The 144,179-nt window shown below is 41.1% G+C and overlaps 1 protein-coding gene across 2 annotated transcripts; it reads left to right on the forward strand.

The window, feature by feature from the left end:
• Window positions 1–2,529: 2,529 nt before the first annotated feature.
• LOC134352349 (protein mono-ADP-ribosyltransferase PARP12-like) lies at window positions 2,530–76,257 on the forward strand. 2 transcript variants are annotated; one of them, XM_063059650.1, is made up of 12 exons: window positions 2,530–2,902; window positions 7,892–8,027; window positions 13,700–13,964; window positions 21,816–21,911; window positions 30,937–31,060; window positions 31,787–31,955; window positions 34,126–34,216; window positions 46,038–46,134; window positions 57,225–57,348; window positions 66,344–66,474; window positions 70,185–70,339; window positions 74,351–76,257. In XM_063059650.1, the coding sequence occupies exons 1-12, from the start codon at window positions 2,568–2,570 to the stop codon at window positions 74,623–74,625; spliced, it is 1,998 nt and encodes a 665-aa protein (XP_062915720.1). In that variant the 5' UTR covers window positions 2,530–2,567; the 3' UTR covers window positions 74,626–76,257. The 2 variants fall into 2 exon arrangements, with proteins under 2 accessions (XP_062915720.1, XP_062915721.1); XM_063059651.1 differs by having other exon boundaries at window positions 57,255–57,348.
• The last annotated feature ends 67,922 nt before the right edge of the window (window positions 76,258–144,179 follow it).

Consider the following 144,179-nt stretch of genomic DNA (forward strand, 5'->3'; position numbering starts at 1 on the left):
CATCTCTCCTTCTTATGAGCTATCTTAAGGAAACTGAGAATTTTATATTTTTTTTCTCTTTGCTATGTTCATTTTGGTTTGACATTCACTTTAAAAAAAACCCATAAATTTATATAAGTAACTTCTTATAAATCTATATGCGTGCATGTGAAAATCAAGCAACAGTCGGTGTTTTTTAAAAAACTATCACCAATGAGCAAAGCTTTTGTAATACTCCTGCTCATATGGTAAAGAAATATAATTATTCACACAACACACACAAACTGCCGGAGGAACTCAGCAGGCCAGGCAGCATCTATGGAAGAGAGCACAGTCAAGGTTTCCGGCTGAGACCCTTCATCAGGACTGGGGAAAAAAGATGAGGAGTCAGAGAAAGAAAGTGGGGGAGGGAAGGAAGAAACACAAGGTGATAGGTGAAACTGGGAGGTGGGGCCGGGTGAAGTAAAGAGCTGGGAAGTTGTTTGGTGAAAGAGATACGGAGCTGGAGAAGGGGGAACCTATTAGGTGAGGACAGAAGGCCATGGAAGAAACAAAATGGGGAAGAGCACCAGAGGAAGGTGAAAAGGTGAGAGAGAGAAACAGGAACGGGGAATAGTGAAGGGGAGGGGTGCATTACCGGAAGTTCATGAAACCTATCTTCATATCTTCAAGTGGGAGGCTACCCATATGGAATACAAGGTGTTGCTCCTCCAACCTGAGTGTGTCCTCATTGTGACAGTAGAGGAGGCCATTGACCGACATGTCAGAATGGGAAATGGAATTAAAATGGGTGGCTACTGGGAAATCCGGCTTTTTCTGGTGGACAGTGTGTGTACATGCTTGGTGAAGTGGACTCCCTATCTGCATTGGGTCTCACCGATATACAGGAGACCACACTGGGAGCACCGGATACAGTACATGACCCCAACAGACTCACAGGTGAAGTATCACCTCACATGGAAGGGTTGATTGGGGCTCTGAATGGTAGTGAGGGAGGAGGTGTTGAGGCAGGTGTAGTACTTGTTCCACTTGCAAGAATAAGTGCCAGAGGGGAGATCAGTGGGAAGAGACGAATGGACAAGGGAGTCGTGTAGGGAGCTATTCCTGTGGAAAGCAGAAAGTGGGGAGAAGAAAAGATGTGCTTGGTGGTGGGATCACACTGGAAATGGCAGAAGTTATGGAGAATTATGTGTTGGACGCAGAGGATGGTGGGGTGATAGGCGAGGACAAGAGCAACCATAACCCTGGTGGGATAGCAGGAGGATGGGGTGAGGACAGACGTGTATGAAATGGAAGAGATGCTTTTGAGGGCAGTGCTGATGGTGGAGGAAGGGAACCCCCTTTCTTTAAAGAAGAGACTGTTCCCTTAGTTCTTGAATGAAACACCTCATGCTGAGAGCAAATGTGACAGAGGTGGAGGAATTAAGAGAAGGGGATGGAATTTTTACACCGAACAGAGTGGGAAGAGGTATAGTTCAGGCAGCAGTAAGAATCAGTACGAGTGTAGATAAGCTGTCTCCAGAGATGGAGAAAGTAAGATTGAAAAAAGGGGAGGGAGGTTTTGAAAACGGACCAGGTAAATTTGAGGGCAGGGTGGAAGTTGGAGGCAAAGTTGATGAAATTGACAAGTTCTGCGTAGCAGCATCAATGCGGTCATCAGTGTAGCGTAGGGAAATTTGGGGGGGGAGCGATACCAACGTAGGCTTCGAACACAGACTGTTCCACGTAGCCGACAAACAGGCAGGCATAGCTGGGACCCACATGAGTGCCCATGACTACACCTTTTATTTGAAGGAAGTGTGAGGAGCCGAAAGAGAAATTATTAAGAGTGAGGACAAATTCCACCAGATGGAGGAGAGTGGTGGTGGAGGAGAACTAGTTGGGTTTGGTGTCCTGAAAGAAACTGAGAGCTTCGAGGCTTTCCTGGGTGGGGGATAGAGATGTATGGGGACTGGACATCCATAGCGAAAATAAGATGATTAGGACCAGGGAGCTTGAAGTCATTGAAAAGATCAAGAGTGTGTGAAGTGTCACGGGTATAGGTAGGAAGGGACTGGGGCTGGGGGATAAAGTGGATTTGAAGTATGCATACAAGTTCAGTGGGGCAGGAACAAGCTGAAACAATAGGTCTACCTGGACAATGGGGTTTGTGGATCTTGGGTAGGAGGTAAAACGGGAGGGGGGGAGCGGGTTAAGGGAACTATGAGGTTAGTGGCAGTTAATAAGGTCGGTGATAGTGTGGGAGACAATAGTTATTCACATGGCTTTTACAGACTGTAAATAATTGATAGAACAACATAAAGCAGGCCAGGTGTACTCATACTCTACTAAATAGCTTTCGCCATCGCCTACATTTACAAGTACTCAGTACAAGAAATATTTATCATTATCTGCCAATGTACTGCTGCTACATACAGATATGCTCCTGGAGTGAATATGAACGTTCAATTAACCTTCAGCTGGTGGTTGCATAATCACTCCCATTTACTCAATTATACTATTCCGTCACTAGAATAGTTTCACTTTCATTTCTTACGTTTCCGACTAAATTGCACTTCCTTTATTTTGAGATACAAGTAAGAGCAACAATGTCTTTCTCAAAACTCTCTAAGACTGTCTTCAAAGTTCTCTGTACAAATAGTGGGTCTTTGGATTATGAAGACCTCCTCAGTATAACGACCCGCATCGATGGGGTGTCTGATTTGAATCTGAAATCAGTATTGTCAAACCATCAGCTTTTCCTCGTCGTCCCAGGACCAGGGAGTGACGCTTCTACATCTGGGATAACCTTGGATAGTCGAATAATTTCCACCTCCTCCATAAGGCTGTGTAAAAAATATCCAAACAAGGAATGCCAAGATTGTGGAATGCTTCACCTCTGCAGGTTTTTTATACTTGGCAATTGCAAATTTGGAGTAAAAAGGTAAATTATGTTGATAGTAATATACAGGTATTGAACCAATATGAATTACTAAGATAATCTAAAACAAAGTGAGTATTTGTAGTTACCGATAACAGTAATAAGCGATAATTGTAGTTTTGCATTATCGACCTCCTTACAACGTGAATTATAAGTGAAATGTTCATCTGTAGAATTGGCAGTAAAAGTAAGGAAGCAAGACTACCTTCACTAGCAAGAAGCTTGCCGTGTCAAGTAGCAGTGATGGCTGGGCTGACAGTCACCTGTTCTATTCTGTACGTCAGCACAGGTCTGTAAAAACGCCCAACAGCAGAAATAGCATACTACCAACACACTATGACTGTATTTTACACCATGAACCAACGAGGTGGTAGGAAGTTCCTCTATTTGCATTCCATTCGGAGGATGGTACAGTCACTGTGCTCGTAAAACTGCGGCTTGACGGTCCAGAGAGCCCGGTTCAGTCCTGACTATGGTGCTAAGTGTGGAGGACTTCGGCATTTTTTCCATGGCTCTGGGTTTTGTCCTCCCACATTCCAAAGATGTGTGTTGGTAGGTTATTGTCCATTTGTAAATAGTGTAGTGGTTAGTGGTAGAATCTATGGGAGTGTGCGGAAAACCAACTAAGATTAGTGCAGAAAAGTATTTGGGAAATTACTGGCCAGTTCTGATTTGATAAGCAGTGTGACTGTCTTTATGATAGTTCTTATATCTGCTCTACCTACTTGCAGAACTTTACAGCTTTTGGCCATTCCATCATTTAGAGAGTCAGTAAGTTCCTGCAAGATTTGTTTTCGCAAAGTAAAGTACTTTTTTTAAAAAACACTTCAACTCCACTGTAATGTTGGTTTAGTTCGCTGGTTTATAGTGGTGACACATACCACCATACAGTGAAAAGTTTGTCTTGCCAACTGTTTATACAGATGAAATCATTTTGGGGGCTCCCAATCACGCTGGTAGCCATTAACGCAATAATATTACAGCTCGGGGCACCGGAGTTTGGAGTTCCGGTGTCATCTGAAAGGCGTCTGTACGTCCTGCCTGTGAACGGACTGAATTTTCTCCTGGTCCTCCGGTTTTCGGCCGCAGTCCAAAGACGTACCGGTTAGAGGGTTAACTGGTCATTTAAATTTTCCTGCGATTAGGGTAGGGTTAAATCGGGGGTTGCAGTCCGAAGGATCGGAAGGATCTATTCCACGCTATATCTGTAAATAAAAAAACAGCACATTGAGCTCGAATAAGGTAAAACAATAACAATGCGGAATAAAGAGTAAAAGCTACTGGAATAAATGCAGTGCAGGTAAACGACAAGTGTAAGATTATAATGAGGGAGATTGTGAGGTCAAGAGTCCATTTTTATCGTACAAGGGGTCCATTCAAGAGTCATAGAAACATAGAAACCCTACAGCACAATACAGGCCCTTCGGCCCACAAAACTGTCCCGAACATGGCCTTAACTTAGAAATTACCTAGGGTTACCCATAGCCCTCTAATTTTCTAAGCTCCATGTACACGTCCCGGAGTCTCTTGCACTGACCACTCTCAGCATAAAAAAAACTTACCCCTGACATCTCCTCTATACCTACTTCCAAGCACCTTAAAACTTTGTCCTCTTGTGCTAGCCATTTCAGTCCTGGGAAAAAGCCTCTGACTATCCACATGATCAATGCCTCTCATCATCTTGTACACCTCTATCAGGTCACCTCTCATCCTTCGTTGCTCCAAGGAAAAAAGGCCAAGTTCAATCAACCTATTCTCTTAAGACATTCTTCCCGATCCAGGCAACATCTCCTTTCCACCCTTTCTATGGTTTCCACATCCTTCCTGTAGTGAGGCGACCAGAACTGAGCACAATACTCCAAGTGGGGTCTGACCAGCATTACCTCTCTGTATAGCTGTAACATTACCTCTTGGCTCCTAAACTCATTCCCATGATTGATGAAGGCCAATGCACCATATGCTTTCTTAACCACAGAGTCAACCTGCGCAGCAGCTTTGAGTATCCTATGGACTCGGCCCCCAAGATCCCTCTGATCCTCCACACTGCCAAGAGTCTTGCCATTAATACCATATTCTGCCATCATATTTGACCTACCAAAATGAACCAGTTAACACTTATTTGGGTTGAACTCCATCTGCCACTTCTCAGCCCAGTTTTTCATCCTATCAATGTCCCGCTGTAACCTCTCACAGCCCTCCACACTATCCACAACACCCTCAACATTTGTGTCATCAGCAAATTTACTAACCCATCCCTCCACTTCCTCATCCAGGTCATTTATCAAAATCATGAAGAGTAGGGGCCCCAGAACAGATCCCTGAGGCACAGCACTGGTCACTGACCTCCATGCAGAATATGACCTGTCTACAACTACTCTTTGCCTTCTGTGGGCAAGCCAGTTCTGTAACAGTGTATCACTAGTAACAGAGGGACAGAGGCTTCTGGCACATGCTTTTGTATCTTCTGCCTGATGGGTGAGGAGAGGCGAATGTCTGGGTGGGTGGGGTCTTTGACTGTGATGGCTGCATCACTGAGGCAGTGAGAAGTTTTACCAGATTCCATAGAGGAGAGGCTGACCCCTATGATGTCCTGTGATGTGTCCTCAACTCTGCAGTTTGTATCAGCCATGTGGAGATCAGTTGGGATATCAAGCTGTTATGCCTCCAGACAGAATGCTTTCTATGGTGCATCAGTGAAAATTGTTAAGTGTTGATGGAGGCATGTCAAATTTCTTTAGCATCTTGAAGAAGTAGATCCACTGATGAAATTCTCAAGGAATTTAGCAGGGCAGACTGCTACTGTGGAAATGAAAAGAGTCAATGTTTCAGACCGAGACCTTTCATCAGTACCGGAAAGGAAAGCGGGGGGGATAGAAGCCAGAGTCAGAAGATATGGAGAGGGGAAGGAGCTCAAACTAGAAGGTGATAGGTGAAGCCAGGCAGTGGGGAGGGGGGAATGAAGTGAGAAGCTGGGAGGTGAAAGTTGGAAAAGGGAAAGGGCTGGAGAAGGAATCTGATAGTAAAGGAGAGTGGACCATCAGCATAAGGGAAAGAGGAGGTCTGCCAGGGGAAAGTGATAGGCAGGTGAGGAGAAGAGCTAATGGAGAGCCAGAGTGAGGAATTGAAGAAGAAGGGAGGGGGAAGTTTTTTTGCTCTACCTATTTTAACTTAACTATTTAATAGACATATATACTTTAATTCATTTTTTTCCTATGTTTATTTATTATGTATTTCATTGTGCTGCTGCTGTAGAATGAACAAATTTAAAGATATATGCTGGTGATATCAATATCTATCTATCTATCTATATATATAAATATAATACTTGAAGTTGGAGAAATTCGTGTTCATGCCATTAAGTTGGAGGCCACCTAGATGGCATATGAAGTGTTTGCTCCTCCAACCTGACAGTGGCCTCATCATTGTAGTAGAGGAGACCATTGGTATACATGTCAAAATGGGAATACGAATTGGAATTAAAATGGGTGCCCACAGGAAAATTATGCTTTTTGTAGATAGAGTGGTGCTGCTTGACAAAGCAGTCCCCCAATCTACATCGGGTCTCACCAATGTAGAGGATGCTACATCAGGAGCACTGGATAGAATGGATGACCCCATCTGATTCGTAGGTGGTGTGTTGCCTCATCTGGAGGGACTGTCTGAAACCCTGAATGGAGGTGAGGGCGGAAATTAACAGGCAGGCATTGTACTTCTGCTTACAGGGATATGTGCCAGGAGGGAGATTAGTGGGGAGGGAAGAATGGACAAGGGAGCAATGGCTGCAGACAGCTGAGAGTGGGTTGGGAGGGGGGGGAAGTAATGATGTGTTTGGTAGCAGGGTCCTGTTGAATGTTCAGGAAATGGAGGCGATGCAGTTGGGGGGAGCGTCAGTGGTAGAGGAAGGGAATCCCTGTTCTTTGAAGGAGGAGGACATCTCTGATTTTTTCTGATGTCGAGCACCTTTGCTTTATCCACACAAAAAAACAGAATTTCCCAGTGGCCAACCATTTAAATTCCTATCCCCATCCCCATGATCAGGCCACTTTCAGGTTGGAAGAGCAATGCTTCATATAACATATGGATATCCTCCAACCTGATGGCATGAGCATCAATTTCTCCAACATGCAGTAATTTTTCCCTTTCCTCTTCTTCCATTCCCCACTCTGTCTCCTGTCTTAGCTCTTCTCTTCTTCTCACCTGCAGGGCACTGGTGCTCCTCCTCCTTCCTTTCTTTCCATGGTTCACTCTCCCCTCCTATCAGATTTCACCTTCTTCAGTCCCTTACCTTTCTCACCTACCACCTCTCAGGTTCTTACTTCAAACCCCCTCCCCCACCCATCTGGCTTCACCTATCACCTTCTGGCTTGTACTCCTTCCCCTCCCCCCCACCTTCCTTTCCAGTCCTGCTGAAGGGTCTCAGCCCGATAGGTCGACTGCTTATTCATTTCCATAGGTGCTGCCTGACCTGCTGAGTTCCTCCGGCATCTTGTGTGTCTTGCTCTGGATTTCCAGCATCTTGAGAATATAACAAATGTGTTTATGAAGGATTGGTGAGCCTCCTTGGCCGTGACATTGATATGGTTGGACCAGAATAGGCTATTGGTGATGTTCCCACCTACAAATGTTCATTGAACTGAGCTGGAGTGAAAATGCAAAGTGGTAAGCAGAGATAGAACCCTGGCTTGTCAGGAACAGTGCAGAAGGACACATCTGGGCACATCTAACCTCCAGCACGTTCCACACATCTGCTGCACTCTGCAGGCTTTAGAATGCAAAGCACAGTCTAGGAAGCAGTGCCCCATGGACCCAGTGGTTAGCCATCGGCAAGATGTCTTAACCAATGAAATCATCCCTCGTTCTCCTAAACTTCCTCTTTGGACTGAGTGGGTTTCCCACCAGGAATGAAAGTTAGGCTATGATCTCTTGGTACGAAAGTAATCAAAAAGACCAGTTTTCTTTCTTCCTTTATTAATTGTTCCTTATTTATTTCAGCAATTCCTGCAAACATTCTCATGACATCCATGATTTCCACAACTGGAATGTCCTCAGCATGAAATCCCTCCAGGAACTGAGTGTGAATGAACTGCGTATTCTTCTGCTTCAGAATGACCCATCGTTTCTACCTGAGGTAAATTCATAGAACCATGTGGGCTCCTCAGCTCATTGTAACTGTGCCAACCATCACGTATGGCAGTCTATGCCATAGCTTTTTAAGAGTTTATCTATATATTTTATAAATAATGTGTTCCTGCCTCCACTCCTCCACCAGAGATCTATGTTCAAAATTTGCTACACTCTACATTTGACAACTGAGCAGTTCATGCCTTTCTAAAAATTCCAGTTACTAAATATGATGAAATGTTTTCTGTCTTCTTTAATGTCTCTGTTCTGTGTTAATATGAGGAGGTAGAGGGGGTGGCACCATTTTAAAGTGATTGGGGGAAAGTATAGAGAGAACGTCAGAGTTAAGTTATTTACATTGAGTAGTGGATGCGTAGGACACCCTGCCAGGAGAAGTGGCAGATACATTAGGGGCATTTATGAAACTCTTAGATATGTACAAGGAGGATAGAAAAATGGAGGGTTATGTAGGAGGGAAGGACTAGATTAATCTAATTGTAGCTTAAATGTTTGGCACAATGTCATGGGTCGAAGGACGTTTACTGTGCGGTAATGTTCTATGTTCTATATCTATTTGATGCGAATGTTCATCTATTTTAATATCTTTGCATGTAGAGTTAGGGGTGAGAGTTATAAAATAGATACTGGTATCAAACAATGGAACAACTGAAGTGATAATAACCAGTACAACTTAGATTGATAAGCTATAAATATTAGCTTGGACAATTAAGCTTTATTGAATCCCTCAGATACTGATTCAGTTTGATCCCGTCAGACCCAGCAGTATTTTTTTTAACTCAGATATTGGGTTAACACCTTTTCTTAAACAAGGCTAATAAACTTGATTTGAGATTATTCTACCATCAACATAGAGCCTCTCTGACAGCTTGGATCACAACATAGGGCTCTGTTCTCTGAGTTGAAGTTGCTGATAACCGAGCTCCGCATTGGGCATAGAGCTTTGCTTGAGACGTGTAGAATTTTGAGAGTATACCTCTTATCTTCTGATCAGCTTTCAGTGCCATTGATGGAGCTTCAAGAGATGATTGATTTCTTGCTGCCAATGAAAAAGAACATTGCGTAGATCAAACCACTGTTTGATCTACAGTAGTCAGGGTTCCTACTGGCAGTTGTCGTGTGAAATTACTAGAGAACTTGAATCATGTTTCATCCCCTATCTCAAAACCTTCCTATTCCACCTTCGTAGTCTCCAACCAGATTTCTCTAACTTCCAGTAAACACTGTCTACCTTTATCCCTTTATTTCTTTTCATTTCCAATCCCTTGTAAAAAGTCTGATTTACATTTTAGTCCCAATAGGGGTTCGTGGTCTGAAATGTTGACTGTTAATTCTTGTCCATAGATGCTGCCTGACCTGTTGAATTCCTCCAGCATTTTGTGTGTGGTTGCTCTAGATTGCCAGCATCTGCACAATCTGTTGTGTTTCCATTTTAGAATTTCCCAGTCGGCATCTGCAGAGGGAAATGTTGAAGTTTTGAGTAGAGACTCTTCATCAGGATTGGAATTAAAGGGGGAGAAGCTGGTATATAAGTGTAGGGGGAGGATGTGGAGCAAGATCTGGTGGGTGTTAGGTGGATCCAGGTGAGTGGGGTGATAGGAAGGCAAGGGAGGGGGCAGAGATGGAATGATGTACATACCTGGGAGGTGACAATGGAATCTCATAGGAGAAAACAATGAAACATAGAATAAAGGGAAGGAGGTGGGGAGAGGATCCAGTGGGAAAAGTGTGTTGGTGATGGAACAGACTGATAGAACATGTGAGGGGAAAGAAGTGGCGTGGTGGGGAAAAATAAAGGGGGAGAGTGTTTACTGGAAGTTAGAGAGATCAATGTTTATCAGGTTGGAGGCTACAAAAGCAGAATATGAAGTGCTGGTCCTTTAATCTGTGACTAGCCTTAACTTGGCAGTAGAGGAGGCTATAGACAGACATGTCACTGTGGGAATGGGCCATGGAATTAAAGTGGTTGAACACTGGGAGATCCTAGCTGGTAAGGCAGACAGAGTGAAGGCACTTGGTGAAGAGATTTTCCCCAACATGCGTACGCTCTCAGTGATGTAGGCAAGGCTGTACCAAATACACTAGATGCAACAAACCACCCCATGGGATTCACATGTGATGGATTGCCTCACCTGGAAGGACTGGTAAATTACCTATCTCCCCTCTTCTTTTCCAGTCCTGATTGAAAAGACTTGACCTAAAACATCGCCTGACCATTTCCCTCCACAGACGCTGCCTGACACACTGAGTTCCTCCAGCTCCTTGTGTGCTGCTCCAGATTTTCAGCATGTGTGGACTCTTGTGTCAGGCCCTCTCTGTTCTGGTTCCCATCCTAATCCAGTTTTATATCTACTGCTAGCAATATTTGTAATGGATCCCGTTCCCAAACTGAGCTGGCATTAAATGCACAAAAGGGCAGCTTCTATTCACAACGGGAGGTAAAAAGCAAGACTTGACAGGCTAGTTTGCTTAACATTTGTCACTGGGAAAATGCTGGAATCTATTATCAGGGAAGTAATAGCAGAACATTCAAAAAAGTCCTGGTACCACCGAGCAGTTGACATGAGAAATTTATTTGAAAAACTTGTTAGAACTCTGGATATATAACAAGCAGGATGGATAAAGGGGAACCAGTGGATGAAATGCATTTATATTGTAAAAAAGCATTTGATAAGTATCACATATAAGATTATTATGTGCTCTAGGTATTGGCATAATAAATTAACAAAGATACAGCAATAGAAAACGGAGATCAGTGCAAATGTGGTATGCTCAGGTGAGCAAGCTGTAATTAATGGGCTGCCACAGGGAACAGACCATGGATTTCAACTGGACACGTTTCACATTAATGACCCAGATGAGGAGGCTGAACTTATTGTGGTATGATTTACCGACTGCATGAAGAAGTGCAGGAGGAAATATTATGAGGAGAACACAAAGCCACAATTACACACTGATGGTGAGCTCAGGCTAGCTGTCAAGTATGTAGCTGCGGCGCAAGAATCTGCCCATTCATAACTTCCGTATGTGAATCAGTTCATCCTAAGATGACGGACCTGGTACACTTTATACCTTTCCCCTCAGCTTTGGGCCAGCCATGTCAGCTTTTTCATTCGTTTGAAAGGGTTACCAACCTCAATGGATACTGTCAGTGAAATTCCCAGTCTTTTTTAATGCTAATTAATATCAATGTTCTTAATTAATTTTTGAAGAAATTATTTAAAGTGAATGTATTCTTGATAAATATTCTGTTTTACATTTCAATCTGTTTCAGTTGATTATAAATGCCTCTGAATGTCAATGATATTTAGAGGCAATTGAGCAGGTTTTTGCTTGATTCCACATACAATTCCAATGGTTAGTAGGCAAATAAAAGCTTGTGGCAGCAAAGTCTAATTTCAGACTAATCTACTTTCTAAGAGGGGTGGTAGTGAAAAGATGTGAAGATTTTAATTAAAATATGTATGATGAATATAAACTCACATGAAAGTAATACAAAATCTAAATGAACTGTTCTAACATTCTAGATTTATACCCTTAATGTAAATATAATTGACATCTAGTTTGCAATAAAAATTATTCACACCATTTATTTTATCTGCTCCTTACTGTCTCAAGGGGGAGTTGTATTGGCAATGGTAAAAGAACTCAGATATTTTGCGTATGATGAAATTATTTAACGACACGCATACATAGTAATCCATTCCAGTCATAACTTGTGGCCAAATATATTTTCCCATCTTGAAGGCTGAAGCCAATTGTGGTGGCTATCCTCCCATTCCAGATGAGGTCATCTAACCTCATCCAAATGAAGTGTTAGCTCCTGGTCCTTTTTATGTCATAGTCATAGTCATACTTTATTGATCCCGAGGGAAATTGGTTTTCATTACAGTTGCACCATAAATAGTTAAATAGTAATATGTAAATTATGCCAGGAAGTAAGTCCAGGACCAGCCTATTGGCTCAGGGTGTCTGACTCTCCAAGGGAGGAGTTGTAACCAGGAGTTATGGGTTAGTAACCAGCTATTCAGAAGTAAATTCAGACATGTACTGTATATGCCTACAGCACATGACCTCAGAACACACATAATATAAATTTGCACGTAGATTAGACATGAACTTGGGCTATACAGTGTAAAAAAAAAACACTGCAAACACAAGACCTTAATGCAAAAAAAATAGACAATCAAAGTCAGCTTCATGGTAGTGTAAGAGTTTGTAGCATTTTGGGGCTGATTTGGGACAAGGATTTGAGTTAATTCTAGGAACTAGCTGTTTCAGAATCTAGTACTGTGGGACTTCAGGCTTCTGTAAGTCCTCCCGGACAGTAGCAGTGAGAGGAGGGCATGACGCAGTTGGTGGAGGGTGCTTGATAGATACTACTTTCTAGATGCGATCAATTTATCCTAAGTTTCCCACTGATCTAACCTGCACAAAATGTAGGGAGCCTGAATATAAAGCAATTCCGTCTTTCCATATTACTTCATGACACAGAAAGAAGCCATTTCAACCTCTCTAGTCTCGGCTGTCTCATTTAGCACTATCATTCCCTACTCATTTGTCCTGTGACCTATTCCCCTAGACTCTAACAAACCAGGAACAAATCACAGTGACCAACTAATTTACCAAACTGCAAATACTTGAAATGTGGGAGCCACCAAGAGCATGCTGATTTTCAGGGTGATCCTGAAAAGTCATTAGAGTTGTAATGCATCAGCTGCACCAGTGGTACCACCGTTCTCTCCTTACAGCAAATTTCAATAGGTTTCAAAGGTACATTTAATGTCAGAAAAATGTATACAACATACATCCTGAATTTCTTTTTCTTCACAAACATCCACGACAACAGAGGAATGCCCCCAAAGAATGAGTGACGGTTAAATATTAGAAACCCAAAGCACCCCCCCAGCTCCCCCCACCCACGCATAGCAGCAGCAAAGCAATGCCCCCCTTCCCACCAGCAAAAGAGCATCAGTGCCCCCCACTGAGCACTCAAGCGTGCAGCAAAGCATCAATAAAGACACAGACCTACAGTACCCCAAAGACTACTCGTTCACCCAGTAATTCGCCATACCACAGGCTCTCTCTCTCTCCCCCTAATAAAGGGAAAAAAGGTGTCTCCGTTTCACAGCGACAGGGGAGACATAACAAAACAACTTGCTGATTTATGGTGTTAAAGGCCTGTTGCGTCGCTTTTTCCGAGTTCTGTGCTCAAGGAACTCAGGTCCCCGGGCACACAGCCGGCAGCCAACTCGCTGCTTTCGATCTTCCGTCTCCCACGACGCACCAGCTGGTGGCACTGACCTTGGGTCCATCCGCCTCCAGAGCCATGGAAATCCGGCACCCTGAGACGTGCTAGTTTTCTGGGCTGCGTCCTTGGCATATTGAAAAACGGCCAGTCGTGAGACCTCGGGAGTGGGTCCCATTCCTGTAAAGAACCAGTCAGTGTGTAACTCCAGGTCAGGGTCTTCAAAAGAACCCTGAAATAGAAAAATAGAGATATTAAAGATGGAAATAGAACTGTTTCCAAAGATGCAAGCAGAGGAGTTGCCGTTAGGCACCATCGTCCTCCAAAGCTCTGCCCTTCAGTTGCGGAGAGTAAAAGGTCTGAAAAAGTCTTTCTCTGCAGTTCTAACTAATTTTGAATTTGAACTCTTCCAGGTCTGCTTGCATTACAATAAGGGAAATGAAAACCTTCACCATGGAATCTGTTCCCGTAAAGAGGCCTGTAATAAACTCCACATCTGCTCTCACTATGTCTCAGGAAGTTGTAAATTTGGGGATCAGTGTCGACGTTCTCACAGCTTCTATGATGATGACGTTTGTGTCCTACTCAGAAAATTATGTTTGGATGAGCACGTGATGCAGAATCTGCTGAAGATATATCAGAACAGGAACTACATTAAGCAAGTTAACAGCACTGACGGTAAGCATGGGACATTTCTAATCTTTTTGCATGTACACTGGAGTACACCTCTGTGCTTCCAAACCATCCTGCAGCCTGTGGTGATGTCAGTTTGAGCCCAAGGTTCAGGCAGTTTCAACTCGGACAGGGCAAGAGTCGAGAGGTTTGTTGTTCTCCGCTTCCTTGCTGATGAGTGTGGAAGTGTAGGGGACAGCTGATGACAGGATTGAAATAGAAACAGGAATCATTCAGCTGGTCAGGCAGCAACTCTGGAAAGAGAAACAGAATTCCAAACAATGATCGTGGGTGTGGAATGTTAACTCTGTTTCTCTTTCTGCAGATACTGTCTGACCTGTTGGGTATCCCCATCATTTTCTGTTCCTTTTCAGATTTCCTGTATTTGCAGTTTATTGATTTTTGTACTTAAATGGCCTGGTTAATTATACCACAATATGGCTATAAAGTGTTTGTAAATATGAAATATTGGATTTGAACATACAATGCGTCATCTTCATATCACTCCCACAGCTCTCTACAATTGCAATTTTCTTCGTCTCAGTTCTTGGTTCATTGTAAACAAATTGCAATGAACTATCAACGACTCCACTGTCATTGAATCATGTCACTATGAGGAAAACAGAAGATAAATTAACCTAATACTGCTCAGTTCACTACTCCTTCCATGACACAAGGCAGAGCAGGCTCTGAGCAATGGTGACCGAGGCTCTGGCCGTGTGTCTTGTTAACGTTACCTGTTTACTTTGCTCCTGAGAAAAGAGTTTGGCTTGCCCTTTTTGTGAGGGAATAGTAATTTTAAATAATATGTGGTCTCCTTTATTTGCTACCTTTTTGTTATTTGCTACCTTTTGCCACCCAAATGCCAATTTTTTTGTTATTGAGTGATGTTTTTGTAATGCAAGCAATTAAATAGTTCAGAGCAACACCCCCAAAATAAGATATTACTTTAGCAGGTCAGGCAACAGCTATGGAAATGAATAAACCGTCGAGGTTTTGGGCCAAGACTCTTCTTCAGGACTGGAAAGGAAGGGGGAGGACGCTAAAATAAAAAAAAGTGGGGAGGAGGAGAAGAAGGATAGGATAGTTAGGAGAAGATGGGTGAATAGATGTGGTTGGGTAAGGTAGAGGGCTGGAGAAGACTGCAACTCTCAGCTGACCTCTACCTTGCTGAGGCCAGGGAGCAACTCTCAGGCACCTTCTCTTTCTTACCCATTGAAAAGAACCCCAGAAAATTGTCTCTGACATCATCACTAATCTTATCAATTCTGGAGATCACCCACCAAATACATAGTTTCCTCTTAGCTTGTTTTTACCACCTACCCAAGATCCACAAACCTGACATCCAGGTAGGCTCATTGTCTTTGCCTGTTCCTACCCCACTGAACTCATGTCTGCATTCCTGTCCATTCTATCCCCCTTGGTTTAGTCCCTTCCCACCTACATCACATGCTCTTGATCTCCTCAACAACTTTCAATTCCATAGCTCTGTCACCTCATTTTCACCTTGAATGTTCAGTTGTTATACACTTCTATCCCCTATCAAGAAGGCCTGAATGCTTTCAGCTTCTTTCTCAACAAAAGACCCAACTAGTTGCTCTCCACACCATCCTTCTCCATCTGGCAGAACTGATCTTCACCCTCAACAATTTCTCTTTTGGCTGGTGATGCCTCCCTCCCAGATGCGTTGAATAACTTCTACGCTCGTTTTGAGGCGGAAAATGATTTGGCAGCAAGGAAGACCACCCCTCCTCCAAGTGACCAGGTGCTGTGTCTTACCGTGGCCGATGTGAGGAGAACCCTGTGCAGGGTCAACCCATGTAAGGCTGCTGGACCAGACAATATTCCTGGCAGAGTGCTTAAAGGATGTGCAGACCAGCTAGCTGAGATTCTCACTGACATCTTCAACATCTCCCTGAGCAGTGCCGTCGTTCCTACGTGTTTCAAAGCGCCACCATCGTCCCCGTGCCGAAGAAGTCTTCAGTGTCCTGCCTCAACGACTACCATCCCGTTGCACTCACATCCATCATCATGAAGTGTTTTGAGAGGCTCGTCATTAGGCACATCAAGACCCTGCTACCCCCCTCACTGGACCCCCTGCAGTTCGTGTACCATCCCAACCGTTCAACAAACAACGCCATTACCATCACCCTTCACCTGGCTCTAACCCACCTGGACAAAAAAGACACGTACATTCGAATGCTGTTCATAGACTTCAGTTCAGCATTCAACACAATCATTCCTCAGAAACTGATTGGAAAGCTGAGCCTACTGGGCCTGAACACCTCCCTCTGCAACTGGATCCTAGACTTCCTGACTGGGAGACCTCAGTCAGTCTGGATTGGGAGCAGCATCTCCAACACCATCACACTGAGCACGGGAGCCCCCCCAGGGCTGTGTGCTCAGTCCACTGCTGTTCACTCTGCTGACCCACGACTGTGCTGCAACACACAGCTCAAACCACATCATCAAGTTCGCCGATGACACGACCATGGTGGGTCTCATCAGCAAGAACGATGAGTCAGCATACAGAGAGAAGGTGCAGCGGCTAACGGACTAGTGCAGAGCCAAAAACCTGTCTCTGAATGTGAACATAACAAAAGAGATGGTTGTTGACTTCAGGAGGACACGGAACGACCACTCCCCTCTGAACATCGACGACTCTTCAGTAGAGATCGTTAAGAGCACCAAATTTCTGGTTGTTCACCTGGTGGAGAATCTCACTTGGTCCCTCAACACTAGCTCCACAGCAAAGAAAGTCCAGCAGCGTCTCTATTTTCTGCGAAGGCTGAGAAAAGTCCATCTCCCACCTCCCATCCTCACCACATTCTACAGAGGTTGTATCAAGAGCATCCTGAGCAGCTGCATCACTGCCTGGTTCGGAAATTGCACCACCTCGGATCGCAAGATCCTGCAGCGGATGGTGAGGTCAGCTGAGAAGATCATCGGGGTCTCTGTTCCCGCCATTACAGACATTTACACCACACGCTGCATCCGTAAAGCAAACAGCATTATGAAGGACCCCACACACCCCTCATACAAACTCTTCTCCCTCCTGCCATCTGGCAAAAGGCACCGAAGTATTCAGGCTCTCACGACCAGACTATGTAACAGTTTCTTCCCCCAAGCCATCAGACTCCTTAATACCCAGAGCCTGGACTGACACCAACCTACTGCCCACTACTGTACCTATCGTCTTGTTTATTATTTATTGTAATGCCTGCACTGTTTTGTGCACTTTATGCAGTCCTGGGTAGATCTGTAGTTTAGTGTAGTTTTGTGTTGTTTTACGTAGTTCAGTGTAGTTTTTGTATTGTTCATGTAGCACCATGGTCCTAAAAAACGTTATCTCATTTTTACTGTGTACTGTACCAGCAGTTATGGTTGAAATGACAATAAAAAGTGACTTGACTTGACAGAAGGGGAAGCCATGGGCACCCAAAAGGGCCCCAGCTATGCCTGCCTTTTTGTTGCCTATGTGGAACAGTGCGTGTTCCAAGTCTTCCGTGGTAATGCTCCCCAACTCTTCCTGCGTGGCATAGACAACTGCATTGGTGCTGCTTCATGCACCCATGCTGAGCTTGTTAATTCATCAACTTTGCCTCCAACTCTAACTTCCATCCTGCCCTCAAATTCACTTGGTCCACTTCTGCCATTCTCTCCTTTCTTGATCTCTCTATATACATATCTGGAGACAAACTGTCTACCGCCATCTTTCATAAACCTACCAATTCCCACAGCTATCTTGACTATACCTTTTCCCACCTTGTCTCCTGTACAAATGCTATTGCTTTTCTCAGTTCCTTCATCTCCAATGTATCTGTTCCCAGGTCAAGGTTTTCCTTTTTAGGGCGAGGTTTTCCTTTCCAGGACATCAGAGATGTCCTCCACCTTCAAAGCATGTGGTTTCCCTACCTCCACCATTGTTGCTCACTGCCACTTATGCGCGGGAGGGGAGAACTGGGGGGGACTTTGGGGTTGTCACGTTTAACGGTCGTTCATTCTTTGGGGCACTTCTCTGTTTTTGTGGATGTTTGCAAAGAAAAAGCATTTTGGGATGTAGATTGTATGCATTTCTCTGACATTGAATTGGATCTTTGATTTTTGAACCTTTGCTGCCCTCACCCGCAACTCCTCCATTTCCTGGATGTCCATGTTCATCCCATTTTCCCACCGCCTTAAAAGGGATAGAGCTCCTCTTGTCCTCACCTACCACCCCATGAGCCTCTGCATCTGACACATCCACAATTTCTGTTACCTTCAGCAGGATCCCACCACCAAACACATCTTCACCTCACCCCAACCCTCCGTTTTCTGCAGGGGTCGCTCTCTCTGTGATTCCCTTGTACACTGGTCCCTCCCTACTAATCCCTTTCCTGGCACATGACCCTGCAAGCGATGGAAATGCTACATCTGCCCATTCACCTTCTTCCTTACTTTCATTCAGAGCCCCAAACAGTCCTATCAAGTGAGGCAATGCTTCACCTGTGAATTTGTTGGGGTCCACTATTATATTCGGTGCTCCTGATGCCACCTTCTCTGCATTGCTGAGACCGGATGTAAATTGGGGCAAACAACAGGAATTCTGCAGATGCTGGAAATTCAAGCAACACACATCAAAGTTGCTGGTGAACGCAGCAGGCCAGGCAGCATCTATAGGAAGAGGCGCAGTCGACGTTTCAGGCCGAGACCCTTCGTCAGGACGAAGGGTCTCGGCCTGAAACGTCGACTGCGCCTCTTCCTATAGATGCTGCCTGGCCTGCTGCGTTCACCAGCAACTTTGATGTGTGTTGCTGTAAATTGGGGGATTGTTTTGTCGGAACACCTTTGCTCCATCTGCCAAAAGTGGAAATTTTGGCAGGCCAGTTGTTTTCATTTCTACCTCCATTCCCGTTCTGACATGTTGGCCATGGCCTCCTCTTTTGTGACAATGAGGACACACTCAAGGTGGCAGAGCAACACCTCCTATTCTATCTAGGTAGTCTCCAACCTAAAGGCAGGAACATCGATTTCTCCTTCCAATAATTTTTTCCCTCCTCCTTCCCTTTTCTATTCCCCACTCTGGTCTCTTATTGTTGGTTGGTGCATGGAATGCACTGCCTGAGTCAGTGGTGGAGGCAGATACACTAGTGAAGTTTAAGAGACTACTAGACAGGTATATGGAGGAATTTAAGGTGGGGGCTTATATGGGAGGCAGGGTTTGAGGGTTGGCACAACATTGTGGGCCGAAGGGCCTGTACTGTGCTGTACTATTCTATGTTCTATGTTCTCCACTCACCTATCACCTCCCCCCTGATGACCCTCCTCCTTCCCTTTCTCCCATCGTCCACTGTCATCTCCTAACAGATTCCTTCTTCTCTAGCCCTGTACCTTTCCCACCCACCTGGCTTCACCTACCACCTTCTAGTTAGTTCTCCTTCCTCCCCGCCCTCCAACCTTTTTATTCTGGCAGTTTCCCCTTTCCTTACCAATCCTGAAGAAGGGTCTTAACCTGAGAAGTTTCCACTGATGCTGCCTGACCTGCTGAGTTCCTCCACCATTTTGTGTGTATTGCTCTGGATTTCCAGCATCGACAGAAGTCAGCATCTATGTTTATAATGACCTAATTCAGCAAAAGCTTCTGCATCCTCTCCAAAGTCTCCACACCCTTCCTGTAATGGGGTGACCATAATTGCACACAATACTTCAAATGCAGCTTAACCAAAGTTTTGTACAGAGGTAGTACGGTATGTGTTCCAGATTCTCATATTCAGGGTTCTGACCCATGAAAGCAAGCATGCCATTCACCTTCTTTCCCGCCCTATCTACTCGTGTTGCCTCTTTCAAGGAGCTGTAGACTTGGACCAAGACTCCTCTGTACATCACTTCTTCTAATGGATCTACCACTTCCTGTTTACTTTCCCTTTATATTTGACCTGCCACAGTGCAACTTGTCGCATTCATCTCCATCTGCGATTTCTCTGCACCAATCTGCAATTGATTATATTCGGCAGTAGCCTATGACAACCTTATTCACTCCCCACACTACCACCAATTTTAGCATTGTCTGCAAACTTACAGCCCAAATACATTTTCATCCAAATCATTTATATATTACAACAAGAGGTCCTCCAGTTAGGGTAACAGCCTTCTACCACCACTCTCTTATTTCAGCACATAGTATGGGCTGAGGAGTCTGTTGTAAGCTCTATGTTCTATCTCTATGTTCTGACTTCCAAGTCCGAGCCAATTTTGAATCCAATCTACCAAGTCACTGTGGATCCTATGCGTCTTAATCTAGATCAGCCTACCATGAGTTACCTTGTCAGATGCCTTACGAAAGTCCTTGTAGCAGCATCCATTGCTCTACTTGTGCCCCCCCCCCCCAAGTTTAGTTGCAATCCACCCTGGTACAGTTCCCACCTGCTCTAGAAGAGAGCCCATGATCCATGCTCCTTCTGCACCAGCTCCTTAGTTTTGCATTTAACTGTACTACGTTCTGATTTCTTGTCTTGCTTGCCCATGATGCAAGAAGTAATCTTGAGGTTACCACCTTTGGAAGTCCTCTTTTTTTAACATTCCACCTAACTCCCTAAATGATTTAACATGCAACTAAAATAATCCAGGAATTCTGAGGCTCTTTCATGTACACAGGTTTCATTTCATTTAAGCAAACTGTTATTCATCAAAACAGTTACCTCTTTCTGCCTATATCATTAGTAGCAAAATGGACCATGACCTCTGGCTGTTCACCTTCCTCTTTCCGAGTGAATTGTGCCCACTCAGAGACATTCTGGTCCCTCACACCAGGGAGACAACACATTCTATTAGAGTCCCGCTCACAACTACTCTTGTCTGTGCCATTGAATGAAGAATTCCCAACATTATTGGTCGCCTAGATAATGCCCTGTCCTGCTGTGCAACAGATCCTGCTGTCGTCATTTTCCCCGGTAAGAGGCTAACCCTACTACCCCAAACAGTACACTTGTTCGAGAGGGAAGCAGACATAGGAAATCCTTGTGCTACCTGCCTGTCTCACCTGGCAAATTCCCACTTAAGTGGCAGAAACTTTGGTGTAACCACTTCCCTAAAACTTGTATCACTTTATGCCTCCAGTATCTTCCTGAAAGAGTCAAGCTGCCTCTTCAGATCCATATAGTCTGAGCATCCAACTTGTTGGTAATTTCTCCCCTTCCCACTTCTCTCTTTTCCTATTCTCCATCCTGGCTCCCCTCTTACCCCTTCTTTTCACCTGCCTGTCATGACTCTGAGGTGACCCTTCTTCTCTTTTTCCCAATGTCCACTGTCCTCTCCTCCTATCACATTCCTCCTTCTTCAGCCCTTTACCTATCCCCCTCGTCCCCTCACCCCTCCCCCCTCCTCCCCGGCTTACCCACCCTTCCCACTCCCTGGTTTTTCCTATCACTTGCCAACTTGTATTCCGGCCCCTCTCCTCACCTCCTTATTCCCCCTTCCTTTTCAGTCCTGATGAAGGGTCTTGGCCCAAAATGTCGACTGTGTATTCCTCTCCATAGATGCCCCCTGGCCATCTGAGTTCCTCCAGCATTTTGGGTGTGCTGTTTTCCCTCCTCACTGTAGTCCAGTATTCACCAAATCTTGATTTAACCTGCCAGCAGCACTTTCAACTCAAAGTAGTTCCTCTTGAAATAGCTTTCCAAGATGTCCTTCCACTGTGACTCATTTATTTCCAAACATCTCAGACCATGATTTAACATGCAACCATAATAATCCAGGGCTTTTTGTTTCCTTCATGTGCGCAGGTTTCATTTCAATTGAGAAAACTGCTATTTGTCAATACGGTTACTTCTTCAAGAGGAAAGTACCAGGGTTACAACTGTTTGTGATTTTTTTTTGTAGGAAAAGGTGCTGCCACAGGACACGCTTGCACAGGTATCAACACAAATGATCAGGAGATCTGTCTCTACTTCATCCGAAAACACTGCAGCTTCAAAGGTACCTGTAAAGGCTGTTTTAGTGATATAGTTTGCCTCTGACTTTTAATTAAGCATTTAAGATGTTTTTTTTAATCACATTGCTTTGCACTTGTGTTGCAATATCATATCTAATGTTTTCTTCAAAGAGAGCAGCAACAGGACGGCAGTGCGTTTGGGACCCTGAGACAATGCTGTTTCCATGGGGCTCAGGCCTGTAGCCAGAGATCTGTTCTCCTCATTAAGTCTGGATCAATTTAGCACATTGATGTTATTGAAAATAGTGCTTCTGGAAAAATATATTGTATCACTTCTGATTCATTCAAGACAAGCAGAATCAAAACCATTATTGCCCTGTTTGCCTTTCCAGGCTATTACCATGGATCAAAAACAAAACAAAATTACAAATTGACCTCAAACTCAGGAAAGTGTAGTTACTTACATGCTGAGCATTTAGGAGTAGCTTGTTATGCAACACAATGTAGATACTTTCATATAGATCTAACAGCTTTGGATTATAATTCAAAATTTAAATCTAAGCATTTCTGTGAACTGGACAGACCGGAAAGGTCTACATAAAATAAAAAAGCTGGAGACAGATATCTCTGAGACGTGGAATTACTTGAAGAACCTGAATACCTACCCAAATTTGGCATGTAGGTTTGACACTTAAATATTTAATCTTAATTGCACTTTAAGTTTTTATTTTGTTTATATAGAATGAGGTAAACTCATAACATTATAGGTGCATAAGTAGTTATGAAATTTGCACATCACAGAATTGATGGCCAATTTATATTTCAAATGAAATAGCAGATGTTGTTGCTTGTTGAGATAACTAACTTTTCTACCTAGACTAACTTATTTCTCTCTTTCTCACATATAATCAACAGTCCCATATTTGAAATATTAACTTTTTGCCTTTCCACAGATGCTGCCCAGCTTGTTGGGTTTTTTACTACATTTTCTCTTTTTAATTCAGATTTCGTGCCTGCAACATATGGTAAAACTTTAATTCCAGTCTCCCTGAGTTACTCCCAAAATTGTGTTTGCCGTTCTAGGCTCTAATCAATAGATCTTTAGAACCTTCAGGAGAACAGTGAGAGGACTGCACTCTATCTTATAAGAGGAGTGAGAATACGCTATCGAGCTCTTGAAGCCTATTCCACCATTCACCAAGATTTTGTTTGATCTAATACCTCAGCCCCATTTTCCAGCACTTTCCCCATATCCCATAAGTCCCTTAATGTTCAGATATGTACATCTAGTGGTCAAATGTCATTCATTTTATCTGCCGAGAGAGTTTTCTGCCATCATCCTGGTAGCAGTGTACATTCCAGCTCAGGCCAACATCAGGCAGGCACTGGAGGAGCTGAGCACTGTGATCTGCTGTCACGAAACAGTGCACTTGATGTCTTTCCTATCATTGTGGGCAATTTCAACCAGGTCAGCTTGAACGAGTCTCTGTGCTACTACCACAACATATGACCTATGAAACCAGAGGAGTCAACACACTTGACCACTATAATACCACCATCAAGAATGCTTACCGTGCCATCCCATGCCCACACTTGGTAAAGTCCGATCACCTGGCTGTACTTCTACTTTCAGCATATAGGCAGAAACTAAAGACCATGGCAATAGTGGAGAGGACCAAGAAGTGCTTTCAGGACCTCTTTGAGTCGGGGGACTAGATACCATTCAGGATTCATCTTCAAATCTGAATGAATACGCCACAGTCGTCACCAACTGGCAGGAGTGTTCAAGGACATCTTCAGTCTGTCACTGCTGCAGTAGGAGATTCCCACCTGCTTCCAATGGGCGACAATCATAGAAATGTCCAAAAAGAACAGGGTGAGCTGCCTCAATGATTATCACCCTGTTGCACTCACATCTACTGTGATGAAGTGCTTTGAGAGGTTGGTCATGGCGAGAATCAACTCCTGCCTGAGCAAGGATCTGGACCCGCTGCAATTTGCCTATCGACACAACAGGTCTACAGCAGATGCAATCTTACTGGCTCCGTAATTGGCCTGGACAATAGCACCACCCACGTCAGACTGCTGTTTATTGATTACAGCACAGCGTTCAACACAATTGTACCTTCAGTGCTATTCAACTCATTGGGAGAGCACAGTCTATACGGATTGAAAATATAATCTTGTTCTTGCTGCCAACCAACACTGGCACACTTCAAGAATGTACTCTACTGCTCTGCTCCCTCTATGCCCATGACTATGAATTTGCTGATGACACCACTATTGTTGGCAGAATTTCAGATGGTGTTGAGGAGGCGTATGGGGCGAGATAGATCAGCTTGGTTGTGTGGTATCACAACAACAACCTTGCACTCAACATCAGTAAAACTAGGGAGTTGATTGTGGACCAGGAAAAAGAAGTCGAGGAATCAGCTGTGGAAAGTGTGAGCAGTTTCAATCTCTTGGGTGTCAACATTTCTGAAGACTGATTCTGGGCCCAACTTAATTGTGCACCAATTCTGCGTCAGAAGTTTGCAAAGGAACATTTAAACACGCTTGATGCATTTTGGAAACAAGCCCTGTGGACTGATAAAGTTAAAATTTTTGGCTGCAATGAGCAAAGGAATGTTTGGAGAAAAAAGGGTGCAGGATTTCATGAAAAGAACATCTCTCCAACTGTTAAGCATGGGGGTGGATCGATTATGCTTTGGGCTTGTGTTGCAGCCAGTGGCACGGGGGACATTTCACTGGTAGAGGGAAGAATTAATTCAATTAAATACCAGCAAATTCTGGAAGCAAACATCACACCATCTGTAAAAAAGCTGAAGATGAAAAGAGGAACATACATCAAAGTTGCTGGTGAACGCAGCAGGCCAGGAAGCATCTATAGGAAGAGGCGCAGTCGATGTTTCAGGCCGAGACCCTTCGTCAGGACTAACTGAAGGAAGAGTGAGTAAGGGATTTGAAAGCTGGAGGGGGAGGGGGAGATGCAAAATGATAGGAGAAGACAGGAGGGGGAGGGATGGAGCCGAGAGCTGGACAGGTGATAGGCAGAAGGGGATACGAGAGGATCATGGGACAGGAGGTCCGGGAAGAAAGACGGGGGGGGTGACCCAGAGGATGGGCAAGAGGTATATTCAGAGGGACAGAGGGAGAAAAAGGAGAGTGAGAGAAAGAATGTGTGCATTAAAAAGAGTAACAGATGGGGTACGAGGGGGAGGTGGGGCCTAGCGGAAGTTAGAGAAGTCAATGTTCATGCCATCAGGTTGGAGGCTACCCAGACGGAATATAAGGTGCAGTCGACTGGGGTGATATACTGCGTCCGGTGCTCCCGATGTGGCCTTTTATATATTGGTGAGACCCGACGCAGACTGGGAGACCGCTTTGCTGAACATCTACGCTCTGTCCGCCAGAGAAAGCAGGATCTCCCAGTGGCCACACATTTTAATTCCACATCCCATTCCCATTCTGACATGTCTATCCACGGCCTCCTCTACTGTAAAGATGAAGCCACACTCAGGTTGGAGGAACAACACCTTATATTCCGTCTGGGTAGCCTCCAACCTGATGGCATGAACATTGACTTCTCTAACTTCCGCTAGGCCCCACCTCCCCCTCGTACCCCATCTGTTACTCTTTTTAATGCACACATTCTTTCTCTCACTCTCCTTTTTCTCCCTCTGTCCCTCTGAATATACCTCTTGCCCATCCTCTGGGTCACCCCCCCCCCCGTCTTTCTTCCCGGACCTCCTGTCCCATGATCCTCTCGTATCCCCTTCTGCCTATCACCTGTCCAGCTCTCGGCTCCATCCCTCCCCCTCCTGTCTTCTCCTATCATTTTGCATCTCCCCCTCCCCCTCCAGCTTTCAAATCCCTTACTCACTCTTCCTTCAGTTAGTCCTGACGAAGGGTCTCGGCCTGAAACGTCGACTGCGCCTCTTCCTATAGATGCTGCCTGGCCTGCTGCGTTCACCAGCAACTTTGATGTATGTTGCTTGAATTTCCAGCATCTGCAGAATTCCTGTTGTTTGAAGATGAAAAGAGGATGGCTTCTACAACAGGATAATGAACCTAAACACACCTCAAAATCCACAATGGACTACCTCAAGAGACGCAAGCTGAAGGTTTTGCCATGGCCCTCACAGTCCCCTGACCTAAACATCATCGAAAATCTGTGGATAGACCTCAAAAGAGCAGTGTAAGCAAGACGGCCCAAGAATCTCACAGAACTAGAAGCCTTTTGCAAGGAAGAATGGGCAAAAATCCCCCAAACAAGAATTGAAAGACTTTTAGCTGGCTACAGAAAGCGATAACAAGCTGTGATACTTGCCAGAGGGGGTGTTACTAAGTACTGACCATGCAGGGTGCCCAAACTTTTGCTTCGGACCCTTTTCCTTTTTTGTTATTTTGAAACTGTAAAAGATGGAAATAAAAAAGTAATCTTAAAATATTAAAGAAATGTGCCATCTTTAACTTTATGCCTTTTGGAAATCAGGTCATCTTTTACTCGCTTAGCTATTCACAGTAACGGAAATTTTGACCGGGGTGCCCAAACTTTTGCATGCCACTGTACATCTTATTGTAATTTATAGTTTTTTAATTTTTATTATTATGTACTGCAATGTACTGCTGTCGCAAAACAGCAAATTTCATAACATATGCCAGTGATATATCTGATTTTGATACATATTGTTTCTATTTTGAATGAACAGACAGTTGAGCCTCTGTAACCCCTCTGGATAGAGAATTCCAAGTTTTCACTACCCACTGAATGAAGATTTGATCCTACCCTTAAACTGTTTTCCATGGCCCTAGGCTCCTCAGCTATTAGAACTCTGCTTCTACCCTTAAAAGCTCTTTAAGAAGTTGTTATGGTTCAATGAGGTCTCGTTTGAATTCCAGCCCCAGTTTACTTAGTTTCTCCTCAAGGGGCAATCTGCTGTTCTTGGAACCAGGGACTCCCTCTATAACAAATACATATTTCCTTAGATAAGGAGATGAAGCAGTGCTGTGAAAAGAATATAATTATCTCAACATGCATTGACCTTAGGGAAGTGGTACATATTTATCAGATTGTTAGCAGGATTTCAGACCACGAGCATACAATGTACAGTGGGTTCCAGTTAATTGGGACATATCTGCATATTTCAAAATATGCGGCGAATCTAAGTATCACCAGGAAATAAACAAATTAGTGTCCTGGTGCAGTCACATTAACTTGGAACCGAATGCCCTCAAAACCGTGGAGGTGCACATGAGACTACAGGAGAAATAAGTCTCCTCTGCACCCATTTATCATCACCCTATTGATAGTTAGCACCGATTCAACATTCAGGTCCCTGAGCATCGTTATTTTGCAGGACCTCATACGAGAGAACCACATCTCCTTCATTAACAAAAAGTCTCGACAGTGGATGTACGTACTTCATGTGGTAGTCAGTAAAATTCCATCTTCCCCAGAACATACTGATGCAATTCTGCACAGCCACCATAGAGAGCATCCTCATACCAGCCATCATTGTCCAGTTTGGTACAGCATCTCCTCAGAATATATGAAAACTACAACAAACTGTCAGGTCAGCAGGAAAGGTCATTGGCTGCAGTCTAACATCACTGCTGGATCATTGTGTGCGCAGGACAAAGAAAAGGGCATGAAAAATTATTGTGGGCACAACCACCCTGCAAACTGCCATTTTCAAACACTCCCTTCTGGAAATCATTATAGGGCTATTAAAACAAAAGCTTCATGCCATTACCCAGGCAGCTAATCTGGTCAACCATTTGAATTAGCCCCCCTGTACCATCTCCTCTATGTGTTACCCCTCTCACTGCACTACACTCTAAACACTTTAATCCACTTTATATAATGTTTATATTGTAAATACATGCTGGTATCTATTTATGCACATTTTATCCCATATCTGTAGGTTAACCTCTAACTTTATTTTTTACCTAATTCTTTATAATTGTTGAATGTAATTTTTGTTGCATGTCGTGCCAATGCACCACAGAACATTTCTAATTCATGTAAATGTATATGGTGAATAAAGTTGATCTTTAATTTTTGCTGCCTTTTTGTCTTCAGATTACAGTCTCTAATAATCTGTTTTCTTGATATCAATGAATTAAAGTGATCACACAAGATGACAGAATGAACCAGCATGATGAGTAACATCCAATTTCATCCACATATATCCATATAACATATAACCATATAACAATTACAGCACGGAAACAGGCTATCTCGGCCCTTCTAGTCCATGCCAAACGCTTACTCTCACCCGGTCCCACCGACCTGCACTCAGCCCATAACCCTCCATTCCTTTCCTGTCCATATATCTATCCAATTTAACTTTAAACGACAACATCGAACCTGCCTGGAAGCTCATTCCACACAGCTACCACTCTCTGAGTAAAGAAGTTCCCCCTCGTGTTACCCCTAAACTTTTGCCCCCTAACTCTCAGCTCATGTCCTCTTGTTTGAATCTCCCCTACTCTCAATGGAAAAAGCCTATCCACGTCAACTCTATCTATCCCCCTCGTAATTTTAAATACCTCTATCAAGTCCCCCCTCAACTTTCTATGCTCCAAGGAATAAAGACCTAACTTGTTCAACCTTTCTCTGTAACTCAGGTGCTGAAACCCAGGTAACATTCTAGTAAATCTTCTCTGTACTCTCTCTATTTTGTTGACATCTTTCCTATAATTCGGTGACCAGAACTGTACACATTACTCCAAATTTGGCCTTACCAATGCCTCGTACAATTTTAACATTACATCCCAACTCCTATACTCAATGCTCTGATTTATGAAGGTCAGCATACTAAAAGGTTTCTGCACCACCCTATCCGCATGAGATTCCACCTTCAGGGAACTATGCACCATTATTCCTAGATCACTCTGTTCTACTGCATTCTTCAATGCCCTACCATTTACCATGTAGGTCCTATTTTGATTAGTCCTACAAAAATGTAGCACCTCACAATTATCAGCATTAAACTCCATCTGCCATCTTTCAGCCCACTCTTCTAACTGGCCTAAATCTCTCTACAAGCTTTAAAAACCTGCTTCATTATCCACAATGCCACCTATCTTAGTATCATCTGCATACTTACTAATCCAATTTATCTCCCCATCATCCAGATCATTAATGTATATGACAAACAACATTGGACCCAGTACAGATCCCTGAGGCACACCACTAGACACCAGCCTCCAACCTGACAAACAGTTATCCTCCACTACTCTCTGGTGTCTCCCATCCAGCCACTGCTGAATCCATTTTACTACTTCAATAGTAATATCTAATGATTAAACCTTCCTAACTAACCTTCCGTGTGGAACCTTGTCAAAGGCCTTACTGAAGACCATATAGACAACATCCACTGCTTTACCCTTGTCAACTTTCCTAGTAACCTCTTCAAAAAATTCAATGAGATTTGTCAAACATGACCTTCCACGCACAAATCCATGTTGACTGTTCCTAATCAGACCCAGTCTATCCAGATACTTCTATCCAGACTATCCAGTCTATACCATCTCTAAGAATACGTTCCATCAATTTACCCACCACTGACGTCAAACTTACAGGCCGGTAATTGCTAAGTTTACTCTTAAAACCCTTTTAAAACATGAGCAATACACCAATCCTCTGGCACCATCCCTGTTTCTAATGACATTTGAAATATTTCTGTCAGAGCCCCTGCTATTTCTACACTAGCTTCCCTCGAGGTCCTAGGGAATATCCTATCAGGACCCGGAGACTTATCAACTTTTATATTCCTTAAAAGCGCCAGTACTTCCTCTTGTTTAATCATCATAGTTTCCATAACTTCCCTACTTGTTTCCCTTACCTTACACAATTCAATATCCTTCTCCGTAGTGAATACCGAAGAAAAGAAATTGTTCAAAATCTCCCCCAACTCTTTCAGCTCCACACATAGCTGTCCACTCTGATTCTAAGGGACCAATTTTATCCCTCACTATCCTTTTGCTATTAATATAACTATAGAAACCCTTTGGATTTATTTTCACCTTACTTGCCAAAGCAACCTCGTATCTTCTTTTAGCTTTTCTAATTTCTTTCTTAAGATTCTTTTTACATTCTTTATATTCCTCAAGCACCTCATTTACTCCATGCTGCCTATATTTATTGTAGATATCTCTCTTTTTCCAAACCAAGTTCCCAATATCCCTTGAAAACCATGGCTCTCTCAAACTTTTAACCTTTCCTTTTAATCTAACAGGAACACAAAGATTCTGTACCCTCAAAATTTCACCTTTAAATGACCTCCATTTCTCTATTACACCCTTCCCATAAAACAATTTGTCCCAATCCACTCCTTCTAAATCCCTTCGCATCTCCCTAAAGTTAGCCTTTCTCCAATCAAAAATCTCAACCCTGGGCCCAGACCTATCTTTCTCCATAATTATATTGAAACTAATGGCATTGTGATCACCGGACCTGAAGTGCTCCCCAACACATACTTCCGTCACCTGACCTATCTCATTCCCTAACAGGAGATTCAACACTGCCCCTTCTCTAGTTGGTACCTCTATGTATTGCTGCAAAAAACTATCCTGCACACATTTTACAAACTCTGAACCATCCAGCCCTTTTACAGTATGGGCTTCCCAGTCTCTGTGTGGAAAATTAAAATCTTCCACAATTGCAAAATTGTGCTTACTACAAATATCTGCTATCTCCTTACAGTTTTGCTCCTCCAATTCTCGCTCCCCAGTAGGTGGTCTATAATACACCCCTATAAGTGTTACTGCACCTTTCCCATTCCTCAATTCCACCCAAATAGCCTCCCTAGACGAGCCCTCTAATTTATCCTGCCAGAGCAATATAACACCTCCCCCTCTAATCCCTCCGATTCTATCACACCTGAAGCAACAAAATCCAGGAATATTTAGTTGCCAATCACACCCCTTCTGCAACCATGTTTCACTAATAGCTACAACATTATATTTTCAGGTATCAATCCATGCTCTAGGCTCATCCACCTTTCTTACAATGCTCCTAGCATTAAAATAAATGGAATAAATGAAATTGCTTTTTTACAGAAAAGTGCATACGAGATCACTTCCACCTGCCCTATAGGTGGCAAATATACAAGGAAAGATGGGAGGATTTGCCAAACATGGAAGAAATTGAAATGGATTTCTGTGACCCAAACAATATCACCAGGTAGATTTTTCATTATAATTGAACTTGTAATTAAAATAAATTGTATCCTCAATTACTTTAAAATGGAATTAACTGTACTCGATCTCAATTAATTAGTGTATGTCATTCCTTGTTTTTCTATAGTTAATGAACTACAAGTGAAAAGATCTAAAAGCTTGGTTTAGATCAATACTGCCATTTGAAAATAAATTAATGTATGTATGGTGAGGGAAAAGGCTACTTATTCCTTTCCCAGTTCACACACAATCCAGTCCAATCTGTATTTACTCAGTTGAAGTACATCAGGACATTTGAAAGTAGTTAAAAACAAATCAGGAAATCCTCATTGTGCAAGTCCTGCTGTACTATCCACTGTGTCAATATTGTCCTTCAGTATGAATGCAACAATCATACATATGGAATATTTGGTAAATGTCATTCATCATTTATTCTTGTACTTACCTGTTCTGTCACATCAACTTTAAGGAAATGGTTAGTTTTCATCCCTGCCAACTCCACAATGGTTAGAATTGTAAACCAATTTGTTACCAGGCCTTCATGCTGCAGTAGTGTTACTTACAAGACATTAAATGGGCTTGTTAGTGCCCTGTTCCACATATACATTGCACAGCCAGGAAATAGAGATTCTAATCATTAGTTTGATGAGTCTTAACTATATAACTACTAGCATTTTAAAGATTTGGATCATGCCTCCTCAAAATTTACTTTTCTAAATTACTTTAACAGCTCAGGGATTTGTCCCATTAACTTTGAGACAATGATGTTTGGGTCTTACAAGGTGAGGCGACTCTCCACTGCATCTTCTGTAACTAAACCCCCGGGCTACATCCTGACCACTGAATGGCTGTGGTATGCAAAGAATGCTTCTGGAAAATGGACTGAATATGAAAGTCAGGTAAGTTTCCTTTTCCTTTGACTTTGACTTTTTTGTTCTTGGATCAATTTAAACAATTCAAAAATTTTGTATACTCAGACAGAGCAAAATCAAAGTTGTAACTTGTGAATAGATTTTCAACTTGTTACCTGAGCATAATGATGGTATTGGAATGAGTAAACTACCTTCAGTGAAGAGCATGACATTTGAAGCTTAATAATTTTGCATTCACAATAAAATGTAAACTTTTTTTGACATAACTTTTACATTTTTTAGAAATTATATTGTTATCTTCCTTACAAATATTGATTGCTCTAAAATATGTGTTAAGTTCTTTAAGATTCTTCTTTATCGTACTTGTCAAGGTCATTTCAAAGTCAAGTCAAGTCAAAGTACATTTATTTATTTATGCAACCTTGAGGTTCATCTGCTTACAGGCAGCCATAAAGCACGAAAATCAAAGGAACCCAATTTTAAAAAAAAGACAAACACCCACTGTGGTGAGGAAGAGAGAATAAAAAACACAAATCATCCGTACTATACAAGCAAGCAACAGCATTCTGAACCAAATTAAGTCCATAGTTCCAAATCCCAACTCCCACAGCAGCCGGAGTAGGCCGATAGCCTCGGCCTCAGTTCATCATATAGTGGCAATAGCCATGAAGCTCGCAGACACGAAGTGTATAGCAGCCGGAATAGTCTCAAAGCTTTAGCAACACGGAGAGACGAGTGAACATCGCAGAAGAGTGAGTGGAATTGGCCCAACCATTGCCTCTCTCCCAACATTCTGCCTTTCCAGTCTATCTGGGCCAGCATTTAAATCATCCAAACACTGGATCGTGCTGTGCACTAAGAGCCGGACCCTGCTGCAGCAATACACTCTGGGCCTAGACCTCACCTCCCAACCCGAAGCTATTCTCAACCTTTCCAAATTGGCTTGGTGCTGATCCAAACTCATTCCCAGTTTAGGTGGACAGGCATCAAAACTCCTCTGCCTTGATTCCTCTCCGAACCACTTGCTCCAACTCCATCTCCGACTCTGACGCTGTCTCAAACACATTAAGCTCTGACTTTGCAACACACCAGCACAGCTCATCCCTCAAGACAGCTTCGCCTTTACTCCCCTCTTCATTGTTTGTGGTGATATTTTACCACAATGTACCTCAAAAAATGTTATTAATAATGTTTAGTTGAATTCCTTTCCTTTTGAACTACCAGTAACTTGTTGTCTGACTTCCGTAGCTCCATCTTAAACTGGCATTTCATGGCCCCTTCTAGTCTCCTAATTTCTAGTTTGTTCTTTCCTATATATTACTAAGTGGTCTTGTTGAATTTCAGCTTCCTAAACTTTACAGTTGCTTCATTTTTAATTTTCACTAAACTTACAATATCTCCTGTCATCCAAGGTTCCCAAACCTTACCATCCTTATTTTTTATCCTTACAGGAATATGCTGGTCCTGAATTCCAACCAACTGGCCTGAAATCTATTTTCCTTTGGCTAAGTCATACTTCTCTGTCTCAATTTTAGACAATAAGTTTTTATGTTTCAAATGTCAAGGGGCAAATCACCTCTATATAATTATATCCCATGTCATGCGGCTATATATGCACTAGTAATCATTTCTGCCCTGCCCCTCCCTCTCTCCCCCCTCCCCCCCTGTCCATGCATACAGTATATATGTGTACATAATGTTAGGTTTGGTACACGGAAATTCACTTGAAAATACAAGCTACATGGATCCTACTTCTTAAGAACCCCTATGTGTACCATAGCTTGTGTTTCCTCCAAAGGTATATCTAACTTTTTGACTCCTATACTGTGTGTTTTAGTGTCTTTGCCCAAACAGTACCTCCGTTTCCTACCCTGTGGGAAAGAAAGGCCTCTGTTTTTGTATATCTTATAGTTTTTACATTTTTTTCTTGTATTTGAACTCTTGAACACATTGAACAATTTTTTAGATTATCCTCATAGCCATCCTTCATACATTTGAAAATACCAGATCATAATTTTTCAAAGGAATCAACTAAGTTTCTTTAATCTTCTATAATCTAAATCTTAGATTTCAAAGTTGCCATGTTTGCTCATTGCTGTCAAAATCGGTGTCCAATGTGTTGATAATTAATGTTTTTAGTGAAGTGCAAAGCTTTAATAACCAGTGAGCCTAATGACCTGATTGATACATTTAACAGGATCAAGTATGTTCGGCGGACCTTGAGAAACTGTACTTGGCTGAAATCAGTGAAGTGTCTTCAGAATCCAGTGCAAAACAAAGTTTTAAAGGTATAGTTATTCCATGGAAATCTGTCATTTGTATTACCTTATCACTAGTGAACTCACACACAATATTACAGAAAACTACGGAAAAGGATTTTGGCGATTGTAGGAATGACTTGCCGCAGACTGAAAAGCTTGAGCGTGTAGATATTAAAGAAGAGCATTTGCTGGAGCCTTTAGAAAGCATCAAGTTGGATAAGACAATGGGACCAGACGAGATGTACCCCAGGCTATTGTGGGAGGCGAGGGAGGAGATTGTTGAGCCTCTGGCGATGGATCTTTGCATCATCAATGGGGACAGGAGAGGTTCTGGAGGATTGGAGGGTTCCCTTATTCAAGAAAGGGTGTAGAGATAGCCCAGGAAATTATAGACCATTGAGTCTTACTTCAGTGGTTAGTAAGTAGATGCAAAAGACCCTGAGAGGCAGGATTTATGAACATTTGGAGAAGCATAATATGATTAGGAATAGTCAGCATGGCTTTGTCAAAGGCTGGTTGTGCCTTACAAGCCTGGTTGAATTTTTTGAAGATGTGACTAAACACATTGAAGGTAGAGTAGTAGATGTAATGTATATGGATTTTAGCAAGGCATTTGATAAGGTACCCCATGCAAGGCTTATTGAGAAAGTAAGGAGGCATGGGATCCAACGGAACATTGTTTTGTGGAACCAGAACTGGCTTTCCCACAGAAGGCAAAAAGTGGTTGTAGACGGGTCATATTCTGCATGGAGGTCAGTGACCAGTGGTATGCCTCAGGGATCTGTTCTGGGACCCCTACTCTTCATGATTTTTATAAATGACCTGGATGAAGAAGTGGAGGGATGGGTTAGTAAATTTGCTGATGACACAAAAGTTTGGGGTGTTGTGGATAGTGTGGAGGCCTGTCTGAGGTTACAGTGGGACACTGATAGGATGCAAAACTGGGCTGAGAAGTGGCAGATGGAGTTCAACCCAGATAAGTGTGAGGTGGTTCATTTTGGTAGGTCAAATATGATGGCAGAATATAGCATTAATGGTAAGACTGTTGGCAGTGTGGAGGATCAGAGGGATCTTGGGGTCCAAGTCCATAGGACACTCAAAGCTGCTGTGAAGGTTGACTGTGTGGTTAAGAAGGCATACGATGCATTGGCCTTCATCAACTGTGGGATTGAGTTCAAGAACCGAGAGCTAATGTTGCAGCTATATAGGACCCTAGTCAGACCCCACTTGGAGTATTGTGCTCAGTTCTGGTCGCCTTACTACAGGAAGGATATGGAAACCATAGAGAGGGTGCAGAGGAGATTTACAAGGATGTTGCCTGGTTTGGGGAGCATGCCTTATGAGAAAAGGTTGAGTGAACTCGGCCTTTTCTCCTTGGAGCGACAGAGGATGAGAGGTGACCTGATAGAGGTGTACAAGATGATGAGAGGTATTGGTTGTGTGGATAGTCAGAGGCTTTTTCCCAGGGCTGAAATGGCTAGCCTGAGAGGGCACAGTTTTAAGGTGCTTGGAAGTAGGTACAGAGGAGATGTCAGGGGTAATTTTTTTTACGCAGAGAGTGGTGAGAGCGTGGAATGGGCTGCTGGCGACAGTGGTGGAGGTGGATATGATAGGGTCTTTCAAGAGACTCCTGGATAGGTGCATGGAGCTCAGAAAAATAGAGGGCTATGGGTAACCCTAGGTAATTTCTAAGGTAAGGACGTGTTCGGCACAGCTTTGTGCTGTAGGTTTTCTATGTTTCTATGCTTCTACGTTTCTGTTATACAAATCTAAATGCAAGAGATTCTGCCAATGAAGCAAATCCAGAGCAACATACACCATATGCTGGAGGAACTCCACAGGTCAGGCAGTATCTGAGGAAAGGAATAAAAAGTTGACACCTCAGGCCAAGACACTTTGTTAGGGCCATATTTGTTTAGATTTGAGTGCTGATGAAGAGTCTTAGCCCGAAGTGCTGGTTCTTTATTCCTCTCCATAAATGCTGTCTGACCTACTAAGTTCCTCCAGCACTTTGTGTGTGTTATTGTACAAATATGGCTTGTATCTTAATTTCACGTTGTCTGCAGTAGCTAAATTTCAGCTATGAGGGTAATGTGCACATTCTGGCTATCTGTATTATTAATACCCATGTTTACTGGGATGGTTAAATAAAGACAATACTTCCTAATGCTTAAAAGCAGCCACATTAGCCCATCGAGTTGTTACAAGAATCACCCCTTGTAATAATGATTAGGAGGCACAGAGAGAATCTGTAATTACCAACCAGTACCTATACTGTCTCAACAGAAGAACATGTGAATTTGCACAACTGGATACTTGTGTGCACACCTACTAAGTTCTTCTGACCTTCCATGAACAGTCAAAGAACACCTCATAAACAACTTCTTATTTGGAAATGATCCCTAGTGCAGCAGATCACACTGATTAGGCCAAGCAACTTAATCTCGCAAAATGGAAGAGTAAGGATCTCTTCATAAAATGGCAGCCTTCATCTCCTTCCTCATAGCAAGAACAAAGACAATTGGTCTGACTACTTCTATTGTCCTTGATTCATCTGAATTCACAAATCTGTAGACTGTAGTTCTTTTTGGCCAACATTTCCCTCCTCTTGATCCAAAGATATTTATCTTAGGATCACTATCCTCCTATATTCTGTTGACTATTCATAGGACTGCCTTGAATCCCAAGCAGGTGTGCAGCAGTTATGCAAAGATAAAGGTATCATTTACATATTGAATTCATACACTATGTATACAGACAAACGTTCACTCAGTATTACAGAACCACCATCATTATCATCTTCCTTTTGCATGAGCTTGGCCTTCCACCTTCTAAGGTGATACACATTAAACAATACAGTTACCGGGTACATAAAATTGGTATTACAGCAGCATGTGATACTGTCCTCACCCATAGATACATTTGTACATTTGATCCCCAATTCCAGAATTTACCTAAGAGTCTGAGTTGTTCATTACTTCATTTGCTTTATCACTGTGTCTTGATAGATTTTGTATGTTTAATCCATTGATGGATTATCTCCTTTGCTTCTGCCACAACTCGTATCCAGTCTACAGTCAAATGAGGAATCGGCAGCAACTCGGTAACAACGTAGTCCTACAAACATCGATCCATATCAATTTGTTGGATTGTGAGGTTCTCTTTTGTTACTGCATTTATTGCTATCTGAGACAAAGCTCGTTCTCCATTAGTCAAATCAGAAATCATGCTCCCAACTGCAACAGTATGACTTTGTCAAGGACACTATTTTTGTTCCTTGGAATAACTCGTTGTTACTGTTGCTATATAATATGTCTGTCCCACCAGTGCATATTGTGAGAAAATCTCATTATTTACCAGCAGAATGGACAATGTCGAATTCTCATAAGTACCGAAACCACAATTCAGCAGTTTTTGTCATGCACTCCCTTCTGGATAAGCCCAGTGGTTTCTCCTTTGATGACATCTTGATAAACCTATTGATTTCCTGATACCATTCGCAACCCTAACATGTGTATGCAGTTTACTTAAGAATATCCAAGTCGTCTTATGATATTTGCCCACCTTGTGAACTCTTTCAAAGGGTAGGTTAAATTATTTCCATGTTTGGGAATCTGAAATATGGCACTGACATGAAAACCATCCTTTACCGTGATCACAGTACCCAGTATTCTATTGGTTAGTATAAGCCTTCTAATATGACACAAGGTTACCTTTCCCAAACCCCTTGTCTTAGTTGCTCATCTGATACCCAATTTGCTACTAGATGTGCATCAATTTGCAATGCATTCATACCAATCGTGGTGGAAAACGAACTAGCAGATGTAGCACAGATCTCAGCTTTATGCATTTCCTTAGATATGAGGTCTGTGTGGTCAATATTCAGACTTGTTTGTATCTTGAAGGGGCTTCAGAAATTTAAGTGAGTCCAGAGTTACCTGTGATGCACTCTGACCAATTTGATTAGTCTGTATCTGAACCCAATAATTTTCTCCAGTAATATCCCACATTTTCTGCTGAAGGGGCTGTATCTAGCTTCCTAATTCTCCTATGCATAACCTGCTCCCAATAATTCCAATAGTCCTCTCTTTTTTTCCCATTTTTAATTGACTTGAACTGCTTAGTTGTCTCCCAAGAAGGTAAGTAAATAACTGTTTCATTGAGAGGAGCACCATTCAGGCACCATTATTTTAGTTAGATTTAAAAGTTACCTGCACATACTGGTACCTTGGTACCAAAGTGACAAACTCTTCCCCCCGCTCCCCCCCCCCCGCGTATTCTCTGACACTAATCCTGCCCTATTTGTGTTACATTGGGTCTCACTACATTTAGGTTCTAGTGTAGTTCCGGCTATTTGAGGTTATGGGGCAGTCAATTTTACATTATTCTCGTCATTTTGAATTAAACCTGTAACACACAAATGTAATTTCTGCTCTTATTTCCGCTTTCAAATTTCAATCATAAATCATTATCAGTCCATATTTTCTATCTGTTTTTCAAGCTCATCCAATCCATGCTCCCAATTGTCTTGGTACTCAAGCCATCCATCTTTTTCCACCCAATTTCATTTCAGGATATGGGAGGCAGGAACGAATAAGTTTTCCCTTTTCTTAATTTTTTTGGCAAAACTTCCCTGATTCTCAGACTGAGAGAAGGCACAAATTCCTCCTTGGTCAAATGTTGTTATCTACTTGGAACAGCTTTTCCAACCCCAAATCTTCCAATTCAGGATTATCATGTGCATCAATTGTTACATGCTGGTGGTGACAACATTCCTGTTTTTCCCCCACCAGTTTCAATTGGTTGATGTGGTACCATCCATTTTTATCTGGATAAATCAGTACCCCGGGCCCTGTAAATCTTGGATTTAAAAAAAGTTGATTCGTGTATTTGAATCATCACTTCTTGTCTTGGACTTAATTCTATGGGACTGACTTTTAAGTCAAAATAGGCTTCACTCTGTTGCCTTTTCTTTCTTAGTTGATGAGCTGTCACATAATGGGCCTCCTTCAATTATTGTACCACACTTTATTGACAGAATCCCATTGATTTCAGGCTCTAACAAGTCTAGTCCTAACAACTCCCCCAATCTTCTCATGTCTCTTCCAGTCATGAGTTTATAGGGGGTGTAACCGGTCGATGATGCTGCTGCATTCCTTATTATCATCAGTACGTAAGGCCAAACCACCTGCCCTGTTGTTCCACCATTTTGGCAATCATACTTTTTTTAGTATTGGATTCATCCTTTCCACAAGTCCACTAGACTATAGGGTATATGAAATCTCTGCTTGATTCAGGTCATCTTGCATTCTCTGTGAGGAGGTTCATGAGGATGATTCTGGGAATGAAGGGGTTAACATTTGAGGAGCATTTGGCAGCTTTGGGACTGTACTCACCAGAATTTAAAAGAATGCAGAGGGATCTCATTGAAATCTACCGAATGTTGAAAGGACCAGATAGGGTGGATGTGGAGAGAATGTTTCCTATGGTGGGGGTATACAGAACTAGAGGGCACAGCCTCAAAATTGAGAGGCAACCCTTTAGAACAGAGGTAAAGAGGAATTTATTTAGCCAGAGAGTAATAAATCTGTGGAATGCTCTGCCACAGACTGCGATGGAGGCCAAGTCCGTGTGTATTTTTAAGGCGGAAGTTGATTGTTTTCTGATTGGTCAGGGCATCAAAGGATATGGTGAGAAGGCAGGTGAATGGGGTTGAGTGGGATCTGGGATTGGCCATGATGGAATGGCAGAGCAGACTTGATGGGCTGAATGGCCTAATTCTGCTCCTATGTTTTATGGGCTATAAAATCTATGCCTTAATCTGATTCTATATTCTGAGGTAATCCCCAGTGAATGGAGACTCTTTCCATCAGATTTTTGCAGTGGCTTTGACTGTGTTTGTCTTAGATAGGAAAGCTATCCACCCACTTGTAGAAACTATCTACCACTGCAAGAATATATTTGTACCCTCCTGGGTTAAATTACCAACATAATATATCTGCAAATTAGTCCAAGGCCCTTCCACCGGTCTGGTATGTCGGAGGGCTCCTTTCTTTACATTCCTTTTTAATTCTCTATCTTCCTTCTGCCCCTCGGTGAAATCCATAACCTTAACCTTTGCCTCCTTCTGCCATCCCTTCTCCCCAACCTGTGACTGCCACTCCTACCCATTTAAAGCACCTTGTTTCTCGACAGGCTTCTTATTCCCCTTGGGTTAACTTAGATTGGGCTTTCACCTTCATGGCTCCGTATTCTTTCCCCTTTGCTTCTTCAAATACAGTATATACCACAACGGAGCAGCATATCAGAGGGGCTTTCCGTCAGCAGAAATAAAGCCTCTTGCTTCCCTCAGAGAAATATGTTCTGTAAGGCTATTACAAACATACATACTATCAGAATGTATGACTGATCCTGGTAGAAAACTTTCTTGGTGGCTAGCCACATATGCCGCAGCTGCCACTTCTGCTGTCTGAGCACCTACAAACTTTAAAGCTATACCATACCTTCCCTGGCCGTGTTCATCCTCTACATATGTATAATCACACCCAGTTCTCCTTTCGCCCATCTGTACTAATAAGGAGCCATCTACAAAAAAAAAACGTTTTTTCCTATGTGTCTTTTTCTCGGGTGTTCCTTCTCCTTCAACCTCCCTCCCCCCCCATTATTTTAATACAAATGGTCCCTTGGGATCATTTGCTATCATATCCTGATGCACATGCAGTTTTCCAGTACAATAAAAATTATCTGCAAGGAAGGTAGAAACTTTATTATCTCATATCCGGAATAGAGATGCACAAATTTCATTCTCAACCCACATTTGATCTGGCCATTGTGGAATCTGAGTTTCTCTAAATTTAATTCCACAGAAAATGAATGAAGAAACACAAACCAAGAACACAGATGGGACAAACAAAAATCCATGCTTGCTCTGTTCTTCCTTTAGAACCTTCCGCAAGTGACTGCAAAACTTAATTACTTCCATGAAAAGCTTTTCAAAGAACCAAGGAAGAGTGAAAATAACTGCTGGGTGGGGACATCGATATATTAATGCAAACTCTTAAAGGCATGGTCTTTTAAACAGCTCTCTCTCAGTCACACTCACACTTTATCTCTTTTAGATATGGCTACACTTTACACACTTGAAACATGTAAACCATTTGCACTTTAAACCATTTTAGAAATCTCTTGTTCCTAAGGGTTAAACTATTACCCAAATATCCAGTTATAATTCGACAACATTGAGGAAATGTTTTACTCTATGCCTTTAAAACAAAGAAATGTGGAAGTTATTCATCATGTACAATTTGTGTTCGTCCATCGTCAACGTCGATGAGGACCTTGACACCATTGTGATGGTGTCGAGACTAGCGCGTGATTTGGATTTAAGTGAGGGAGAGTTGCGCAGCGTCAGCGTCACTCTCTCTTCCCAATTCCCATCTGGATCCAGTGGCAAGACAGAGTTGAGACAGCTGGAGATGGGACTAGGCGCAGTGGATGACCAGGACGCCTCCTCTGTCTTGTCCTGCTCTACACGTTCCACGACGCTTGCAGAGACCGCCTTCTTGACCGTTGGACCTTCCATTGGTCTCGTCTGCTCAATCCGCCAGAGTCTGTCTTCACACGCTGGGATAGACAACTCCCTATCTGACTGAGGGTTTGAGACCCGTCGGCTACCCTCACCTGGTTTAGCCGGCTTGTTGAAGCCGTTGCCCGGGGTGTGGCCACTGTCGCATGCAAACAGCTACGGGGAGCCACAGGTGAGAGCTGAGTGCCAGGTGGGGACTAAAGGTGGACTAACCACCTTCAAAAGGATGCGACCTGTTCCCCCACCAGAGGTGCTACCCCTCCCTGGCATCCCATACACCCCATACAAGTAGATAGATAGATATCTGTACAAGTAGATAGATAGATAGACACTTTATTAATCCCAAAGGAAATTACAGTGTCACAGTAGCATTACCAGTGCAGAGATATACAAATATTAGAAGGAAGAAAGAATAAAAAATGTTACCACAAACAGTCTGACAGGAGGGGTGGGGTAATGACTTTCTTGACTATAGGTTAACTCATTATAGATCCTAATGGCCGAGGGTAAGAATTACCTCATATAGCGCTCTTTGGAGCAGTGCAATTGTCTTAGTCTTTTACTAAAAGTGCTCCTGTGTTCAGCCAAGGTGGCATGCAGAGGGTGAGAAACATTGTGTAGAATTGCCAGGGTTTTCCGTAGGGTCCTTTGTTTTACCACAGCCTCCAGTGTGTCCAATTTGATTTCTATAACAGAGCCAGTCTTTCTATTCAGTTTATTGAACCTGTTGGCATCTCCTGTGTTGATGTCATTGCCTCAGTACACCACTGCATAGAAGTTTGTACTGGCGACAACAGACTGGTAGAACATGTGAAGGAGAGGCCTGCGTACTTCAAAGGACCTCAGTCTCCCCAGGAAGTAGAGGTGACTCTGGCTCTTCTTGTATACAGCCTCTGTGTTGGTGCTCCTCTCAAGTCTGTCATCCAGGTGTACCCCTACAACATTCAACAAGTTTAAAGCATGAAATCCCCATATTAACCAAAATTACAACATATTCTAGCCCTTCTATAAGTCCAATCTCTGATCTTTGTTAGGATTTAAATTACATCAACTGTTTGCTATATTGTTCCAGGCATAATGACCCATATTACCACAGCTGTTTTGAGCTGATTGGGCAAAGGTGCACTCCGTTGCTGTGTTACTTCCATTCTGCAATCTCTCTGCTGGCTTCCGTCCTGACCCGCATTTCCCCACATGATATCCTGGTTGTATGTCAGCAGGGTATCCTTGAGTGGAATCTCCACATTATGACCATTTCTGATCGCCCTACCTATAAAATCATGCCAATCCACAACTTCATTTTCATCCTGCTCTGCTCTTTCAGATCCAAAAGCACACATTATTCCTCTGTGCAGCAAGTTGGTCATGCAGCTTTTGTGTCTGCTTTAAACACTTTGTATGATTGCCAGTATTGTGTTCCTTCTCATGAACGGATTGATTTCTGTATTGCATTCATAGCTGCTTTTAAATCACTGCATTGTTTCTTTCATTTCTCCAATCTGTTTTTGGTTAAATTGGTTCCTTCCTCCTGCTTACTCCTGTCTTTAACCAATTTCTCACACTTCAGCTGAAATCGGTTCATACGCACCAAATTCATACTTCTTTATCCCTGCAAATCAATAATCACCTACTACCGCTCTCTGACTTCTTCTGCAAAGCCAATGTCTAATCCACTTTCCTACCTCATCCTGAATACCAAGCGGCTGAACCGTCTTGAGCATCCTCCCATGCAGGATCTTGCTGAAGTCCCTGAAAACAACATCCATTACCTTGCCTTCATCAACTTTCCTGGGAACTTCCTTGAGAGATACTAAGATTAGTTAGAAATATGACCCCTACCACACACAATACCATTTTGATTACCCCTAATCAGTCCCTGTTTATCCAAATACTTATATAGCTGGTCCCTTAGAATACCTTCCAATAATTTACCCACTACTGATATTAGTTTCACTGGCATGTAACTTCCTGCCATATTCTTAGAGCATTTCTTAAACAACGGAACAACATTAACTATCCAGCAATCCTCCAGCATCTCATCCGTGACTAAAGACGTTTTAAATATCTCTCCTGTTTTTGGGATATGCCAGAAAAACTGAGCACCCGGGGGAAACCTATGTAATCTCAGGGAGAAAGTGCAAACACCACACAGACAGAACTAGACATCAGGACTGAACTAAGTTAATGGAGCTGTAAGTCTTCAGCTTTGCCAGCTGTGCCACTGTGTGAACTATGAGTACTAGCTTTATACTGAACCATGCAGCAAGTTTCCAGGACAGAAGACTGGAAGTTCAAAGAGGCAGATTTCAGCACTACCTTAGCAGGAAGTTTAGGGATATAATTGCAGATCTTAGGGCTTGGATAGCTGTAAGCAAAGTGACCAATCAAAAACAAAACTAGCAGATGCTGGAAATTGGAAATACTGTAGAAACAGAGAATGTCGATGATACTTAGCAGATCAGTCAGCACCTGAGGTGAGACAAAGTGAATTAATGTAGCAGGTTGCTGATCCATCTTCAGAACTGGGAAGTTTTTAAGATGTAGAGAATGAAGAGGTTAGAGAGAATATAGGAGGTCACTGCAATGGGATGGAGACCAGGAGTGTGCAGGTGATATAACGCTGCTGGTAAAAGTGGTGAATATTTGTTGATTGTAACTGGTCTGTTAGGTGGAATGTTATTAGAGGCAGATGGATAAAAAGAGAGAGGAAACAAAATGCTGGAACAATTTGATGCAGAACACAGCAGTTACTGGGAATCTGAGATAAAAAAGAATGCTCAAAATATTCAACAGGTCAGGCAGCATCTATGGAGAGTGAAAAACTGAATTAATGTCACAGGTGGATGACTTCACAATGGAATGGGCCAGTTGTGTGCTACACAAGAATGGGTAGCTATTCAGAAGGTGGAAGAATTAAAGTTTGTTGATAATCAAGAGAATTAGAAGAGAGCAGAAACCATATGCCTAACATTCCCAACATTTGGTTTTAATAGCGGTACCTTTCCCTCCTCAAGAGGTGTGTCAGTAATGGAATAATTATTCCATTACAGGTCCTCCCTAGGTTAAGGCAGAGTTTCGATCCAGCGAACCGTTTGTAACCTGAACTGTCCCTAAGTGGGAAATTCAGCTGCAGACTACGATCCTACATGGCAAGAGATGCCTGCAGTCCTGCTGCAGCTAACAAATCTACTCACCAGTCTCCCAAATGAATGCTCATATGTATGGGTTGTACATATCTAGGCAGTCATAAGCTGGTTAAGAGCTGTGACTGAAAATTTGTTTTACATTGAATTGTTACATGCCTATTTTCAGGCCTTGGGTAAACTGAGGCAGAGAGAGACGAATTCAGATTGGTTCCAGTTGAAGGGTCAGTCCATGTCAACAAAGGAAATGAGGTACAAGGGAAATCAGACCAGATGAAAGATCTTATCCAAAATATTGGCTGCCCAATTCCCTCCATAGACACTTCCTGACCTGAAGAATTCCTCCAGCTTCTTCTTTGCAGTTCTAGCATTGTTCACATGTCAGGAGGAACAGCAGTGTTTCCTTCCACCCCCATATTGTCTCTCCTAATCCCGTCATCTGAAAACACATGCCCAGATCAATTTATCTTCCCATCTCACCTCATTTTCTCTCAGACTCCATTCCTCAGCTGCATCTTTAGGCCAGAATCTCAGATTGCTGGCTCCTGCTAGGAATGGGCAAAATGTTTAACTGTAGTTCTGGTGTAGGAGTCTGTGAGAAACTCCAGGTTTACCAGCTGCAACAAACCTTGATTTATAGGTGAATAGATAATCTTCTATTGCTGAATTATTGGCCGTATCCTTAAGTTCCAAGTAGATCTTTCGAGAAGTTCATTTTAAAATTTTAAATAGAAAATAAAAGAATGAGAAAAATGTTTCCTTTGAATACCTTCAATAAGAAAATAACCTCAAGGAGATCAGTAGATATTAAAAGAAAAATATGTTCATATCTGAGCATTGCTCACCTATATCCCAAGTTAAAGAACTATGAGATAAAAGGCCATCTATATTCCTCTCTGGATGTTGTCTGATAAGGAAGTTTGAATTACTTGGTAGTTGCCCAGTACCAGGTGGAAAGAGAATCCCTTGGTTAAGTTATTTTAAATCCTGAAGATATTTGTTTGGGAACCAAGAGTTCCCAGATTATCTGGTACATCCTCTTTACAATGCAATTTGGACATTAAGTAATTTCCACATTAGGCTTTGTTATGCATAAGTACCAAAGCTTTTTTCCTTCCAGAAATGTGCCAGAAGTTTATACGTTTTGAAAGTGAAGACGATTTTCGCAGAAGACCAAGATTTGTCTCGAAACAAGACGTGGAGAAAATAATACAGAGGTATTGACATATAAATTATCTCCTAGATAATAGCAAGAACTCTTTGCTACTGCTTCTGGCAATTTAACTTCTGCTTCTTCCATTTGCTTTAGGGTTTATGAAGGTGCATGGTTACAGTACAGACAGATGTTGCACCTTCTAGTTCAGTCAATTAGTGTTGGGGATAAGCATGCCCAAGGAAGGTGCTACAGGGAGAGTTTGCAGGTAACCTAGAGTATTTTGCCCCACAGTGTCTTTGTCCAATGTTTGCAACAATTTTCAGTATCTCTTTCTTCAAAAGTGTAATTGTGCATCCAGAGTCATAAAGAATGTTGCTCTTATTTCTTTCAGCTAAGCCAAATTTGAATTACTTGAAATAGGCTTCCACATCATGATAGTGGCTCCTAAAATTAAAAAAGTCATCCTCTATGTGCTGGAGTTTGTCTCTTCTGTCTTGGGCAAAGTTGATCAGTTTCCCGGTGACCTCACGTTATCTTCCACATTGTCCACCTCGTCTCTGTTCTTTCAAAATCCAGGCCACTAAAACAAATCTTTTTCCTGCACTTATATTAAACTTTGCCATTTCAATATCCCATTAAACCCCAGGCCAAGTCCTGGAAATGCTGCCTATCAACTCTCTTTAATCTATAAGTTAGACATGATTTGGAGATCTGATTTTGTAAGGGCGAGCTTTAATAATCAGAGTGAAATGGGGTTGAATCCTGTGAAATCACAAACATTGAAATGTTAGTCCAAACTGTCTTCTCCTTTTAATTGCTGTGTGTCAGGAGAGGCTGTTGTCAGTTTTAATATATTAGTGATTCATTTGGAGATGGATTAATTTATTTAAACTTAAATGTGACTGCATGGTTTTCTAGACTTAATAGAAATTGCTAGTGAGCTACTGGCAAGAAGACTGATCAAGGGGGCTTAAGACCTGATAAGGATAGACAGTATTAAGTAGCAAACCCCTCCCAGTAGCTTTCTCAACTGGCCATGTGAAAGGCTTTGGCCTCGTGCCTCATGTCAACTTTGGAGGGTTGAATCCCAGATTTCTACTTTGCATCCGTGCTGGTCTTGTTCAACAACAAATGAGAATCAGAGGAGTTGCAGCAACCTGCCTCTCTTGGTTTGCGGGGAACCTTAGTGAGTTTTAGTGCTGCACACAGCCTGGGTTTAACACACCAACTAAAGGTACAATTGAATTTCTAGGCAGGTGTATCAGAGGCTTAGACACAACTGACTTATTTATGTCTGAATCTGTTCCAGTGCTTTGCAGAGATATCTGTAGCATCTAGCTGCAAATCGAGAAAAGAGGTGGGTAGTCTTTGGTGTGTTTGCCAGAGCTGCCAGATATGTGAATTGTTATTTTAAGCTGAGCTCAACTGGCTTCCTGGGATGCCAGGGTCATTAACTTCAGGCATATACCAGAAGCAATGCACTGAATGCCATACGATGACCAGCTATGTCACTGATATACCAGGATTATATTAATGTATCTGGAGAGGTTTGGAACTCCCTTCAGTTTCCAGGGTCTCCAGGAGGGTAGTGATGAACTGCCCTCCGTACAACTTTGCACATTGAGCTTTGGAGCATATTAGTGATTGGGCTGTCTTTTATTGAATCTGTCCCCTTCTGACTTTCATATGTTAAAAAGTCTTGTGTTTCCCCCAACTAGGAACACCTCTATAAAGACCCAAACATCTGTTTTGAGCCCTCCTCTCCATTGCTGGTTCGATTTATGTCTCCTCAGTGGTTAAAAAGTCACTTGCTAGCTCTGATCAAAAATGGGTTAAAAGAACAAATGAAGGAATTAATTTACATTTACATGGATCAAAAATAACATCGAAATTTACCAGTTTAATACTGGGTAGCGGGGTTGAGATATGACTCTATCAAATGAGGTGTCAGGTGCTCCTTCCTTCCACTAGCCTGCAGGTCACCCTTATGCAAGGTGTAGCACCTGTTTAGCCCCCTGATTAGGGTCACATGAAGCCATGGGAGCAGGCGGTAGATAGTCGTATGAGCAGCTGGTGCATATCACAAGTCTTGGTTATGCAGCCACTGGACGCCAGGCAGACGATCTCTGAAGAGTATTGATAATGGCTGGGATCACCCATCTTGTAAAGACGCTGCCCAGAAGAAGGCAATGGCAAGCCACTTCTATAGAAAAGTTTGCCAAGAACAATCATGGTCAAAGATCATGTTCGCTCATGTCATATGATACAGCACATCGCTGGGACCGCAGATATTTTAAATATACATTAATGATTTAGATGAAGGGATTAAAAGTAATATTAGAAAATTTGAAGATGACACAAAGCTGGGTGGCAGTGTGAAATATGAGGAGGATGTTATGAGAATGCAGGGTGACTTGGACAGGTTGGGTGAGTGGGCAGATGCAGTTTAATGTGGATAAATGTGAGGTTATCCACTTTGGTGGCAAGAACAGGAAGGCAGATTACTATCTGAATGGTGTCAAGTTAGGAAAAGGGGAAGTACGAGATCTGGGTGTCCTTGTTCATCAGTCACTGAAAGTAAGCATGCAGGTACAGTAGGCAGTGAAGAAAGCTAATGGCATGTTGGTCTTCATAATAAGAGGAGTTGAGTATAGGAGCAAAGAGGTCCTTCTGCAGTTGTACAGGGCCCTGGTGAGAGCACACCTGGAGTATTGTGTACAGTTTTGGTCTCCAAGTTTGAGGAAGGACATTCTAGCTATGGAGGGAGTGCAGCGTATGTTCATGAGGTTAATTCCCGGGATGGTGGGACTGTCATATCTTGAAAGATTGGAGCGACTAGGGTTGTATACACTGGAATTTAGAAGGATGAGAGGGGATCTGATTGAAACGTATAAGATTATTAAGGGATTGGACACGCTAGAGGCAGGAAGCATGTTCCCGATGTTGGGGGAGTCCAGAACCAGAGGCCACAGTTTAAAAACAATTTAGAACGGAGTTGAGGAAAAACTTTTTCACACAGAGGGTTGTTGTTCTGTGGAATGCTCTACCTTAGGAGGCAGTGCAGGCCAATTCTCTGGATTCTTTCAAAAAAGAGTTAGCTAGAGCTCTTAAAGATAGCGAAGTGAAGAGATATGGGGAGAAGGCAGGAAAAGGATACTGATTGTGGATGATCAGCCATGATCACAGTGAATGGTGGTGCTGGCTCGAAGGGCTGAATGGCCTACTCCTGCACCTATTGTCTATTGTCTATAGCACATAATGATGATGTCATATAACACACCACATAATGGTGATGATAATGATGATGAATGAAAATTGGGTACCAGTACACACTATGCTTCTTCAAACTTTATTATTCTTCCTTTTATCGCTGCTACCTCTGTGGCTTCATCAGTAATCGAGGCAGATGATCTAAAACCGTACTCTGATTGCTGAAATGCTTTTGCTTCTTGGATGTCCTCTGGGTTTTGGAATCCAGCCGAGATGGCTTCACTTGCACCCATGAAGTGCAGTCTTGGCCATCGGGGTCTCAGGTAACACACACTGACTGAAGGAATCGGGCCACGATGGCCAATAGTTAAGAAATGAAAATGTTTTGAGCTAAACCCGCACTTCTAATATCCTCGGGCCTAAAGGGTCTCTCACACACATCCCTTCTTGAAATGAGCAGCTTTGTACATTATTGTAGGTCAGTGGAACAATATATTCTGTAGAAGAATCATTGATAGAAAATGATAACCCTGCTTCTCTCTGCACAGATTATATGTGACCTGCTGAGCTTTTCCAGTACTTTGTTTTATTATTGCAGCAAATAGCTAAGCCTAAAATCCCATGTATCTCACTTAAGGTACCTTTAATACTCTGCAAACTATCTATGTAAGCCTTTGCCATTCGTTTGATTGTCATATTTGATTCTCAATGGAAATAGATAATCTTATTGTAACAGGTTACAATGTAATCCCACTCATGTTTGAAATGGATTTTCTGAACAGAGGCGTGTGAGCAATAAACTCTGTAACTGGAAGTGTACAGCCCTGTGACAGCTGCTGATAATTTAACAGGTCCCAGAAGTTTAATCATGATAGGAAAATCTTAGTGAAGAAGGCACACCAGGGAGATCAACAAACAGGTGAAGGTGTCTCCACAATTAATTAACTTTACCCATACATGGTGCTGGGAAGCAAGGCTTTATCTATGAGTAATACTTATGGAAAATGCAAACCCTTCACTACTAGAGCATCTACCACTCACCATTAACGGCGTCCTTTACTCTTCTGTTTGACTTCATTTTTTTTTAGGATGTGGTTGTCACTGACAACTCAAGCATCAGTAATTATCTGTGAGAAAGGACTTGTTTACCATTTTTTTTGGAACTCTTCACCATGCAGGTGTTCTGACTTAGCAGACTGCTAATTTTGCTAGGCCGTATTAGGTCTGTGTTAATGCTGTAGGACTGGACTCACAGAAATGGTTTTTGCTACAATCCAGTACTAGTTGTATCACAGTCACCATTATTGATTTTTATGATTTTCAAATTTTATTTCCAGATTACTTAATGAAATGAACTTCAATTCAGCTGTTTTGATAGGATTTAACTCTGGCTTCACAGCTTTTGGTCTGGGAAGTTAACTACGATGCTCCAATTTTAAGGCTAGTTTCACCGTTCTACCATCAGCAACAAAAGGTCTTGTTTGCAATCTCTAAAGTAGGGACATTACCATCACTAGTAGTCTTCTTGAACTTTGCAATGATCTTAGCCTTTCCAGCTTAGTCAATGTCCTCTCAACCCACACCCCACCTCATTAGTGCAACACCTGAAGTAGAGTCACATTTAAAATCATTTGTTGGGACAAGTTTCTCAAAAATACCAGCAGATAGTCCCAGCAGGAAATTGGTCAATGTTTAGCTTGCCCTATGACCAAAACAAAACTCATTAACTTAAACATTAAGATTTGGGTTAATATTGAAGCAGTTCATGGCAAGTACTTATTGACAAGTGATCTCTTCCAGTGGACTAGATGCAACAATAACCATTTATAGCATAGGCCCTTCATTAAACCAATCCAGAGCTAATTCTAATTTTCCATGTCTTTGCTTTGCCATTTTCCTCTCAATACTTATCCACTTTACCTTAAGATATCGCTACATCAGCAAAGCATCTCATGGTCTAACAGTCTTTGCTAGAAGAACTTTGTCCTGTTCTTCCTCAACAACAGCAATTATAAACTGATAAACTCATCACAGGAAATTTGTCACTTCAATCAATTTTATTATTTATAGATGACAGCTAATTCTTCCTTAGAAGTTTGTGAAGATTTGGCATTTCATCTAAAACTTTGACCAACTTCTATAGATGTGTGGTGGAGAGTTTATTTCCTGGTTGCATCATGGCCTGGTTCACCAATGCCCTTGAATGGAAAATCCTACAGAAAGTAGTGGATATAGCCCAGAAATGATAGAGCACAACTACACAGAGCGTTAGTCAAGAACACCCGCCACCCAGGCTATGCTGCTGCCATCAGGAAAAGGTACAGGAGCCTCAGGACCCATACCACCAGTTTCAAGAATAGTTATTACCCCTCAATCATCAGACTTTTGTACGAAAAGGGATGACTTCACTCAACTTCATGTGCCCCATTGCTGAAATGTTCCCACAACCTATGGACTCAATTTCAAGGATTCTTCATCTTGTGTTCTAGATAATATTTGCTTACTTGTTTATTAATTAATTATTTTTTCCTTTTTTATATTTGTACCATTTGTTGTCCTTTCCACTTTGGTTGTTTGTCCATCCTGTTGGGTACAGTCGTTCATTGATTCTATTGTGTTTTTGTGAATGGCTGCAAAATATGAATCTCAGGATTGTATATGGTGACATACAGGTGTCCCCCGCTTTTCGAACGTTCGCTTTACAAAACCTCACTGTTACGAAAGACCTACATTAGTACCCTGTTTTTGCTTTCAGAAGGTGTTTTCACTGTAACGAAGAAAGGCAGCGCGCGATAAAAAATCAGCGCGCGAAAAAATCAGCATGTGATAACAGGCAGCGCGCGTCCCGAGCAGCCGCTCTCCCCCGGATTCGGAACGGCATTGCTTAAACATGTGCCTGTGATCAGCTGTTAGCAAGATGAGTTCTGAGGTATTGGAAAATCCTAAAAGAGCTCGTAAGGGTGTTACACTTAGCGTAAAACTAGACATAATTAAGCGTTTTGATCGTGGTGAACGAAGCAAGGACAAAGTGAGTTTGGCTTGTGGAAGCTGATGAAGATGATGTTGAAGAGGTTTTGGCATCCCATGACCAAGAACTGATAGATGAAGAGTTGATGCAATTGGAGGAGGAAAGGATAACAATTGAAACCGAGTGCAGTAGCAAATGGACTGAAAGTGACTGTGTGAGATTTTCGTTGCAATGATAAAGTACGACTTTAATTTTTAAAGGGTAAGTAGGTTTAGGGGATATTTGCAGGATAGTTTGAGTCCTTACAAACAACTGTATGATAGAAAAATGCGCAAGGCTCAGCAGTCAAGCAAGCCTTCCACATTAGCCACAGCAGACGACGAACCTTGATCTTCAACATCGAGGCGGGCAGTCATAGGAGAAGATGAGCTGCCTGCCCTGATCAACGATGAGATGACACCCCTGTGTCCCACCACTCCAATACCTGGGCCCCGGACAGATACTGTACCGATTCGCGGAGAATGCAGCAGTAGCCGGGAGGCACACAGCACATCTTTAAGAAAAAAGCGGAAATAAACAAACTAATTAATTAGGTGCCGCCGACACGTAATTGTCGGCGGCACCTAATTAATTAGTTTGTTTATTTCCGCTTTTTTCTTAAAGATGTGCTGTGTGCCTCCCGGCTGCTGCTGCATTCTTCGTGGCAATGTATCAGGTCGGCGGCCCGGAGGGTGGGGGCCACTGCACCACCCAGCCTGCAACGACTCAGTCTAACACACCATCACCAGTGTGCTCGGCGCTGTCTTCCCAATTTCGGTAAGTGATACTACACTGTACACACATTATTTCTACTTTATATAGGCTGTGTATTTTTACGTGTTACTTGGTAGATTTGGCAGCCTCATAGCTTAAAGGTTACTGGAGAGAGCGTTTATGCCAACAGTGCTTGCGTGAGATTTTCTACCGAGAGCGCTTACGTGAGATTTTCGCTATGGAGATCTGTGCAGGCAATCATTGTAGAGAAGTATTTGTATGGGATCCAGGGAAGTTTGGCCAGGTGGTTTCAGAATTGGCTTGCCTGCAGAAGGCAGAGGGTGGTGGTGGAGGGAGTACATTCAGATCGGAGGATTGTGACTTGTGGTGTCCCACAAGGATCTGTTCGGGGACCTCTATTTTTCGTGATTTTTATTAATGACCTGGATGTGGGGGTAGAAGGGTGGGTTGGCAAGTTTGCAGACGACACAAAGGTTGGTGGTGTTGTAGATAGTGTAGAGGATTGTCAAAGATTGTAGAGAGACATTGATAGGATGCAGAAGTGGGCTGAGAAGTGGCAGATGGAGTTCAACCCAGAGAAGTGTGAGGTGGTGCACTTTGGGAGGACAAACTCCAAGGCAGAGTACAAAGTAAATGGCAGGATACTTGGTAGTGTGGAGGAGCAGAGGGATCTCGGGTACATATCCACAGATCCCTGAAAGTTGCCTCACAGGTGGATAGGGTAGTTAAGAAAACTTATGGGGTGTTAGCTTTCATAAGTCGAGGGATAGAGTTTAAGAGTCGCGATGTAATGATGCAGCTCTATAAAACTCTGGTTAGGCCACACTTGGAGTACTGTGTCCAGTTCTGGTCACCTCACTATAGGAAGGATGTGGAAGCATTGGAAAGGGCACAGAGGAGATTTACCAGGATGCTGCCTGGTTTAGAAAGTATGCATTATGATCAGAGATTAAGGGAGCTAGGGCTTTACTCTTTGGAGAGAAGGAGGATGAGAGGAGACATGATAGAGGTGTACAAGATAATAAGAGGAATAGATAGAGTGGATAGCCAGCGCCTCTTCCCCAGGGCACCACTGCTCAATACAAGAGGACATGGCTTTAATGTAAGGTGTGGGAAGTTCAAGGGGGATATTAGACGAAGGTTTTTTACTCAGAGAGTGGTTGGTGCGTGGAATGCACTGCCTGAGTCAGTGGTGGAGGCAGATACATTAGTGAAGTTTAAGAGACTACTAGACAGGTATATGGAGGAATCCAAGGTGGGGGCTTATATGGGAGACAGGGTTTGAGGGTCGGCACAACATTGTGGGCTGAAGGGCCTGTACTGTGCTGTACTATTCTATGTTCTATGTTTATATAGGCTGTGTATTTATCATATCATTCCTACTTTTACTATATGTAACTGTTATTTTAGGTTTTATGTGTTATTTGTCATGATTTGGTAGGTTATTTTTGGGTCTGTGAACACTCACAACATTTTCCCATATAAATAAATGGTAATTGCTTCTTCGCTTTACGACATTTCGGCGTACGAACTGTTTCATAGGAACGCTCTAGCTTCGGATGGAGGGGGAAACCTGTATATGTACTTTGCTAATCAATTTACTTTGACTTTGGAGCAAAAGAGAAAGCTCGTCTCTCTACCTCACTTTTTTGCACCTGCTATATCTCTACACTCTCAGTCAATGCAGGGTCTGACCTGAAATGATGACTATCCCTTTGATAGTCCAGCTGCTGCTCCACTCACTGAGTCTCTGCCAGTTGTTTTTGCTACATATCCCAGATCTGCAGTCTCTTCTGCCTCCATGAGAATTAATTTCCTGTTAATTTTCTGTTGTATCTTCTGCTAGCTACTTTTACTGTAGAGGAAATGGCATTTTATTCCAAATTTCTCCATGTTCTGCACGCTTTCAAAGTTGCACTAAATTGATTTCAAATTTTGAGTATATTTTCTACAAAGTATTTCTACAACGCAAATTTGGAAGTAGTATCTATAGTTTATCTTTCTGTTCACATATATGACTGAGTACTCTCAAATTCTTTAGGAATATGCAGAGCAAAGGATGAATGGGAAATTATGCTCCAGTTTTCTGCACCTCCTTTCTGGTTTGGTGATATCTGTGAAAGACTCTGTTCCATCTAAATCGTATGGGTGCATGGTTATGCAGTAACTGAAATGCTCCCATGCACATAGCCTTTGTCACTGCACAGCTGGATTTTTTTAGTATAATGTTAATATAATTGAAATTCTGTTCATATAATTTTTAAATTATGCTAATACATTTTGAAGTACCCTGAATTTAATTGTATTAATGAATATAATTCATCGTCGTTGTTATGTGTCATGTCGTATGACGTGTTCAGTCATGGTCTTTCGATTACCAGGATTGCTCCTGGCAAGGTTTTCTATAGAAGTGGTTTGCCATTGCTTTCTTCTGGGCAGTGTCTTTACAAGACGGGTGACCCCAGACATTATCAATACTCTTCAGAGATTTTAAACGCAAACAACAGGAATTCTGCAGATGCTGGAAATTCAAGCAACATACATCAAAGTTGCTGGTGAACGCAGCAGGCCAAGCAGCATCTATAATAGCGTTCACCAGCAACTTTGATGTATATCTCTTCAGAGATTGTCTGTCTGTCATCAGTGGTCGCATAACCAGATCATGTGATATGCATGAGCTGCTCATAGAACAATCCTCCACCTGCTCCCATTGCTTCATGTGACCCTGACTGGGGGGCTAAGCAGGTGTTACACCTTGCTTAAGGGTGACCTACAGGCTAATGGAGGGAAGGAGTGCCTTACATCTCCTTTGGTAGACATGCATCTCTGCCCCGCCACTCAATAAATTCTCTAAATAATAAATGCACCATAACCTTTATTTTGATACATTTTAGTGCTTCAATGTATTCACGTAGTCTGTGATTCAAGTTACAACACTGTTACAAATTGTAACAATAAACGCAGAATGGAAGTTGGTAGCTCATTGTTAATAAACCATCGGCCTGCTGAACATCAACACCATCTAGTCAAAACATTTTATTTCAGTCATTCTGTCTGTCAGTTGTTTTGACTGCCTGACATGGTTTACTTGTGTTGTGAGCTGTGATTTGTTTTTGCTTGATGTGAAAAATTCTATAAATGCCATAATTCTGTAAATTTAATTTTTACCCTTCAATTAATAAAATCAAAAAATGTGATTTTTCAATTTTTATTCTAAATGAATTGTTGGAAAATCATGGGTAGATAATTGTGCAATTGTCTAACATATCTGGCCAGAAGACATTTCTGGGCCTCTTTCTGTTTGAAGGATGAGTTTTATGAAAAATGAGGCACAAGGAGTTTTTAAAGTTATGATTTTGCAGGAGGACATCAGCTTGATACCAATATTTAGCTTTCCTATTTTTTTTTGGAGAGAGCAGAGTAGGGGATGGATAAACCCAAACAAAGTCATCTGTCCAACCAGATTTCCCAGAATTGGTGCTGACTTCAACCATGGTGTCTCTGTGTGGGATTACACACAGATTAGCACCATCCAGTAATCTTTATTTTGAGAATGCTGCTATAATTCACTCAGTGACCAGCAAATGAGCAGGGATATTTGGAGATATAAAAGACAATAGATCATAGAATTATAAGCAAAGAAGCAAAACTGCTGGAGGAACTCAGTAGGTCAAGCATCTTCTGTGGGTGGTTGACGTTTCAGGTTGTGTATTTGTAATAGAACAGTCCAGAGGATCTGACTCTTTAAAGGTAGATAAAGGTTAGCTTTATTTGTCACATGTGCATCGAAACATGCAGTGAAATGCACTGTTTGTGTTAAATTAAATCAGCGAGGAATGAGCTGGGCAGTCTGTGGTATCGCTACTCTTTCAGAGCCAGCATATCATGCCCACAAATCACTAATCTTTACTGTATGTCTTTGTAATGTGGGAGGAAACACATGTGGTCACTGGGAGAATGTACAAGTTCCTTACAGACAGCAGCAGGAAATGAACCCCAATCGGTGATCGCGAGCACTGTAAAGTGATTGCACTAATTGTTATGCTACAATGCCACTCTATCCCTTAATGTTTTTATTGAAAGTGATGGTAAAAAAGATGATTTATTTACCATTTCATCTCAGCTATTTGTTCCATAGTTTGGCAAATACACAAATATTGCAAATATATTGAGTTATTCTCTACTGTATCATATAAAAGAGCTTTGTTTATTTTTAACTTTTCCGGCAGAGCCTCATCAAAACAAGAAAAAACCAATGACTATAATTCGAAAAGCATTCCGGAACATTGGGACAAGTCAGCTTTGGTGGACTTGGGATTCAAGGTAAAAGCTTTCAATTGCCAGATTGCAGTCGGGTTCATTGATTCTGCAGAAGGTTATTATTTTAGTGCATTTGAAATCTCTGTAAAAAGGCTAACCAAAAACCAAAGAACTGCTGGTTCTAGACATCTGAAATAAATGCAGAAAATGCTGGGAACATCCAGCAGGTCTGGCCACATCTGTTCTGATTAATAATATGGTCTGATGAATAGTTGTGTCTCACTGGAAGAGTTCTACTTCCCTGTATGGATGCTGGTCATATTCTGTCCATCTTTTCAATGTCTATTCGTAGATCCTTTTCAGCACTGGGTCAGTTTGTGCTTTCACATAAGATGTCCTTATTAACTGCTTTTGATGAATAGGACCTACTTTCTCTTCTAGCATCAGTGTTTTCAGGAAGTGGTTACAACAGAGTGTCTGCCATGGTGTTCAAACAGTGTAGTGTAGTCTATTGTACAGTAATGCTGTGATATATGATTGCCCACCTTTGCATCATTAATACTGTCAAGTTCAAGTTTAATTGCATTCAGTCATACATGTACCAGCAACACACAGCACATATAGCACATTTAATTATGATAGCAATAAACATACAGTCACAGAAGCATATAATAATATGGAGCAAGTCTCTGAGTGTCATGTCGTGTCAATTGATGGTGCATGTGATGTTGTCAGCAAGAACAGACTCGCAGCAGTATGATCATCGTACACAAGTGCAGCTGCAGACGAACAAATCCGGCTTGTCTTTCACTGTTCAAACACCGGAGGGCAGCACTCATGGGAGGGGCCTACCACCAAACCAGCCTCACTGCCTATGATGTCCCCCCCCCCCCCGGATGGCTACAACAGGCGAAGGCCTAGTCCACACTACAACCGAGGCCAAGCAGCTGCCTTGCCATCAGTCTCACCGATGGACCAGTGAACTGGAATTGCAATATTCTACATTACAATGTCTAACAGGGCCTTGCGATCACAAGAAAAACGTCAAAGGCAGTCACTCATTCCTTTCGTTAGATGGCACACCATTATAGCACAGAAACTCCGCTGTCTTTCTGTAGCAGACAGCAACACAGACTGCACCAAATCCAGTTCCTACGTTATTGAGCAACTAACTGATGGGGTAGACCTACAGAACATGATGTTCTTAACATGCAGCAGTGCCTTGCAATCGTAAAAAAGACATAAAAGTTGTATCATTGATTTGGAATCTTTTATTGCCAGTAGTAGCTTATGAGCTGTTATTAGGGTAAAACACAAAAGATTCTGCAGGTGAATAAGACGAGCTTTGCCTTCTAATCTTCTCCTGCAAATGTACTTTGTCGCTGCTGGCTCCATATGCATTTCAAACCCTCTATCAAAATATGAAGCAGTGGTCTAAACACCACTGCAAGATGTGGAAGGAATTACCTGTAAGCCTCCAGCATCCCAGAAACAGTCTTCCCTCCGCTATACTTTCAGAGTTGAGTGCTTTAGTGATGACTTTTTTTCCCTTCAGACACTGTGGGACATTAGCATCAACTGCATATATTTCTCATTGCAAAACATTTCTCTTCTACTTCACATTCTGCTCACAGAATCTCCTAAACACTTGTTCCAAAATGAGACTGTTTTCTCCTTTTGTGCTTCTGGCAATCAACAGATGATTTTGTTTATGCAGCAATGGTCCTTCTTTTGCAAGGTTTTCATCATCATGGCTTGGAAAATCTTGCAATTGATAGAGTTGTTTCTTCATGTTGATGGCCGGGCACTGCTGACTACTTTCCTCAACAAGCGCACATATAGTTGTTTATTTGCAACTATATTCAGTTCCGCTGTCACTTCATCTAATGACAGCGAATGATGTCCATTGTTTCAATTGCAACTCACTGAAGTGATCCCATCTGTACTCTGGACTTAGTTTTGCCATCTTAGACTCTACAGTAGTTCTTGGACTGTGGACTGCAACTATCCAACTGTTTTGTGGTTGGATGAAATTCTCCAAACATTTAATTTGATGTTTCCATCAAAATAACATTGTACAAGCAAATTCAGATGTCCGGTTTTGTTTGCTTATCACCATTGACTGAAATTCTTAATTTACCAGTTCAAGCACAAGCCTTTTACATCAGATATGATCCAAAATGTCACCAAAATTTTCATTTAAAAACAACTCTTTAGTGCAGCAATGTACTCTCAAATTCATGTCTGCTTCTGACTCCTTTCCTCAATTCAGTTTTCAGCTGTTTCTAAAGGCTTCAGGTTTAAGTAGTTCCTTAGTTTCTATAGAACGTCTTTGAACAAAGCATCTTTCATCTTAGCTACTGGTACGATTTGTTAGTGAGCCATTTGCTTCTGGCCTGTTGTCTGTCAGGGTTATCACATTTTTTCAAAGTACATTTATTATCAAAGTATGTATGAATTATACAACCTTGAGACTTGCCTGCTTACAGGCAGCCACAAAGCAAGAGACCCAAGGAACCCAATCTAAAAAAAACAATGCACGTAGAGAGAGAAAAAAAATGATGCAAATAATAAAGCAAGCATCAGCAATTAGAACAAAATAGAGTCTGTAAACCTGAAACCCAGAGCAGCTGGGGCAGGCCCATAAACTCAGTCTCCATTCATCACACAGCAGGGCAAATTGCTGCGAAGCTCGCAGACACTAAGCCCACAGCAGCTGGAGCATGACAAAACCTCAGTCTCAGAGCTGAGAAGAGTGGAGTAAAAACATTGTGGAGCAGAACCAGTCCCAACCCTTGCCTCAGGTCCCATCACCCCGCCTTTTCAGACCATCTGGCTCGATGTTTAATTTAAGCACTGGGTCATCCCCTGCACGAGAACCCGGGCCCCACTGCAGCGATACGCTCTGGGCTGGCCTGTACTTGCCGTTTCCAAATTGGTCTGGTGCTTCGTTAGATGCTACCTTGCTCCCGGTTTAGCTGGACGGGCTCTGAACCAGCTCCACTCCAATTTTTCTCCGCTCCGCTCTCTCCAACACCGTCTCCAACCCCAACTTCTTATCAAACGTGCCTCGACCTCACACCAGAAACTCGAACGTGCCTTAATCGTACTCCAACTCCGTCTCGCACCCACAAGCCTCGACCCTTGGATTAGCCTCACCTTCACTCTCCCCTTCATTGTTTGCAGTGATCGTTTATCACAATTTTCCACATGAAAATGATTTTAATAGAATATTCAGTCATATTTCCTGCTTTGAAAATGGCCAGTAAGATGTCACCCACCTTTAGTAAGGTCATCTTAAACTACCTTTAGTAAGGTCATTTATCACTAACATCTCACATTTTTTGTGGTCTTCTGTTATTAGTTCTGCATTCTACTTCCAGAATATTGTTTTAAAGAACACTTCCACTGCTTTGATAAGAGTTGAATGGTACTTGGGCTCAGATATATAGAACTACTCTCAATCATACTCTGCCAGAGCAGCAATGTTCCCCTTCTGCTTCAGCACTGAACTGCTAAACCTGCTCATGCAATGATCCCTGTCCTCTCCGTCATGAAATGCTGTCTTTCCATTATTGTTGGTGCATGAGGGCATGGTGAGACACTTGGCAAATAAAATTCCATACAAATAATTGCTGAAAATTGCCAAAAAATATCCTTCTGCTTCAATACAGCAAACTCAACTAAAATGTGTCAAATAAGAGCCATCAATATCCCATCAACCCTTAAATATTGCCAATCCTAAATTTTATAGTCTGCAGAATTCTTTGAAACATAGCAAATATTGACATGAAAGGAATTGTTTTGACTATAAGATAGCACACTATTTACGATTTGAGACCTTTGGCTGACAAATTTGCCTGAGGAACTGTTATGTTGTTGGAGAAACAGGCACATTATACAACCCTAGAGAGATAAGAGACTGCAGGTGCTAGAATCGGAAGCAAAACAACGAACACCTGAAGCAACTGAGTGAAGCAGCATCTGGGGAATCAAAGAGATGGTTGGTGTTACAGGCCGAGGCTTGCATCAGTATACATGACTTTGCTGTCCAGTAGGATCACAAAACAAAGGTACACACAGTTACAGACAAAATAGTGTATTCCACGCTTAAGAATAAATTACAGAAGGCAAAGTCAAGTTGTGTGTGGGCTCTGTGCCTATATTCACTGGAGTTGAGAAGAATGAAGGAGGATTTCATTGAAGCCAATTGAATATTGAAAGGCTCGATAGAGTCGATATGGAGAGGATAGTTCTTATAGTGGGGGAGTCTAGGACCAGAGGACACAGCCTCAGAATACAAGGACATCCTTTTAGCACAAAGATGAGGAGGAATTTCTTTAACCAGAGGGTGGTGAATCTGTGGACTTCATTGTCGTAGATGGTTTTCAAGGCCAAATCACTGGGTAGATGGTAGGTTCTTGATTAGTAAGGGAATTAAAGGTTACAGGGAGAATGCAGGTGCATGGGGATGAGAGGGAAATAAACCAGCCATGATAGAATGGTGGAGAAGACTAGATGGTCTAATTCTGCTTGTATGTCTTTTGGTCTAGGTCTTCAGTTTAGCTTCGAAGAGATCACTTAGATTACTATGGGGAGAAGTTGGAAATATAAACAGGAGCAGAAGTAGGACCATTAAACCCTGGCGTCTGTTCCACTATAAATAAGAACATGATTGCTTTCATCTTGACCTCAGCACCACTTGCCAATTTTCTCCTTGTATCCAACGACTCCCTTTTAATGTCAGTTTAAATGTCAGTTTACTCTTAGAATTTTTTCAACGATTCTGCTTCCACAGCACCATGAGTTCCAAAATTCGCAATCCTCTGAAACGTTAAAAAAGCTATCTTTACTGTCTGCAGTGGGCAGCCCTTTGTTTTGAAGCTATGCCCTTATGCTTTAGAAACATTCACTTTGCATGCTCTCGGCACCTACCTTGTTAATCCTCAGTTTCTTGCATGTTTCCATCAGATCGCTTCTCATTCTTCCAAATTCTGATCAGTAAAGGCCTAACCTCAATTTTTCTTCATTCTTCCCAGGATTTAGGCTTATGAGGCTTCTCTGCATATCCTCCTTAAATATAGTGACCAAATTTGTACACGGTTTTCCAGGTTTGGTGTTACTGTAAAATTGCTTGAAACCTTCTACACTTGATACCTCTGGCAATTAAGGCAAAAATCCATTAGCCTTGTCAATTAGTTGTGCTAACATGCTAACTTGTGGTAAGACCCCCAGATCCCCCTACTCCACATTATTTTGAACTCTTGATCTATTTAAAAAATAAATAGAATTTTTATTCTTCTGTCCAAATGGATAGTAGGAAGAAATAATATCCAAGAGCAAAATTCAAGAAAGACTTCAGGATAATACACAGTTTGCAGTTAAATGGCAGGCAGGCATCACTGCCTGATTTATTGATTAGGTGGCTGTGCTCTTACGTGGTTGTCTACAAGGAGGACTGTGCACTTTGGAACTTCAGATCTTTCCCTGCATCATGCTTGGTGGGGAAGTGACCAGGCCTGATGCTGTATGCTGCCCTGCAGGATATGGCAACCAATTTAGAGTTTGCATATTTGAAGGGATGGGTGAATTCATTCCACCATTTACTAAATAATCAGTGTATTCAGAAAATAAGTATACATTATAAAATATTCCCTATCAGCCAGTTGCTCATTTTACATTTATCTTTGTCAAACTTTCACAGATAAATTTTTTGTCATTATAGTGTGGTACCTAACTTTGAGTGTTCAATACATCTAAACATAGGAACATATTTCCCAATTTACTGACACTAGGTAAAGGACCTTCTCCCTATATATTGGGAAATATACAGATCTGTCACTTGCTTGACCTGTTCATGGATAGTAAGGTAGCTGGGCAGCATGTAGCACATGTTTTGGTGCTCCTGCCTTCCAGTTTTGGTGAGCTGGTTCGACCCTGACGTTAGATGCTATTTGTGTGGAGCTTGCATGTTCTCCAGATGACAATGTGAATTTTCTCCAGGTGTTCCATTTTCTTCTCACACCAAAGTTTGTTTATTTAGCTACAGTAAATTAATCCGAGTAGAATGAGTGCCAGGAAAATAGGCGGGTGTTAACAGCATGTGACATGGGAAATAATCAGCAAAATACAATTGAATGACATTCTGTGAAGGATGGCATGGACCAGTGGTTTCCAAACCTCTTTGGATTAGAACCCCCTTTGTTTCCAGCAGCCCCTCTCCTCTTCTGGCCGTTACATAAAAACTGGAAGGAATTTTGATTTATGATGCACAGTGAATGAAAATAGCTGTAAATTCAAAGCAGTGACATAATTGCAAAGATTATTCATATCTATTTAAAGCTTCAAATATAATTGTTTTATTTAATTACAGTAAAAACCATCTTCAACAATTTTAGAGTATATAGTTATTGTCCAACTTTTCACTACCTCATTGCTTTTTCACCTTTCATTGAGATGGATGGGGTTGGTGCAGTGATATCAGCCTCTCCACATCAGTTTGAATGTCACTCTGAAGGAGTCTCAGGTCCCCATGTTTCGTTGCTTTGATAGAAGTTGGCCGACTACACTGAAACGGCACTGCACTGAATATGATGCTGGAAAGGCAATTAAGAACACCTTTACCTTTTCCAACAGTGCAGGATATCATTCAGAGATTGCTTTCTGCTTGCAAAAGTCTTGATATGATTTTTTGAACCTCGGCTTCAGGTCAAAGTCATTTTGTAGCAAGATCAGTTCTTCCTCCATCCAAGTGTTCAGGAATGGATTTATTGCCTAATCTGAAATTTGGATCAGGAAAAGATCCTGAAATCACTATGATATGTCTTTATGCAACTCACCTAGGTAGGCACAGTATACTTGAAGACCATCATTTAGTATTCTTTCTTTCTCTTCCAACAGTGGCAGAAATTGAAAAAGATTGCAACGGCCAAAGCTGCACTTAAATGGGGTTAACTTAGACAGAAGTGTGGAGATGACTGACTTGACTTTAATAAGATTCACAGCATTTTCTTGCAATTGAAAATTGATTTCATTAAACTTTGCAAACAATTCTGACAGTTCTGTCATGCATAATATTCTTGAGTTGATTACTCAATGAAGTATTCGAGTCTTAAAATAACTTTATCACAGTTTCAGTAGTTGAGAATTGAAAGCATGGGACTTGATTTTATTTACTGCTGTGATAACGGTATTTAATGATTGTCCCGATCATTTAAGTTTCTTGTTACAAGATGTTAATTGTGACACAATGAACAGTAAATATGCTGGTTACAACTTCTTTCAAGAAAGTAGCACAATGACAGGTGGTGTCCTGTCCTTGATGGTGCTCCATCTGTTACACAAGCAAGAACATTGCTGAGTGGAATGTTCTTCTCTTAAAAACATTGTTCAGCAACCCAAAATATTGACTTTCCCTTCAAATCTGTTTCCAGTCCCCTTACAAATAACAACTCTTCAACCATGCTTTCACCTTTTGGAGAGCGTACATAAGCAAGAAGCAAAGGTTTATTGCTTGGCAAAATTGACTCAACCAACTGCAGAACAGAATCTGCTGTCCTAAGTATGTTGTACATGTGTCTTCCACATTCTCAGACATTTCATCTATTTGTTTTTGTGCCTAAGTGGAGTTTATTTAAACATTTGGTCTGGTGGGTTATGCAAAACCATACTCAGAACCTCCTTTACTACTGGCAGTATCAGATCTTCTCCAATTGTATAGGGCTTTCCAGATTTAGCAATGAGCAATGCAATGTTGTATGAAGCACACAAACCATCACTGTTTTGTTGTGAAGCGCTGACAAATGTTTTAGAAGTGTTTTCCATTTCTGAAGGTTTTCACAAATTGGCTGAAAATAAGCCAGGTTTTTGTTGCTTTATCAGACCTATTCTCTTCAAATGTTCAATGAACCTGGATGGTTTCATTACTTCATTTGAAATAACTTTTTCACACAACAGACGTATTTGCTGCTCTTTGTTGTTTGGTGCTGCAATAAATCCATATTTCAGATATTCGACACTATACTGTCTACACTTTTTTGTTTCGTTTCAAGTCAAGTCAAGTCACTTCTATTGTTATTTCAACCATAACTGCTGGTACAGAACATAGTAAAAATGAGACAATGTTTTCCAGGACCATGATGCTATATGAAACAATACAAAAACTACACTGAACTACGTAAGAAAAAACACAATAACTACACTAGACTTCTGCCATTTTTGTTATGGATTAACAACCACGGTCAATTGCCTGTTGTTTAAATCCAACTTCAAGCACTGCGATCAATAAAGAGGAACGTTATGATGTCATCATAGCGCAGGTAAAACAAGACTCTGTGCCTGAAGGTACATGAAGTGAGGCAGTGATATCTCAGTTGGGTCATTGGTTAGAAAAATGTGCTCAAGATTTTACTCCATTGAATGCTAATTCACTGGAATTACGTCACTACATGATCAGAGTGTGGGAATCGTACTAACTAACACTGTACTACAGTAGTGAATGGCAATAATTTGTAATTAACACAACTTCTTCAATTCAGATTTCTCATTACATGGCAAACTCCAAAGTGTCACATTGCTTTTCAACAACTATAATGTGCTTTGAGCAAATCTATGAGAATGGTGGGTTAGCAACATATGAGGTAAATATGTGATCATTGTAATCAATTATGAGGCACTAAAGATAAAAATGCATATAATTAGTAATTCATTTCTTAAATTAACCCTGTAATCCCTCAGCTCCTCCATTTGCAACCAAGTGCCTCCCGATCACTCTATTTATTTTCACTGCTCCCTTAGAAACACCCACCACCCCCAGGAGGGGCTGAAATTGCCCACTTTGGAAATCACTGGCGTAGACTCAATGGGCTGACTTTCCGAAGTGGACATGCAGTATTACTGGAGTGGCATGGTTTTACTGACTGTAAATAACAGGCTGTCAATTTGTCTGCAGTCAATCCTCCTGGCGATGTGAGATTGCAGGATGACCTTGCAGAGTGAAGTTTACTGTTAAGTTTGGTGTTATTACATGTGCTCTGATGATCTGGATTCTTTTTTGCAGCGTATTCAACTCTTACCATCATCTGAAGAGTATAAGAAAGTCCAGGCCTTCTTCCAGAGCAGTATGCAATCCAGCAAAATCCGGAAAATTGACAGAATCCAAAACGTTGGACTTTGGGAAATATTTCAGTGGTTTGTATATTGTTGTCATGATATTCAGTAGTGTCTGTCTGCCTATATTTCTTATGAGAAATGTACAGTACAGAATGTAGCAAAACGGGAAATAGAGACATTTAAATGGGGTATAAAAGGAGTTGAAAGACATAAGCTTTCACAAAATATCTTGAGCATAGCACAGTGATGAAGGTAAATATTTATCAAATTTTTACTGCTTTTAAAGAACAGAATAAATGGATTTGTAGCAAAATCAGCACATTGTGTGGAAGAGAAATCAGTGCAAGTGTGAGAAGAAAATTGTACTAAGTATGTTAACATAACCAAAAGTATTGTAATATTGTCATGCCCAATGTTTCAGCATTGTAGCTGCTATACAAACTATATGTAAGTTGTAACTATCATTTTTGGCAAAGGACAGGATGGCTTACATCTGGGTTAGGAAAAGACTATTCCAGGAAGTTACAAACCAGATGATGAACTTGCATTCATATTTATGTAAACTTCTATGACTAAGTTTTTATAAATTTGTGCTGGAGACCTTTGGAGTTCTTTGTGTCTTCCCATTTCAATTCTAGGAAGTAGCCATCCAAAATTTTCCCTATTTTGTGCTCATCCCCAGTTTGAAATCTACTCCAATGATGACTTTCAGATCCATAATTAGGTTTCTGTACTGCCATGGTAATTAAAAATGAACTCATCAAAGAGGCATAAGTTGAATCCAGACTGAGTGCGGTAATGGTAAATGATCCTTTTTGACTTCACTGCAGTATTTGTAACAACTGGCTAATTGATCGCTCTCTACTACCTTTTACCTTTGCCTGATTTTATTATTATCTAAGCAGTTTTAATCAAAGAATCACCTAGTGTGGCTCCAATGATATCATTTCTGTGACTCTTTACCTCATCTTCTTACAACCTTATTCTGCTGTTAACATTTCAAGTTAGTTTGCATTTTCTCAAGTATCTCAGAGAACCTTTCCTCCTTTCTCCATGCACTACATCCACTTGTCAAATATCCTTTTATCTTAATTTAATTTTGTTCCTGAATTCACTAGAGTCCCATTTGCTTAGCACTTGCATGTTAGCTTTTGGAATATATTTATCCTGAATGCTTTTTATTTATTCTGCTTTTCTTTGTAAAGTGTGTTGTTATTAAATTTATCTTTTATATAACCTATCAATTTTTGGTGTGCAGAAGCATAGCTGTTTTTAGTACTGGTAGCCAGTTAGGTCAGCCACTACAAAAAGCTGCAAAATTGACAATTTCAGGGTCATTTGCAGCCACAAACAAACAATAAAATAAGATCTGCATGATTCCTGACAAAACCTCAGCCAATCTCATACAAATATGGGCAGCATACTAGTGTGGTGATTACATAGTGCTATTATGGCGCCAACCTAATTCAGTTCTGATACTGTAAGGAGTTTGTACATTCTCCCAGTGAGCATGTGGCTTTCCTCTCAGTGCTCTGTTTACCTCACACATTCAAAAGATGTACAGATTAGTAGGTTAATTGTTGACATGTGTGTAATGGGAAGTGGCAACACTATAGGAAGAATGTAACTCACGGTGTAGTCAGCATTGAATACACCAGGTTGTATATGGACAATGCATCTGATTAATGCCTCCTCCCAGCTGAGGGAGCAGTGCTCCTCCATACTGAACCACCCTTGGATAAAGGACTGAAAGCAGCAAGGATACAGAATGTTGCCTGGATCGTAGTTTGGTTGCACTACCACTGACTAAGTTGGGTGGACTCTGCCAGATTCAGTAGTAAGGGAACCAATGTAAGTAGATAAACCAACTTGAAGTCCTCATCTACAATCTACCCAAACAAATGAATCTGTCCATGCTAGCATTAATTAGTCACTGGTTTATTATTGTCACATGGACTGAGACAAAGAGAAGAGCTTTTGTTTGATTGCCACCCAGATAGATGAATTCATAGATCAGCACATCCAGGTAGAGCAAAAGCAAAACAATAACAGAATACAGAATATGGTGGCTGGCATCCGTCTGTCTCGAAGGACAATAGGTGACGATGATCATCTTCACAAGCCTGGGCGGAAGGTATGGAGATCCTGAGATGCCCTGTCGTCAAGATTCCCCTCTTGGCCTCATCAGTGTAATCCAAAGGAAAGCTTATAAAGCAATGCGTTTGGCACCAGCTTGGCTTCAGGAGCCGCTGGAAGGACGTTCAATGACGTCCAGCTGCCTTAGGGGCTCCACTCCGGACTTGCTGTCTGGATTTACTCCCGTAGCCTTTGCCTCTCCTGAGGCTGCCCACAAGGCAGTGAGGCTATTTACCTATAGCTGGGGATCTGGTTCACAAGCAGCAAGGCATGTTCACACACCGATGGGCCTGCGTGCTGGGTGTGTAGGAGCCAGACCTCCTCCCCGTCCTCTGTAGTTCAGCCTGAATCTGAAAGGAGTTCAGTTTCTGTGAGGAGGCACTACGTGAGGCTTGCTGTTGGAGAGGCTACGTACCAGCAGGGAGAGTCTTACACATTCGGCTCTCCATTTCACAAGACTGCTAGCCAGCAATGGAAGCTGAAAGCGAGAGCGACAAGCACTAACCACTACACTATCATACTAGACACATCACAGCAACCATTTTGACATGCAGAATGTAGTGCTACAGTTACAGAGGAAGTGATCATTAGTTCTCATAGATGCAAAGACCTGCCTGTCCACTGAGGATGCCCTCCATCATGTTGTAGGGCACTACAATCATGCTAAATAGAATAAACAGAGCAAATTTGGAAATTCCAAACTGCTGAATGTCCATGATAAGCATGGGAAATGGTCCTGGTGGGTTTAATGGGAAACAGGAACCAGTTAGTTTCAACGGAGCACAGGAAGCAGTTCCCTAGTAAATCTAAAGGCAGCATGGGAAATGTGGGTCTAGTAAGGAGCGCAGGTTACAGTAAGCCAGATGCTGAACCATTGGGATTTCCAAACAACAAGAATTATTGATATTTTGCTGTTATTTCAAATTGGATTGAGGAAAGCAACATTGTGATGCAGCTTATGCCCAATATTCTTGTTTAGCTCATTTGCTGATCAATAGTTCCTCAGTATAATATCCAATTGTCTTGCTCACCTATTACCACAAAGAAGGAGACCACTCAGCCCGTCAGATCTGTGCTAGCTCCCAGCAGAGCAATCCTCTATAATTAATTTTTTTCTCACATGCCTCGCCTCTTACCATTTATCCTCCACAATGGGGTAATTTACAGCAGACATACAAGCATGTCTTTGGTGTTAGATTAGTGTAACATTTTTCTTAAACTTTATATTTTTCTGTGCTTGCTTATATTTAATCTATATCTTCTGTATGTGTGTATTTATGGTATATTTTAAAGAGAACTTTCAGTAATTGTAGTATAGCTGATTCCATATTTTGCTAAAAGTTTTCCTGCAGCCTGTATCATTCCACTGAACCTGACTATTTCATGGTCTATGTCTTATCAATGGAATGTGCTTTATATGTCTAACTTGTATAAGACAAGCACAACTTTTGTTTTCTCCTTCTTTCTTAACTTTGTTCTTATAAAACCTAATATCATAGTGGTAATCAAAACAACTCCAAATCCAACACTGAAAAAGTCAAGTTAAGTGTGATTGCAAAAGATCTGATTCTTCTTAAAAAGGAGCTCAAAATTAATTTCTTAGAAATAGCTTCAGGAAATTTATTGCATTGAATTTGTATTTGGCTTCTCAGGAAAAAGGAGCAGATGAGGAAAATGAACGGAGCCAAGAATGTGAACGAACGCCTTCTTTTTCATGGGTTAACAACTCCTGCAATTGTTAATGACATTTGCTTCCAGAACTTTGAATTGGCAACTGAGGCAGGAAATGGATATCTATATGGCAAAGGTTGGTACTCTAGCTTTTCTTTATTATTACATTTCACAATTAAACTTACAAAATAATACTGGATATATCAGATATATAGATCTGGCTAAATTGTAATTTAACCTTCACCATTGTGATTTCCTTGAATCAATTTAGCTGCCAAATGAAATAGTAAAGGCAGAGAATATTGCTCAAAGCTAATAATAAATGACATAAGACAATGCTCATTCCCAATGAACATATGATCAGACCTTGATCAGTTTCAATAGGTTCGTTAATCCCTACTGTAATTATGTTTACCATTGTAGGACTTGGGGAAAGGAAAGTTTAATCTTGATTCTCACCCTGCTTCACTACCTGGAAGCTAGAATAATGATGGAATCATTTTTATTTCCAGTGTTTCCTGGCTTAAATTTCTGATTGACACTCACTGTTAAGATCATGCCTAAATAATAACTACACTGGGAGTGAGCATGCTTCCATGTGATTGATCCAAAATAAAGCAAAGCATTAGATATGTTTTTGATAAAAACCCGTATCTTTTCAAAGAATTGCATGATTTGACAATGATTCACAGACATCATTCCAAATGTTGCTGTCAAATCTAGAATAAATTCAGATGGGGTGTCTCAACCCAGTTCACTGTAAACATGGTCCTTTGAACAAAACTGTTCCAAGGTGGTGCCAGAGCCCCCCAATCATGCAGCAGTTTATTTAGGAGGTGCTCCTCTCAAGGCAAATTTAGAATGTCTTGCATTTATTTCTGCTTTTCTTAACCTGGGAGAACTCAGTGCCAGAAGCATGATGCTCTCTATTCTCCACTGTTTACTCCTAGATGAGCACAAAAGGTCATTAGCAATGTCATCACACAATTGTCAGCAGGAAGAGTGAAGCCATCCCTGCGTACTGAGCTGACCCTCCCTCCACACTATAACGTAGCTGTGACCAAGGGTGCAGGAAGTAGGAATCTGGCTTCTCCTGCAGTACTCCAGATATGAAATGATGCTGGTTCCAAATGCCCCTGTGTTTGACAGACCCAGTTGTGCTGGAAGTTATTCTTTTATAGAAAATATAATTGCGCGCGTACACACACACACACACACACACACACACACACACAGAGATAAGTTTGTGGCCTAAGGTAGAAGGAGATGAGTTATTAACTTCAAACTTTCTGTATTATCACTCAAAGAGCTGAACTGCATGTGCATGTAACGAGAGTGTCTTGGACCTCCAGGTGGTCCACAGCAGGGGTGATTGATAAATTTGTGGCCTAAGGTAGAAGGAGATGAGTTATACAGCTCTCATTACATGCACGTTCAGTTCAACTCTTTGAGTGAAAATGCAGAAAGTTTGAAGTTTCTCCTCATCGCCTTCTTCCTTAGGCCACAAACTTATCAATCACCCCTGCTGTGGACCACTTTCTGGAGGTCCAAGATGCCGACTTCTACAAAGAAGGGATCTGTATGCTCCATGACCGCTGGACTAAGTGTGTAAATGTAGGAAAAATAAATGTGTTAGGTTTTCTAAAATTGACTCCTTCTACTGTAGGCCATGAACTTATCAATCACCCCTCGTATATACACTGTATATATTATGTATATTTTACACACACACACACACACACACACACACACACACCATTCTGCCATTGGTATTTAGGGCAGCAATGAAGGTCCTGCATCTCTGTCTGTCCTTGTCCACTCAGATGTCAAAGGATTCTTTTTTGGTGTTTCTGTAATATATAGACATATATATTCTGCAGTTTCATTTTATTGCCTGCAGTAATCTAACTGATTATGCCAGATTTCCTTTCATGAAATTAAGTATTGGTTTAGGAATTAAGAGTGAACAATAAAATCTTCAAGAGAGTAGGAACATGGTAATTTAATTTCTTTTCACTCCAGGGAAGCAGTAGCAGGCTACACGACTTCTCAAGTCTTCACCCAATCCTACATAAGTTCAGTGACTAACCACAAGAGATTCTGCAGATGTGCACACACAACGTGCCAGAGGAACTCGGCAGGTCAGGCATCATCTGTGTAGAGGAATAAGCAGTCAAACTTGAGGTCCAAAACCCTTCATAGGGACTGTAAAAGATGGCTAAGGAAACAAGAATGAGAAGGTGGGGGATGGGAAGGAGATCAAGTTGGCAGGTAATAGGTGAAACCAGGTTGGGAGGAAGTTGGGTGGGTGGGGCAAGGGGAATGAAGTTCAGTGACTGAGCATCAATATTCCTCTGAAGTAAAGTATTACAAATACTCACTAGGTTCAGCATAAATTTCAGCCCATCTCCCAATGGCCAACCCTCTTTCCCCTAGTTCTAAGCACCTCGAAGCAAAAATCCTGCCAAATTCCCTTGGAATTGTGTACATCTCAAGGAAACCAACTTTCACTCTTCTAAACTCGTGTATACAGGGAAATCTTCAACAAGCATAATAGCACAGTCCTTTAACACAGGAAGTTAACAAACAAATCTGTAACCTGTGTAGTGGAAGTTGCAGCAAGGCAAGGACTAGAATAGTGTGCTGATAGAACAGAGTGCAGACACTGTATACTCTCAAGCTGAAGAAAACCTTTGAGAGCTAGACTTCCCTTTGATCAACCTTCTCTAAGTGTGACAAGCTGACTGAGACAGTACGCAGAATAGTACAGCTGCCCTAGCTGAACATGGCACTTGAAAGCCCAGCTCTCCTTTCTATAGCCTTTCCGTTCAAACCTGGGAACCAGGGTCACCAAGCATACCAAGACAAGATAAAGATGCAAATGAAGGATCCTTGGGCAACACTTACTATTGGACAGTTATCTTACTAATTCTCAAGTATGATTGGCCTTTAACATATAGATTTAATTGGTTATTACAACCTGAAATCTGTATTATCATTGGTACTTAAATATGCAAATGATGGGATGCAGAAGTGCACAAAGTTGCTATTGGGTCAATATCTGTATCTAACAAGTCAAATTCTGTGTAAAATGACATACCTGTTCAGACATCAGACATCTTAGTGACAAGAGGCTGAACTGTTAACCTTGTGCACAAATAAATACAGTGTGAGTGATGAATGAGTGTGGGTTGTTCAGAGTCCATTTAATGAGTGACAACAGTGTGATAAAAGATTGGTAATAGAACAGAATATGGAGAAAAGCAGATGATGAGTCATTTTCAAGTTCTCACACTGTCCCTGGTGCTTACTTCAAGATAAGCACACTCGTGCTGACAACTTCATGTGACACCAGGTATGATCTAACCAAAATCCCGTACAATTACAGTGTGATTTCCTTCCTTCTGTATTCCCATGCCACTGCTCATCCATAGCTCTCAGAAATAAAGGCCTTCAAACCATGTCCTTTCCTAATAGTTTGCCGCATCGCTGTGATTAGTTTCTGCAGTCTGTGATCCAGTGCACAGAATTTCATCTGCACACCCACACTCACAACATTCTCAGCACCTAAAAGTATTCTTTTTAAATAAATATTCCCCACACAAAGTGAATAACTGTATTTTTGCCACTGTGTATTCTGTCACCTTATTCATTCACTTCTACCTGTGTACATTTCTTTTGCAAATTCTTACTTGAAGTTCACTTGAACACCAAGTTAATTTGGATATGAAGGCATCAGTCTTTTCATATATATCATGTGGCATGAATAACTGGGAGTCCCAAACTGATTATTATGGCATACCACAAGTAACAATCTGCCAACTTGAAAGTTACAAGCTTGTTCCTTTCTTCTGTTTTCTGTTAAAACAATGACTGTAAATGGGCACGCAAGAGAGAGAATAAGTTGCAGGGCTACAGGATTGATTGGATTGCTTTACTGTGAGATGGCACGGAGTCAGAGAGATGAATGGTCTCCTTAAGTAATTCTGTTGTATAACCAATTTGTTATCATGCATACCTCCCAACCTCTTTAGTCCTTATTTACTTACAAGCATTTTGTAGTCCCTCATCAAAAGCCCTTTGGAAATCCATTTCTTTCCGTACTTTGACCTCAACAACAAATAAATTAATTTATTTTCATCTACAGGAATACATTTTGCTGAGAAAGCATCTCGCTGTTTCTTTGACATGTACTCAGGATCTGCGAAAGAGCACAGCATCATGTTCTTGGCACGCGTACTGGTAGGAGAGTCTGCTCAAGGGCATAGGGCTTGTGACCAGCTGCCATCTAAGGATGGCACAAGGCTCAATTGTTATGACAGTTGTGTTGACAACATTAGTGATCCCTCTATCTTTGTTATATTTGAGAAATATCAGATTTACCCAGAATATGTCATAGAATATAATACTGATTTTACGTAAAAGTCAAACGTTTCTGCAAACTGTCTGGAATAGAGGGTCATTCTCAAAAATGTGATGCAATCAGCACTCTCTTTACAGGAATTCAAAGCTTTCTAATTTTCACAGTTGTAGTTAATTGGCACTGTTGTGCACATTTATTAATCTCTGTTACTGCCTGCCATGAATCAGAAACAACCCGTCCCAATACTTCCAAATGCTGGGGTAATGGCTAGCATACTCTTTCAGTGCCTACAATTGAACAGACGGTGAGAGAATCTGAACAAAATTCCTACATGTTTATTACTGGCAACTAAAGATGAATCCTTTTTCCGTTTCCCACCCATGCCACCTGCACCCGTCCACCCCCACCCTCTTTTCCCACCACCATTCACCAAGTGAACGGCTCACGATCTAGAAATGGCAGCAGGGTTGCAGTGGCAGCCCCACGCTTGTTTTACTCGGGTCCAACTTTGTTCTTGGCCAAACTTCCTTTAGTAAAATGCATGAGCACTAAAATTCATGAATCTCCTGTGTAGCTGGATTTACTCAGTTATCTGCAATGTGCATTTAATTAGTGTGGAAACTTTTTGATCTTTCTCATAGGATAAAATTTATTTTGGGGAGCAACAAGGAGTTATTAAGTTGATAATTTATTTTTGGTGACAGTTTGATTTTGATTCAGGGAGAGAGAATCTTTAATACTATGGATGACTTTTAAATTGGCATAGGTGACTTTCCATTTGTTTATTTGATTTATTGCTTGTATTTGCTATCGGAAATTTTTACTGATATGTAACCATGTTCAATGTATTGGAGTGGTATTACTTTATAACAATTATTATCACTAACTTCATAAATCTTGGAATGAAAATTATTTGACTGGTATTTGTTGCCATGAAAGATGTACTAAATATTCTGCTCCATCCGAAATGCGTCAACATGCTGAAAAAGAGACTGTATTTGTTTCAATTTTACATTTTCACAATGTGATTTTACTGTCACTTGTAGAGTTCAGTGCATTTACCTCATCGCGGTGTAATATTTTTAAAGAATTCAGTTTTGTACTGAATATTTGTTACTTTGTTAAAGTATTAAAAAAATTGGAAAATGTTCTTGGATTAGCATCAGCTGATTTGTCTGATTATCAACAGGGTACTACATTCTTGTATATTATGGAGTTAATTTTTCAGTGCATAAAGTTTCCAGGCATAAAATATGAATTGGTAATTGTAAACTGCTTGACTAAATAATTGTGTTGCAGTTCACAGTTCCTTCTTTTGGGTCTTGCTCTGGGTGCCTTTGGTTACAATGGAGCAACCAGCTGACCATGTGGTTTTGTGATTTAGGATTATAACAATATCCTTATGGTCTGTGTTACTACAAAAGAAAAAGAGAAAATTCTGCAGATACTTAGTAGGTTAAGCCACATCCATGGGAAGGGAAACAGGCTCAATGTTTGAGGTCGGAGACCTCAGTTAAAAATGAAAGTGAGACAATAGAAGCTTGTGAAGCTGAAGAAAGGATGAGGTGACTGTGGGAGGAAGCTGTAAATAAAGTATCTGGTCACTGAACGAAAGGGACAAAGGAATGTGGGAGTTGCAAGGTGCAGATATTCCCACAGAATGAAAAAAAACTAATATTACAGATTACTGACTGATACGGAACAAGAAATCACATTACCTGAAGTAGTAGAATTCAAAAATGAGTCCAAGAGGTACTCACTTGTCAGAAAATGAGGTGGCTGTACAAGCGGCGACAGACCAATATGTCAGAGAGAGGGAGTGGATTAGAGAATGAAATTGCAAGTCAATGGGAAACCCAGGGTTACCCCTGTGGACTTAGCACAGGCGGTCTGCAAAGTGATCACCCAATCTGTGTTCTGTTTCTCCAGTACAGAGGACAGTACATTGTGGACACAAATAAAGTGCGGTGGGTTAGAAGTGCAAGTGAATTGCTGCTTCAACTGGAAAGATTATTTTAGTCCCTGAATGGTGGGAAGGGAAGCAGTGAATGGATAAGCACAACGTCAAAGGTTCAAAGGTTCATTTATTATCAGAGTAAACAACTCTGAAATTCTTCATTTCTCCGGGTAGCCATGAACTGTGGTTGCAAGGGAAATTGCCGTAAGAAGGGCAGTGTTGGTTGGAGGCAACAGCAGAGTGTACCAGGTTAGCCTTCTGGACTCACTACTGAATTTTATAGCTTCAGGTAACGTTGTCTGTATTGGTCAGCCATCTGTAATATTAGTACGGCATGTGTTTTGTATTTCCTTTTTGTTTCCTTCTCTAGGAGTGAAGGATATGCACAGCCTGAACTGACCTGCATTTTGCAATTCCCACTTTTTGTCTGAGTTCTCACCCTCTGCATTCACTCAGTGAACAGATAACCTGTTTACAACATATTCCCAGATCTAACCTATCAGCTACATCCCACCATACCCACCCACCCCTTTGCTTCTGCACTCCCCCATCCCCACTACATACAACTTCCAGTAAGCTGGTTGAACATTCGGACGCACAGCCTCTCGGGGGTCAACGAAAGGTGCTTTTACCTTTTTTTATGATTGCAAGATAATGTTGGACATTACGAACTTAGGTATTGCAGGTCTAGATCATCAGCGAGCTGCTTGTTGGTGGAGGAGCTGGACCTGGTGTGGACCGTGTCGTTGCCTGCTACCGAAAGGTGTTGGAGTCAGTGCACGAAGGCGTGTGCAGTCTAACAGTGGCTTGGACGTGATGGTCTTGGACGTTTCTTCTGCCATCACAAGATCCTGTTGGACATCAGTAATGCAAAATACAGCAGGTCCGTTTCCCCTGTTTATTGGAATGACTGATGATGGGGGAGCTGCGTGGCCTCAGTTGTAGCACAGACCAGGCCCCAAACCGTGGGCTTGCCTGTTGCAGCCGCCCAGGAGAAGTGATGCCAGAGGCAGTGTGACATGGCATCCATGCCAGGTTGGGGGTTGGCCCCTCCTGTCAGTGCTGCTATCCAGTGTTTGCTTAGTGGAAGACAAGTTGGATTGCGTACATTCGTCTGCAGACTGCTGAGGACTACTTATTCATGTAATATCTATTTACAGGATATTTCACTCAAGGACTTGTACTATGTATTTTTGTGTGATTATGTTTACTTGCAATTGTATATGTGCTATTTGTGTCTTGTGCTGTGTTTGACTGTTGGTACTATGTTTTGCACCTTGGTCTCAGGGGAATGCTGTTTTGTTTGGCTGTATTCATGTATGATAATTCATTGATAATTAGACTTGACCTACTAACTTTATAAGCTTCCTTTTCTCCATTTCCATTCTGCAAAAAGACTTGATCCAGAATGTTTTCTTTCCACCATTATGGCCTGATCTGCCAGGTATTTACAGCATTTGTGTTTAAATATTTGTGTTTGAGATGTGTTTCTTCAGTCTCTCAAGGGACAGCAGCAAGCTCTGAGAAGACAAGACCAGCAATTAATTGTTCTGCTCTTTTATTTCATAGTGAGCATACATTGGAAACTGTTACAATCAAGTTTAGTTCAACCTATACAATCCATCCTTTGTATTATAATACAAAATAATGAATACAGTATTTTCCACATCATCTCACTTAACTAAATTTATAATTACTCCACTGCACCAGTCTTTTCTGGGCATGACTTCATAGAATCCTGCAAGGAAGGAGGTCTTTCAGCCAGTTGATTATCCAATTCATTCTTACTCAATTACTTTTTTATTTTCTTTAAAAATAAACTCCATTTTTAAAGCTTCATTAATGTTCTTGCCTTTTCTTGTTTATAGTACAGAAAAGTTGACGCTTTCCCGACATAATGAGTTCGGGCTATGCAACAACTTCTCAGGCAAGGCCCTGAACTATTTACCTTTAATGGGACAAGTGACACCAAAGATGTTTTAATTACCTTTCCTGTTTCCCTGTAAAATCATGCACATCAAAATTACGTTATTTTACAAATTTATAGTAAGTGTCAAATAGGTCTTAACATATGCCTGGCATTTGGTTACTGATTCAATACTTAAAGGGAACTGGTTGCAGCTGTATGTCAGAAAATTACACTAAAACAAAACAACTTATTTTGCAGTTCTCTTTATTAAATTGTTGCTAAGAAATTACTACAAATTATGTTATGAGCATTGCGGTAAATCAGTCTGATTCATGATGCGCTGAGTATTTTGACTTCAAAGAAGTTTGTAGCCACAAACAAATGGGAGTTCATCTGAACAGACTCTGTTATCCCATGTGCCTCCAATGTCTGAAAGAATAATTGAACATTTTGTCACAAACATGGCTCAGATACTCCTTTGTGTATGTGTTGCTTTTCAATCTCCCGTTTATATATGCAGATGTCTTCTGTTGTAAGTGAATACTGAATTAGGATATTTGATACTAGGTTTCTGATCGGTGATGCGAATGTACTTTCTACCAAGTCCAATGAGCTACCTTTAGTAAATTCTATGACATAACTCTTTTGCATTCTAACTCCCTAACCATACTCATTTGTCCTGGATAAATAATTGGAAGTTGCGAAGAAATTGCAGGGAAAGTTCTAAAGAAGATATCAACACCTCCTTGGTTGACTGTGCTTCACTGATCCAGAGAAAAACAGTATGGATTTGCTATCACGAACAAGCCAGACAGGATTGCGGCGATGAGGTTAAGGGTTGCTGTGATACTCCTCAGGGAATCCTTAGCCATTAGCTACTGATAGGTCACCTTAAGCAACATAGTTTACATGGGTGAAGTTCTAGGCTTGAGGTTTCTTTGATCATGCTCCTTATAATTTTAATTACCATGTTATAAACATGATTTATGTTCCAATTTCTTGTGGAATTGTCATGAGAAGTTCAAAGTCAATTCCCACAACTAATTTTCAGCTGATTCAATCTTTCTATCTATGCTCAACCCAGTGGAGGGTCTTTGTTACCCTAGCATTTTTGCAGGTTCCTGGAGTGACAAAGCATCAACAAATATATTATCTTGACTGCTGTCCTTAAAGTTCTGAATACCATTGATTTATGGTAGCATATGCTTCAGAACATGACCACATAGTCCTAGGACTAATGGAATAGATCCTGCAGTAATTGAAGAGATCTTTGATTAGAGTAAGAAACTCATCACAATTGATGGTGCTTTGATACAGAAAATGTCGATACTTTTGAAATGAGAAGGATTACTGGAACATAAACACACAGTGAACCTAATATAGAACCTTGTCATAATATTGAATGATAGCAAATGAAAGGAAAGACCCTGCAGTTGGCCTCAGTACTGAGCAGTTGAAGAGAACTATTTCATAAAATGCTGTGTAATATTCTGACCTCAGTACTGGTATTCCAAAGAGTCGTATTAATAAGGGACAGATCAACCAATTTAATTATGCATCTACCATAAAAGGAGCAACTTGATTTTTCAGGCCAATCTATGAAAGAAAATGTTCTAAAGATATGATAAACTAGATTTTAATGCTCAACACTATCACAGTCAGTTCACCTCCTGTTGTTGAGCTCAGACGTATTTAACCTTAAAGTTCCTGCTGTGCAAAACTCTAATGCCTATCTATAGAGGGTTCATTTTTTTGCCTCACCTTATCAGTTACCCTCCTCCAAGCTTCTGAAATTTACTTGCGTATCCATACACACATCAACAGAAATCACAACTGCAACGTACCTTCAGAATTAGTGATTACACAGTTGTCCCTCTCTTTTTTATCATCAGGTTGGTCATGTTTCCACTTTGTGAAATCAGTTGCCGATCCATCAGTCCAAAGGTAAACACCCTCCTTTATTAAACAGAAGGATCAGTAATAACGTAAATTTCTATTAGCATACCATTTGTGTCGAATTTGAAGTGGGATGCTCAGCATCATTGACGGCAGTCAGCCACTTGGAGGGGTAGAGAGTCCTCCTACAGTAATAGTTATAAGAACAAGGTGGAGGTATTTAAGGAGGGAATCCCAAGGTATGGATTTTAACTGGATGAAGGACAATTTTGAGGCAAAGTAGACAGAGCTAAAGACGTTAGATAGATGTTGAAGAGCATAGTGTGAGAATGGGCATAGTTGTAGGAAAGATGGTGAGCATAATCTTTTTGGTAGAGAAGATATAATGCTAAAACACGTGTACATTTCTATCTTGTGTCATTTAAAACCACAAGTTCAAACTAAAATTGAGTACTGTAAACAGAGTCAAAGTGCATACTATTAGATAAAGTTTATGTTGCAATTACATTTATTGGTGGTAGTTCAAAGAAAGCAACTGTGACTCACCCAGGTCTGATTGCAGCCAAGCAATTGATCAGTACAACAGTTGAGTTGAGTACTGAAAAGTTACAACTGGACACTGTCAGTAAACATTTGAAGAGATTCAGGAAGGGGGCCAGTCAGAAGAGGAAAATGAGAGGGCAAAGGATGGATGAATGAGAAATCCAGCAGCAACTGGATGGGAAAATAAGCTGTTGCCATAAGTTATCTGGGTATGAATCATATAAGAAACTAAGGGAGCAAATCTTAAATTCTTTCAAGCTAGCTCGGCCACATGCTTTAAAGACTGATCCTAAACCTTGAATCCCCATTCCCTACACGATTTCCAAATCGTGCCCAAATTGCTTAATCTTGAAAATTCCCAATGGGAGATACCCAACCCTTGAACCCAATTCTTTTAGTCAATCCTAAATGGCTGATCTTCACCTGGAGTCAATAACCCCTGATTCTACATGCTCCAGCTAAATGGCAGAGGCTCCTGGCATGTTCCCTGTCAATCTTTCTGTCTTCTTTGCCTCAAAGTGATAACATTTATTCTAAATTCCAATCTTTAATGGCTCCTCAGTACAGTAATGAAATTCTGCTGCACAGATTCAAAGGCAAGATCATACAGATTACTGTTGGTGTTGTCCTACCAAAGGACAAAACTCAGCCCCGTGGCATTGCAAGCAGTATCCTGACAACCTGAAAATTGCCCATTTGTTCCCATTCTGTTTTCTGTCCTTGAACTAAACTTCTATGCATGATAGAATCCGGTGACCCTGCATTTTACCTCGGAGAGTTTTACATGGTATCCAATCAAATGTCTTTTGAACATCCAGATATAATATCTACTGCTTTCCTTTGCTGGTTACATTGGTAAAGAAGCCTATAACTTTGTCAAACAGAATTTCATCTTAAGAAAAACGCTTATTTGATTTGAGTATACTTTCTTGTGTTATAACTTTTGAATTAATGTCTTTCCACACCTATTAAGTTGCCATTTTGTTCTATGACCTACCCCTGCTGTTCTTCCTTGACCTATTCTATGCCAGCAAGAATGGGAAGTCCTATCAAGATGGATACAGGCAGGTGAGGTTTTTGATGGGTGAGTACATGAAATTTCAGTTCATTAATTCAGTTGTTTCATTCAACACTTTCTTCCTCACTGAACATCAAAGACAGTTTTTCCCTTATGAGAATAGATTGAGTGAACTTGGCCTTTTCTCCTTGGAGCAATAGAGGATGAGAGGTGACCTGATAGAGGTGTATAAGATGATGAGAGGCCTTTATCACATGGATAGCCAGAGGCTTTTTCCCAGGGCTGAAATGGCAAACACAAAGGGGCATAGTTTTAAGGTGCTTGGAAGTAGGTACAGGGGGGATGTCAGGGGTAAGTTTTCACACAGAGAGTGGTGGGTGTGTGGAATGCACTGCCAGCGACAGTGGTAGAAGCAGATGCAATAGGGCCTTTTAAAAGACTCTTAGATATGTGCATGGAACTTAGAAAGGGCTGTGCGGTAGGGTAATTCTAGGCAGTTTCTAGAGTAGGCTGCATGGTCGGCACAACGTTATGGGCTGAGAAGCCTGTAATGTGCTGTAGTTTTCTAGGTTCTATGTTCTAGATAATAAAGTATGTTCAGCTGAACTATTAGTGAAACCGGACCACATTGCTACAATCACACAGTCACATTTACCTTGTGGCAATCGCTTAGACCAATCCAAGCGCTGGTCTGAGCTGGGTTGTTACGTTTTATCAAATCCTGAATGAACTGATTGTGTTCTTCCCAGTGTATGGAGGCAAGGTGACCACCTGGTGCATACATTTGGCAATATATCTTCAAGTCAAAAGAAGATAGTTTTAGAACTTTTCTTTCCATTGATTATGTTAAGCAACATCAATCGTTTACTGTGCTTTGTGCTACCTAAGACCAAACCAGTAATACAAGAAAGGTAAATTCTTTAAAAAGGCTTCTCATAAAACCATGGGAATAAAACTGGTTAATGGAAATGTACGTACAGATGGCAATCATACCCCTTCATTCCGTCCTTCGACTAGTCTTCCTGCTGAAAACTTTGTACTAATCTTGCCGCTTATTTTCCCCTCAGCATCAGAAGGGATTGATGGCTGTGACTGGGATTACAGTGGAATTGTCTGAATGACCCGACCCTCACCCCCACCTCCGCCATCTTTTACCCTTCACTCTGCTCCTGCTTTCTTGGATCACTTTCCTTTCACCAGCTACTGCCCTTTTCCTGGTGTTGTCAAGCTTCTGTGATCGATAGCTTCCCAGGACAGCCAGCAAGTGCCTCTAGTTCAATGACCTGATGTTTAATTTCTTTCCAGACAAAAATTAAGACAAGATACCGGGCCAAAGTTGTAGTGCTCTATGCTTTACTCAAGCCACCTTCCACCCTTATGAGTGCATCTGCCTAACCCATTGTTTTGCTCCCAGGTGTTAACATAAAACCTTTCTTGAAAGCATCTGTGATGCTTGCCGTAAGTTTGCCATGTCTTAACAAGTTCTAATGTCTACACAATCTCTCTCCATGTAGATGTGTATTTCTTAAATTTTCAAATGAATTTACTTAGTATCAGTATTTTAACTGCATCTAAGGTTGGTGTCCAAGCATCCACTGCCCCTTCATTAAAAAAGTTCCTCAACATGTTAACAGCTAATTTTACCTTTCAAGAATAACTTCTTTGCTTTTAGGAATGATGTAATCCACTTCAAAAACAAAGCTCTTCATTGTTTTAAATGATCCCAAACTCTGACCTTCCCAGTGACTAATTAGTTCTATCAGTGCCCACTCCTGTCTGTTCCTTCCTCTCCTGTAGGTGTAAACATGTCCACTGTACACCAATTTCACTAATTATTCTTTGCAATGGACCCAAGCAGTGTTTACTACTGGGCTCATCTCTCCCTTGTCCCCACTGTGGGGACCGCATCCCAAAAAAGGGAACTGAATCTTCAACCTTGCCAATCAGCATTATTTAGCCGTGTTTTTTTTTAACTTTCCCTCGGTGGAAAAGCCTACCACTAGGCTTGCAGTCTCTATTCTCCATGGATGTGGGGATTGGGTTGGGTTTCAGGCCCATACAAATCCCAAAATGTTTGTTGTAATACTCAGCGCAATGGTAAGATAATACTGCATGTGTTTTCAACATAAGCTATCTATATATACATAAATAGTGTTTTACTGCATTTTCCTGTTAGAATGAACAGATGAGCCATTTTTTAAAAGAGGAAGCAAATGAGCAGTCTGGTTTTTACCTCAGCTTGAATCCAACTCATTTTGGCATGGTAGTATCTGTAACAGGTAGATAAGTCACAGTTATAAACCCACCCTACTAAGCAAGGTGCTTGGAAGATCTGGGCATCATGTGAAGATTTTTTTGGTGTTTTGTTCTCTGAAGAATTTGCTTTTTCATTTTCATCCTCTGCGGAAGAATCAGATTCTTTCTCTATCTCATCCTCTAGAAGATAAGCATCCATCTCTGTCACATTATCTGAAGAATGAGAGAATTCCGTTTCCGATCCGTGTTCTGAAGGGGGATAAAGTTCCACTTCAGGAAAAAGATCAGATACCTTTTTGTGGTTCTTGGGAATGAAAGCAGGGAAAGGAAAAGAGAAAGGGATCTGGTGTGGATTGGTGTCTGGTGGGAATAGATTGCTGATCATGGGATGATTTTGAGTTGATAGTGCAAACAGAGGACGGGCAAAATCTCCAGTGAGGGTTGGTTTGTTCTGAGAATAAGAAGGGTGAAGGTGGTGGGAAGGAGATGTGGGATAGGAGTAAGATCCTAATGCCTTGTTTTGAGGTGGAGGGACAGAATAGGCATAAGGTTTCATTAAGTTGGATTTCTCATGGAAAGGAGAAGCACGAGGATGCAACTTCACTTGAGCTTTGTTGTCGGGTAAATGGGGACGACGACTTTGCACTTGTTTCTCGTTCAGTCGACTTGCTATATTGTGAACACTAACAGTTGCTGTTAAATAAAATAAACAAATTTTTAAAAAAATCACCAGAAATCCCAAAAGTATTTTGTTTCTAAAAGCAACAGTCTTTGCACTTAAGCTAAATTCAAGCTAATGTCAATATTCCATTTCAGAATGCTACAAAAATTATACAAAGGTATATAGTTTAAATTGGAAGAAAAAACATGTTGAAATAGAAATTATATGAATCATTTGTAAATACTGAGTAAATTAGTACCAAATCAAATAATAATATAATACTTTTTATTTAATACAATTTAAAAACAAAATATACTTTAAAATATTAAGCAATTTAATAACAAATCTGTATGTTCGATAAATGGGAAATTATTAATGAGCAGAAAGTAATAATGAGAAGCTACTTATAATGCATGTGAATCACCAATAGAAATTTATTGTGCAAGAGATGTTTCAGGATATTCCGATTTGAACATTGCTGGGAATATGAACAGACCAGAGATATTTCAATGCTAACCCAAAGGGAAAGATAATGGGACATATCATTGTTTCTGAATGCATCATGTAGTGACAGAGAGCATTACAAGCTCAGAAGTGGACCTCCACCTCACAAACTGCCACCCAACAGCCTCCTTGCCCCCTCCTGCCCCAACTGTGGCAATTCCCATGTTGAGCCAGCAATTTGAGTTCCCAAACTTGAGCAACACACACAAAATGTTGCCTGGCCTGGAAGGGCGAGTTCCTCCAGCATTCTGTGTGTGTTGCTCAGATGTCCAGCATCTGCTGATATTCTCTTCTTCGTGTTCTCAAACTCAATGGTTTTGCCTGAATTATTTCTCAGCAGGAGACTCTTCCAAACAACTGCTATTCTTTGAAATAAGAGAAAGGACATTCTAACTATCTTAACATTTCCTTTAATTGTCTTAATCCATACCCTAAATGAAATCTGACAAGTTCGCTTACTCTCAGCAATCTGATAACTTAGTTCTCAAGCTACATCTAGTTTATCTTTGCTTACTGTATCTGGCATATTGCAATAGTAGAATCAGGAATCAAAATAATGGAATCAAGTTGAGATGAAGAAAAAGAAAAATATATTTGTATGAACTCCAAGATTTAGCTGATGGAAGGTTGCAGATGACTAACAGAAATTCACAAGAAAATAAATTTTATTTTGAGAAACTGTTATGCAGCAAAGAAATCTATTTTTGAAGAAGCACACACTTAAGTAAGTTGCAGGTATTTCACTATTAGCCTTTAAATTAAACTTTTATTTCCAACTCATAACAGCAATTGGGATGCTATTAACCATAAAACACAATTCTATATTTATTTTATGCTCCAAATTAAGTTTAATACACTGAAGATCACCAACTCCAAGGTCCTTTGTAACAGTCAGCAAGCCCCATGCATCATATATATTTGATATACTACACATTGCTTTTGAAAATTGCTGGAAATTGTCCACCTAAAAAATCAAAGTTATCACACTAATCATCAATGACACCTACGTTTTGATAGTGGGTTTCTTCCCTCTATGTCAGATTCAAGTCCCATGTCATATACTTAAGGAAAATGTCAAAGTTGACAGTTACGTGCAGTCTCAAGACAAGCTCTAATGTTGGCAGTGCTGCCTTAAAGTGAAGTCCCACCTAACCTTTCAGATGCATGCAAATGATCCCACGATAGCAAAAGAACAGCAGGGTGATTTTTACCTGATGTCCTGGCCAACAATTGAACCTATTTGTGGAAAATGTCACTCTTCCTAAGTAACAACAGTGATATTACCAAGTGCTTTCTTAAAAAATCAAATCTGTTTCGGAACATCATGAGAACGTGAAAGGTATTATAGAAATGCAGAACTCATTTAGTATAAATTCAATGAGTGCTAAATATCTACAGTAGCTTTTTTACATTCTATTGATTTCAATGCAACTACATTTCAGAGGTGGGGGTTAGTTTCTGACTGGTGATGAGTTTCAATACTTTTTTTTCCTCTTTTTTTTCTGATTGGCAGTCCACCTGTCGCTTATGCTGGAGCTAACAGTTTCAAGCAAAGCTACTTAGCTGGGAGATAGAGCTCAAGTTGAGATCACCAGAGTCAGATCTTTAACATTGTGGACTGCTTGGTTTTAAATGAATTTAAGTACCAAATGTCATTAGCTTTCTTGTTCAATAGTCAGGTTGTAACTTACAATTAAAGATGCCATAACTTGAACTTTCACTACGTTTGGTAAAGAGCACTATCAAGTTACATCACTAAAACTGACCTGCAGCATCAATGGAAAGCAGAACAGTGATCAGCGAAATCATCCTCAGTCTCACGTCAGAAAAATACTTCTGTTGGCTGAAATTTAAAAAAAAAATTTAATTGCAATCTACTTTTAATTTATTGATACAACGCACTAACTGTCCACTTAGATTTGTTCTTCATTCAGCATGATTATTACATGTGTGCCAATTATATATGTGACAACAACAGCAATCCTCTAGAATTGCAATAACTACCTACAATTGGTTAGATCAGTCTTGATGTCAAAATCACTGCTGACCAATGAGTTATTGACAGCTGCTAGCAAGGACTGCAGTGATACAAAAAGTTGTGCTCTTTCTTCTCGCGACAGTAGTCACCAACAAGTTGAAAGATAGGACTGTCGTGAATATTCAGTTCAGGGAAAGACCCCCAGTCAAAGGGAAATTTAGAGTATAACAAATCTGTTTAAATCTTTGCTGAGTGTTACCTTCAATTCTAATTATAAGTAACTCATTAACTATATTTGGAGGGAAAATGCATGTACACATACCAAAAACGGATTCCCAGACCAAAGTATCCTGTCAGAGTGAAAAAATGTTGAAAGCACATACTGAAATAATTTTCTTTGTTTTACTCAATTTTGAGGTTTTGTTCAATTACCTTACTTGATAATACTTCTTTCATAGCAGAATTGCAGATGGACTGTAGGTAAATACAAGATACAGGGGTGTATAGTTTCTGCTTTGGGGCGAATCAACAAACAAGGCACACACATTGTGCTTGGTCTTAAGCATTGATATTTTTGGAAGTTTCCTCTCAGATTCATTCTCATTTCTTAGTGTAAAATCTTACTTATGAAAATTCTCTTATGGAGTGAAGGCATCTCTGGGCAACGATCTGAACATGAATAGCATCCAACTCCAGGGAATAGATGATTAGTGCCATCTCTATGCTCAACAAGGATATCAAGCAGTTTCCTGGTGTGATGTCATTATTCCATTTTGGGTCGATGCCATGGGATCAGACCCCTGCGATATCTTTGTCAGAAGTGGCAACTCTCGGGCTCAGGTGCCAAGCTGCTTAATGTTTTTGGTATTCTGGCCGCATCCCAAACATTTCACAACAGTTGCTGCACTTGTTGTGTAGTTAATATTTCACTAATATTTGAGTAATATTGTAAATATATTATTTGATTAAGCATTCTTCATTGTTTACATAATTCATTACGAGTTATATGTAGAAGTATGTGAATGGTATACGTCATTACGCCACCATGTCAGAAGTAATTGCCTCACAAAAATACATTGAAACTAAGGAAACACTAAGCCCAGCTGTGTTTCTCTTTTGATTAGTTTTATGTTTTGGAGTTACCCTACATAACAGTGGTAAGAGATGACTACCTTCTTGTTGAAGCGCAGTGAGATATTTGAGTTTACAAAAGTGCATCACTCTTTCTTCGCAAGAAAAGTGAAAGCATTGAGTCAAAAAAAAGGCAAAACTGGACAATATTCACAGGTTCATAAACAATGAGTACCGGGTGATAATAATAATACATTTTTTTAGAAAGTAGAAATGGCTGGCTACATCAGAAAGATGGACACATTCAATTGCACATGCAAATACTGGATATTGTATAATGAACAAATTGAGCTGCACTTTGAAGCAAATGAAATAGTGAGTGAAAAGCGAGTGCCAATTTTTGTTGAGTGCACTGGGTGGAAAGGCATAGCTTGCTTAGAAGTTTAACTGCTTCAACCAAACCAGCCAAAATGAGTTTTGCTGATATCGTGAAAGTAATGCAGGAACATTTCAATCTGAAACCATTGTTGTTTGCAGAATGCTTTAGGTTTCATAGGTGGAATTGAAAAGAAGAGAAGTCCATTACAGCTTATGTGGCTGAATTGAAGAGATTCTCTGAGCACTGTCAGTTCAGTGATGAGTTTAATGATGCACTGAGAGATCAGTTAGCTTGTGGAATCTGACAAGAGAGCATTGAAAAACATTTCCAAACTGAAGCACAACTTACATTTAAAAGAACAGTTAAAATCACTATCAATGGAAACCGCAGCCAGAGATGCAACTGAGTTGCCATCAGGAATGAAAATGAATGGGAACAAGATTGCAATGTCTAAACAGAAACCTACCTGGCCAAACAAATTCTGTCACCATTGTGGCAGGGGTTTGCACACACCAGACCAATGCAGGTTTAAAGGCAAAACTTGCAGAAAATGCAACAAAGTAGGACACATACAAAGAGCTTGTTAGGCAGACAAAAATAAATGGAACACACAGGAAAGGGAAGAAGCTAAAATGTCAAGCTGCAGCTTGAAAAAGAGCACTACTCTGCATGCTGTTGATGAAAAATTGGATAATAATGAGAGTGGCACAGGTCTGGGTAGCCTTGAGATTTACAATGTAAACACAAACAATTGAGAAGCAATGTGGCTTTCACCAAAAGTAAACAACAAATTAAATAAAATGGAATTGGACACTGGTTCAGCTGTTTCAGTCATTCCACGAAATGAGTTTGAATGGCATTTCAAAGATACTGAACTGAAGCCTCCAGATATCCAAGCAAGAATTTATACTGGAGAAAAGATAAGTCCTGTGGGAATGACATTCGTAACAGTGAAATACAACAACCAGCAAGCTACATTGGGCTTGTATGTAGTAAAACAGGAGGTTCAGCATTGTGCAGTTGTGAATGGCTGAGACAACTACAACTCGATTGGAGATCCATCCACCATTTGCATGTCACATCCCCTGCAACAGAGTCAACTGGAAGTGAATTAAGAAAGGTACTGGATGATGCTACAGCAGTGTTCAAATATGTCATTGAAAAATTCAAACATATCAAGAATAAACTAGTGTTGAATGAAATTGCCACACCCAAGTTGTACAATGCCTATCCATTCCTTATAGCATCGTGATAAAGTAACCTGTGAGCTAGATTGCATGGAGACTGATGGAATTCTTTCCAGGGCTGAATGAAGTCAATGTGCAACACTTGTGGCCCAAGTACCCAAGTAGAATGGGTCTGTCAGGATCTGTGGTTGTTTTAAGGCCATTGTCAACCCAGTACTGAAAGTAGATCAATACCATCTGCCCAGAATAAAGAATATCTTTGCAAACCTTTCTGGAGTAAAACACTTCAAGATGGACTTAGCTGAGACCTACTTACAAATGGAGATAGAAGAAGAGTCCAAAGTGTTTCTCACCATAAACACTCCCAAAGGGATTCATCACTATAATTGGCCTATTTTTGGAGTAGCATCTGCATCTGCACTCTGGCAGGAAGCTATGGACCAGGAGCTGTAAGGCTGCCCAGGCACTCAGTGTTACCTGGATGACATCATTGTTACCAGTATGACAAGGAACATCTCCAAAATCTCAAGACATGTTAAAATGATTGGAAGATTAAGGGCTCAGAGCATGATGCAGCAAGTATGAGTTTTTTAAACAAAGCATCACTTGCTGTGATCACACCATTGATGCACAAGAATTACACAAGTGTGTTGAAAAATTTCAAAACATGCTGGATGCCCCAAGGCCAAAAGACAAGCCACAGTTGCATTATTTTTTTTAGGATTTTTAAATATACAACAGATACCCGTCAAATCTGGCTACTGTGCTGCACCCCTTAAAAATCATTACTACAGATTGGGAGTAAATAGCAATGGACAAAGCAATGTGAGGTGGCTTTCTAAAAAGAAAAGAAAATGGTGACGTCACGCATTATGATCCACAGCATCCAGTGAGGCTTGCCTGTGCTGCCTTGCCTTATGTTATAGGTGCAGTCATGTTACAGGTGGTAAGTGATGGAAGTAAACACCCAACATGCCTTTACATCATGATCCCTTACCCCATGCAGAGAAAAATTACACAGAGATTGATAGAGAGGCCTTGAGTCTGATTTGGGGTGCAAACTATTTTAACCAGTACTTGTAGGGAGAGAGTTTACCCTAATCAACCACTAGTGTCCATTTTCAATCCACAGAAGGGTGTTCCACTAACAACAGCAGTACAAATGCAGAGATATGCTCCGTTTCTTGGAGGACACAAATACAAGATCAAATTCAAGAGGAAAATTTATCATGGAAGTGCTGGTGGATTGTCCTGCTTACCCTTGGAAAAGGAAATATTTGGAATGTTTACAAAGGAGGACATATTCTCCAATGTGCAAATTGAAAGTCTTCCTACTATGGCAGAGATGATCCAAGGGAAACAGGAAAAAAACCCACACTGTATAAGGTCACATCTGGAATGTGCAACAGAATCTCCATTTTTACCAGCACCAGGGTGAACTTGCCCTTGATGGGGGTTGACTTATGTGGGGACTGAAAGTTGTACCATCCAAGCTGAAAGCTAGTGCATTGGAGGAGCTACATGCCGATATTCTAGGTGTGGTCAAAATGAAGGCATTGGCTTGAAGTTTTGTGCATGCAGCTATTGAGACCAGAAGTGTTCCCAATAGCCTCCACTACAGCCTCGCACACTGTTGATGTGTTGAGAAGCCTCTTCTCAGGGACTGATGTTCTAGAACAATGGATAGTAACAATCGATCAGTTTGTTGCAGAACAGTTTCAGCCATTCCTGAAACTGAATGGAATAAGACGTATTACATCTGCACTGTACCACCCAGCTACAAATGACTTGGCAGAAAGGTTTGTCCAGAGTCTAAAGAACATGCTGCGAGCAATGTCAGCGGAACACCCTACACTGACACTGAGTCAGAAGCTTGCCAGTTTCCTTGTTGCATATCACAATGCAGCACACTGCACAACCAGCAACTCACCAGCTCTGCTGTTCCTGGGTTCTCCCCTGCGCTCAGGCTTGGATCTCCTCAAACCCAATCTCGGAAGGGGTATGCACGACAAAAAGCTGAGATAAATTGAAGGCTCCTCAAACAAGGATGTTTCACTCTTGGACAAACAGTCCTGGCGAGTGACTACAAAGGTGGTCAGAAGTGGGTACTTGGAAAGATTAAGGACAGAACTGGACCGCAGTCCTACACAGTGCAGATTGCGTCCGATGCCCTTTGGAGACAACACATCAAACATTTGAGGAGAATGGAGCCAATTGTTAGTGAAGAAAGCGTCCAGAGCTGTCAGAACCTTTTCCTGTAGTCTCAGAGTCAACTCCTACAAGCACCAGAACCTGAGATTTTTTCACAGCCATAAGTCTCTCCTGCAATGTAGTCAACCCCTCTGTGCCTTGACAGGAAATATGTTATCTCACAAGAGTAAGAAATCCTCCACAGCGATTAAGTTTTTAGGCTTGAATTAAACAATTTAAAATTTACTATGCTGTGGATGCCTATACAGTAGTTGTATTATATAGTGTACTGTGTATATAAGTTGAAATGCATTCTATATTGAATTGGAGTTTATGGCTAAACAGGGAGAAGTGTTGTGCATTTAATATTTCAATATTTGCATAATATTGCAAAAATATTGTTTGATTAAGTTTTCTTTGTTGTTTATGTAATTCATTTCAGTTATAGGTAAAAGTATGTGAATGGCATAACGTTATTATGGCACCAAGTCATAAAGTGTGTGCCTTACTAAAGTAAAACAAAACTAAGGACGCGTTATCCCCAGTTCCCGTGTTTCTTTTTCAATTAGTTTTATGTTTTGAAGTTACAAAATGTAACAGCACTGACCTAGTGAATGTTACTCCCCGTAAGTGAGCCCTTCTGTCTCTCATTTTGTGCCGTGCTGGGGTGGGTGGGTGTGCGTGTGCGTGTGTGTGTGTGTGTGTTACTTCCCATGTGAAAAGTTTTCATTTTCCGCCACAAACCTCACAGCATTTTATTAAATTCCTTCTAAAAATCTAAGTATCAGCCCTCCTTATCTATAGAAATTCATTAAATTGTTAAATTGGTTTTACTTTTTAAATTGACATGATAATATCATAGAAACATAGAAACATAGAAAATAGGTGCAGGAGTAGGCCATTCGGCCCTTCGAGCCTGCACCGCCATTTATTATGATCATGGCTGATCATCCAACTCAGAACCCAGCCTTCCCTCCATACCCCGTGACCCCTGTAGCCACAAGGGCCATATCTAACTTCCTTTTAAACATAGCTAATGAACTGGCCTCAACAGTTTGCTGTGGCAGAGAATTCCACAGATTCACCACTCTCTGTGTGAAGAAGTTTTTCCTAACCTCGGTCCTAAAAGGCTTCCCCTCTATCCTCAAACTGTGACCCCTCGTTCTAGACCTCCCCAACATCGGGAACAATCTTCCCGCATCTAGCCTGTCCAATCCCTTTAGGATCTTATACGTTTCAATCAGATCCCCCCCTCAATCTTCTAAATTCCAACGAGTACAAGCCCAGTTCATCCAGTCTTTCTTCATATGAAAGACCTGCCATCCCAGGAATCAATCTGGTGAACCTTCTTTGTACTCCCTCTATGGCAAGGATGTCTTTCCTCAGATTAGGGGACCAAAACTGCACACAATACTCCAGGTGTGGTCTCACCAAGGCCTTGTACAACTGCAGTAGTACCTCCCTGCTCCTGTACTCGAATCCTCTCGCTATAAATGCCAGCATACCGTTCGCCTTTTTCACCGCCTGCTGTACCTGCATGCCCACTTTCAATGACTGGTGTATAATGACACCCAGGTCTCGTTGCACCTCCCCTTTTCCTAATCGGCCACCATTCAGATAATAATCTGTTTTCCTATTTTTGCCACCAAAGTGGATAACTTCACATTTATCCACATTAAATTGCATCTGCCATGAGTTTGCCCACTCACCCAACCTATCCAAGTCACCCTGCATCCTCTTAGCATCCTCCTCACTGCTAACACTGCCACCCAGCTTCGTGTCATCCGCAAACTTGGAGATGCTGCATTTAATTCCCTCATCCAAGTCATTAATATATATTGTAAACAACTGGGGTCCCAGCACTGAGCCTTGCGGTACCCCACTAGTCACCGCCTGCCATTCTGAAAAGGTCCCGTTTATTCCCACTCTTTGCTTCCTGTCTGCTAACCAATTCTCCACCCACACCAATACCTTACCCCCAATACCATGTGCTTTAAGTTTGCACACTAATCTCCTGTGTGGGACCTTGTCAAAAGCCTTTTGAAAATCCAAATATACCACATCCACTGGTTCTCCCCTATCCACTCTACTAGTTACATCCTCAAAAAATTCTATGAGATTCGTCAGACATGATTTTCCTTCCACAAATCCATGCTGACTTTGTCCGATCATTTCACCGCTTTCCAAATGTGCTGTTATCACATCCTTGATAACTGACTCCAGCAGTTTCCCCACCACCGACGTTAGGCTAACCGGCCTATAATTCCCCGGTTTCTCTCTCCCTCCTTTTTTAAAAAGTGGGGTTACATTAGCCACCCTCCAATCCTCAGGAACTAGTCCAGAATCTAACGAGTTTTGAAAAATTATCACTAATGCATCCACTATTTCTTGGGCCACTTCCTTAAGCACTCTGGGATGCAGACCATCTGGCCCTGGGGATTTATCTGCCTTCAATCCCTTCAATTTACCTAACACCACTTCCCTACTAACATGTATTTCGCTCAGTTCCTCCATCTCACTGGACCCTCTGTCCCTTACTATTTCTGGAAGATTATTTATGTCCTCCTTAGTGAAGACAGAACCAAAGTAATTATTCAATTGGTCTGCCATGTCCTTGCTCCCCATAATCAATTCACCTGTTTCTGTTTGCAGGGGACCTACATTTGTCTTTATCAGTCTTTTCCTTTTTACATATCTATAAAAGCTTTTACAGTCCGTTTTTATGTTCTCTGCCAGTTTTCTCTCATAATCTTTTTTCCCCTTCCTAATTAAGCCCTTTGTCCTCCTCTGCTGAACTCTGAATTTCTCCCAGTCCTCAGGTGAGCCACTTTCTCTGGCTAATTTGTATGCTACTTCTTTGGAATTGATACTATCCCTAATTTCTCTTGTCAGCCACGGGTGCACTACCTTCCTTGATTTATTCTTTTGCCAAACTGGGATGAACAATTGTTGTAGTTCATCCATGCAACCTTTAAATGCCTGCCATTGCATATCCACCGTCAATCCTTGAAGTGTCATTTGCCAGTCTATCTTAGCTAATTCATGTCTCATACCTTCAAAGTTACCCCTCTTTAAGTTCAGAACCTTTGTTTCTGAATTAACTACGTCACTCTCGTTAGTATTAGATTCAAAGCTTTTCTTCCTGATAAAGGTTAAAATAGTAGCCTGCAGTGCCTTGAATAAATTAATTACTTTTGCTATTTTCCAATTTAATTGAGCTTTGGCCAATCATAGGAATTTTGAACATTAAACATGATAGAATTTCTTGACCAAAAGACCATAAGATATAGGAGCAGAATTAAGTCATTTGGCCCATGGAGTCTGCTCCACCAGTTCATCATGACAGATCTATTTCCCCCTCAGCCCCAATCTGCTGCCTTCTTCCCATATCCCTTTATGCCCTGATTAATTAAGAATCTTATGAACATCTGTGCTTTGGTCCAAGATTCCCCCACCATAGGAAGCATCCTCTCCGTATCCAGTCATGCAAAAGATGCATGACATAGAAACAGACCATTCAGCCCATCCATTCTATGCTAAAATTTATGCTCCACTTGACACTCCTCTTGGGTTTTCTCTTCTAATTTTACCAACATAAGCCCTCTATTTCTTTCTTCCTGTTATGCATGTGCAGCTTCCCTTTGAATACATCCATATTTAAATTAGCTCTTGTTGCAGCAGCATCCTCACCATTTTTATTTGATATTAAAATTCCTTGTAATTTCCCTATTAGGTATGACCTCCAGTTATATTTTTTTTAATCCTCCTACATTAATTCTTGCAAATTCCTTTATAGTTTAAAGATCTGAGGTCTTTAATTAAGTCACTCCTCAAGAGGTAAGAGACCAAATCTTTAACCCTTTCCTGATATGTATACTCTTGCACTAGTAGATTCATCCCTCTATGGACACGTTTTGCACGGGCATGCAAATTAAATCCCATTAGTATTGTAGGGCATCCATATTGCCTCTTAAATAGATGGCTTTTCAGAGTCATGGGTTCAATGATCAGTTGACTGATATAATGTTTCTGTTGTAGCATACTTGCCATCTATGAATGTATATAAATTTCCCTAAAACAAGGGAACAGAACGTTCCACTGAATCATCTTGATACATTATAATCACAATTTATTTCTGCCCTAGTCACCATCAACTAATGAAATGTGTTCCTGCCTGAAACAATGTGAACAGAGTCACAGAACAAAATGTTTTCTCCAGGAGAGAAACTATTGTAGTGGACATCATGAAACAGAATAAGTAATAATTAACAGCAATGCAACTTGTTTTGCGGTAACTGTAGTCTACATTCACGTTAAAGTGCTGGAGATTGCATTTTTGGCAGAATTGAAAATTGTAAGAATGTTAGTAATGCTTAAAGATTACAGTCAGAAACTTGCCCTAAATTTTGTTTCAGCCTACTCTCCATAATTCGGGGGTGGCCAACCTTTTACATTCCATGCGTCTATTTTTTCATGCATGAGTTCAGATGTGCCATAAAAATATGTTAATATAGACATATTTAGCTTTTTACATGATATATTGATTTAATATAAAAATAAGATAAACATTATTTACATGAGACTTTTAAAAAATATATTTTGTCTTCTTTTGATTTCTTCCTTTTTCTTAATCACATATTCTTTCTGTAACTCAGACCCAAGCACTAGCTTCAGTTTTCCTTCTATTTCAGTCTGATGTTGTGTTTTATAGTGTCTATTAAGATCATGTCTTCTATCATGTGAAAAAGTGTTTTCACAAACAATGCACAACGGTTTTCCTGACAGACCTGCTATAAATAAGAACTCATTTTCCCACTGTTCATTGAATTCATGCTTACTATCACTTGCTGCTTTTCTTTTCCTCATTTTCTTTTCCACTGTGATGGGTAACTGAATGTAAAAACAAGTCTTAATTTTTGAAAAAGTACAAAACTGCAAATGTTCACAAAAGATGAACAAAGCACAACTTCCATAGGCACGAGTGTCAATTATAAACAGACTGGCAAAAACCTGTGACGCACCACTGGTGCAGACGCCTGGCGCCTCAGGATCAAACAAGTATCAAACGTGTATTGAACAAGTTATGGAACACCTGCAGAACCAAAGCCCTTCTTTCCTAGTTTGACTCATTGAACATGTTTTTAAAAATTGAAAACAGATTAATGTGAAAGAAGATAACATTCGCCCAAAGAAGTGCATGAAATAATAGAATCGCTAAAAATAATTGCTAAGTTTTAGATTTATTCTCATTAAAACCCATTTCTAGCTCTAAGCTACTTTAATTCCTGTTATAGATTTTTTTCTACAAATTGGTCTTTGGTTAATACTTTTTGCAGAGTAGGCTTACTTTTTATTATTATCACTGGGGTGCAATGCATCACTTCTAATCGTCCAATGCGCCACTTTTGGCACATGTGCCATAGGTTGGCCATCCCTGCCACAATTGTTGAGTCACTATCATATTTAATTAGTCCACTACTATTGAGAAGCATGCATCAAGAGGGTGGGTGAAGTTAGATGAGATCATGTGGCAGTGGATAACAGTGTTAGTGTGGAGCCCAGTGGAACAACAACCTAGTTGAGGCATCTGATCTCCGTATCCTTTTTGCCTAACATCCTGGTTCGGGTGACCACCTGCTCAGATCCTATTAAACAGAGATTAATAATATTTTGCTGCTTCTTTTTAAGATTCCCTTATTTGATTCAGCAAAGATTTAAAATTACCCTGTTCGGCTCTGGGGCTCTTGCATTAATTAGATGCCTTTTGTTATGAACCTTTTTGAGCCAGGAGATAATGATCTCTTATTGCAGTTATTTTGTTTTTATGTTTTGCAGATAGTTTAGCTCAAGATAAAAGAGAGATGTCCAGCATTTTTGTAATTGCAAAATGAATGCATTTTCAGTGAAAGTCTTGTAAAACAAAAAAGATAACTCTTTAAATTCCCTCTTCTATCTCTAAATGGCTTACTTCCTGTTAAATTCACAATTATTTCGATTTCACAGAATCTCCATTTCTTCTCAGAAAAAAAAACATCCTCATCTGTAGGCTCACAATAATTGAGGGAAAAATATAAAATCAGATTCAATTAGATACAATAAACAATTTGGCTACTCTCCCCATGTTTACTCCAACATTATGCCAGCCTTTAGACTGTTGTGGATGTTCTGTCCAAAATGCAGAGAACAAATTGGAGGTGAAATATGGAAATTCAACTCAACAAAGGGCATAGAAACTTTTTTTCCATGTGCTATTTCCTGGACTGTTTGGTTGCACGTTTACAGTACTAACCCACCGTATGCATTGGCATGATGAAAATGAAAGAGTCAGACATAATCCAGGAGATATCTCATTTCTTCCTTGTAGTGATTGGCTCCAGAATTTCCTAACTTTGTGCAAGTTTGTGAAACTTGTATGCATGTTTGCCTTTTAGTCAGATTCAGTTACTTAAGCAAAGGCTGACCCTTGTTGTTCTTCCTCCTTAAATACTGTTGCATCTCTGGTAGATCATTCACTGTAAAATTCTTTAAACCCGGCAAAAAGCCATGCCTAAACCATCAAATATAATACTTTTAGTCCAGTGTTAATCCATTGCTATTCAGAACTATTTGTGGTTTTTAAATAGCCTGAATCTACAATAGCCATTTGTCTCAGCACAGATTGTCCTTGTTATAAGATTTCAAAGGTTTGTTTATTGAAGTATATAACTCTGAAATTCTTCTTCTCCATGTAGTCACGAACCCAAGAAAATAAAGAAATGCAGCACAATCATCAACCCCTAAATCTCTCCTCCCCGAACAAAAAAAAACAGAACAGGCATATCGAACCCTCCAAATCCCCCTCCCTCATACACAAGAAAACGAGAGTTCAGGTGGAAAACACAGAATATAAAAAACCACAAGACTGAAAAAAAGTCTATAGTCCAAGTGCATATGTGGTTGTTCCTTTGGGGAGTAGGGTTGTGCAGTAGACTACCATTGTTGTGTAAATGTTTAGTATAAAACTTATTTATTTATTACCATAGTGAAGAAAGTCAATAATGCCTTTATAACCCATCTCTCTGTGATCACATTTACACAGAATTCATTATTTTCTGTCCTTTGGATCAACGTACAAAGATAGATTGCTTTTATGCCTTTTCCAAGATTTAATTCAAGTATACTTAGTATTTTAGCTTTGAATCAAAGTTTGTTAAATGACCAGTGACAAAAGTTGTGAGTTAATCTTTCACTCATTTCAGAAATGCCAAAAATGACACCAAGTACAATGAGGAAAAAAGATACTTCTGATGCCACTTCTAGAAACAGAGTACTTGGATCTCATTTTCACAACTTTCAGAATTAATATAGAGCTGGACAAGATGTGTAATTTTTAACAGAACTAGTGATGTAATCCTGCCCAATGTTTGAAGATTATTAAAAAGTTTTCCAGTAAGATAGGATGGACTCTTGACCTCACAATTTATCTCGTTATGATCTTGAACTTTATTGTACCTGCACTACACTTTCTCTGAAGCTTTAGCACTTTATTCTACAGTGTTATTGTTTTACCTTGTTCTACCTCAGTGCACTGTGTAATGATGTGATCTCTATGAACAGTGTACAAGATAAGCTTGATATGGTTTCTCAGCACTTGCGACAATAATAAACCAGTTCCAATTCCAGAATGTTTAGAAAGGGTGCATTAAACAACTTTGGATAGGAACTGAGTAAATCTACTTAAAGGTGTCAATGTGATTGATGAATAAAGTACTAAAGAGTTCAATTACACTGGTTAAATTTGTACAGTGCAGGATAATTAACTATAAAGTGGCAATTGAAAATTAAACATAATCTCTTCTGTCTAATGGTAGACTTATTTCTGTTCCTTTTGCGGTACTGGTTCTACTATTGAAGCGTATTTTTATTTATTTTAGCAGTAAAGTACAGATTAAGCCCTTCTTGCCCTTCAAGCCACGCTACCCCAGCAACCTCTGACAACCCAGGTTAACCCAAGCCTAATCACGGAACAACTTATTTTGACCAATTAACCTATCTGGTACGTCTTTGGACTGTGGGAAGAAACCAGAAAACCTGGAGAAAACCCATGCATTTCACTCCTTACAGTTGGCACTAGAATTGAACTCCAATCTCTGACTCCCCCAACTGTAATCAAGTCTTTGTAATCACTACGCTACTGTGATGCCTGAATGTTTAGGGGCAGACTAATCTAATAAGTTACTGATAATGTAAAACATCCTTTGTCAATGTTCTGGTCAAAAAAAAAAAATCTCTCAGCCAGTACATAACCATTAATTAATTCATTGTTGTTTGTAGGATTCAGTTGTGAGTAAAATGGCATTGCCATTTCTGACATTGGAATGTAGACTGCACTCCAGAAATACATGATTGGCTGTAAAGCAATATGGGACATCTTGGAAAAATATTCATGTCTTTTTTTAAAACAAATTTTTAATATCTTTGTCAGTAATGGCTCTACTGCATTTGCCAACTGCCAGGAGAACGAGTGAAAACTTGCTTACTTCTGGGCAGGGCAAAGCTTCTCATACCAGCAGACTGAAAATGCTTAGGAATGGCTCAGAGATAATTCCTGGTAGGTCTGCTTTCCTGTTCCTCCTGGCTCCATATTAAGCTGAGATATTGTTAAGGGTGGCCTGCAAAGCTTGAAGAAAATGAGATGAGGATAAATGGCAGGCAAGCAGGAATTTGGATGACTGACTCACGATATTCCGAGAAGGGATTGTGAACCACCTAGCTACTGTCATTCATCTAGAAACAAGTGCAAGAGTCCAATTTCATTCCAGTCCTTTTGGTCACTGATCTGTGTTTTGTCCTTTCTCTGAAATCCACAATTTTGTTCTTCTTTGCAATACTTTCTTATAGCTGGTTTTCATCTGTTGGGCTTTCTTTCCAGTGGTCACTGTGGTCAAAATTACTGGTTCTCTTCTATTGAATAGGGGTAGTATGTTTCATATCATAATGCAGTTACATATCTTATCCCTTTAGCTTTATGAATACTAGTAGGACGCAGACCTAGAGAGGTGAAACTGCTCTTTGTTCCTGTATAGGTTAAATATTGGATTAATAGTTGGGTTGCTGGACAGTGTGGCTCGTTGGGCCAGAAGTGCTGTATCTCTGAATGATTAAGTAAATCTGCACAGCAAGAATATTAATATAGCATGGTGTGAAGCTCTAACAACATTTCTCATTCCACCCATGGGCCAACCCCTTCATTTTGAGAGTGTTACAGCCTTCCATCATCCTTTGAATAAAAATTGCATTCTGGTGTTAATTTTGAGGATGTATCCCCCTTATTTCTACCCAAGAGGAAAGCATCTTCCACACCAAACGTTAATACCTCAGGCAGATAACTTCTGGTCCCTTTCATATTTACACTTAGACCAAATTAGCCTGGATAGCAAGAATTCAGAGGCCCGATAATACAATGAATTAGTGTTTAAATCTCATTGTGGCTGTTTGAGAACTTGCATTCAGTTTCAATACAAATTTGACACACAAAGCCGGTATCAGGGATGTAACCATGGCTCCGCAGAATTATTGTAAAGAACCAGCATGTCATTTTGGGAGAGAAACTCACCATCCTTAGCCAATGTGAAGTATATGTGACTCCAACCCTACAAAACTGCTCACATTATAAAGTGACCAAAGAAATGATTAAATTGTATTAGCCTAGTGCAAGTAACAAAGATCTGGAAATGTCCAACACTGAACATGTTTGGAATTGGCCCGTTTAATTTACTGTCATTGCTCTGTGTTCCTCTTCAAATAATTTTTGACAATGATCTCTATGCAAGCAGAACCTTTGCCAATTAAGGTTATGTATTGACTCTGTTTCTGAAGCATGTCTTCAGGCTTGCCGCAGTTGTGTGGAGAACGCAGGGTAACTGCAGTTGGCAGCTCAGCATATCTCAGACTTCCATGCATGTGGCTGGACTTCTGTGCCAAGACTGGACTCAGCACTGAACCCTATCACAAATCACAAATGTGCTGAGAAGGTCAGATGTAGTTTTACATTAGAGCTCTGAAAAAAATGGTTCATTTTTAATGTAATGTCCTTCATTTGTTGCTAGCAATTTAGTGTTTTCTCTAACACTTTGTGACCACGTTATTAGGAACAGGAGTGGAACACAATGCAGTCTTGTGCTGGTGTTTTCTATTAAACCCAGTGATCACTTTATTAGGAACAGGAGTGGAACACAGTGCGGTCTTCCGCTGCTGTAGCACTTCCACTTCAAGGTTCAACATGTTCTGCGTTCAGAGATTCTCTTCTGCACATCATTGTTGTAATGGATGGTTATTTGTGTTACTGTCACCTTCCTGTCGGCTTGAATAAGGTTGGCCATTCTCCTCCGATTTCTCTCATTAACAAAGCATTTTCTCCAACAGAAATGTCAGTCACTGTATTTTTTGTGTTTTTGCACCATTCCCTGTAAACTCAACTCAAGAGATTGTTGTGCATGAAAATCACAGGATAATCAGCAGTTTCTGAGAGACTCAACCTATCTTGTCTGGCACCAACAATCATTCCACAGTCAAAGTCACTTAGATCACATTTCTTCCCCATTCTGATGTTGGTTTGAACAACTGAACCTCTTGACCATGTCTACATGCTTTTATCTATTGAGTTGCTGCCACATGATTGGCTGATTAGATATTTGCATAAAGTGGCCACTGAGTGTACATTGTTTCTAGTTTTTGCTATTTAAAAAAAAGAAAATAAGTTACATATACTTAAACTGTATTTAAATACCTCCACAGATACCAAAAAAATTGTTAGCAAAAAAGTTAACAAATTTCACGTCACATGCCGGTGATAATAAACCTGATTCTGATTCTGAAATACCTCCATAGATACCAAAGAAATTGTTATATTATTTTAGGGATGCTCTGAAGACAGGGTCCAGACAACTGAATCTAATTCCCAGTTCAGAGCCTGCAACACCTTACATACTGCCTCTCAGGTACGGAGACACAAAATATTCTGCAGATAATAATAATCTTGAGCAATGTTAGAGTGATTTTTGGGTTTAGGATATATACCTTTAACAATTAACTTTGGCTACCAATCTTCGTATCTGAAAATATATTGTGCATTTAATTCGGAGCTCTGAACAATGGGTTCCTAAAAGCTGTGAATCCCAGTCCAGACAATGCTGATTAAAATTCATTTGGATGTCTATGGTGTGGATATGAAATCAGGAGATGTGAAGGTTGTATGTAGTTTCAAAGAAGGCATTATCTACACATTGTAAATGTGGAGTTGTCCTTTGATATTTGGCACATAAAATATCGAGCCCCATGTTGGGCCAGCAGACCTTTCCACCAAAAGCATCTCCATATGATGCCTGCTGCACCTTGTTTTGTCGAATAAAGAAGCTGCTTTGTATCTACCAGTATTTTCTCTGGTGACTTCATTCACGCAACAACAAGCAACACACACAGAATACTGGGGGAAATCAGCAAGTCAAGCAGCACCCATGGATGCTGTACAGAGGTTAGCTTGGCAGGCCGCTCTGCATTCAGAACAGATTAGTATTGGTGAGCACAGTGGAATGTGAGTTAAGACAGGGTCCACGACAATTCATCTCATGATTTCCTGCTGGTTTTAGGTTGCCCCATTGCTGGTCCAGCCCAACCCAATGAGGTAATTTCATTTCCCACCTTCTCAGATCTGCCGTACTTAAGTATAATAGTATGGCTTGTGGCCCGACCTGCTCTCTTTCAAAAATAGTTGGAACACACATCAGTCCTCATTGAAGGATCAGCAGTGGAAAGCGGGTGAGCAGTTTCAAGTTCCTGGGTGTGAATATCGCTGAAGATCTATCCTGGGCCAACATGTTGTTGCAAGAAGGCACAACAGCGGCTATATTTCATTAGGAGTTTGTGGAGACTTGGTAGGTCACCAAAGATTTCTGAATGAACAACGATCCCATGCACACTACCTCTTTATTTTTGCTTTCCTTTTGCACTACTTATTTCATTCAATATGTACATCTGTCTGTAATTTATAGTTCTTTTTAGGGATTACAATGTACAGCTGACACAAAATACTAATAACATAGTTCACAACATATTCCAGCGATATTAAACCTGATTCCAATAGTACCAAATTTGAAGGAGAGGGAACTTTTAATTTCTAAGATACAGGTATGAGTGCTAGCATCACACCCAGTTCCTGAAACCCACGTCACTAGTGCAGCATTACCAATAACTCAGGTCTCTGTGATCTTTAGTTGCTGTCTCCCTTTAGGATACAACAGGTGACATAATACTATGGGCCAGGTGATGGTCCACTGATGTAGAAGAGGTTATGGATCTGCACAGATCATTATATTCCTAATGGTTTTGGCACATTATGACGGCTTTAAACCACAAAAAGAATTTTACAGGTGTAAGGAGCAGTCAACTGAACCCATTCATGTCCCAGTTGAGAGCACCAGTTAAGAGAACAGGAAAGATTTTAACCTTGAAGATTACTTGCCTTCCAGCCTACTTTACATACTGCATTTTTTACTGTTACTATTCTTACCTGTTGGTAATGCTGTTTCCACTAAGAAGATGACAAAACAGTAGAATCAGAGACGGCAAGAATATTGAATTTGGATTAGCCAAGGCAAATGGAAACATAGGTCCTGCTGAGATCACTGAAGGGTGAAAATGTCAACTTTTAATTTTTCATAAGGATGGGGAAAATATTACAAGCAACAGCAATAATGTCACGATATTGTTCCCTCTTGACTTTGAGCAGCTGTAGAAAACGTGATTCCAAGATCTTGCATCTTTTCTATATTGTGTCACACTTGTCAGTGCAAATAATGGATCTGCTACATCACTGGGCAATGATATTGATTCACTTGCAATATAGATTATTACAAATATATAAATGTTCAAGGAACCAAAAGAACTGTAGCATTAAATTTAGCTCATGCCATTCAGTATTTTATTACAGTCAATGTTTTTCAGATCACATCTTTATTCACATTTCAGCCAGCTAGACTGAAAATAAAGTTTAGATGGTCTGGCAATGACATGATTCAGTAGGACAATGCAGCACTGGCTGTAAATACCAGCAGAGGGTGCTCTGCAACTATGAAACCTTAGCCCTGCAATACTGGATGTGGATCCCGCAGGTATTTTCTAATACTTCTCTTTCTGATAATTTATTTTGAAAGCTTTGGTTTGCAAAATCCTGTCAGCGTTAAAGCGATTTTTTTCAGAGCTCCCATTTTGTTGATGTTTTTATCACTGGCAAAGTGATGTGCGTCTTGATTAGCCCCTGACGACCTTGTCCATCTCCTGGCCTTCATGTGTGGCTTAGCTACTAAGCCCGGCAGACCAGTTTCTACTGACAGGAGAAGCGGCAAAGGCAAGCTACTGGTCCCTTAGAACCAATCGCTTCAGGCGGATGGGACTCTTCAGTCGTAGTTGGCAGCTCATCTAGGAGAAAGAAAGCTTAGATCTCAAATCTCCACTGCCTTGTGGCTATACCCATTCATGGGGAAAGCTTTGGGAGTAACCCTGAGGGAAAAATCCCGAGTTAGAGTCCATAAGGGATTCCAAATTTAAGCTTACTGCTGCCTGGCAGCTCTTGTGAAGCTGCTGGTGCCAAACTGTATTGGTTTTTGCCGTTCCTTTGGATTCATCAGGTACACAGAGAGGGAGAGCCTGCTGCATGGGCAAAAGCTTGCCCTCCATATTGCACTGCCCTGGCTTGGACACCAGCTTACATATCACATAGACAGCTTGGACACAATATCCATGGTTGACCCCGACCAGCAGTGGGCTCATATTAAAGTACCACTTCTCTACCAGCCATTCCTTTTCTCCTGGTTAACATGGACAACCTGGAGGAGAAGTAAAAACAGAAGGCAAATTGCCTGAGGACCTGAAGTCAGCAATTGAAATACCCTACCTGGTTTGTTCATACTGTTATTTGAAGTAAGATCTGGATGCACAAGGTCTACCCTGTGGCAATGAACCAACTGGGTTTCTGCAGTGGATGCTTCAAGATCACTTTAAGCTGAGCAGCACTTCCCACAGGGGTTTGTTAAGGTGACAAGGTTGAAGATCTCTTCCATTTCTAGATCCTGTTGACATCTATAATACCAGCCAGGTAACTGAGGCCCCTCATTTAACAGGTGACAGATTCGATCATCATTATCTTGATAGCCTCAAAGACTATTTCCCGGTAGCACTCACATCTGCTGTGATGAAGTACTTTCATAGGTTGGTCATGACTAGAATTAACCTCTGCCTGAGCAAGAGCCTGGACCTCCTGCAATTTGCTTACCACAACAACAGATCTACAGAGGATGCAATCTGACTGGCTCTCCACTCAGCCTTGGACAACCTGAACAACAGCAACACTTAAATACATCAAGCTGCTGTTTGTTGATTACAGCTCAATGTACATCACCATCATCCCCTCAGTACTAATCAACAAGCTTCAAAACCTGGCCCTCTGTACCTCCCTCTGCAATTGGATCCTTGACTCCACCATTGGGAGACCACAGTCAGTGCAGATCAATAATAACATTTCCTCTTCATGTACAATCAACTCTGCTACATCAACAGTTTGCTGCTATCTATAAATTCACCAATCACACCACTGTTGTTAGAATCTCAGGAAGTGACAAGGTGTGAGATTGTTCAGCTGGTTGTGTGTTATCACAACAACCTTGCACTCAGTAAGAACAAGGAATTAATTGTGAAATTCGGAAAGGGGAGGTTGGGAGAGCACACATCTATCCTCTTTAAGGGGTCAGCAATGGAAAGGGCGAGCAGAGTCAAGTCCCTGGGCCTCAACACCTCAGAGAGTCTGTCCTGGGCCCAAAATATTGATGCAATCACAAAAAAGAAGCATGCCAGCAGCTATATTTTGTTAGGAGTTTGAGATCAAAGCCTCTAGCAAATTCTGGTTGTATCACCCCATGGTATGGAGGCTCCAATGCACAAGATCAAAAGAGGCTGCAGAGAATTGTGGACTCAACCAGATCTACTACAGCACAACTCGCCCAATCATCAAGGACATCTTCATGCCTCAAGAAGGCGTCATCCGTAATTAAGGACCCTCACCAGCCGTGGTATGTCCTCTTTTCCTTACTACCATCATGGAGGAAATACAAGAGCCTAAAGATACACACTCAATGATTCAGGAACAGCTTCGTTCCCTCTGCCATCAGATTTCTGAACGGTCCATGAACACTACCTCACTATTCTTTCATGGCAGTTATTTATTTTATTTCTTATTGTAAATTACAGAAACTTCCTCATGGCTTGCACTGCACCACAGCCACAGAACAGAAAACCATATAAAAAAGTCTTAATAAAACTTATTCTGGTTCTGATTGAGAATTTTGACTTTGTGAACTAAGTCTGTACAAACAGGATCATTGAGCTAAAGACCCAGGGGAGTAGTTAGTGTATGTTGTACTTGAAGAAATCTATCACTGACCAGCAGTAAGGATCACCATTGACTGAGTTAATTGTCTATAATGCCCAATTCATAAATTCATCAAGAAAACACCCCTAACTAGGACTGGAGAACAGTCATGATTACATTCTAGAAAATTTAATTTAAAAATTATATTTGGAAGTTGATTAGCTCGATTTTAAATGTTTCAGCTCATTTGTCTCCCAGTGTCATGCGTCAATCGAATTTCTGGTCTCTATTCCCAGCTACATACAGAGCCACGTGGTACATCTATGGACCAATCTTTGGCTGTGCCATCCACAAGGTCTCATGATTCACAATTGAAGATCATTTAATATAATTTCCTGTACACACGTGTAAAGAAAAACAAAGTAATTGTTACTCTGGATCCGATATAGATCTAACAAAAACACAAAAGATAAAGAATGCAATAATAATAAAAAACACAATAAATATAAATGCAAAAGATAGCTCATATAAATAGTTTGTTTGTTCATACAGTGACGCTGGGCCGTACGTAAGGTGACTGAAAGGAAATTAATAAAGCATTTGCGGAGTTAATGAATGGAGGTGTTGATCAGTTTTACTGCTTGGGGAAAGTAACTGTTTTTGGGTCTGCTGGTCCTGGCGTGGATGCTACATAGCCTCCTCCCTGATGGGACTGGTTCACTTTTGACTTTGCCTAGCAATAGATGAACTGACAGCTTAGTAAAGAAGGTACACAAATATAAATTAATGTGAAGCTGTGGATGAAAAATTTACCAGCATTTGTCACCAAACACACCATTCCAGCAAATTTTTTTCAATTTGTTTTCATTTGTTAGTTTCACTGTTCTAACGTAGTAACTCTCACCATCATTGTATTCTTCATGATTTGATAAAATTAAATTTGATTCTCTTCCCCTCAATGGAAGCCAGTCCTCCAGCACCTGTCCTCTCTGCACCTGGATCTGTGAATAATTATAGAAATTGATGATCCATGTAACTTAAAAAGTTATGAAGTCTGACACTTGTTCTATGCCAGTTGCAATGTCATGCACCAGCAAAGAGGAAATTAGCTGTACCATGTCAAAAGCCAGCAACCCCCCCCCCCCCCCCCCGTGTCACCAACACACCTTCTGTTTGGAGAATATCTCCTCAAAAAGTTTGTCAGGTCAGGCCTGCTTTCAGAAAGAATGCCGTCTGTCAGCTAAACAGACATATCTTTGTTGCACTTTTATCATTGAATGGATATTTACAGATCAAGAGTATACAAACAGGCCTTTCATGCATTGGAATCTCTAACTGTATAGCACCATCTCAGTATTCTATTGTCAGTCTCTGGATGACATGATCATGTCATTGGATTAGAACTAGCCCATGCCCTGGCTCAGAAGCAAGCACACCAACATTAGACTAAGGCTCTTGATGAGCAATTAGGACTGCTGTAATAGATATCGACCATCAGACTGCAAGGAAAGCTATACTGGGAGAATTAACCCATACTCATCTCACAAAATTATTTGAACTGTCACTCTGGTAGACATACAACTTTTACTCAGTCATACATCTGGCGTTGCCGATCGGTTGCTAAAACAGGGTTAACAGACATAAAAACTAGGAAGCTCTTGATTGGCAACCAATCCATAACACCAGTTTAATGCCAGTTGAAGGGAAATTCAAAATCATATTATATTTTCCAGAAAATTATTCCATAATCTACAATAGTCCTGATACAAAACTTTATTTTTACTATTTCTGTGAAGGTTATCAATGACTGTTATTCCAAAAATCGCTTTGCCCCATGGTGATCTATCTAAAAACAGCAGAAAAAGGGAAGCACAGGGAGATTGAAACAGATAGGTAGGTACTTCATCAATCCCCAAGGAAATTACAGTTCCATTACAAGTGCAAAGGAATACAAATATTCGAAGTAGAGGTAAGATAGAATAAAAATAATTTACGTCAAAAATATGATGTACAGGATTTACAAGTTCACACTGATAAGATTGTAGTACAAGAATTACCTTAATATTGCACAGTCACACCTTCCAGATAAGAAGTGATGGTAGTATTGCACAGTACTGGACAGGGTGTCCGCGATAGCAGGGTGAGGTAAGGAGAGCTTAAACAGAGTTCTGGTAAACAGAGGTTAGTAACAGGAGGGGATTATCACTCACCTGGCTGTAGGTTGACTCATTACAGCGGTTCTCTCAGTCCATTGCTGAAAGCGCTCCTCTGTTCAGCCAAGGTGGCAGGTAGATGGTGAGAAACGTTGTCCAGAATTGCCAGGACCTTCCAGAGGGTTCTTTGTTCTACCACAGCCTCCAGTATGTCGAGTTTGAAAGCGTAACAATTATATTCTTGGATAGGTATTCCTTTTTGATATTCCCATTCAATGCAGTGAATGTGATTGAGAAGATGGCATACTGTGTTTCACCAATATTGCCGAAAGTGAGCTGAAAGGAGGTATAGAGAAAAATATTTATCTTTTATATAGTACCCTGAAGAGTATGAAAAATGTTTATGATAAGTATTAACCCATATTTGGTTATTTGAATTTCTGGCTGATAACTAGGTTATGGATATTAAGATACAGGCAGTTATTTTAAAATATTGAATAATAAACAGTGTTTTTCCTAATGTTTTTCTTAATTGCATGGCGTAAGTTAGCATTCACTGCTACATTTTACTGCTAATAAATAAAAATTCTCTGTTAGTGAGGGAATTTTATGCATTTAATACTTCAGAAATAGTTGAGTAATGTTCAAAGCATTCTTTGTTGTTTACACAAATCGTTACAGGCTTATATAAGAAGCATGTGAATGGCTAACATAATTTTGCCATCACGCCATAAGTGTATGCCTCGCTAAAGAAGTAAAACGAAGTACACATGACGTCCCCGGGCTCCCGTGTTTATATTTCAATTAGTTTTGGAGTAGCAATGAGTAAGTTTTCCAATGAACACAAAAAAATCTGCAGATGCTGGAAATCCAAAGCAACACAGACAAAATGCTGGAGGAGCTCAGCAGGCCAGGGAGCACCTTATGGAAAAGATGGTTCGGGCTGAGGCCCTTCATTAGGACCGGAAAAAGAAGATGAGGGAGGAAGAAGTACAAGGTGGCAGGTGATAGGTAATACTGAGAGAAGGGTGGGGTTGAAGTAAAGAGCTGGGAAGTAGTTTGGTGAAAGAGATAAAGGGTTAGAGAAGGAGGAATCGATAGGAGAAGGTAGGAGACCATAGACAAAGGGAAGGGAGAGGAGCACCAAAGGGAGATGATAAGCAGGCAGGGAGATAAGGTGAGAGAGGGAAATGGGAATGGGGGAAAGGTGAAGGGAGGGGTGGTGCAATGACCTACCATGTCAATAGCCTCCGCATCCAGCACATAGTTCTCCATAATTTCCACCATCTCCAACGGGATCCCACTACCAAGCACTTCTTTCCTTCCCACCCAACTTCTGTCTTTCCACAGGGATCGCTCCGCGACTTCCTTGTCCATTCATCCCTCCCCATTGATCTCCCTCCTGGTACTTATCCTTGCAAGCGGAACAGGTGCTACACCTGCCCCTACACCTCCTCCCTCACTACCATTCAGGGCCCTGAACAGTCCTTCCAGGTGAGGTGATAGTTCACCTGTGAGTCTGTTGAGGTCATATACTGTATCTGGTGTGCCCTCTTGTATATCGGTGAGACCCAACGTAGATTGGGAGACCGCTTTGCGGATCACCTACGCACCGTCCGCCAGAAAAAGTGGGATCTCCCAGTAGCCACTGTGGTAACTTCTACTTTGAAAAAAAACCACTTGACAACTTCATGCCAAAAAAACAACTTTATCTGGGACGGCAAAACCAATATTTACATGCAGAGGTTTTCACTGAACCGTACTGCATGGCAGAAAAGCTATACACATGTACACCGAAAAAAACGGAAGTAAACCACCCCACCCCCCCAACCCCGGAACCAGCCTCTCTTTACAAACAGCTTCCCCAAGCGGGAGTATTGCTATATTACCATTATCCTAATTAGTATTAGTATTTTTATAATGCTCACATTACAACAGCCACCCATTTTAATTCTACTTCCCATTTCCATTCCGACATGTCAGTCCATAGCCTCCTCTACTGCCACAATGAGGCCACACTCAAGTTGGAGAAGCAACACCCTATATTCCGCCTGGGCAGCCTCCAACCTGATGGCATGAACATCAATTTCTCAAACTTCCAGTATTTCCCTCCACCCCCCTTTTTTGAGATCCGTTCACCGTTTGACAGTCACCTCCCTTGCAACAGAATCCACTGCAAGTGAATAAAGAAAGGTACTGGATACTGCCACAACAGTGTTCAAGGATGGCTTGGGAAAACCAGACATATCAAGGGTAAAATAGTGTTAACTGAAAATGCCGCACAATTTTACAAAACCTGTCTGGTTCCTTCTATCATCCGTGATAAAGTAACCCCTGAGCTAGATCACATGGAGGTCGAAGGAACTCCTTCCAAGATTGATTGGAGCCCTTGAGCAACACCAATTGTCTCAGTAGCCAAGGAGAATAGGTCTGTCAGGACCGGCAGCAATTTTAGTTACCATCAACTGAGTACTGAAAGTCGATCAATACCCTCTGCCCAGGATAAGGATATCTTTGCTAATCCTTCCAGAGTAAAACACTTCAGCAAAGTGGACTTAGCTGAGGCCTACTTACAGACTGCGATGGAAGAAGAGTTCAAAGTGTTTCTCTCATAAACACGCACAAAGGGTTTTATTGCTATAACAGACTTACTTTTGGGATATCATCTGCACCTGCACTCTGGCAGAAAGCTAAGAACCATGTGCAGCAAGCCTGCTCAAATATTCAGTGTTACCTGGATGACATCATCGTTACCAGTAAGGATGACAAAGAACATCTCCAACATCTAGTGACAGTTTTAAAAAGATGAGAAGATTATGGGCTCAGAGCATGATGCAACAAGTGTGAATTCTTTAAGCCAAGCATCACTTGCTGTGATCACATCATCGACACACACGATTTACTTAAGGGTACAGAAAAAAATTTCAAGCAGTGGTGGATACACCAAGGCCAACCAACATGTCACAGTTGTGGTTCTTTTTAGGATTTGTCAGTTACTATAACAAGATCCTGCCAAACCTGGCTACTATGCTGCACCCTTTGAATGCACTACGAAAGACTGGGAAATAATGCAATGGACAAAGCAGTGTGAGGTGGCTTTCAAAAAGACACTGTACTCAGACATTATGATACACAACATCCAGTGAAGTTTGCCTATGATGTTTCACCTTATGGTATAGGTGCAGTCATGTTATATATGATGAGCGATGGAGGTTTTTGCAACACATTCCCTTACTGCAGCAGAGAAAAGAATATGCATAGGTTGATAGTGAGGCTTTGAGTTTAGTTTGGAGTAGGCATCATTTCAACCAGTACTTGTATGGGAGAGAGTTTATCAACCACTAGTGCCATTTTCAATCCACAGAAAGTTTTTCCACGAACAGCAGCAGTGCTGTTTCTTGGGGGACTCAACTACAGAATTGAATTCAAGAGGACAATCATTCATGGATTAATTGATTTAATGGATTTTCCCATTTATCCTTAGAAAAGGAAATGCCTGAAAAATTTACACTCCTATTGACATATTCTCCCAAACACAAATCAAAGGTCTCCCTATTATGGCAGAGATGATCCAAAGGAAAACCAGAAAAAACTGCACACTGTCTCAGGTCTACAGTACATTGCAACCCGAAACTTTCAAACGTGCAGCAGAAATTCCAGCTTCCCAATATTTACCAGCACTGGGATGAACTTGCCCTTGATGGATGTTGCCTCACGTGGGGTATGAGAGTCGACGTACCATCCGAGCTGAGAGCTAAAGTGTTGGTGGTGCTACGTTCCAGTAATCGAGGCATGGTCAAAATGAAAGCGTTTATATGGAGGCCTGGGATAGATCAACAGGTTAAGAAGCTTGCCACGCACTTTTCAGGATGCCAACATGCTCAGAAGATGCCTAGAGCAGCACCTCTCCACCCCTTGGAATGGCCTGCATTGCACTGGCAGAGGATGCACGTGGATTTCACTGGACCTTTCGTGGGCACTAATTTCTTGATTGTAGTGGATGCAGCTACGAAGTGGTTGGAAGTTTTCCCAATAGCCTCCACTACATAGATACATAGAAACATAGAAAATAGGTGCAGGAGTAGGCCATTCGGCCCTTCGAGCCTGCACCACCATTTATTATGATCATGGCTGATCATCCAACTCAGAACCCCGCCCCAGCCTTCCCTGCATACCCCCTGATCCCTTTAGCCACAAGGGCTATATCTAACTCCCTCTTAAATATAGCCAATGAACTGGCCTCAACTGTTTCCTGTGGCAGAGAATTCCACAGATTCACCACTCTCTGTGTGAAGAAGTTTTTCCTAATCTCGGTCCTAAAAGGCTTCCCCTTTATCCTCAAACTGTGACCCCTCGTTCTGGACTTCCCCAACATCGGGAACAATCTTCCTGCATCTAGCCTGTCCAATCCCTTTAGGATTTTATACGTTTCAATCAGATCCCCCCTCAATCTTCTAAATTCCAACGAGTACAAGCCCAGTTCATCCAGTCTTTCTTCATATGAAAGTCCTGCCATCCCAAGCATCAATCTGGTGAACCTTCTTTGTACTCCCTCTATGGAAAGGATGTCTTTCCTCAGATTAGGGGACCAAAACTGCACACAATACTCCAGGTGTGGCCTCACCAAGGCCTTGTACAACTGCAGTAGTACCTCCCTGCTCCTGTACTCGAATCCTCTCGCTATAAATGCCAGCATACCATTTGCCTTTTTCACCGCCTGCTGTACCTGCATGCCCACTTTCAATGACTGGTGTATAATGACACCCAGGTCTCGTTGCACCTCTCCTTTTCCTAATCGGCCACCATTCAGATAATAATCTGTTTTCCTATTTTTGCCACCAAAGTGGATAACTTCACATTTATCCACATTAAATTGCATCTGCCATGAATTTGCCCACTCACCCAACCTATCCAAGTCACTCTGCATCCTCTTAGCATCCTCCTCACAGCTAACACTGCCACCCAGCTTCGTGTCATCCGCAAACTTGGAGATGCTGCATTTAATTCCCTCATCCAAGTCATTAATATATATTGTAAACAACTGGGGTCCCAGCACTGAGCCTTGCGGTACCCCACTAGTCACTGCCTGCCATTCTGAAAAGGTCCCGTTTATTCCCACTCTTTGCTTCCTGTCTGCTAACCAATTCTCTATCCACATCAATACCTTATCCCCAATACCGTGTGCTTTAAGTTTGCACACTAATCTCCTGTGTAGGACCTTGTCAAAAGCCTTTTGAAAATCCAAATATACCACATCCACTGGTTCTCCCCTATCCACTCTACTAGTTACATCCTCAAAAAATTCTATGAGATTCGTCAGACATGATTTTCCTTTCACAAATCCATGCTGACTTTGTCCAATGATTTCACCGTTTTCCAAATGTGCTGTTATTACATCCTTGATAACTGACTCCAGCAGTTTCCCCACCACCGACGTTAGGCTAACCGGTCTATAATTCCCCGGTTTCTCTCTCCCTCCTTTTTTAAAAAGTGGGGTTACATTAGCCACCCTCCAATTCTCAGGAACTAGTCCAGAATCTAACGAGTTTTGAAAAATTATCACTAATGCATCCACTATTTCTTGGGCTACTTCCTTAAGCACTCTGGGATGCAGACCATCTGGCCCTGGGGATTTATCTGCCTTTAATCCCTTCAATTTACCTAACACCACTTCCCTACTAACATGTATTTCGCTCAGTTCCATCTCACTGGACCCTCTGTCCCCTACTATTTCTGGAAGATTATTTATGTCCTCCTTAGTGAAGACAGAACCAAAGTAATTATTCAATTGGTCTGCCATGTCCTTGCTCCCAATAATCAATTCACCTGTTTCTAACAGTGTTGGTGTGTTGAGCTGCCTCTTCTCAAGGTCTAGTGTTCCAGAAAACTTAGTGACAATAGACCACAATTTGTCATTCCTTTCAGTCATTCCTGAAAATGAATAGAATAAGACATATTGCATCTGCACCGGACCACCCAACTACAAATGGCTTGGCAGGAAAGTTTGTGCAGAATCTAAAGAATACACTGTGAGCAATATCAGCAGAATGTACTACGCTGACACTGAGTCAGAAGCTTGCTAATTTCCTCCCTGCGTATCGCAATGCAGCATATTCCCAATCAACATATCACCAGCTATGCTGTTCTTGGGTTGTCCATTGTGCTGAAGCTTGGATTTCTTCAAACCCAATCTCAGAAGTAGGCAGACAAACAGCTGAGACAAACTGAGGGCTCCTCAAACAAGGAGGTTCAATGTTTCACTCCTGGACAAGCAGATCTTAGTGGGGGACTACAGAGTGGTCAAAACTGGGCACCTGGAAAGATTAAGGACAGAACTGGACCTGTCTCCTACACAGTGGAGATGGTATCTGCTCTCCTTCACATCGATCAGTGAAGGAGAGCAGAGTCAAATGCTTGAGAAGAAAGGCGTGTAGAGCTGTCAGAACCACTTCCTGCAGTCCCAGAATCAACTCCTACAACCACCATGGAGGAGGCCCCAGAACCTGAGATTGTTTCACAGCCACATCTCACTCGCCAAGTAATGTGACCCCCACAACCCCCTTCTGTCAGGAATGATATTATCTCACAAGAGTAAAAATCCTCCACAGCTATTATATCTTTAGGCCTGAATGGGACAATTTAAAATTTATGATGCTGTTGTGTCTGTATAGTAGTTGTAGTATATAGTATTCTGTGTATGTATATATAGTATATACTGTTATAGATGACCAAAGAGCAACACATTATATATTTGAGTTGAAATGCATTCTATATTGAGTTGGAGTTTATAGCTAAGCAGGGAGGAGTGTGGTGTATTTAACATTTCAGTAATATTAGAATAATATTGCCAATATTTTGTTTGATTAAGCATTCTTTGTTTGTTTACATCATTCCTTACTTAAGAAGAATATAAATAGTATATGCCATTATGCCGCTACGTCATAAGTACGAACCTCACTAAAGAAATAAAATGAAATATGCACGTTGTTCCCGTGAATCTGTGTTTTTCTTTTGATTAGCTTTGGAGTTACAAATCACTTAAAAATGAGATCTAACATGTCAATAGAAAGGAAAATAGTTTTGATATGCAGATGGCGAGAGAGCAGTGAAGCCCAGGGAAGAACACTCCTAATTCTAACACGACATGTTTTAGATTACCATTTTGATAAGTCATTGAAGCATAAAATCACACAGCAAGGAGAGATAATATTCAACTCGCTGTGCTTCTGGCACCCTTTTGCTGGATCTGTCCAATCTGCCCCACTTCCTATTCTCTTTCTCTATATCATTAAAAGCATTTCTTTTTCAAATAAACAAACAATTGCTTTATGAATAGTGGTGGACAATGGTTTGAGTAGACTCTGTTGGAGCAATACTTTAACGATCAGAACAGTTCAATGTAAAGAAATTCTCCTCCTTCATCTCTAAGGAAATACATCCAATGAGCGCACATCATATTACTAGTCGAAGCTGAAGCACTTTGTCCTGATCTTACAGGTGTGATGAAAAACCAAGTTATCAGAAGATTGATACTGATGAGAGAGATAAGGGAGACAATGGAGAAGCATTCAAAATGTTAATGAGAGAGGAGAGAGAGGTAACGGAAAAGAAACACAATTAAGAGTATTGACAGACCGGTTGCTTTGAACCTGAACTGTTTGAAGTTTGATGGACAGGCGATACCCCAGCAGGGGGATAAAAAGAACAGGTTCGCTAAGGCACAACAGACACCACGAGATCACGAGATAATGAGACCCTGGAACAGCGGTGTGCCCCCACAAGTTGGTGGGAGTTTAGAGGTCTGGTCGTGGGACCGACCATAGAAGCACAGGGTGAAAAGGTACGATCGGCGGGAACCTGGTGTGTGTGTCCGCCCTTGCCTGGGTGCCGGGTTCACCGCAGAAGAACGGTCGTAACCGGAATGGAGGGGTCACAGTCGGTGACCACAGAAGACATAAAAGGGTTCGCCCGAAATCTAACTGCGAAGAACAAAGGTCTGTGTGAATCAGAATTTGCATATCATCCTCTCTCTCTCTCTCCAACGGCACAACAGCGATTACTGCGAACTGTACTAAGCTGAACTGAACTCTGCGTCACTTGAGACTGATCATTTTACCCCTAGACTGCGATAGAGCTTGATTGATTCCTATTATCCTAGTTCTGTGTACGTGTGTGTTTTATCATTGCTAATCTGTTGCATTCATATCCTTACGATTAGAGTACTATGTTACTTATTTCTTTAATAAAACTTTCTTAGTTCCAGTAATCCAGACTCCAACTAAGTGGTCCATTTCTGCTGGTTTGGCAACCCAGTTACGGGGTACGTAACACAGGGCAGTGAGAGAGTTGGGAAAGTCGAATGTTAAACACCATGCCTAATGAGGAGAGCTGAAAATAAGTCAGAAAGTAAAACTGAAGACTCTTGAAGGCACAATGGTGAGTTCAAATTCAGATTTTAATGTATATGTTGCATTAGTTTGAGCCACAGGTTTTCCAGGTGCATCTCAAAGAAAGAGTTGAAATAGAATTAATGTGGAAAATGAGAAGTGTGGTAATTGTGGAAAACAGAATATAAAGCACATGCAATTTTTGATTTAGGTTTCACCCTAACAATTGCAAACCAAGTCCAAGGGCCATCTCATATCAGACCATTAGCTCTAAAAATATGCATCATGGTTAGAGAGTACCCTGATACCTCCCAATGTTCCTGATATAATTCTGTACTCTAGGGGATCTACCCTTGCAGATTTTTAGCACAGGAATTCTGCTTCAAGGTCTTCTCTATCACTGAACTAATGTCAGAGGTTTTGAGGGCTTTCAGTTCAATGCAAACCCCTTTCAAGGCAATATTGTGCATAGTGTTTTTTGAAACCTATCTAATCTATAATTTTCCTCTGTTTGATCCATGCATCTGAACCATTAACGATGGCAGTCACAGATTGTAAATTTCACTGACCCGTTCACTGGGTAGTTGGGTAATTAATGTTAAAATATTTGCAAAAAAATCTATTCAATAGTTTGCTATTATGCCTGAGGCGAGAGGGTGAATGGGTTATGCTATATGGGCCAAGTTGGTTAACTTTGTATGTGTGGAAGAAATATCAGTATGTGAGAACTGGTGCTGTGCAGCTTCAACAACTAGAATGTAGAACAGTGGTTCAAACTGAGAGGCAATCAAGTAGAAGGAAGAATGCCAGCTCCTGGTTGGAAGTTCCACGGGTTAGTAATGTACATCAATGTACACCCAGTCCCTGGCTTCAGACACATTCAGTCTATCCGCTTACTTCAGTGATCTCAGCAAATGAAATTGACCTATTCTACAATTTGTTCTTCAGTACTTGGCCAACTGGACGAGCATTGCCTTTATCGAGATTACTTTGGCAGTGGATATCACCCTCTATCTCAACTTCATTGAGTGCTTCCCTCAGATCTTTGCGCAAGCATTTTGTAATATTTGCACAATCTGACTGAGATCTGATTCCGCAACAGAGGAATGTAGAATAAGAAACAGTTGAATTTATTACAAAAAAAGGATATAGAGCTTTCCCGGCATATATGATGAATAACCTCTTCTCGGGCTTCTCGCTGGATACAGGTATCGATTTTAACCTATGTTTTGATGACAAACTCTGCCACTTTCATCAGGGTTGATGCCTGGGCACGTCTAGTCCGGTGGTATATATACACCGGTCATCCGTCCCTCCTGGTCGGTTAGTCCTCATGCAATCAGGTTTCTGCTGTCCCACCTTGTTTTCAATTGAATTCCAGTTCTTACTTTGTCTTTGTTAAAACTGAATTTATATGTTGCAATTCTGCAGTTGGGACAGGGAATGTAATAAAGGAGACCTGGATATTGAGTAGTAAATATTATGTAGCCTGGGGAAAAGTACACACTCAGGACAACAAAGACTTTTTCGGGTTTTAATTCCTTTATATGTCTTAGATGTTTAAGTGCCAGAAGAGGGTCGCGAAACAAAACGAACGCATTTACAACCAGTTTAACTTTTGATCCACACCCTCGTGTGTGGACAGAATTGCGTATGCAGTATAAAAAATACCTGAAATAAATCGGCACAAATACGGTAGTGGCAATCCTGAAGGAACACAATACAAACAACATTAGAATCCCACCCACCCTGCATTTTATACATAACAGCGAAAAACGTAAGCGAATACATCTCATCTAAGACGTACACACGTGCTGAACTTCCGAACAGATACTAAACATTCACGTTACGCGGTTACATGCACAATCAGTCCCGATACAATGACGTTAGACAAAAGGTACACTTTGGCACAACTTTTACAAGGTATTGCCTGGTAGTTAAATTACAGGAAGACTGACCTACTTGGATGGTGAGGTGAGCCATGCTACCCAGCACTGATTTCTTCACTCATGGAAATCTAAAGAACCCACATGTAAAACATGTCAAATTACCGATATTCTCGATCCGCCAGCAAGCATAAATGAATTCACATGGGTATTGTCAATTAATGCTCACCTTTCCTCACCATGCCCAGCACACTCTGGGAGGACCCAATACTAACACCTTACCACATCTTCAGCAGAAAGCAAAATGGTCTCCCCACTATCCCGCGTGTGCGTAATGACATCACCGTCTCCCTTAAAGGCACAGGCAACTATTCTAGCATTACCCGGATGGGTGCCCAAGTACACTTTTAACAATGCCGAATAAGATCCCATGGTCACCCAGTTACGATTATTATGACAGACATTAACTGATGTGAGACTGCATTCTCAGCTCGTGTACTTGCCCCAGAAGTTTGTGCGGAGAATTTTGAGACTGATAGGGATAACAATGCTTAAGCCCTGACCAGGTATGATGCCAGAGGCTTAGCTGACAGATCCAATATGTCAGAATAAAAAGGTCCATCTTACAATATGTAAAAAAGCCTCTTTGTCCGAGGACAAGGCTACTCTATGACGGTAGATTTAGCTTACGTGTGAGCACAGTGGAAACATACTAACACACACAGTGAATTAACTGAGCTAATTCAATCTGATGTTTTCTTTTGGTAATTATAAAGCCCAAAATTGGTCAAAATTGCACCTCCTATAGGTGCAATGGAATATCTGTCCATTGACTGAAAAAAAATAAGGTCTAGAAATTGTTCATTGGAAGGGTGCATTAAACCAAGGGTGAGAGGTGGGATTGGAGTACAAGAATGGTTGCCAGTATTGTGTTCGGTTACTTGTCGTAAGACTTTATTGCTAAGCCTTATTGCCGTAAGACTTTGTTGCTAAATAGGCCCAAGCCACAGTACACGATTCAACACAATTGTGATTACAAAGACCTTTCTTCTACATCTCAACATCTATCTAACCATACCATTTAGGATTTAACATGTTTCAACAAGATTACCCTCTGATGTTATAGATGGAGATGGTGATGGACTTTAGGAAGACTAAGCCTGCATTTCTCCCGGTTACTATTGATGGTGAGGACCTACAAGTACCTGGGGGTGCACTTGGAGGACAGAACTCAGTGGAGCAGCAACACAGAGGCTCTGTACAAGAAGGGCCACAGTTGCCTCTACTTCCTGAGGAGACTGAGGTCCTTTAGAGTATGCAGGCCTCTTCTTCACGGGTTCTACCAGTCAGTTGGCGCTAGTATTTGTTGCTTCCGTGCGGTGGTGTGCAGGGGCAATGACATCATCAATGGTGATGCCATCAGCCTCAATAAATTGATTAGGAAGGCTGGCTCTGTTATTGGAATCAAACTGGACACACTGGAGGCTGTGGTAGAACAAAGGACCCTACAGAAAATCCTGGCAATTCTGAACAATGTTTCTCACTCTCTGCATGCCACCTTGGCTGAACAGAGGAGCACTTTTATAATAGACTAGGACAACTACTCTGCTCCAAAGAGCGCTATATGAGGTCGTTCTTACTCTCGGCCATTAGGGTCAATTATGAGTCAACCTATAGCTGGGGGAGTGATGACGCTTTCCTGTTGGACTGGTTGTGGTAACTTTTTAAAAATTATTTATACTTCTTTTTTAATATTTGTATATCTGTACACTTGTAATACTACTGTGATATTGTTATTTCCTTTGGGATCAATAAAGTATCTATCTATCTCTATTTATCTTATAAAACCTTTTTGGACAACGCTTTTATTCAATTTAATTTGGACATCATTAGGCACTAATAGTTCCAGACCATGTTTCCTCAGAACATGTCTTCATGACCTGTTAGAGATTTAAAAAATTAAAGCACTGCAAGCAAGCATAATAGCATAACTAATTGTTGGATGTTTCTAGCTTGCCCTCTGTCTTTTTAGTTTAAAGCTAGCTGAAAGTTTTCTATAAAATCTTCTAAAATATTAAAAGCAATAAGGTCAATTCTGTGGTGTGTGTGATCACTTTCATTTTTCAAAGTCAACTCTTAATAATGTTTTTCTGCTTCCTTGTTAGGATCCAGCAGAAGGCAACACAAAGAAGGGGACAATGTCTTGAAGCTTTTGGAATAAGTTTGAAATCCTTGCTTCACAATATTTACAGAAGTATCATACGTCATGTGATTAGAGAAGCTGGATTCCAGCTGCACCATAGAAAAGCATCATGGTAAGCCAATGGAAGAGTAAAGTTCATCATTAGAGAAGGAAGTTGTTATGTTCTGCCTCTCGCAATCCCACTCATCTTTTGTATTTGTCCTCAAAGTCCCTTGTCTTCAATTATTGACATTTTTATTTGATATGACCACCGCTAAAGCTTCCTTCTTTACATGAAGCATTTGTGTGTCTTACTACCCTCTATTCTGATTTGGTCTGCTTCACTGTTACTTCTCAGAATGATAAAGAATACTGGAACTAGAGAGGGTTCAAGGGAGATTCATGAAAATGATCCCAGAATTGAATGGCTTGTAGTATGAAGAGCAATTGATGGTCCTGGGCCTGTATTCACTAGAATTCAGAAGAATGAGGGGTGATCTCATTGAAACCTATAGAATGGTGAAAGGCTTTGATAGGGTGGATGTGGAGAGGATGTTTCCTATGGTGGGAGAGTCTAAGACCAGAGGACACAGCCTCAGAATAGAGGGGTGTCCTTTTAGAACAGTGATGAGGAGGAATTTCTTCAGTCAGAGAGTGGTGAATCTGTGGAAATCTTTGTCACAGGCAGCTGTGGAGGCCAATTGGTCAGGGCATGAAGAAATACGGGGGGGAAGGCAGGAGATTGGGGCTGAGAGGAAATTTACATCTGCCATGATGAAATGGGCTGATTCTGCTCCTACGTCTCTTGGTCGTATAGCTTTATATATCCCTTATCCTGTTTTAATTCTTACTAACAAAAAGTCTTCAAACCAAAGGCAAGTGTCACTGTTTTCTAGTTTCCATTTTCACCAAAACTAGCCACCAAAGATCTAAACAACAGGAATTCTGCAGATGCTATAAATTCAAGCAACACACATCAAAGTTGCTGGTGAACGCAGCAGGCCAGGCAGCATCTCTAGGAAGAGGTACGGTTGACGTTTCAGGCCGAGACCTGACGAAGGGTCCTGACGAAGGGTCTCGGCCTGAAACGTCAACTGTACCTCTTCCTAGAGATGCTGCCTGGCCTGCTGCGTTCACCAGCAACTTCGGTGTGTGTTGCACCAAAGATCTAACCAACATCTGTTTCAAAATCAGCAATTGATTTCACTCTTCTAACCTTAACTGTTTTTTTCATTTTCTGAGTTTTAATGTGGTTCGTAGTGTATTTTCTGAGGTTTAATGTGGTTTGTAGTGTATTTGGGCTTATCTGCTTCTTGTTGGCAGTTTTTTTGGACCTGATTTCCTACAGCAATTTGGACGACATTCAAATGTATTTTTCTGTGAATATAAGAAAACAACTGAAGTCACAAAGAAAATAAAATCCAGAGTGCACTGCCATTATGGTTAATTGTTACCTTACTTTGTTTTGTGGTGTGCTTCTGCATTAAATAAAAACAGTTTGTTCTGAGATACTGCTCACCAAGTGTTTCAGGCTATTTAAGTGTTAATGAGCTGCTGATGGCAAATATGACAAGTGACCCCACAGAGAGAGTTGATTTAAAAGCAGTTGTTGGACCTTCCTGCCCCTTTGTTTAAGATCTAGTTCCAAGTTTCTTGTTACCAGAAATGGAGCTTTCTCTTTGATCTCACTTGGAACATGTGCTGATTAAAGATCTGACTGAAAGGTTTGGAAAACGTAGTAAGTATTGCAACAGCCGTGGTTCACTCCATTGACACTGCTCCACAGTGACGAGTCCACCAGCTCCACATCTTCTTTATCTCAGTTCTAGTAAGAAACAAATAGCTGGCTGGTAGTTATTTTATCATCAGTGTTGATCTACCAATTGTATCAGATTTCTGTACTTTCAAATGTGGCACAGATCTGATGTATATATAATTACTTATGTAAATTATCTCTGTCGACTGGAGAAAAGATATTGGAAGAGATCTGGAATGTCTTTAATTATTTTTAATTTATCAGTGTAAAGTTTTGTTTTTCCTTTCAGGTTGCAGGAAAAGAGGTTCATGATACAATCATGATATTGAGGATCATTTTTCTGATAAGTGGAAGGCTCTTGATCGATGCTGCAGGTAATTACAGTGTGACATCTGAGAACGCATTTCTCAGTATATTAACTTTGATGAAGACGTGGATGCGGGATGTGTCTATACAGAAGTAGATTCCAGAGTAAAATTATAAGAGGCTGTTTTGATTGTTTGTATCATTGCTGCAATCCCTCCGTGGCAAACACATTTTTTTTTAGGTAAACAGACCAAACAATGCATGGTACTCCAGGTGCAGTCTCTTTGAAACCCATTATAACTTCAGTAAGGCATCTTTACTCCTGCAGCAAAATCTTCTCATAATAGAAACCAAGGTACCATTCGTTTTCCTATTTGCTCACTGCATCTGCACCTTGGCTTTCAGTGACTTTGAACAGCAACATTCCTTCGTCTCACATTATTTAAAAATATAGTGGGTTCTGGTTAATTGGGACACATTGGGACCAGTACATTTTGGCCCAATTAAGCGGCTGCCCCAATTAACTGAAGTTTCATGGAAATAATTAAAAATATATAAAAATGAAAAACTACCATTTAACTGAGTAAAAAATTATGTATTTAACTGAAATACCAAACAATTTAGTAAACTATCAGTACTACTGCAGTTCTATAAAACTGTGTATTAGTTCCGAATAGTTATCTGTGGAGAAATTCAGCTTATGCTGCTGCGTTCTTTTGATTTCCTGTAAATAATCAAAATCAATGCAGACACCTCCTATAGATAATGGATTATCTTCATGTAATGCTATCAATGATTGCAAACTTTAAATCTTCATTTTAATTACAATATTCAAGATGATTGTCAATACCTTCAGATTAATCGTAGTTCCTAACTGGTTGAAGTAGTGAAATCGTTTCACTTTCACTCCCAACCATTCCTGGCATCTCCAAGCCTGAATGCTTGAAACCACGGTGAGCAAGAACAGTTCTGAGTTGTCTTACTGCTTATTTCTTGTCAACTGTCAGTGACAAAAATCACTGCTTTTTGAACACAAGCATATGCAACTGACACTGTTTAAAAACTTTTCACTCGAAGCATAATGTAGTGTCTAACGACCAGACAAGTGCAGACACCTGATGCTGGTTATAAACTGTTCAATAACAATTAAGCAGCATAGTATCCCAAATAAATGAAGGGAATCCCCACTATTTTCTTGATTAGTTTGTTTTCTTTAAGAATGGTCCCAAATAAGCAGGTGCCTTGATTAACCAAAGGTCCAATTAAGCAGAATCCACTGTATATTGCTTCTCGGCTTTGTTCTTTCTACCTTATATTGCATTTATCTTGTTCTTGGTCACTTACTCAGTGTCTTCTGCACTTTGATGCTTCTTTGCATTCTCCTCCCTACTTACAATACCACCTAGTTTTAAATCAGCAGCAGAATTGGAAACACTACATTTAGTCCGTTCACACAATTGTTGACATGGATTGTGAATAAAAGAGACCATAGTCCTGCCCTTTGTGGTAACCAGCTAGTCACAGCCTGCAAACCTGAGGAACATCTATTGATTTCCACTCCTTGCTTTCTGTCTGATAACTAATTCTCCATCCATGTCAATAAACTACCTCCATTTGTTTGCTCTAACCTTTTTGACTATCCTCCTACCTCAAGACCTGAAGATTCAAAAAAGCCACATCCACCAGTTTCCCCCATTTATTCCAGCCATGCTCACAGCTAATTAGTTTTGAGAGATGTTAGGGGCCAATATTACAAAAATGTTATTATCATCTGGCTTTCTAGAAAACCACTAATGAAAACATGTTGATGGAAATCCATTTAGGGTGTAGAACATAGGTCAGTACAGCATAGTACAAGTCCTTCAGCCTCGAATCTTACCCTTCCCTCCAGCATAGACCTCCATTTATCTTCCATTCACATGCCTATCTAAGAGTATCTTAAAAGTCTCTTACCACTCTCTGTATAAAAAAGCTACCCCTGACATCCCTCCTATACTTTCCTCCAAGCACCATGAAGTTATGCCCCCTTGTATTTGCCATTTTTGCCCTAAGAAAAAGTCTGCCTGTGCACTCTAACCATGCCTGTTATTATCTTGTACATCTCCAGCAAGTCACCTCTCATCTCCCTCCTCTCCATTGTAAGTTAATAAATATGTGACATTATTTTGGAAATGTAATGAGATATATACAACCTCTTGTATTCTGGAGTAGCTTATCATTATGCAGTAAGATTATACTTTATACTTATACTATTAATTATACTTATACATTCAATTAGAATACCAATTTGTATTTAAAGCCACATAATTTCAGTATTTCCTTTACTAACATCTATCTGGGATTGAAGGTATGTTGACATACTAATAAGAATGCAACACTAGAGGCCACTACATTTAGCGCCACACTCTTGATCCACTATGTTGCTATTGTGTCTGCTTCCAAAGGCTGGACAGGTTAGACTCGTATCCACTAGAACATAAACAAGTAAGAGGATTAGACTGGAGCATATGAGATTCTGAAACGTCTCCACGGGTATATGTGGAGAGGATGTTCACTCTTGTGGAGGAACTAGAACTTGGAGTTGCTGTTTAAAAGTAAGAGGTCACTCATTTCGGCTGATTTGAGGCAATTTTAAAAAATATATATATACTTCAACATGTTGTTTGTCTTTGGAACTCCTGCCAATGGTGATACAGGCAGCATTTGAAAATTTTAAGGCAGGGAAAGAGTTTTTTTAATAAAGCAAGGAGCAGAATTCCTGTTGTTTGAGTAGTAAAGAGAGGTTGAGTTTACAGTCAGAGTAGCCAAGTTCATATTGAATGGCAGAGCAAGCCCGAGGGGAAATAGCCTATTCTTGCATGCTATCTGTCTTTTAATTACTGTTCATTTCCTTCATACTTTCACTCCAGTATATTAACTTCCTCTGGTTCATTGTACCCTTGGCTGGGGTTAAATGGAAGTGTTATTGTTAGGAAGGGCCTGTGGGCGCTGTATCTTAAAATATATAATTTTAAGAAAAATAATGGTTCTTATAGGGAGCCTGATTCAGCTGCTGAACAAGAGAGACCCGGTTGTGTTCAGAAGCCAAGGACATGGCTATAATGTCAGCAACATTGCTCCCTCACCACCTTCTACAGCCTCATTATTTCCAATAACTTCCTGCTTCCTGCAAAACTCTCCCAACAGTGAACCAGTATACTTCCTTTTCTTTTTATTAACATATTCAATATTTTCACATCTTTAATGTGAATTTTACCATAATGTTTTCAATCATTTCTTCACATGTCTGTCACTAATATATTTGGTGCAAGCAAAATCACCACCTAACTCCACACAAAGAAAGTGTCTCAGATTCTCTGTGCACATTGTCTCTTTGAACAAACCATCACAGAGATGATCAGGATAAAGAAGGCCATGGTGACTGCCAGTGCAAATCGGAATTCCTCCTTTTTTACTTTTTCCCTTCTTATTTCTGGTTCAGATTCCACATTTTGTATGCCAAATGCCAGATGCTTTCAAACAGTCCATCTCTACATTAAAGCTAAATCCGATCCATTCTTACCTTTTGGGTCCTTGAAAATGTAGAGGTCTCTCTGCCAGAAGTGAAGCCCAGGTAGTGTCATTTGAGTTGATCCTCACAGGGGCCAGCTTAAAGACTGTGTACTTTAAAGGCTGCTCAAAGCAGCTCAAGTCACCCTTATCAACTACCATTTCACCAGCAACTGCGGCAATATATATCGATAGTGCTATCGAATGGCACTTGTTCACTAATTACCATCTCTCCAATGCTTGGTCAAGAACCTTGATGGTTCATTATAATCTTGGCACTAAATACACTTGAAACATTTTCATTTTATATTTAAAACTTCGAATGAAACACAATAAGTGAAACAAATGTAAGCTAATTAATTCCTCCCCACAACCCTGCAATTAACGTTCATATGAGTAGAATCACAGCTCCTGTGACATCTAATCTGATAGAATTCAAGAACAGATTTCCCAGCGTAACTAATGGAAATTCCACTCTGCAATTTTACAAAGCAAATAGACCCACTCTTTTACTGCTCATTATTCCAATGCAGTGGCTTTAAGAGACCAGGGCACGACCCAGATATTGAACGCCAATGATCCTGATCGTAAATGGATGATCGTAGACACGCTGAGCATTCAAATCTCCTGTGACAGCGATTGCACCATTTTCATGCATCCCACAAGGAAAAGGGGCATTTCATAGAACAAATTGGCAATAATGGTATTTAACAGTTATCGTGCATTATTCAGAAGATATTGTTCAAATTGGGTCCTAGTAAGAGTGAGCATCTTCCCCTTTGTTATTTTTTCCAGATAAATCTTTCTATGAATGATATTTTGATTGACACTTGGAAGATTCCTCAGTAATTTTCACTTAAGTTGAATAATCTTTTTGTAAAATTAATCAATCCATCTCGATTTTGCTTTGCACCATTTTAGTAAATTTCACAGAGGTTTTTCAGAGAATAAATTTGAATTCTCCGAAAACCATTAATACCTATTCTTGTTACAGGTAGCATTGCTAACTTCAGGATTTCATTTAAAATGCTCTTTGCATTACAATTAAAATATTAGGCTTTATAATTTATAATATTCACTGGCCAGGATAAGAAAGGTTAAAACTAGAGGCATAGATTTAGTGTGAGGGAGAAGGACTTAAAACATGAGACCTGGTTGGCATAGCTGAGTTGGGTTGAATGGTCTACTTCCATCCTGTATAACTATGAAGTTACAGTACTATATTTAATTCAAGAGCGAAAAGGGACCACTATTTTGAATTCATTTAATTGATTAACTTCAATTTAAGTAAACTTTATCTACTAATGGAAGTACAAACAAACTTAGACCATGGATCAGTATGTTAAACCAAAACGTTGTGGCTATTACAGGGACCTGGCTGTCACAGGGGCAGAAATAGGCTGCTGGATGTCCTGCGGTTTACATGTTTCAAAAGGGACAGGGAGGGAGGTAAAAGAGTGGGCAAGTGGCTTCGCTAATTATGGATTTAGTATCACAGCTGCAGAAAGAGAGGACGTCATGGAGGGATTGTATACTGAGTCAGTGTGGGTAGAACTCAGAAACAGGAAGGGAGCAAGCACTCTGTTTGGATTATTCAACAGACCACCCCCACCCTGCCCCAATAACAACAGTAATGCTAAAGGACAGATTGGCAAGCTGATTGTGTGTCACCACTTTCTGTTGTTATGTGTGACTTCAACTTCCCTGATATTGATAGGCTCCTCCTTAGTGCAAAAGGTTTAGATAGGGTAGAATTTGTTAGACGTGGCCAGGTAGAATTCCTGACAAAATACATAGACCGGCCAATTAGAGGAGAGGATACTAGGCAGTGAGCTGGCCAAGTGACAAATCTCTCTGATGGTGAGCACTTCAGAGACAGTGACCACAATTCTGTGATCTTTAACATAACTTTGGACAGGGATCGGAGCAGAAAGTATTGGAAAATATTTACTCGGGGAGGGTAAATTATAATACCATTAGGCAGGAACTTGGGAGCTTTATTGGGAACAGATGATCTCTGGGTAATGTACACCAGAAATGAGGACGTTGTTTAGCGAGCACTTGCATGGAGTTCTGGCTAGATTTGTTCCATTGAGGTAAGGAAAGCATGCAGGGTGAAGGAACCAAGAGATGTGGGACATCTAGTCAAGAGGAAGAAAGAAAGAAACATCCTTAAGGTTTAGGAAGCAATGATCAGATAGGGCACTTGAGAGTTACAAGGTAGTAAAGAAGGAGCATAAGAATTAACTTAGGAGAGCTAGAAGGGTACACAAGAAGGCCTTGGTGAGAAGGGTTAAGGAGAACCCATGTCATTTTACATATACGTGAAGAACAGGATGACTAGAGTGAGGGTGGGACCTATCAGGGATAAAAGAAAAAACATGTGTGTGGAGTCAGAGGAGGTATGGAAGGTCCTTAATGAATACTTTGCTTCAGTATTCACCAGTGAGAGAGGCCTTGTCATATGTGAGGACAACGTAACACAGTTGATGTGCTGGAACATATGGAAGTTAAGAAAGAGGTTGTGCTGGAACTTTTGAAAAACTTTAGGATAGATAAATATATTGGCAGATTGGAGGATGGCAAATGTTATTCCTTTGCTCAAGAAAGGTAATAGGGATGGCCATAGGAATTGTGTTCAGTTCTTGTCACCTCATTATAGGAAGGATGTGGAAGCTTTAGTGCGTGTGCAAAGGAGATTTACCAGGGTGTTGCCTGGATTAGAGAGCATGTGTTATGGGAATAGGTTGAGCAAGTTAAGGTTTTTCTCTTTGGAGTGAAGGAAGATGAGAGGTGACTTGATAGAGTTGTACAAGATAAAAAGAGGCATAGATAGATGAATAGCCAGTGCTTTTTTCTGGGGGGGGGGAATTTGAGGGGGCATGATTTTAAGGTGATTGGAGTAGAGTATCGGGGCATGTCTCAAATAGTCGTTTTTTACACAGGAAGTGGTGAGTGCTAGAATATGCTGCCAAAGGTGGGGGTAGGGACAGATACAGAAGAGACTCTAAGATAGGCATACAGATGAGAGAAAAGTGGAGGGCTCTGTGGGAGGGAAGGGTTAGATTGATCTCTGACTACATTAAAAGGACAGCACAACAGGGCCTGTACTGTGTGGTACTGTTCTATATTCTATGTAGGTACCTAAGCATTTCTCTTTGAAGGTAGCTGAATAGTTCAAATGAACCACGTTTCAGAGATACTATTAAAAACTACATTATGCTAACAATAAATAACTAAATGGGTGACACAGCAATGTAGTTGTTAGCACAACGCTTTACAGTACAGGGTTCAATTCCCGCTGCTGTCCGTAAGGAGTTTGTACGTTCTCCCTGTGACCACTTGGGTTTTCTCCAGGTGTTCCAGTTTCCTCCCACATTCCAAAGACATACCAGTTGGTAGGTTAGTTGGTCATTGTGAATTGTCCTGTGATTAGGCAGGAGTTAAATTGGGGGTTGCTGGGCAATGTGCCTTGAAGGGTTGGAAGGGCCTTCTCCGCGCTGCATCTCAATAAAATAAATTAAATACTGATTCATGATTAACTAAAATGTTTAATTCATCTTCTATAATTTTCATTGTAGCTAACATTCAGAGTGCACTTGTATTAGATAATTTCAGTTCTCATTAAACTGGACATGAGGCATGTGTTTTAAACTGGTATGAGGTGACAGTATTTATGGGAATTTCAGTTTGTGATCATTTCAGCCTTGCTTTTTATTTAATCACAGCTTTCGATATTCAAAGATTGTCAGGCATGCTGAAGAGGCGACAAATGATACAGCGAGCATATCCTATAAATGAGAAACTTGTGAATCCTTATTATAATAATGAAGGAGCTCAGCGTCTATATCATGAATTAGGATCAAACCCTTATCCTGAAGCAGTACTCTATCATGATTATGCAGATGTCAAACAAAGTTACACTCAACAGTATCTGGAAAAAACAACTCTGGCTTTTCCTGAGAAAGAAAAGAAATCCAGTCCTTCATCAGAAGGAACACATTCCACGACGCAATCATTTACTAATCATCAAACAGGCCCCATTAAGGATGCTGAAGCAAGGCAAGGGGACCATGCTGCAATACCATCTTATCCTTCTTCAAAAATAATCTCTTCCTCCCATCCTGATGCCATATCTCAGCCTAAAGCTGCAGAAGACCCATTGATATATCATGAGATGACTCCTCCACCTTATTCCAAACTGAAATTACTTTCTTCATCTACAGAGAAAGTGCTAGTTTCTCCTCAGAAGGAAGCAGCACATAATTCTAAACTGGTTCAACCACCCTTAGTTAAGCAAGTATCACTGCCGTCTGAAGAATCACCTCAGGCTTTCCCGAAGGTGGCACCAGCACCTAAACAGGCCTCTCCATTAACAGTTAAAACAACTCCTGCATCATCACCCTCACTGCCCCCTCTATCAGCCCCCTCACTGCCTCCTCTATCATCCCCCTCACTGCCCTCTCTATCAAACCCCTCACTGCCCCCTCTAACATCCCCCTCACTGCCCCCTCTATCAACCCCCTCACTGCCCCCTCTATCATCCCCTTCATTGCCCCCTCTATCATCCCCCTCACTGCCCCCTCTATCAACCTCCTCACTGCCCCCTCCATCATCCCCCTCACTGTCCTCCCAGTCATCACCTACTGAAGTGTCCCCTCCATCATCTCCCTCACTGCCCACTCTGTCACCAGCTGAAGAGTCCCCTCCAACATCACCTTCACAGCCTCCTCCTTCCCCAAATGAAGAACCATATCCTCCATTACAGTCATCGCTGCTCCCTCCATCAACGCATTCACAGCACCCTCCGTCATGGGTCCCACTGTCCCCTCCGTCATCATCCTCACTGGTTCTTCCTTCATCACCTTCCCCAACCCCTCCTTCACCACCCTCACCGACTCCTCCATCGCCAACTGAACAGCCCCCTCCGTCATCAGCCTCACCACTCCCTCCATCAGCAACTGAACTGTCCCATCCTACACCACCCTCACCGTCCTCTGCTCCATCAGCTGAAGCACCCCTTCCGTCATCTCATGAATTACCCCCACTATCATCACCCTCACCAACCCCTTGGTCATCATCTGAACTGCCTCTTCTGTCAACAGCTGCACTGCCTCTTCCATCACCACCCTCTCCATCATTACCGGAACTACCCCCTTCATTTTCACCCGAACTGCCCCCATCATCATCTCGTGAAATTTCCCTTCCATCTTTGCCCAAATTGCCCCTTCTGTCAGCAGCAAAACTGCCCCCTGAGATGCTTCCGTTATCACATGAGCTGCCTCTTCCATCACCACGTGAGCTGCCCCCTCCATCGTCTAAAGTACCCCCTTCATCACCCTCTCCTTCTTTGTCCAATATATCACCACCTTCAGCTGCAGTGACCCCATCTTCTCCTGAAGTATCACCTCCATCATCACTTCTGTCTTCACCGGATGTGCCAGCTCCAAGTTCAGCCAACCTAACACCACCTCCATCTTCATCCACCATATCACCTCCATTTTCACCCAAAATGCCACCTACTCTTTCACCTGACATATCCCCTCCACCTTCACTTGATCTGCCATCTTCATCTCCACCTTCAACTGAAATGTCATCTCCATCTACATCTGGAGTGCCATCAGCTTCTTCACCTGAAGTATCACAGCCACCCTCACCCAGTGTGCCACCTGCATCTGAAGTGACAATGTTACCATTATCTAATATGACATATCCTTCAGCTGAATCATCCTCTTCACCTTTGCTCATGGTACCATCTCCACCTTCACCTCATGCATCTCCTCTGCCAGCCCCTGAAGTAGTACATCCAGCTTCGTCCAGCGTAGCTCCACCATTAACCAAGGAGGTGACTCTCCCTGCATCTGGAGAGAGATCTCTGGATGTGAAATCTATACCTGATCCTGAAATAATACCCGAGTTAGTCCATCCTCAACCCACACTTGTACCTTTGGCAAAAACTCAAGCCACATCTAAAATGGCACTTTTGCCAGAAACTGAAGTAGTACCTACCCCCTCATATGCAACACCTCCCCTTGATCCTAAACAGATTCCTCTTCATCCTGCTGAACCCGCATTTCCTTCTTCTCCTACAATGGCATCTCTCTCTTCATCTGAAGTGTCTCCTCCACCAGTGCCTGATCTGACACCTTCACCATCAGTTGAAGGAGCATCTCCATTATCGCCCGAGGCACCCCCTCTACGTTCACCTGATGGGACACCTACCTCAACAGCTGAAGAGTCACCTCCATTGTTGCCAGATATGGCATCTCCTCCTTCCTCTGAAGTGGCACCTCTGGCATCCCCTCCATCTTCACCCAATGTTTCTCCTCAACTGTTACCTAAAGTAGCACCTCTGCCATCTGTCAATCTGATATCTCTGCCCAAAGGGGCAACTCCACCTTCAGCCTTTGTGGCAGCTTTACCTTCACCTGAAATAGTGCTTCCACCTTCACTTCAAGTGATGTCTTCAACAGTGCCTGCAGGAGTGGCTTTGAGTTCTGCCAAAGTGATACCCCCATCTCCTTCTGAACAGATTTCTCTACCTTATTCAGAAGTAACGTCTCCACCTTCTGCTGAAACAGCACTTTTAACAAATCCTGAAGCAAAGCCTCGGCCTTGTTCTAAGATACCGTCATCATCTTTTATTAAAGTGGAATTTCCACCGTATCCAAAAGAGGATCCCCCATTTATTCCAGAAACAGATTCCCCATATTCTGCCAATGTCGTACGTCTGACAAATCTTGAAGTGGAATCTCCTTACCTGGAAGTGCAGTCTCCACTTAATCCAGAGGCAGTACCTTACACTCAGCTTAACATGATGTCTCCAGCAGATGCTCGTGTGGAACCTCTATCCAACCCTGTAATGGAATATCAGTTAAACCCTGAAATAAATCCTCAGCCAAATCCTGATGGTGGATCTCTGCACAGTTCCCACAAGTCAGTGCAGTTTTTCTCTAAAGTGAGACATATGCCTCATCATAAAAGAATATCACGTCCCCCTCATCGTAATGTGGAATATACTTCATATTCCAGATTGAGACGTCCAGTTTATCCTAGGTTGGGTCCTCCAATCTATCCAAAAACGGAACCTCTGCCGTATCCCAAAATGAAAGCTCAATTGTATCCAAAAATAGAACCTCTCCCATATATGGGAATAGACTTACAAACCAATCCTGGACTGAAACATCCACGTTTTTCTGGAATAGAACTGCCACTTTATCCTAAACTAAGGCCTTCACCTTATCCTGCTGCGGAACTTCCTCTACATACTAAAAAGGATCCTCCACTTCATTCTAGTGGTAATCTTCCATCATTAGGAACTCATACCCAAACCATACATCCACTCAATCCTGAACTGTTACCTGCAACTCACCCTGAAATGGCAGCTCCATTTCACCATGAAAAAGTATTTCCATGTTTTTCTACAATGAAACAAAAACAGGAAAACTCTTACCCTAATCGCGGAACAAAGCTTGAATTTCATTCAGAATCGCCAGTCCAGCAACACAAGCAACCCTGTCTACCTGGATGGACTCATTACAAGTACTTATCATCTTGTTATCAGTTCTTCCCTAAGGTGAAGGTAACCTGGTTAGAAGCTGAGGTAAGGCTAAATAACTTTGATTTATATTTTTTCTTTTGAAACGTTGTGCTGATATTATTTTCATTATAAAGAGGTGCAGTATGCCTTTTATACCAACTTCAATCTTAGTAAGTATCTTAGGATACTGACATTTATAGATGTAAGTGCCACTGATAGGAATTTGAAAGTGATTATAATCCATATGTCAGTTCCTTCTGACCTCATAAACTGTTGAAAGTTAACACCTGCCTTACTCCAGGGTAAACTCTCTGCTCCATCTCCTCCTTGGAAGTTTCTGTGTTCCAAGTGTCCGCCTATTCTTGAGATTTAAAAACTGATTTTTTTCTCTCTTAGAGTTGCCCACAAACAATGGAGATAATGTCACAACATTCCTTCTCCCACTAAGACCCATGTGAGTTGCACATCACAGCAATTTGTGAAGTAGAAACTGCATTAACACACACTTATTTTTAACCATTTTAACCATCTCTTTGAATTTGGAACTAGCATCCAGAAAAGTTCAAATCCAACTTCAAGTCAATATTGTTCTACTATTTCCCTTTGTTTCTAGATTTTTATGCATCGTCTGTGAGATGCTTTTCACATATCAAAATTGATCTAGTCTAGTCTTGTTTTTTTCTCAATGGACAGCATTTTTGGATTGGCAATCCTTGGCATCTTCTCTAAAGAGAAACTGATTACAGAACAAGACACAGAAATGAGCTTGATAATTGAGGAATAAAGCATATCTCCTGAAGCTCTTTTCTCTTCCATGTAGCTAAAGTGCCGGCAATACGTGCCAAATGGTCACCTGGCCTCCATCCATTGGAATGAACACAATCAATTCATTCAAAGGCTGATTAAGGCACAGGACCCATCACAACCCACTGCTTGGATTGGTCTTAGTGACTGCTGTGAGGTAAAATTCCTTTGCTTCTTATAGCTCTAATATTACTGTGTGTGCTGCTATCTCAAAGTCTCTTTCAATGTTCATAGTGAATCCCGTGCTTTGATTAAACATTATCATTATTTCAAATAAACAGAGTGAGTTTTTCACAAAAATAAGCTCATACAAATAATGATACGCTGTTTTTTTCCACATAGGAGGGGATTTTTCTGTGGAGTGATGGATCTGTACTAGATTTTGCAAAATGGAGCAATGACCAGCTTGACAGCATAAAAGAAAACGAGAACTGCGTGAGCTTTAATTCTGGAGGTAGGTTACCACCTGAAACTACATTTCAAAGACACCTTCATCCAAATTAATTCCAGATACATTCGAGAACTTGACTGGTAAATGAAGCCAATAAAGACAACTTTCCATGTATGACAATGGAGTGAGATTCAGAAGCAGCCGTGTTGCATGGGTTGTCTGTCCGTCCATTGGAAATGGAAGTAGTGTCTTGCCCACATCGATTTACAATGAATAAAACAGATACAGGAACTATTCAGAAAGAAAATCACAAAAGGCATTCTTAAGTAGTTTTGATGCAAGCGTGGCACGTTCATTCATTCAGAGTACACCTGCCAGTTTATCTAGAGGCACAGCTTGAGACTAGTACCACTGTTTAGTGAATCTTCATCAGTCCCAGAAACAGTAGAATGACATTGAGGACTGACTACAATAACACTGATTCAGATTTACAGATAATTTGCAGATTCAGACTTATATACTGCAGATGTGGAAAGTGCATTTTCCTTCTGCCAAGGCAGCAACTAACCCACACAACCCAAGCTTACAAAAGGAAACAGACTGCTGACCTCTGAGTCACAAACATACGTCAAGAGGTCTGCCCACCCCTGAGGGCAAGCATATTCAGAGTTGGCAAAATCCCATAGCTGCAGGAAAATGGAACTTAAGCTAGAAGATTCTAGAAATGTTTAGCAAATCGAACAGCACTTGTGTAAACAGAACAAGAAGAATTTATTCCAAAAGAACATATATCCTTGGAGAATTTAACTACAAGCCCCCCTTTGCTGGGGTTCTCAGGGACAGGTAACTTGAGTGATAGACTGGAAATACACGCCTATGAGGGGAAAGGAGTATATTGTGCAATTGAGGAAGATCGAGAGGATTCCATAGGATAGGGGATCTGCAACAAAGTGTTACTTGGCTTCAATCTGAGTGGCACTGTTTATGCTTGTTAAATAGACAGTCCTGATTAGCTGCAGGTGAGAGATGTTGCTGTCTTTTCTGAATCAAAGGTGTTGTCCTATCACATAGGGGTTATGAAGGGAGCAGAGTGGCAGTAAAGATTCTGTAGGATGGAGCCTGAGTCAGAAGATGACTTTCCTAAGCCTCATTCTCTATCACCTTACAATCAGCAACAATTAACTATACCTCTATGTAAAACAATTGTTTTTTTTCTGAATACTCACCTTGTATCTACAATATTAGTCATACTTCCTGTAAAATATTCTCCAGCCCATTTGAAGGTTTTCAGAAGATTCTATTCTTGGCCACTTTTGTTGTCAGACCAGTAATTTTCCCTTCCCTCTCTATAGCCAGGTCCCATTTATTCTACTGCTAAAATGACATTTAAGCTACGGACATGGTTTCTTCCTGTGATTAAAAAGGAAGATTTTGTCAATTTTGAAGGGCTCCTTTTTTGGAAATAGGAACCTTTGATCTGAATTTAAAATATGAACTAATGCTTATGTATACTGTGAGATACAGGAAAATCAAACCTTTTCGGATATCAGTATGATTCAATGGTGAAAAGCAATCTGAAAGATTATTGTAGCTCAGCTGTAGTTTTATTTTCCTTCCAGATATTGAAGGCAGATGGAATGAGATGGATTGCACAGAAGATCTACCTTTTGTTTGCACCTACAACCTTGCCTAAAGTCAACAAGATGTAATGATAATCACTGGGCCTTTGAGAATGGGTTAATTACTTTAAATTCACTTGGAGTGGTGGAGTGTTTTACAAGATTATTGTAATGATTTAATACAGCAGTGAATAATAAAACCAATTGCAGAACAAATGATTTGGTATTTTCTCCAACATACAAAATGTTCAGGATTCTTAAAATCACAGAACTTAATAACACTGAAGGCCTATTCAGTGTGTTGTGTTTCTACTAGTTGATTGAAAGAGCTAGTAATTTTAGTATTTCTATCTTGAGATGTCTAGAACATGACAATTAACCTTTGTCTGTAATTTGGTGTATTAAGACTAATCTTGCTGTCTGGGCTCCTGGTTTGAAAGTGCTAAAAGTGTTCTACGGAGTCTAGTCATGTGTGTTATCATTCAAAAAGTTGCCATATCATCATCATTATGTGTCATGTTATGTGACGTAGATGATCATGCTCTTGACAAATTTTTCTACAGAAGTGTTTTGCCATTGCCTTCTTCTGGGCAATGCCTTTATAAGACGAGTGGCCCCAGCCATTATCAACCCTCATTAGAGATTGCCTAGTGTAGGTGGTCACATAACCAAGACTTGTGATATGCACCAGCTGCTCATAAGACTATCCGCCACCTGCTCCCATGACTTCACAGGACCCTGATCAGGAGGCTAAGCAGGTACTACACCTTCCCCAAGGGTGACAATGCAGGCTAGTGGAGAGAAGGAATACTTTACACCTCCTTTGGTAGAGATGTATTTCCACTCTGTCACCCATGGAACAACACAGTAATAAAATCAATCTGAATGTTGCCACATGCAAGAAATGCAAAGTGGCCTGATAGGGTGTGTGTTTGGTTGTCTCTGAAGGTTTAGACAATTGTTGGTTAAATTCTTTTTCCATTTACACAGATTCACTAGAATCTCTTCATTTATTATTGACCAAGGCATTGGTACAAACTGGCAGGATGGGTTAAGAGTGGAAGAAAGAGCTGGCAGAATGACAATATTTGCAACATCTCCAGAGGCAGCTATGTGAAATGAAATCTTTACTTCACTCAAATACTTTAACCAATCCCTTACCATGAGCCTATGTGCTTGAGTATCAGATTCTCCAGCTTGACACAGCCACCCAGAACTCAGCCTATCAATTCCTTTCAGAATCCACTGTGTCTCAATGAGTTCACTTTGTATTCATTTAATCACTGAAGACAGGACAATCTTCCCTGAATCTGCTCAGGGACAGCCCCTTCATCTCAGGGATCAATCTAGTAAATTGACATTGCATTGACTCCAATTGCACTTAAATGAAGCTAGAAGATTCTTTGCCTGGAGTGAAGAGGCATCTGATGATAAACTCCACAGCTGATTGCAGCTGAATGAGTAGCCGCTATTTTCCTGGTATCTGAGGCTTTACAGACTGTCCCACTCCCTATAACTTGTGGATTGTTAAATTAAGTCTCCTAATCACAATTTAAATACTTGCAACATCATTTCTTTAAGATAAAGCCATTTTCCTCAGAATACAGGAAAGGTACGTCGCATCCAGAGTTTCTCCGGTTAGCAGACGATTTCCCTCCACGTGGGGAATCGCGTACGAGGCAAGTTACAGCAATGGTTTGCAAAGAGTTTCCAAAGAGATCACCAGCTCGTAACCCAGCACGGATGGTAAGCGTGCAGGAGAGCCAGCTGGATTCGAACTTGAGACCTTTCATCCCGAAGTCTGGCACTGGTGCCACTACGCCACCAGCCAGGTCTTCCTGAGAATAGGTTCCACAAAAAAAGAACTTCTAGAACTGGCAATTATCATCTTGTACAAGTCTTCACAGTTATACTTATCCATACTCATTAGTATACAAATTCTTATTTGTAACATAATATACAATTTAGTCCCTGTAACTCATATTCAAAGTATCTGTAGATAATATCTTTGCACCACTGCTCATTAACTGCTGGTTATCCAAAGCATTTCCTTATGTAGTTCCTTTATTTGTTTAGCATTTTCCCACATCGTCTTCATGCCTACTCACCAGATTCCACCCCAAATTCTGCATTCTAAAATTATATATGTTTTCTCTTCAGAATGCACAAGTACAGGATGCAAAGACAGTTACATGATTTTGTAGATGAAAATGCAAAGAAACAGCTTCAACAGTTTTTCTGACATTTCTGATCAATGTGGATTTGTGGATTTTCCTTGATAGTTTACCCTCCCCCAGTTTAGCTTTGTTTGAAATGGAATCTCACCCCTTTCTAATAGGAGTCCGCAGTTCGAATACGCTAACGCTCATCAATCTTAAGGTCCTTGGCATCACTCCACTGCCAGAAGTAAATAAAACTTTTCTCAAGTTCATCATTCTACCAGTAACACACTGACCTGTCTTCCATTGCTACTTCTCATTATTAAGGAAGGTCAGGTGGTGTGACACAATACAGTCCACCAGAGCAGACAGGCACACTCATAGCATATAATTTAATCAGAGATGAACTATAAACATAAACTGAAAACTAATGGTCTTTCACCCATAAATTTCAAGTTCAATTTTATTGTCATCTGACTGTACAACCAAATGAAACAACGTTCCTCTGGACCACAATGTACCCACAAAACGTATATCACACACAGCCCATAAAACAAAACATTGCCACAAATAAGTTAAAAAAATATAATTTGAAATACATGTAGTGGGCAGCACAGGTAAACAGTAAACAGCTTGCAGTCCTAGTGACAAGACCTCGGTGGTGGCAGGGAATTCATTAGTCTCATAGCTTGGAAGGTGAAGCTGTTGCTCAATATGGCTGTTCTACTCTGGATGCTCCTGTACCTCCTCCCTTATGGTAGAGGGTCAAGGAAATTGTGGCAAGGGTGGAAGGGATCCTCAACAATGCTTTGGTCCCTTCATAAACAGTGCTCCCAATAAACTTCACAAGTAGGCGGAGGGAGACACTGGTGATGGTTTCAGCAGTTTTTACTGTCCTCTGGAGGGTTTTGCAATCCTACGCCATGCAGCTTCCGTAACACACAATGGTGCAGCCAGACAGGACACTCTCAAGGATGTTCCTGTAGAAAGCTTTTAGAATGGGAGCAGAGAGCCTTGTATGCCTCAGTCTCCTCAAAACATGTTGACACTGCTGTGCCTTCTTGACTAATGAAGAGACACTGAAGGTCCAGGCTAGATTGTCTGTTGTGTGCACACCAAGGAACTTTGTGCTCTTCACTCTCTCCGCGGCAGAGCCATTGTGGTGCAATGAAGACTGGTCAACTTGCACCTTCATGAACCATCAGTGCACCTGAAAGAATCAGAAACAAAGGAGAGAACTGTTTACCTTTTCAATGATCTCAAACTGTAAACTCTTCTCGGGCGTCCAGCCATATAACTATATAACCATATAGCAATTACAGCACAGAAACGGGCCATCTTGGCCCTTCTAGTCCATGCCGAACTCTTACTCTCACCAGGTCCCACCGACCTGCAGTCAGCCCATAACTTTCCATTCCTTTCCTGTCCATATAGCTATCCAATTTAACTTTAATTGACAACATCAAACCTGCCTCAACCACTTCTGCTGGAAGCTCGTTCCACACAGCTACCACTCTCTGAGTAAAGAAGTTCCCCCTCATGTTACCCCTTAACTTTTGCCCTTTAACTCTCAACTCATGTCCTCTTGTTTAAATCTCCCCCACTCTCAATGGAAAAAGCCTATCCACGTTAAATCTATCAATCTCCCTCATAATTTTAAATACCTCTATCAAGTCCCCCCTCAACCCTCCATGCTCCAAAGAATAAAGACCCAACTTGTTCAACCTTTCTCTGTAACTTAGGAGATGAAACCGAGGTAACATTCTAGTAAATCTTCTCTGTACTCTCTCAATTTTGTTGACATCTTTCCTATAATTTGGTGACCAGAACTGTACACAATACTCCAAATTTGGCCTTTCCAATGCCTTGTACAATTTCAACATTACATCCCAACTCATATACTCAATACTTTTATTTATAAAGGCCAGCATACCAAAAGCTTTCTTCACTACCCTATCCACATGAGATTCCACCTTCAGGGAACTATGCACCATTATTCCTAGATCCCTGTTCTACTGCACTCTTCAATGCCCTACCATTTACCATGTATGTCCTATTTTGATTAGTCCTACCAAAATGTAGCACCTCACATTTATCAGTATTAAACCCCATCTGCCATCTTTCAGCCCACTCTTCTAACTGGCCTAAAAATCTCTGCAAGCTTTGAAAACTTACTTCATTATCTACAACTCCACCTGTCTTAGTATCATCTGCATACTTACTAATCCAATTTACCACCCCATCATCCAGATCATTAATATATATGACAAACAACATTGGACCCAGTGCAGGTCCTTGAGGCACACCACTAGTCACCGGCCTACATATTGACAAACAGTTATCCACCACTACTCTCTGGCGTCTCCCATCCAGCCACTGCTGAATCCATTTTACTATTTTCACTACTTCCATATTAATACCTAACGATTGAACCTTCCTAACTAACCTTCCGTGTGGAACATTGTCAAAGGCCTTACTGAAGTCCATATAGACAATATCCACCGCTTTACCCTCGTCAACCTTCCTAGTAACCTCTTCAAAAAATTCAATAAGATTTGTCAAACATGACTTTCCATGCACAAATCCATGTTGACTGTTCCTAATCAGACCCTGTCTATTCAGATAATTATATATACCATCTCTAAGAATACTTTCCATCAATTTACCCACCACTGGCGTCAAACTCACAGGCCGATAATTGCTATGTTTATTCTTAGAACCCTTTTTAAACAATGGAACAACATGAGCTATATGCCAATCCTCCGGCACCATCCCCATTTCTAATGACATTTGAAATATTTCTGTCAGAGCCCCTGCTATTTCCACACTAACTTCCCTCAAGATCCTAAGGAATATCCTGTCTGGACCCGGAGACTTATCCACTTTTATGTTCCTTAATAGTGTCAGTACTTCCTCTTCTTTAATCATCATAGTTTCCATAACTACCTTACCTGTTTCCCTTACCTTACACAATTCAATATCCTTCTCCTTAGTGAATACTGAAGAATAGAAATTGTTCAAAATATCCCCCATCTCTTTTGGCTCCATACATAGCCGTCCACTCTGATTCTCTAAGGGACCAATTTTATCCCTCACTATCTTTTTGTTATTAATATAACTGTAGAAACCCTTTGGATTTATTTTCACCTTACTTGCCAAAGCAACCTCATATCTTCTTTTAGCTTTTCTAATTGCTTTCTTCAGATTATGAGAACACTCTTTTATTGTCATTTAGAAATGCATACATGCATTAAGAAATGATACAATGTTTCTCCAGAGTGATATCACAGAAAACAGGACAAACCAAAGACTAACACTGACAGAACTACATAATTATAACATATAGTTACAGCAGTGCAAAGCAATGCCATAATTTGATGAAGAACAAACCATGGGCATGGTAAAATAAAGTATCAAAAGTCTCCGAGTCGATCAACTCCCGAGTCCCCGATAGCAGCGGCAAAAGGGAGAAACTCCCTGCCATAAACCTCCAGGCACCGTCAACTTGCTGATGCCTTGGAAGCAGCTGACCACAGCCGACACTGAGTCCATCCGTCCGAAAACTTCGAGCCTCCGACCAGCCTCTCCGATATAGCCTCCCGAGTGCCATCCTCTGCCGAGTGCCTTCGACCTCGCCCCGGCCGTTGAATCACGCAAAGCCGAGGATTTTGGGGCCTTCTGCTCCGGAGATTCCGGTTACCACACAGTAGCAGCGGCAGCGAAGTGGGCATTCCAGAAGTTTTCCAGATGTTCCTCCATACTCTCAAGTCTGTCTCCATCAAATCAGGATTGTGCACGGTCCCCTACTTGACAGATAACAGGCATCACCACTGAAGTAGCCGCGCGTGCTGCCATCTTCTCCTCCTCCATCTATAGAATTCTTAAGATTTTTTTTACATTCTTTATATTCCTTTAGCACCTTATTTACTCCA

Source organism: Mobula hypostoma, chromosome 9 (assembly GCF_963921235.1).
Source record: "Mobula hypostoma chromosome 9, sMobHyp1.1, whole genome shotgun sequence".
NCBI classification, from domain to species: Eukaryota; Metazoa; Chordata; class Chondrichthyes; order Myliobatiformes; family Myliobatidae; genus Mobula; species Mobula hypostoma.

What these genes read in the sequence shown, in the direction of transcription:
- LOC134352349 (XM_063059650.1), top strand. Translation starts at nt 2,568, where the DNA reads ATGTCTTTCTCAAAACTCTCTAAGACTGTCTTCAAAGTTCTCTGTACA. An exon ending in TGCAAATTTGGAGTAAAAAG is followed by an intron (nt 2,903 to 7,891) that starts GTAAATTATGTT and finishes TATTTATTTCAG; the next exon opens with CAATTCCTGCAAACATTCTC. An exon ending in TGGTGGACTTGGGATTCAAG is followed by an intron (nt 57,349 to 66,343) that starts GTAAAAGCTTTC and finishes TCTTTTTTGCAG; the next exon opens with CGTATTCAACTCTTACCATC.